We start from the raw sequence: 144179 nt of genomic DNA on the forward strand, positions 1-144179 counted from the left end.
CCGCTGATCTCACATGAAGGGAAAAGGTTTACCCTGAAAGAGCTGAAGCCATTTCAAAGACAGCTATGTCACACACGATAAAACACATGCAAAGTTTTCTAGGATTATCTAATTATGTCAGGGCATGGGTCTTTGACTACAGCTCTTATACCAGGCCCTTATTACAAGCCTTAAAGAAAGCACAGGCAACAAAGGAAAAATCGTGTGGACTAAGTCCATGGAGGAAGGGTTTCATGAACTAAAAAAAGGCCATCTGCACAGCACCAGCTTTAGGGATTCCCAATTATGCAGAAGAATTCTACTTGTTTTCACACATGAATGACACTGTTATTAGAGCAGTCCTTACACAGAAAACCATGTTGGAGTACAAGCCTCTTGCATACTATAGTGGGATTTTGGACCCAGTAATGAGAGGTCACTTCCCGTACAAAAAAAGTTTGTCTGCCGCAGCGTTGACCATTGAGAAAGCTACAACCATTGCAATGGGATGCCCAATGACATTATTCGTAGAGCATTCATTATTTGCCATTTTAAAGAAACCGAAAGGCACATTGACATCTCAAAGAGCTTCTGCTTATGAAGTGGTCATATCGAATCCAATGATTAAACTAGTTTGATGCAAAATCGTGAATCCAGCTGTGTTTTAGCAGAGCCAGTCACTGAAGGAGAACCAATACAGTATTGCGCAAACTATGAAGAATTTTATGATGAGATTCCCAGAGTGAAAGAAAATGGAATCGTCTTTGTTGATGGTTCTTCCAGAATCGATCAAAATGATGGATTAAGGTATATCAGTGCCAGTGTAATGAAGCATACAGTGAATGGGGAATTCTGAGTACATTTTAGTGCACGGTTACCCTCCCAGTGGTTGGCGTTGATACTCGCACTCAAGAATCATGCAGACCAGGCAGTTACAGCGTACAGTGACTCTGCCTACATGATGTTGACAGTGCACGCAGGCTTAGCGTGCTGGAAAAGGAGGGGCTTCGTACGAGCAGACGGCATGTCAGTGCAGCACGCCACCTTATTGGATAGGCTCATTAAGGCACTGCAGCTGCCAGTGGGCATAGCGGTCGTGAAATGCTCCACCTACACGAAAGGGGCAGATTTTTATTTCACAAGGAAATCAACCAGCAGGCACTGAAGCTGAGCATATGGCAACCAAAGATTAACTAATAATGAATGTGGAAATATCTGATGTGCCTGACAAAATGATTGTTGTAAGGAGTGAGCCGGAAGACTACAGTAACATGTTAAATTCTCAGTTAATGGAACTCCAAGGAGAAGCACCACAGGAAGAAAAGAACCTATCGAAGCAAAGAGGGTGTTCTTTAGACCCCTCCGAAAGCTTGTGGCGACAAGACAGCACTGGTAAACCAGTGATGCCTATGGCCTTACTGAAGATAGCACTGGAACAGTTACACTATCCAGCGCACATACCAAAAGAGAATCTAGCAGCAACAATTGCCGAAGACTGGTTTATACCGAACTTGGCAGAGCATGTTGCATTCATTATGAAAAATTGCCATTCCAAGGCCTGATGGACCTTTTAAGCACTTGCATATCGACTATGTCAATATGATTCAATTATGTAACGGGTACAGGTATTTAATTGTTGTGGTGTGTCCATTCTCCAGGTGGATAGGAACAGGTCCATGTACACACCCAGACTCTACCTGTGCAGCCTAATTCCTGGTGAGGGCGGTGTTTCCCATATGGGGAGTGTGTGAAATTATCAGGTCAGATAATGGTCCTCATTTTGATAATGCAGTATTTGAACAGATCAGCTTGTTGTTTGGTATAAAGCACAGGTTTTCATCGGTGTATCACCCTCGAAGGAATGGGATATGCAAGAAGCTCAATGGCTTGTTAAAAGACAGGATAGCCAAGTTGAAGCTTACTCTGAAGTAGGGATGGTTACACTGTTTTACACTGGCACTGTATGCACTCAGAAACCAACCTGGCTCTGATCACCATCTCACGCCGCACAAAATCGTGATGGGCAGAAGGATGCGAATGTTGTTAACACCTCGAAGTAGAGCTAGATGTGCATGCTCAGCCTACAGGAGAAGTGTTAGTATTGGAAATGCAAAACTACTTGAATTCCATGACATCTTGTTCTTCTGTAATTTCAGGACAGCTGTAGTGACGACAAGAAGGGTGGAAGGCAGTGCAGAACACAGAAGGAGATGTTACAACAGATAACATTTCAGAATTATGTGTACCTCAATTATTCCCTGGGGACACTGCCCTAGTAAGGAATCAAACAAGACAAAAGGGGGACGAGCCAAGGTTCCATGGTCCATTCATTGTAGAGTAGGAGTAAAGTGGGTGGTGGGGGGGACTACATATTTTAGATCGATATGTTAGAGTATAATTCACAGTTAATTTAACAGATAAGTAGTCTTTAATACTTCAGGTGCATGTGGGGGAAATAGGTATCAAGGCAACCTGAGACCGGAAAACCAAAAAGCAACACAAAAACTGGTTGTTGACAACCAGCACCCCTGTATGCATTCCTTTGGGGTATAAACCCCAAGTGTTTCAAAAAAGCTTACAAATGCTACTATTCAAACCACTGGATTGAATTCATGTAGTTTGTTCAAGTCAATTTCATACATTAAATATTGTAAATCATACAAATTTCAATATAAGTGTAACCAAGTTACCTATCTGTAGTAACTCACACAAAAAGGGCACATTTTCATAAAACATGATTGTGTTATAGTGCTGGATAGTAAGTGCCAACCTTGCATTTACATCGCTAACATAATTTGAAAGAAATAATATGATTCAGTACAATGTTGTATGTTCATATACCGTTTCCGTGTTTCCAAGAAACTTATACATGAATCAATTTACATGAATCAATTCATCCCATGTATGTGTGTATCTCCTAATACACTCCACAGATGGTAATTGTATTGCCAAGGTGTTTCAGATAATCATATCCATCTTCAGGGCCATGGAGTACATATGTTCCTAGGCTTGATACAAAAGTGCATCTCATTGCTGTCTCTGCTGGACACCCAAGGACTCACCGACACACATCTAGTGGTGTGGGTCAGTACCATCAGGTCCACCAAAAAACAGTTTCTCACACAATCCAAAGTACTGTTGTGTTGCTGGCTGTCTCGTTGACAAGGAGCGGGAGGCCGACGGTGCAGCCCAGGAGGTAGGCGAAGGCGAGGAGTGTAGTATTTGTCAATCGGGCTCCCACCATGCCGTGGGCCGCTGCATGTGTGTGTGTCGGTGTGTCGGTTAGTCCAGTGGAGACAGCAATGAGATGTACTTTTGTATCAAGCCTAGGAACATATGTACTCCATGGCCCTGAAGATGGATATGATTATCTGAAACGCGTTGGCAATACAATTACCATCTGTGGAGTGTATTAGGAGATATACACATACATGTGATGAATTGTTTCATGTATAAGTTTCTTGGAAACACGGAAACTGTATATGAACATACAACATTGTACATGTATCATATTAATTCTTTCAAATTATATTAGTGATGTAAATGCAAGGTTGGCACTTACTATCCAGCACTAATAACAATCATGTTATATGTAAATTTGCCCTGTTTGTGTGAGTTACTACAGATAGGTAACTTGGTTACACTTATATTGACATTTGTATGGTTTACAACATTTAATGTATGAAATTGACTTGAACAAGCTACATGAATTCAATCCAGTGGTTTGAATAGTAGCATTTTTAAGCTTTTTTTAAACACTTGGGGCCTCATTACACGGTAGGCGGTAAAAATCGCCAATTAACGGCATGGCGTAATTAGCGTGTCCGCCCTCGCAAGAGGCCGCAAATTGCGTGCCATTACGAGATCGCAGGCACGAGCCTACCGCCACGCCGGTAATGAGCCTACCGCCATGCCGCAAAAGTCCCCAAAAAGTCCCTTAACGGCATCATCGAAAGCGCTGTTAGCACTTCTGACCTGCCGCCACATGCAAATAGCGTTCTTCGCAAATAGCGGTGACCGCCATTAGCGTTCACCGCTAATAGCGGTTACCGTAATTTTGCGGAACCGAAAATAGCGTCATCGCACCGGAACGGGAAAGAGCACGGCGGCCATTTTTAAAAACACAATCCATTGCCATCCTCCTTATCCAGGACACCTTACCAGGAACCACGTTGGAAAATACACCAAGGACACCGTTAAGATGCCCAAGGCCGTTAAAAAATAGTCTGAGCGGCAACGCAAGGAGACATTTAGCAAGACACGCAGACACTAGCAGACAATGCACAGGTGGTCTTCAATAACGACATGCGTCGGGAGACCATTGTGAAGAAGAAGGCCATCTGGGAAGAGGTAGCCCACAAGGTCAGCGCGGTAGGCACCACATCCCGCACAGTCAAAGACTGCCGAAAGAGGTGGGATGACCTCCGGCTCCGTGTGCAGAACATTCTATCCGTTAACTGCAACCTGGCTACGGGCACAGGAGGAGGCAGTGAATCGCCAATCAAGCTCACTGAGTGGGAGGAGACGTGTGCATCAACTATCGGGGTGGAATCCATCGAGGGAGTTGGACAAATGGAGCATGGCGTGGCCATTTCGTCTGATGGAGGTGAGTGTATGCATCAAACAATGCACAGTGAAGTGTGATGTTCCCCCCAATCATGTGTCCATATGAATGCCGTGGATCCAGCCACAAACAAACATGCATGCATCACCACATACCCGTAAAACACAGAGCCATTCATGCATGACCCACCCAACATCCCCATTACCTGCATCCACACTAAAGAGCCCTAAATGCATAGAACGGCATGACGTATTCATTTAGCTCAAGGCAGGTCGACCCATGACTGATGGTTTTCAACATTTCTCACCCGTACAGGATCACACACTGACACTGAGGAGGCACGCACTTCCACACCTGCTCCCACATCCAGCAAAAAAGCCAGGAGGGATGCCACAGGGGACACCGCCACATCCGCAAGGGCAGCCAGGACGAGTGACCATGACCACAGGGACAAAGGCAGCCGGAACACCAGTTGCACGCATCCACAGGCCATGCCTGCTCCCGTCGTGGCACCCACGGAAGTGTGTCTCCCAGCAGGTGAAGGCAGCATCGAGGGAATGCACTCTGCTGCCACCAGCTCAACGGGTGAGGCAGCAGCCACTGCCCCACCTTCAGATGAGGAGGACACACCTGTCATTGATGCTGAAAGACAGAGCCCCAGACCAACAAGCCCCTTACTGGCAAGCCCGAAGTTCTTTTCAGGTCCGGGTAGTCATGGAGAATCACCCACCGCTGAAGGGCCATGGAGCCCCCAGGTATTCTCTCCTGATGCAAGTGCAATGGATCCAGGTGCATCAGCCATCCCACCAGCACCCACCATGCGACATGACCTCTCGTCCATCTTTCAGAGGCAGACCGAGATGAGTGGCCTAGTAGGGCAACATGTGGCAGAGACAGCCCGCCTGAGGGAGGACATTGCTACACTTGCACAGCAGACAAGGGAGGGCATGGAGGCATGCACCAACCGAATCTGCAGTGAAATGGCCCAACTGCGGCAGGCCATGAACCGCATAGCAGACGCTATTGAGCGTCGGTGCCCACTCACGGCCCAAGAAGGGGTAAGGGTGTATTTGGATGTGTTGAGGGGGGAGGGGGGTAAGGGTGTATTTGGGTGTGTTGAGGGGGGAGGGGGGTAAGGGTGTATTTGGGTGTGTTGAGGGGGGAGAGGGGTAAGGGTGTATTTGTGGAGTTGGGTTAATGCACTTTTTATCACATTATGTTCAATATACACTGTTCTGAGTTTGAAACCCAAGCGTGGTCTCCATTATTGTGTATGTGTCATTCATTGTGGACAGGGTCCTTTGTGGGCCTCGAAACATGCACCAGGGCAACAATTCCCATCTACGTCCATGCTATTTCACCTTGGTGCATGATGAGATTCCAGAATCAGATGCTGATGCACATTGTGTGCCTCCTTGGCACTGCCTCTTTCATGTCCTGCCAGGGCATTCCACCCGCACTCATCCCCAGCCACATCATACTCTTCTGGTGGTTGCATGTCAATTTCAAGTGGCATAGGCACATTCCATCATATGCACATTTTGTGATGCTCTACACATGCCATGGTTGTCTTTGCCACTTTGACACGGCCGTACAGGAGTGCCACACCCAGGCCGCTTAGGCAGCGGAGTACTGTCATTGGAAGGATGTGCAATATTGTTGTCCTCTTCCTGATGGTTCTGTGGGTTCCGTACAGGGGTTAGGAGCTACCTCCTCAGTGGATAGCTGGCATCGCCTGTATGGTGTGAGGAATGGGTACCTGTTACGGCTCACCTCTGGTGCTGGCTGTTGTTGTTGGTGCTGCACTGCTATCATGTACTCCAGCCCATCATGTCATGCTGCTGCTATTGGGACCATCTTGGTGTGGGAAGGGGTGTGGTGTGCTCTTTTGTGCTGCCTGTCTCCATTGCATACAACTGTGCTGATTGTGTCCACCTGTGGCAGATGGGTACACTGCTCAGGTCTCTTAACGGGTGCATTTCGATGCTGTTATTTGCGCCATGCTGGTAAGGGGTTTTTAGGTGTTTTCCATGCCGCTAATGCCATGTCCGCATGGCTTGTGATGCCCTGGTATTAGCGCCATGGCGCTAATTCCGGCATGGGGGCCGCGCGCCCGTGGACTTGCCGCTATTAGTGGCACCGTAATTAACGGGTGTGCTTATAGCAGTGGGTCCAGGTCGTGATTGGCTTGGGAAATTACCGGTACCGGTAATTCATTACCGGTACCGGTATTCCCTTACCGCACAACGTGTAATGAGGCCCTTGGGGTTTATACCCATAGGAGTGCATACAAGGGTGCTGGTTGTCAACAAACAGCTTTTGTGTTGCCATTAATTGTAGAGGACATCACACCCGCTGCAGTCAAGTTACACTGAAGAAGAGCTTGGATCTTCCTGGGTGATATCAAGCCATATATCGGAGAGACTCCTCTGCCTGCACTCCACCGTGAAGAGACTACAGACAATGGGGAAGGACCACAGCATGTGCAGACAAGATCCATGACCAGGAAGAAGGACACATGACCAGTCAAGTAAAAGACAAGAAACTTTGTGTAAAGTTGTGACTTAGTTCTGGATATTTTCTTTCAGCAAAAAAAGGGAAGAGGGACACAAAGCACAAACACTCTGTGCATTCTAGTTGCAGGGTGCAAGAAGAGAATTGTATTTATAAGCCACAAAATAGCAGTTGATTTTGAACTTTGGACTGAGGCACACTGAAGCCTTGATAAGAAAAGCTATGCCAAATTTTGATCGAGGATATATAAATTGGAAGAGAATACAGTATCCTGAGTCCTTCGGTACAGAATCCTTGTTTGGACTCATTTATGTTGTCACACAATAGGGACCTCACCAAAGATATTCTCATCTATTTCAAGTTAGTATTGAGGTCCTACACACCTGAAAATGAAAAGAAAATAAAGAGGCTGCTCACAGTGTTTGCAGAACAGTTTCTTTTACTTCCGGAGTACAGCGAGGACAAGACAAATGTCCCTAACCCAAGAAAATAACAGACTCGCTAATGCTGTATTTTTTCGTATAACTGAAGACTTTCCATAACTTGTGGGGAGACATGCCAATGTCGACGTCCTCACTTTCATCAGAGATCCAGCAAACACTACACATCTGAGTATGCTCCTGCACAGCATTGTGATTCAGGTCAAACTTTCAAATCATCAAAATCACAGAAGAGTGTAGAAAACTTTCCTTCGAGAGACAGATCGTGAAGGTGTTGCCAAGGGTTTCACTTTTGTTCATGCTGACAAGAAAACAACATATTGTGTGGAGTGAAGCAGATTAGATGCATAGACTGGGAACTGATCTATCTGGAATATGCAGTTTAAACACAGTACTTGTGTTAAAGGAATTGAAACGCTGGAGACAGGGTTAGCAAAATAAATCAGATAATGGATTGATGAAAAGTACACCTAGACAGATAATGGGAACATACACACCTGGTCTAGTGTGAATGACTTCTGGACAAAAAATGATGAGAAGTTTTACGCTGAAAGAAAATGAGAGACAAATGAAGGAAGCTGAACTTTTAAAAAGACAAAAAACTTTAGAGAATGAACAGACAGAGACAGCACTTACAAGCACATCTGATCCAGTGATGAAAGGTTCAAGCTCAAGCTCTGCAAGACAATCACGTGCAGAAAAAATAGCATAATCAATACGGCCGTTTATAGCCATTGCCAGGAAGAGACACAGGGATAAACAAAGACTAATAGAGCTTTCTACTACTCAGGGAACCCGGGTGGATGTTCCCATAAATCAACCAGGCAGAAGAAGCTATACAGATGTGTTTAAAGATGTGGTTTTAGCAAACTACAGAAAGACAGTAAGAATTAGAAGAAGCACACAAGAAGAAAACAACAAACTGAATGATTACCTGGATAGCACAGCACACTGGGGAAACAACATATGGTACCAACATATGAAGGAAGTTGGATGGCAAACTTCAGATGAAGAATGCTTTGTTTGTGCACTCCTGCCGTACAGTATGGGGAAGTCAAAAATATTCATAGCTGTGAAGATCGATGTCAAAACACACACTGTTTAACACATATAGCAATATGCACAACCAGAGGCCAGTTCATGGGAAGTGATACCTTGCTCAAATGGGCAACTGAAGCAACTGAAGCAACTGACCCAGCTGAAGATGATTACGACCAAGACGAGAAATGAGAAATAATGGCAAAACAAAGAATATAGTGATCAGATATGAGAAACCTAGAGTGAAAGGAGCAGAGATAAGGAGCAGAGATCAGAAGAGGAACAAACAAAAAACTCAACATCAAAGGAAAATCTACAGAATATGCTTGAAGATGGAAGAACAGAGGTCAAATGCAAATTTGGGGATCAGCGCATTTCTCCAGAAGGATGAGAGAAAGGAGTAGTTATCTGCAGAGCATGGATGATTATTGGATACTATAAAAAAACAATTGAAAATGCACAAATGATTTGCAAACCATTATGGCCGAGGCTTGCAAGACCTACTGACATGGGTCGAAGACAGAGGGGGACCCCTGCAGATAGTGCCTTTGGATAGTTCCAAACTATGCTTTAGAAACAATGGCACGAGAAAAATGGGAGAGAATCAGAACTGTGGATGAATCTCCGATGCTACAGCAATGATGCATGGAACTGCAGTGATAATGGATCATTATTGGGCGTGTGGTTCCGAAGCATATATCAGATTGCCGAAGAATTGGGGAGGTATATGTGCATTGGTGAACATTCATGTTCCAGCGTTGGTGATTCCAAGAAGTGATCTAAATATTGACATTTTCCGAAAGCATGTGCTCACCTAAGGAAGAAGAGATCTTTGGAACTGATGAGCTGAATATAGAGAGAAAATTATTTCTCTGCTAAATCAATAGAAGTCATTGATGCAATCCAGTATGAACATAGGCTGATCTGCTTAACCTCATCAGAATTCACGACAATTCTGACGCCAAGAATTCAGGTTGGATCAAATACTAAATGGTTGCATATAACCAGATGGGAGTTACTGCAGACCATCAACACAACCATAACGGATTGAATCCAATTAAAGAAGAGTTAAGAGCAATTTGACTAATGACGCTCCAGAACATATATGTCCTAGACATGATCACAGCTACGGATGGAGTTGTTTATGCAAAAATCAGAGAATCATGTTGCACATTTATACCTTCACACAACAACGAAAATTGAACCTTAACAGAAGCCATAGGTTTGCTGACACAACTACAGAATCAGATGATAGATGAAGTTGACGAATTTGATGATGACAGTTGGTTTGGAACACTGTTTTCATAGGTTCCACAATGGATGGCAGATGCATTCAAGTTCGTAGGAGCCCTGTTGGTGATGATATTGCTTGGATTCTGTGTCAAGCTAATAATTTCTCAGTGCCAGAAAACTACAAAAAAGGCCATAGGGATGAAAATCATGATTGATGTTGAATCAGGATGGAAGCCCAAGGACCTGACTGATGAAGAAATAAGAGATTTTGTGAAGGCCAGCCTTTATGCACCAGAAGGAACATAGTGCCTGTATCCCAGAAAACATAGAAAATATGTGGGAAGATGGATCTATTGCAATCCAAGTGGAGAATGTCAACAAATGAAATGGAACAAAGATGAGCATGTGAGAACAGCAGGATGCTTGAAGGGAGTCATAAAGATATGGACCCCCTGGAAGTATTTCTTCAGACCTAGATGTCTAGATCCAGAAGATGAAATTAAAGTGGATACAAAGAAGGAAGTGAGAATGGTCGATGAATCGTCCAGAGGGGGGAGTGAATAGGAATTTCCAAATGCCATCCACCCTCCAGCCACACCCTTAGTAGTACCCGGTACTTTCACACCATAATATGTGATGTATGAAGAACACATAAACCAGCAAAGACCTCTGCCCAGTGCCTATTAGAGTAACAGCACCTATTGAAGTACCAACACCTAAGAAAACCTGGACAGTAAGGTACCCATTGAGAAAACCATATCTACAGTCAAGATGAAATGATGGTTGCCAGAATGGAATACCCAAAGTAGCCAAGAAGATAATAAAAGAAGATGAATGGTGACATCATAAAACATCAGACAGACACACACATAGATGATATAAGACCGGAGAATACTGATGGAAAACAAAGACAAAAGGAGATACTATGGATAAATGACACCTTGAACCTAAGATGATTTTTTTTGGCCATATATATGATGAAGATAATTAGGTAGTTTAAACGTGTACAGATGCAAGAAACTGCAAGAAGCAAAGAAATTGTGAAGCTTGCATATGCTTAGTAGTAAAGTAGATTGCAACAAGCACCAACTATACATACATATATACCTCAAAAGCACTTTGTACATAAGTATGATTCCACTACGCACATGAGCAGAATTGAACAAAATTTACTAAAGGTCTCAAGAGGAGAGTGTTGCAGCAAGCAAATCGAGAATTAAGATGGAGCAAAACTCAGCTAAAGGTAACTATGCCAAGAAGCCAAGATCGTATCTGGTTGGAAAAGGCCGACAGTGTATACAATTAAAGAGAAAAGAACAGAGTATCCTGTGCAGAAAGGCCAAGATAAACGACAGATGGTAGAAGACTGGCAGAATTAAATGAAATACACGAAAATACATGAAGAAGAGGTCGATTTCACAGTGTCCTAGTCACGTGACAAGGCAGGCAGGAAGAGTAAGACTTTCACATCTGCGCATGGATCTCTGCCATACCCATATACCCTAAAAGTTCTCAGACCAAGAAGCAGACTCAAGGCGAAACTACAAGGCAGTAATTGACACATGACCACTAAGGTGATGATTGATTGTAACATAATTGGAGGGAAGCTCGGGTGCAGATGAGTTTCCTGCACCTGGCTGGTTGTTCTGCATGCTGCTAGACGTGAGTGGAAAAGTATGAGTGGGGTTGATGCCAACCCAATCATAGTGGACCGTATAATCTAGGGTCCTATAGAGAGTAGAGCCAATGGTATGTCATACTTTTAGTGACATTCATAGTGACCATTTTGAAGGAAGGGCTTAGTTGCTCCACCTGACATTGAGTATCCAATCCCCTCTCCCTGTTACCACCTACAGATATAGTACCTATGATAAAGTTACTTTCCTATAACCAATCACGTTGCATGTTAGATTTTTAAGATTGCACGTCATTGATGACGAGTTATTGTCATAAATCCTGTGTTTATTCTAAAATTGGGTGGAGTTGGAAGAGAGAGCGAGAAGATCGAGCGGTTGCTAATGTTCGTTGTGCTCCCTGTCTAATGTACTTGTCATTAAACTGACTCCCTTTGCCAAACTATTGAGTTATCAGAGTTATTTGATGCATGAGTATGAATCTGCATGCCCATCTATCTCGAGGGTACTGCGACCCACCGTAAAGGGCTATTTAGAGATCCCCAGTCAGAGGGTTGGCTGGAGACCATCCCTTTCAAAGTAGTCACGTAAAGAACGAAACGGATCAGAATAGTAATTCAGTTAAACAATACCTTCTTGAAGTGGTTGGCTAGTCGGGTCTTCACCAACCTCCCTTGACTGTTCCGAACCAGCAATGCATGCAGTAAAGCATTGGTGCATCACGTGGTAGATTGATTAGGCATAGCTTCGCAGGGGTTTAGGTGCAAAGTAGTGGAGCAGTTTCCTTCAAAAGTACAGATGGGAAAGGATCAGAAAGACAGAGAAGGAAACTACAGCACCTGATGTTACATGGATGGGTATTATAATAAAAGGGCACAGCACCAGAGGTTTCAGAACAACGTCTATATTAATTAACAACTACATACTGACTTTCCCTTCTCAACTCCTCCCCTTCATCCATCGTTCCTCTTCCTCCTGCCAGGCTCATGTCTCTTCCTTTAAGGGGCAGAGACGTGTAACATCACCCCAGACAAATGTTCAAACATCCGGCTTAACATTCTTCAACCAGACAAGTGGGTTCCCTGATCATGCACTGTGGTCGTGTGCTTCTCTCGCCAGCCCTTCCGGCCCTGGTGCCCCGAGTGTCTCCGGCACCTGGTGGTGGGTCTCAACTGGAGGGGTCCGTGGATCATCTTGCGGCTCCCTTGGTTCGGGATCAGGATCAGGAGGGGGTAATTCGCAATCCTCTCTTTTGATGAGATGTTTGAACTGCAAACTGTTTCTTGTGACTTCGCGGTACGCGTTTTGAGTGGTCACCGTGGTTCCTTTGATGGCAACAATGACCATGGTTTCTGTGCATACCTTGCATCTGTCTTCCTCTTCCTTGTCATGGCTTGTTGAACGAGGACCTTGCCTCCCACATGGAAGTCTTTGGGCACAACTCTTTGTCTCTTGTCTGAGTCCGCCTTTGCCCTTTGCCCGTTCTTTCCTTTCAGTGTCCCTTCTTATGATTTCTGAATCCCCTTCTTCCTGGGTACTGGGATGTCTCACAATGTGGGTGTGTACCTCGTAGCGTATCATTAGTTCTGCCGGTGTCTTGTTGGCTTCATGTGGCTTGCTACGATAGTCTCGTAATAGCCTGCATAGAGCTTGATGTGGGTTGGTGCCTTCTATGCAGGCTCTTTGAATTGTTGTCTTGATGGAAGCCATGAAGCGTTGGGCCATTCCATTGGCTTGTGGCCATCTGGTGGTAATCCATTGGCACGTGAACCCCATATATTTTGCAAAAGCTGCACATTTGTGGCTGTTGAATGGGGGCCTGTTATCCGATTTGATGGATCTTGGGATGCCCCCATCAATAAACACTTTGTCGAATGTTGCTGCTACTTGCAGTTGTCATTTTCTTGACATTGGGCAATCTTGAATATTTATTGATAAACAGCAGAAGATATTCCACTGACGCCATTGGCCCGTAAAAGTCAACTGCTACTCTGTCCCATGGCTGGTCTGGAATGTGTGTCAGCTGTAGTGGGATGGGGGCTTCCGCTCTTGCTGTATGCTGGCATACCAGGCAATTCCTGACCCAGCTGTCGACCAGTGAGTCCATGAAGGGGAACCATTTGTGGCGCAGCAGCTGCCTTTTCGTGTTGTCTGCTCCTCGGTGCCCTTCATGTGCTGTTTTTATTACCTCTGCTCTGAGCGTCGCAGGGATGATTAGCCAACACCATCTCAGTAGAATGACGGGGTCTATGACTGCCAGTTCTGTGTGTATTCTTGCCAATCTCTCTAGCTCTTCTTTGCAAACCCTCGGGTGGTTTAGAACTGCACGACAGTAATCTTTCCACTTGTTGTTGCACGTCAAACTGATGGCCAGCACCATGGATGGGTCGGCTGCAGAGGCAGCCGCGACCGTCTCGAGTGATAGTGCTGGAGGAAGTGCGTTTGCGGCCACGTAGTTGATGTATTGAGTGTTGCCTGCTCGGGTGATCGGTGTACCTGCTGGATGGAAAGATAAGTAGTCCGCCGGATTTTGATCCACGCCTGGCCTGTGAATGATGTCATAGTCATATTCCTGCAATCTGATGCCCCATCTGTTTATCCTGGACAGCATCGTCGTGCACGGATTTCCAAAGAGGGACAGCAATGCCTGGTGGTCCGTGATGAGCATGAATTTCTTTCCAATTATGAAGTTATGGAAATGTTCACAGTCCCAGACTGCAACCAGGCTCTGCTTTTCAGCTTGTGAGTATGCATATTCAGGGGCTGAAAGGACTCTGCTCGTATAGTCGATGATGTGCCTGGGGTGTGTATCAGTACCGCTCTTCTGCACCAAGGTGGCTCCAAGTTCTACAGGTCTTGCATCCACTATGATTTCCATCTGCCAGTTGGGGTCAAAGTATGCCAGGCAGCCTCCCTCTTCCAGGGCCTTCTTGATGTAATGGAACGCCTCCTGGCAGTTTGTGGACCAGACGAACACTGATTCTTTTGGCAGTAGTCTTCATATCGGCTCAGTGATGAAGACATTTTGAGGGATATAGCGTGCACAGTAACCTGCCATCCACAGGAATGATTGGACATCTGCTACCTGTGTTGGTTCCCGTAGGTTGGTCATGGTACTGACTTTGTTGAGGTCAGGTTTCATGCCGTCGGCGGAGACAATGTGACCAAAAAATGTCAGTTTCATCTTGCTGAAACAACACTTTTCAATGTTGAGTGTTATGTGGCTTTCTGTAGTGATGTGCATGTCGCTAGCAGGGCTGCATCGTGGTCCCCATGTGATGTTCCGAATACGGGTATATCATCGCTGTAATTCAGTGCACCCTTGATGGGTCTGATCACCTGTTTTATGGCCTCCTCGAAGATTTGGGCCGCAGAGGAAATGCCAAAATGGAGGCATCTGTACCAAAATAGGCCTTCATGGGTGCCAAACATGGTGATGCCCCTTGATTCAGGGTGCTGTTCCAGCTGGTGGTGCCCTTGAATTAGGTCAAGTTTCGAGGAAATCACAAACTTGTTGAGCTGGACGATCATGTCTTCTATGCACGGCCCAGGATGGTGCTCTCTTTGTATGGCATTGTTTGCCACCCTCATGTCTACACACAAATGTAGTCGTCCACCTTCCTTGGGCACGATAACCAGAGGGGACACCCATTGTTGGCGCAATGATACCATTGTTAAGGAGTTGGTTCAGTTCTCTGGAGACAGCCTCTTGTAGATGAAATCCCACCCTTCTTCCGGGGAACGGGACTGACGGATTCATATATGTGTAATTTAAAAGGAGCCCCTTTGAGTTTCCCAAGTCCTGTGCATAGCTGTGGGAACATCATAAGGATCTTCTCCTTAGTGATGAGTTTTAGCCTGTGGAGGCAGTGTTGATCGTTTAAACTATTTCTGTCCTGTCGATTATCAGTGCAGTCTAGTGGACCACTTCCCCTTTGCGAAAGTGAATGTCATTGAGGCCTAGGCAAGACGCTGTATGGCAGCTGAGAAGGCAGCACCCCTTTGTCTGACTCCGGATGACATGGATGATGGTGTCCACCGTCAAACCCTTTTGTATGAGTTGTCGCTTGAAGTGTCCAATGGAGTGAAGGGGTGACGTCGCCCCCCATTGGAAGTTCCTTGAGTTTGTTTTCTCAAGCGTCTGCCTATCGGGAATCTGGAGATGTTCTTGCTCCCCCATGATGTTGACTGTGGTGCCAGAATCGACTAGAAAGCAAAACTGCCTGTTCCCGATCTTGACTGATATTCTAGGCACCTCCCTCGCCTCCCGGTCATCCTGGATGAGGTTGAAATATTCATCCTGGTCCGCTTGGTTATAGCCGACATTTCCATGAGAGGGTGCAAACTGTTGTTGTTCATTGTAGTCCTGATAAGTGTGTGGGGGTTCATCAAACTCGTCCTCAAATTGGGGGGGCTGATCATAGTATTCGTAGTCGCGGGCATAGTCTGGTGGGTGGTATTCTTCTACTGTTCTCAGGTATCGCCGTTGTCGTGGATGGAAGAACATATTTTGGTAAACTGGGGTTTGCGGGGGTCGTCCTTACATCCTGCTCTGTGGTTTCAGATTCATTCTCGGGGTAGGGACTGGCTTCCCTTCCCTGCAGACGGATTGGAAGTGGCCTTCGCTCCTACAGTTGGCACATCTTTGCGAGAGATCGGGGCAGGTCCCTGAGTGTGGAAAAGCCATTCCACAGCAGAAGCACTGCCTTTGTGGTCTGGGTACAGTCTGGTTGGTCACTTTGTAGGATGTGGTCCCTCTGTCTCCTGGTCGCTGGGTGTTAGTTGGACAGCAGCAATGCATTTGGTTTTGTGCTGTTTTGCGTTGGGGGTGCTCGTCATGAAGGCTGCTGGTGCGTAAACTCTCACAACAATTCTCGTCAGCTCACTGCCTTCGTCAATCGAGAGAGGCTTTTCCAGCAATTGTTTCCTGAGGGCTGATGATAGGCATCCCTCTATCACATGTAGTCGTATTGCTTCATCCACAGAGAATGCATGGAAATGACAATGGGCACTCTTTACCCAAAGCCGGGTGATGAATTTGTCGACAGTCTCTCCCACCCTCTGCGTACATTGGTTAAACATGCAATCCTCATAGTCTCGGTTTGGTTCAATTATGAGTTTTCTGTTTAGGGCGGTGATTAGTGAGGCGAAATCTGGTTGGTCTTCTGGAAAAATTGTCTTGACAATAGTCTTTATCTCACTGCCAACCAGGTTAATGCACATATTGTGTAGGTGGAGTGATTTCTCCTCCCCCGCCGCTTTCACAAAATGGTTAATATCTTCCATCCACTCAATCCACCTCAGGCCTTTGTCTGCTTGAGGGGTCATGGTGAAAGGGAGTGGCATGCGCAACAAAGCAGTCTTGGACGTGGGTGCAGGGGGCAGTGTCCCTGGGTTGCTAAATTGGCAGGTGTGATAGTTGAAGTACAAGTCACGCTCTTGCTCCGACTCTCTGTTGTGGTAAATGCAGCAGTGAACTCTTAGACGCTGGGCAGCTGCCTATGGCCCTTCTCCTGGTGTGGGACAGGGTAGTGGGCAATTCACTGTATGTGCGGCTTCAGTTAATGGTGCACTTGCCTCTTATGTGCTGGTCGGTGTGAACAGACCTTTGGTGGGTTGATGTGTCCTGAATGTTCAATTCCTCTCTCTGATATTTATCTTTTCCTTTTTCTTTTCAGATATTCAGGGCTTTGCGTGGGTAAGTTTCTCCTGGGGGTTCAAATTCACTCTCTTTTCCTTTTCAGATTTGGATAATGAGAGTTCACTTTCTCTGCCTGTTCAGTGCTCTTGTCAGTCTTTGCCCGGATCAATCATCACGTGGAGGAGACTGGCTGTTAATGGAGCAGTGGTGCTTCACGTAACGTAAGGAAAATTGTGTGTAGGCTACAGACCTGGTGTGTGTTGTGCACCAGCATGTGTCACCACCACGTGGACCTAAGGAAGAAACCGCTAGTCGATTGTGGCATGGCCAGCATGGCAGAACGCTGTGTCTTTCTCCCTTTTGTGGAGCGCTGTGAGGAGGACGCCTGGAGTGATGCCTTCCACTTGCCCAGAATTGGGTGCAGTATTGTGTCGCATGATTGCTGGCACCTGGGGAGATACGCGGAGTGCATATGTAGTCAAGATGGGGGGGCAGTGCAGTGGGATCACTCACCAGTTATTGGAGCTCCGGTCCGCTGTAGATAGCCTCATCGCCAGTTGTTACACGGATGGATATTATAATAAAAGGACACGGAACCAGAGGTTTCAGAACAACGTCTCTCTTTATTAATTACCAACTACATACTGACATTCCCTTATATACTCCTCCCTTTCCTCCTTCGTTCCTCTCCTTCCCACCAGGCTCATGACTCCCTGCTGAAGGGGCAGAGACTTGTAACACCTGAATGGATAGGTGGAGGATTTCCCTTGCAAGATACACAACAGGACAGTCCTTATGGATTTCATTGTGGACATTATCGCAAGCATTTTTTCATTGAGTCATCAATAACAAGGACATGTCAATGCTGTGAATTTGAACCAGAGATTATGTGTATCAGGATGATAGTGTTCCAGCAACGTTTAAACCCGGTATAAGTCAGATGTTTAGAGACAAGAGGTCTGATTTCCAAGTCTAAATCCAATTTTCATTGAAAAATGGTTATGTAGATCAGGCTGACACGAGTGGGATGGAGGGGAGGATGGACTGCAGAGCAGCGACATGGATCAGAGACCTGGCCACGAAGAAACCAGGTGAGAGGTGTTCAGAAGTAAGCATTAGGGACTGGGCATTTAAGAAATATATATAACAGTGACACAAATCCTAAAGATAATGTGAAGGAGCAGCTCACAGAGTAAATGACATGGGCAATTGTGGGATGGGAGCATGACACCAAGACACAATTCAGGGACTGGCTGAGATGATGCACAGAGACAAGTAACTTGGACAGGGTAGGGAGTGGAAAGGGCTCAGATAAGGAGTAGTAACTACGAGGTAATTGGGAGGATTACAGAGAGAACAGTAATAGTGCTTACCAGACCTTGTGAAGAAGCAAAACAGCTATCCGGGATTGGTCATGGAGGAAGAGAGGCTCTGTAAAGAGGGTCAAGTCTTGAACTGAGCAGGAGTGGAGGTCATAAACTGTGCATCCTACCCATTGCTGTATAAAATGCACTGTTATGCATCTGTACTGTTGTACACCTCTTTAAAGCACTCCGTTGTGTATCTGTATTGTTGTATACCTCTGTAAAGTGCTCCCTTGCTTCTCAAAGCTAGGTCTGCGCTCACAAAATACAAGAAGAAGAAGAAGAAGAAGAAGAAGAAGAAGAAGAAGAAGAAGAAGAAGACGAAGAAGAATGATAATAATAAAACTAATAATAAATAAGGAGCAAGGGATAGGTGGGGCAGATGAGGCCTAACAGCAACAAGGAAAGTGAGAGTGTGAAAGGGAACAATACAACAAAGCATCAACATTCAAAAATTGAATTTTCAAAGATTTAAAATAATTCAATTTTGTTTACAATATAAAGTGGATTTTAAGATGAATTTGAAATAAACATGACAGAAACATCAAAGGATGGAACCTTCACAATGAAATCACAGCGATCTGTCACCATGCACTGCTACTGCATCAATCCAGAAACAATGCAAACGACTGCCAATGTGTGACTCTGCAGGTCACAGCTGTCATGGTATTAGTCTGTTACAAACCAGAGGATGTACCGATTGCACGAGGAATGGCTCTCAGACGTCCTGACTGAAAGGACTTACTGGAAGTAATCAGGGTCACAGTCTGTGCCACCCTATAGTGAGTCTAGGATGGATTCTAGCAGGAATGATTCTCCCAAATTACTGCAATGAAGTCACTTTTTTTTTCTGTCGGCAATGCCATAAAAAAGAAGACTGGGTGGAAAGCACCCCTAGCAGAGTAACCCACAGGAGAATCCGGTCCCCTCTTTTGGTCTTGGCTGTGTGGGGGTTCGGTACAGAGGAGATGGATAAGGTAAGCAATGCCTGAAGTGGTGGGAAAAGGGTAGGGTCTCGGGGAAAAGGACTGGTCAATGATTAAATAGCGAGCAGACCCTCTTTTTGCCGGATGCCTCGCTTAAAGTTTTGTCAAAAATCTAGGGAAATCTATGATACTTCTGGGTACAAGACCTTGGAGAAGAGGGGCAAGTCAGCAGGCTGGGAAGTGGGTCCTGATCTGGAAATAATTGGTCCGCAGGGGAGTTGGCACCAAATCAACTTCTGCAAGTGGGAGCCTGGTGAAATAAAGCATAGTGAGGTGGAAACAAAGTAGGTTTCTGAAACCCCTGATTGCAACATCAAATACTCCAGAAGAAAACGTATTGCTCTTCTTTGAATGTAACTTGGAGGACATCCCAGAATAGGGTCTGAAGGTGTGCTGTCATTTATGGATCACCTGTAACGTAGCACCTACCAATAGATGAAAAAGTAGACTTCTTATTCCACTGAGATATGGTTTTGGGGGTTACTGTATGGGTTCCGGGAGCAATGGGGAGAGCGAAGTGGGGAAAGAGGGGAAATTGGTGAGTCAATGTGTAGGATCTGGGAGAGACAGAGTGTTAACTGTTGCAATAAAGTATCTGTTCACAGGGGTATAAAGTGCCAGAAAGAGTTGTGGGAAAATAAGTGACTTTAGTCAGACTGCAGGCTTGAGAGTGGTATACGATACAGCCCCCTAATAGCCCTGTGCACTCCTCACTCAGGCCTAGCAGCAGCAGGGTGCCTGTAATACAGAAGGTATCCCATAATGTAAAGTCCCTCTCATTGATGTAGTGCCCAAACAAGTTAATTATGTGGTAACAAGGTCCAGTAATCTGAGTCTGTTGGTGTCCTACCATTGGTCAATAATGGCAAGGTCACTTGCACTTGTACTTGTACCAATCAAATGGTATATTGAAATCATACATTTTATACATGAGCACCTTGCAGGCTTCCTGAGTATCAAGAGGTGAGTGAAATCCAAGTGCAGCATTCTAAGTTCCATGCCTCGGGCTATAATTTAGTGCCCTCTTGTCATCTATTTTGGCCCTGCCTAGGGTTGATCAATAACTGAGCCATGTAGTTGTTAGGCAAACTGGCATGTACATAGTACACTGCATTGGAATGTATTCAGGCAATGAGCATATATTAACAATTAGAACAGAGTTTATGATTTAGTTTCGATGTCTGGGTTGTTAGCCAGACTAATCTTGTTTTGGAATACACAGGTACACTACAATAACACTACTTCTGGACTGCACTTCAATGATCTGGGATGTGTTCCATTTGTCCCATTGTTTATGTAAATAATTCTAATTGTTCCAATTAACAATAACAACGTCTTAAAAGACTACAATGGACTACAAGGCATCTGGGCTAGGCAGGATTTGAGGGAGATTGTTGACAAAATGAACAGCTTTAGCTCCGGGCTATATGGATAATTTAGCCACACGCTAAGGAAATAATTTAGCATCTGGCTACGAAGCGTCTTGCCATTGGCATAGTGCAGTTGGGGAGGAGTTGGCCTCCAGTCTCGGGTAAACAATGGTTGAGATGCTATAAAAAGCTGTCTTCTGGGGGAAGGCACAGAGAGTTGTCCATGCGACTGGATGAAGCAAGACTGGAGGCAGACAAGGCTGGAGGACCCAAAGAGAAGGTTGCAACCAACATCTCTGTGAAAGCCTATTGATAGAGGATGAGGGACCATCCACCTTTTTTTTGTGCTTGGATTCTGATGCATCTGAAATTGTATTTTTGAACTCCAGAGTTTCAAAATGATTTTTCTTTTTGCATTTTGAGAGGAACTACTATTTCTGACTGAGCTGCTTAGAGAAGCATTTTTACCTATGGAAATATGCTCACCATCTATGGACATATGTTACTCATAATTGGCTGTTGCTTGCACCATGGTTGATTCCAATTGACACTAAGCCTCCTAAGGCATGTTTTTCCCTTTGTGTTGCCATGGTGATTTTGATAGGTGTTTTTTTTTCCAATTGGATTCGATTTTGTATTATTATTCTTTGGATTGTACAGATCACACGGCTTCATCCAGGAATCCACCCTTCAGCTCTCATCGTCCTACCCCATGAGGACAGTAGTGAGTGTGAGAGCCTGTTTTACTCATCTTTAATATCACATTAGGAAAGAGGAGAGTTATTGGAAAGGACGTCTGTTTCACAAGATTGTGTAATGAGACTTAATGGGGTAGTCTGATATTTTTGAAGTGGCTATTATGCTTCTGAGATAGTTGAATCGTCTTAATTAGACATAGAGGCAACGGCAAAGATAGCTGCATATTCAGTCATATCCTTTTGCATATTGAGTGTGTTATGTGCATTTACAATACTAGTGGCAATGCATTTGTATTACTTATTTCTCATAATAACAATTATGACACTATACATTAAAGTGTAAGAGCATTCGTTGAGTGTACATTACTGAAAATCAAGTCATCTATTTGAAGAGTTGTATAGTGATATACTGTATATATTGCATGTTCTGATAAGAAAAGGGTTAGTAGAAGCAGTGGAGCATCAATAACATAGATGTCACATTAGTAAATCATTCCTGTATGGATGAGAGAAAGTTGCTACCCACTGCAGGTTTTTGTTTCCTCTTTTCTCTTCTGGTGCATAGAGACAGGTATACGCTTTTCTCTACCTCCATTTATACCACAGTCCTACTGGGGCTGGGGAGGGGGTCTTGGAAACACCCCTTGGGTTGAAGGAAAGGCTCTGTGACGTAGAGGTGATAACAAAGAAACTCCAGTTTGGACATGTCCTTAGACATGATCACCTGGGGAGATGCCCCAGTGATGGGACTAAGAAAGAATTAAGTGAGAGTAAGCACACTAAAACGGCTCCGCCTACTAGCACTGCTGGTATCAGATAGGAACCAGGCAGACACACCTTCTCAGCAATAGGTAGAAAGGGAAGGACATATGCTTCCAGTCTGCCCCCTACAGGAGAAGAGAGGGGGAACATTCATGATAGACCAGTATCTACAGAGAGGGATAGTACAGGCCCCAGGCAGGAACCTGGTTGGGGTAGAAAATCCCCCTAGGGCAGATGTAGTGTGAGAAGTACCTATCAGTTAAGGGATAGGGCATAGCTTAGGCAACCACAAAGATACAGAAATGAAGACGGTCCTTCTCCTTCACAGAAAGAGTAAAATCAGTGCTCAGCACTGAATGAAGTGCAGAAACCTGCCAAGATGGATAATAAGAAAGGAGAAAGGAAGCTAACTGCAGCTTTAAGATTGGACAATGTCAAAAGAACTACACCACATTCACAGGATAATTCCAGTGAAAAAAACAAACAACATCTTGCTTGCATCAGCCGTCAACACACTCGACCCCCTTCAAAAAATACATGCCCAATTGTTTCAAGCACACTAACCTCTGGTTCACCCTTGATCTACTTCTACACACCCTGCAGTCTGAGAAATGTGCCATCAAGTCGATCTGGCGTAAAAATCTCACAGCAGAAAAAAAAAGCGATCTTTGTAATACTCTCCAGGACCTACAAAAAAGCTACCCAAGCTTCCAAGGTTTCTGCCCACAAGTGGATCGACGAACGCAGAGTCAAACTCCTACAAACTCTTCAGCTTATTGCGGGGAAATGGAATCATCAGTGCCTCACCCATCCATGGACAAAGTCACATTACTACTACAACATAAAATCCAGCTCAAACTATCCACCATCATCATGTCACCCCACAGCCTCACCCTTCCAACCCACACCCAGCATACTCCGCTCTTCCACTTCCACCCAGTATCTGAATCCAACATAGCCAACATATTAAAAGGCCTCAAACCCTCTGGCTGTGGAGGAGAAACCTAACCTGCACCTCTTATTAAGGGCTGTGCTAACCTTCTACTACCGCAAATTACTGCGATCATCAACGCCTCCTTCGCCTCATACTCAATCCCTGCATCGTTAAAAGAATCCTGGATCTCACCCCTCCTCAAGAAGCCCTTTATTGACCCAGTCATTCAAATGAACTACCGGCCTATCCCAACAGTCCCTTTCTTGCTAAAAAAATCATTGACCAAGCTGCCTACATCCAAATCCAGCAACATCTTTAACAAAACCACATTCTCAGCCCTCGCCAATATGGCTAACACCACAGACATGGCATAGAGGCATCACTACTCAACCTCAAGAACCAGCTTGATGACTCTAAAGATGCTGGCAACCTCTCCCTCCTAATGCTCCTGGACCTGTCTTCCGCATTCAACGTCGTTGACCACTACAGCCTCTGTCACCATCTCTCGACCTCTACATCTGTCTCGTCAGCTGACACAAATGGATTGCATCCTTGTATGCATACCACACTTGCAGAGTTTCTTCTGACAATCACTTCTAAACCCCCACAGCATCTAAAATGGGAGTTCCCCAAGGCTCCTGTGTCTCACTTACCCTCTACAATGTCTATACTATGACTCTATTAGACCCCCTTGACTCACTCAGAATCAAGTGCAGGAACTACACTGACAAAATGCAGATTCTCATCCCACTTACAAGCAACCACCACCTGGACTCTCAGAAAGTCAACTCCATCTATGAAATCTTTCAAATCTGGATGGCCTTCCACCTCCTGTACCTTAACAACGAGAAAACGGAACTCCTACTCGTAGGTAACCCTGGCCACCTCACCAAACTGAGTTCAACCTACCACTCGTTCACCATTGACAGCCCCACCATCAACATCTCTTGAGTCATCAAAACGCTCGGCTTCTACCTCAATGCCACCTTGAGTATGCCCTGCCACATCAGTGTATTTGCGTCAACTGCATATGCCACAATACTCATTATGCCGGAAGACCTTTTCTTATCCACCAACAACTACCTCAACATCGCCTGTTCGATTATCAGCTCCTGTGGTACACCTCAGAGGAAAACATTTATAAGTTGCAAACCATATAAAACAATGCCCACCGGGGTACCCTCAGCCACAATGAATAAAGCCATGTCTTGGCAGCTAAAAAAAAAGGCACACTGCACCCTGTCAGACAAAGAATAGTGTTCAAATCCTCACCATCAGACACTGCTACCTCTCTGACATTGCTCCCATTTACCTGACCCAGAGGCTATCCGGACCTGCCTCCACCAGACCATCACATGTTGCCTACTTCAATGGCCTGGCTATTCCCAGGTTTAAATACTCGAAAGCCGAGGATTCAGCATTCCTGTCAATGCAACCACACTCTGGAACTCGCTCCCTAAAGCCCTGAGAGCAGAACCTTCAGACTTGTTGTTGCAGAAACAACTAAAGACTTATCTGTTTAACTAGTGCCCACCACCCGTCGCTTTATCCTTATACCTTTGCACAGTAGTGATCTGTCTGTAACTAGTGCCTAGACGCCCAATGGTGGATTCTGGTACACAAGACTAGTGCCTAGACGCCCAATGGTGGATTCTGGTACACAAGTCTCCATATTCAGGCACAAGAAGCTTTTACATCCCATTCTTACTGATCAGAAAGTAGAAGTTATTACTCAACTGCATAAGTGGTTGAGGAAAATGAAGTGTACATGGTTACAAAACAACTTGAAGGGGAACATCCAAAAGAAATAGAGGCACCATTTTGGTCTGAGTTGCATATAACACAAGATGACCTTTTAGCAAAACAAGATTGTCCCAGCCTATAAGTTACAGAAAGCCCTGGGGGGAAGAGGTAATTATGCCAGCTTCATAAGATGTGGGAGAACACTTAATGAACACTTATGCAGCCTCATGAGCTGGTCTAGGTGCAGCACAATTATTCAAGAATCATGTAAGATATGAGATAGGTTGCCCTCCACATAGAATTCCAGAGTTTGCAGCACCAACGCCCCATAGACAATATCCAATCAAAGCACACGCTATTTCACATTTAAAGGTAATAGTGTATCATTTATTAGACCAAGGGGTTCTAGTACAATAGGCAAGCCCACACAACACAGCACTACTCCCAGTGTTAATTCCACACGGTTCATATTGACTGGTAATTGACTTTAGAATACTAAGAGGCCGATTCATGGAATTATTGTGCGCTGAAAATTCCTGCACAAGCGTGCAAAAGCGTGCGAATCGCAGGGCAAGTGCGAAAATCGCAGCGTAACCCACGCATAGTGATTCATGAAAGTCAGTGCGCGTGGAAATCCATGGATGTGCGCTAAAATCCTGCGTGGCGCACGCTGGCGCACACGTCTTCAAACAGCGTGCGCTATGCGCACAGCGATAGCGCACATAGCAAAGCGCACACAATAAAAGTAGGTGTAACACGGGCATAACACGCGGAATGGGGAACAACGCGTGAAAATGTGGGCGTCACGGGGGAAGTACAGGAGGCAAATGCACAGAACGCCCACACGCGCGCCTACAACACGTATTCATGGAATCGAACGGGGCTAACATGTGCGCCAAAAACGACGCGCCGATCCGGAAACACGTATGCCAGCAGGAAGCAGGCGTACGTGGACCCGCGCAGCATAAAAGTGCGCACAAACAACAAACAAGCTCAGACGCCAAGATGAATATACCGTTCCTCGCAGCAGTGGTCGTTGGATAGCGCAGGAGGAGGAGGAGGATAGTCAGGCCCAGAATTTTTACACCCAGAACTAGCCTTTTTGGGATGCCTGATGACCAGGTGTATGGGAGGTACAGGTTTCAACCTCACATAATACTCGACATGGTGAGTGAGTGGGAGGATGACCTCACATCACCCACCCTGTGCTCCCAAGCATTGAGCCCCTTGGAAAAGGTGCTCAATGTACCGCACTTCTTGGCCACTTAGTCTTACAACCTGAATAAGCCAGCACATCGACCCCTTCAAACTGTAGAGCGTTGCTGCCACGCAAATGTGTCAGTGTACTGCATACAACATGAACTGCATCTGCAAAGGAGACGGCCTTGTGAAGACATGAGGAAGGAACCTGCAAATTAGGAGGAAGACATGGATGCACAAGCACATATCAATACACCATGCAGTGTACAATACAACAACAATACCCACTAGGGATGCACACAAAGTATTGACTACAGACTGCCGACACAGCTCATGGGAACCCAATGTCACTGTGTAAGTCACTGTCACTTGGTCACACCCTTTGCAAGCCCATGAAAACGGGAAGCATGAGGGGTGTGTGTGTCACGAACCCAAGCATCGAATACAGTGGATGCCCACGGGAGCCAGACAAGGCAACACACTGAAAAAAAAAAGAAAATGGCCATGTTGTGGGCCAGAGAGGGGGGAGGCCACCTATGATGTTCGAGGACAGGGTGCACACTAACACCCACCTGTGTGGATGTTGCAAAAAAATAAATACCTCCATGGGCTCATGGCTTGCACAGCAATGCCATTATGGGAGAACTGCTGTCGGTCTCTTCACCCTCTGCTGCTGCATCAGGAGGTGGTGGCACTATGGGAGGCAGCCCACGCAAAGCCCTGGTATGGTCCTCCATGTCAGCAAGCATGCGGGTCTAGAAGGTCTGATTCTGGAGGATTAAAGTGTGGAGATCCCCATGCAGCACATCACGGGTTGCCTGCACTTCTGCACGCATGGCCTCGCGGGATGCCCGGATCTCGTCACGTGTTGCCTGCAGCTCAGCTGAGAGTGAACGTTTGAGCTGCTCCAGCTGCTGTTCTGCCCTAACATTTCGGGAAGCCTCAAGTTCAAGCAGACTCTGACTGAGGTTATGGAGTTCCACCCTCAGGGCTTCCCTGTGGCCCTGTGACTCTATTGATATGGATTTGTGCAGAGTCCCCAGTGCCGCCTGTCGGCCCCTGTTGGACGCCAACATGTCTTCCCTGTGTGACTGGCAAATGGAGTCTGTTGCCTGCTGTTGTTGCTCCATCTGGCTTTCAGGGAGGATGATGGAAGTGGCCACCCTCACCATTGCCTGAGCCATCATTTCTACTGATGCTGCTTGTTGCCATACACATGGATTACACACACATGCATGGCACTCACCGGACAATGCCTCGTAATCAGGTAGCTCTCCCACGCCTTGGATCTGTTCCTCTGTGATGAAGGTCCCAGCAACAGACTCATGTTCAGTGAGTTTGTTGTCCTCTGGTGGAGACCCACCGCCAGTCACCAGAGTAGCGGCATGATTTGAGGCCTGCTTGTTCTTTGCTCTGCGTTTCAGGTCATTCCACAGCTTGTAGCAATCATCAGCTATGCGCCTCACAAATCCAAGGGCATTTATGCGGTCTGCGATGGTCTGCCAGTGTGCCCTACGTTGACCAGGTGTGGTCTTGCACCCTGCAGTCACCACCATTTCGCGGCTATGTGCCAACACATAGGTCACAAGTGCATCAAGTTCGGGGTCATTAAAGCTAGGCTTCCTTGACGTGCCAGACTTTGTAGCCGTGTCTGGGGTCTCAGCCTGTAGTGCCAGAGCACCCTTCTTCCTCTTTTTCAAAGGTGGAGCAGAGCCTGAGTGGCTTGCGCCGCTCTGGTCAGTAGGGGCAGAAGCGCAGGTGGACTGGGAGTGTGCGAAGGCACAATGACCATAGGTCTTGGTGCAGGCATTGGCTGAAGTGTGATGTTGGCAGGGGCAACGTCAGTTTGATGGACCAGGACCGACACTGTCCCAGCTGGAAGACTCAGAGCTGGTGTGGCTAGTGCTGCAGCTGCCCCTGCAGCCTCCCCACCCTGCCTACTTGGGGCAGCAGATGACATTTCTGCCCCAGATCCACGTGGCCTGGTGACACCAACTTGGACCGGCACACGTGGCTTAGACTTGCTGACCTGCAAGTCAGCCTGGGAGTCATCCTGTGCCAGGTCAGGTGCCACAATGGGCTGGTCCAACAAGGGCAGAGCTGGGATAGTGTCAGCCACGTTTCCCTTAACCATTGGGGGGAGCATGGGTGTTCCTGATTGGTCCTCCACACATGGGGGTCTAGGGGCACCCTGCAAATCCTGGCCATGTCCCCTACCGTGCCCACCACGCCCACATTTAGGAGGTCAGCCACCTTTGCCTCCCTTGGCACTGATGTTGGGAGGCACTTGGTCGCCTCCCAACCATGGCACTGATGTTGTTGTGCGTATGGGACTTGCAGTAAACAATTGTCCTGGGCAATTGGGGGTGAAAGGGGTAGGGTACTAGATGGAATTCGTACTCTAGTGCTCTAGCAAGGCTGTCTGTGACCCCTGGGGGAAGATGACGGGTCACGCAATGCACAGGCACCCCGGAAACAAAAAGTAACGTGCACGCAACCCCTTGTAGACCACGTGCGTGGAAAAATGAACCCGTACTACACTGTGGCACCCAGAAACACAAAAATAAGCGTACGTGTGTTACACGCAGCCTACAATGACCTCTGAAGGGGTACGCAACACATGGGGCAAGCACCGTTGGTAAATGCGTGCGCGACTCACTGTCTGCCTGGAAAAAGAACGTGAAAAAAATGCGCCTGTGCGCGTTGCCCACACCCCCGTCAAAAGAAGAATTGTCCCTGTCTGAGGAGACAGGACAAAAGAAGAAGTGAACACTGTTTGAGGAAACAGGCCCAAAAAAAAAATGAACGCTGTCAGAGGTAACAGGGAGTACGAACTTGAAATGCTGTGAAGTAATCGCGTGTGAACCGACAAGAAGTATAGAATTCACCCACTCGCTCTCCACGAAAAGCACGTACAAGGAAATGGGGTCCTACACGTACCTTTTAAAGCAGCCCACACGTACAGCGTCACTTATGTGTGTACACGATAAGGCCCTTTCCTCCAATTACACAATCTGACACTCGGACATGCAGTTTTTGGACGTGTACAATGAACATGCACCCGTGTTGATGGAAACGCTCGCGCGCGTCAAGTCACTTACGCGTGTAGGCCCTTTCCTCGGATTAAACGCATTCCCACGCCGACATGCAGTTTTACCTGCGTGCTGAACCACTGTGCCCACATCACGAGGGAAACGCCCGCGTGAGTCACGTCACAGAAGCGCTTACGCGCTAAGGGCCTTTGGTCCAATGAAACCGCGTACGTGTGCTGACACACTTTCCTCGAATTACACGTTGACGTGCAAGATTTTCACGTGCCAAATCACTCCGTATCAAGCTGGCCACGCAACAACACACGGAAAACCACGCTCCTGCCCATAAGGCCGAATTACTTCCCCCCAGAGCCCTGAGCACGCTCTCACCTGCCATCTGCTGCTGCCTGCGTGCCTGCTGCCCACGTACCTGTTAGGGAGAATTCTCTGTTTAGGCTGAATTTCCTAACCTGGTGAGTCCCCCAGCAGCTTTGCTGGATTTCTGGAGTTTGTTTTTTTCCATCCTGCCAAGAGTGAGACTCTTTTTCTCCCACTCTTGGACATGAATGTGTGTAATTCCTTTGAATGTCAATGTGTTCTATGGGCTTTGGGGTCTTTTACTCCATAGGGTCTCATATGTTTTTCTATGTGTGTTACACCGCACCCTCTGTGCAGTAACACTGGGGCGTCCTAGCAGACCTCCATCATAGACTCCATACCCGGGGACTGACTACTGTCTCCCCGGGCATGTAAAGTCACCAGTGGCTTTAATAGACCTAAATTTACTAACAGAACTAGTACAAACCATCCTATTGTGGACGTACTAGTAGGGGTAATTCGATTACTCCTGGGTATGTTATTTGAGGGGGCACTGTCCCGTCCCCCCTCGTCGAGTTTTGGCTGGTGGCAGTGGAAACTACTTGTTATATTCAACCCCGAGTATAACCCTATGGGATTCTTCCCATTGTTGGAGATTAATACTTTTTCTTGTTAATCTATAACATACCACCGGTTTACTTATCTTAAATAAGTCTATCGGATGGTATTTTCTGCCAGAACTTGGTTTTTAAAATGGCGTCTGTGTTCGTCTCTGTGACTCCTAAACCAAAGGTTGAGCCCTTTGTTCTACTTTTGGCGGGCTTCTGTACAGAGACCCTCCAAAGTGGTGCCATTCTGTCTGGGTTACCACAGGGGTGTGGGAGGGGATTTAGGAACCCTGGACTGAGTTGCCTTTCCAACTCCAGTCGCACTCTGGTGTGACTGGCCCAAGTGGTGAGCCACCCCGCTCACCACTTAGCGTGTTTTGATTGACAGCTAGGCTGAATGAATGGGGGTTTTCTGCATAAAAGCAGGGCATTTGGGACTGGATCTTCAGAAGTTGCCACAGGACCTAAGAATCTGACGAGGGTAAAGCTGAGCCGACCTGCAACGACGACACCTCCGGTGGAGCTCTGCTGAACCGACTCACCACTTCCCGACAACAGAGGAGATCTCCCTGCCGGAGAATCTCTTCCCCTGAATGGTGGGACCAACCAGTCACCTTTGCTTTTTCTTTCCTCCAGGACACAGTGGTCGAATTGCCCGTGCAGATCACCTCGGCAACCGGATAGCCACTACCCCTGTACCGTGACCAAAAGGTGGTGCCTTGTGACGGAGCACTCTGCGGCTGGTCTCTTCCCTGGTGGTGCAACGATCTTCAACTTTCCTTCGACGACGGGATCACCTCTTCTCTTGGCAAAGACCCGACGTGCATCCACCACCAGGAACAACTGCCCCCGCCGGAGCTGTCTCTCCACAAACAAGGTACCGTGTCCGCCTGGCTTCCCTTTCTGCCGGATAGAGTGAGGTGTCTTAAACCTCGCCTTTCCATTGGGTCGCCTCCAAGCGTTCTTTAACTGTCTGTTCTGAACTGGTCCAAACTTTCCATAACAATTTGCGATAAAGACTCGAAGCGCATTTCCACTGAGACACTTTTTGGGACATATCGCCTTGCCTCTCTCCGAGTGGGCCTGGCCTCTGAACTTTGTGATCTGCAGTAGACCCTGCCTTACTTGCCTTGCATTTGTCTGTAAATTATTGGTACTGAGTTGATTTCATAACCTGCCTTATTTTTCTCTCCCGTCCTAACGAATACTAGAGTGCCATCTAGGTTAAAGCATACACCTCTGTCTGCAAATAAGTGATGCCGGTGAACCTAGACTTGTCGAACTATTGTTAGGGGGATTGATCTTTTTCTTCGTATAGTAATTGTGATTGAAGTTGTTTGCTGTATTCGTGCCAGAGTGTTTTCCATAGATGTGTTGCTATAAATAAATACCTTTATATCTTTACACCGAAGCCTTGTTCCGTGTTTGCTTGTTCTACTGTGTAAATTGCCCTGTATTGTATACTCCACATACTGCCTAACTCTTCTTGAGGGAAGTCTGACTGCTCAGCCATAGCTACCAAGTGAATCTGTGTGGTACAGACTGCTACCAAGTGGGTTTACTGCCAAACAGCTGTAGTCCTAAATCTTTTGCAGTGGTCCCAGAGGGAACTGCACAGGTTTCCACCTAACAGTACCCTGGTATTTGGTGCCTGCACATCACCAGGGTTCCAGTTGCTGTGTCCACCCATGCTGGAACCGAAGACTCCCGACTGGGATACCATTGCTCCACAGCCCAGCCCCAGGACCCAGTTGCCCACCCACGCCTGCCTCGGGGGTCGCCATGTCAGGGCAAACACCATCTGAGACCACTGGCGGCCCCCAGCGAGAGAGGCAGAGGGCCACCAGCTTCAGTGTGAAGGAAGTTGGTGTCCTGGTGGAGCATGTCCTGGGGCAGTATGATGCCCTCTTCGGAACATCACGCGCCAACAAGGAAGGACGGGAGAGGATCTGGGACGACGTAGTGGTTGCCATTAACGCGGAGGGGGTGGCAACCCGCGACATCAAGCACGTCAAGAAGTGCTAGGAGGACTTCTGGTCCAGGACCCTCCACAAGGCCTGGCACCTCGCGGAGGGGGGCTGGGTCAGCATGAGTGACATCCAGATGAGGGTCCTGGAACATGTATGCCCAGCGCTCCACGCCCAGATCCTTCGGAGGAAGACCCGTCTGGAGTTGAGCGGTAAGTGGCCAAGCATTGTTGTGTGAGACAGGGCATGTTGCAGTGTGCTGGTAGTCTGATACTTGCCTGTATGTGTGACATGGGCCATGTATGGATGTGTGTGTGCAGGGACATCATGTTCATGCATGTGAGACCAGTAATGTGCAAACCACATGGTCCAATGAACGTATGGGCTCCGTCCTGATTGGTGTCGCATTGCGCACGCATGACATTCGTGATGACGTGCATTCTTCCTGGGCGGAGAACGCACGCCATCACGAACAGCAGCGTTGCGATGTGGCACTGTTGGGAAGGGCCCTGGTTGGTGGGTTCCTACATGTGACGCGCACTCTGGCGGACCTCTCCTCCTCTGTGGAGACTATGCGCCAGTCGTTCTCCCTGCCGTCTTCCGGCCCAGATTCCACCAGGGCCCCCTGTGGATCTGGCCTGACCAAGACAGCCAGCCTGGTGGAGATCCCATCCCTGCCACAGTCGGGAGTCAGTGGTCCAGCTGGGGTGGACACCACAACTGGAGACCAGCTGATGGAGGATGTGCAGGCATCATCGGACAGGGCACATGGACAGCAGCAGCAGCAGGAGCAGGCTCTAGGTGGGAGCAATGATGGCTCGGGGCCATCGACATCAGGGGGGCAGGCATCGGCCAGAGGGCAGGAGAACCCTTGAATGGATGTGTCTTCCGTGTGGCTGTGGTTGGGCCAGCGTATAGGTGTGGAGTGGCAGCATGCGGAAGAGGCGTGGCTCACCATGGTCAGGGCGGAGTTCTCCATGCATCGGGCGTTGAGGCGGGCAGAGTGCCTCGAGGCTACTCGTAGGGATTTGGAACAGGCCATGAGTGCCTCCCTGCGAGACCTTGGGGCCAGGACAGAGGCCCGCCTCCAGCAAATAGACATGGAGTTTGATGATGCCCTAGCCGAAAACATCACTGAGTGGGCGTAGGACTTGCCCGTCGCCATTGTAAGTAGTTTATAGTGTTAGGTTTCCTTTTTTTTCTTTATTTTGGGGCTTTTGGACTATGCCCCACACTTTTGTAAATAGGTTTTCTGTTAGGTAGGTTATTAGATAGGTTTCATTTGTTTAGTTGGGCTCATGGACCCTTGGAAATTTGATTGTACATAGTTGGACGTTGGATTGATTTTGATTTTGTACATGGATTAATGGATTTTTCTTTTAGACAATGGATTGCACATAGTTGGACAGTGGATTATTTTGAACTTTTTCTTTTGATTTCACCATGGATCAATGGATTTTTTTTAACGTTTCCTTTGGATTCACATTGGTGGAGGGAGAGTTTGGACTATTTTTCTTTTGGATTTCTTTGTATTGGTTATACTTTTCATTTACTCTTCTTTTGCACATGCTTTTCATTGCATGTTTGCTATTTTGTTATGCTTTCATTTTATTGATTTATTTTTGTACATAATACAATTTCATATTTTAGTTCCATGTGTGGGATTTGCTCATTGGGTTAATGCATGTGAAAATGTGGGTTTTACACAATCAATGCCAACAAGTGTGTGTGTGTAACGGACATGTGTTGATGTACATAGTTAACTTTTGGATTGTGTCTTGAGATGGGCATGTCAGTGTGGGTTTGTTTGGGAAATCATTGCATCTCAGTAATGGGGTGGCGTGCTGTGGTATTTTGGTGTAGAAGTGGGCCATGATTGTGCATCTTTATTTCATGTAGGGGGGGCATGAGTGGGGGCCTGCTGGCAGGTGCCCCTCACTGCTGGGGGGTGGGGGTGCTGGGGGACATGAGTGGGGGCCTGCTGGCAGGTGCCCCTCACTGCTGGGGGGTGGGGGTGCTGGGGGACATGAGTGGGGGCCTGCTGGCAGGTGACCTAACTGCTGGAGGGTGGGGGTGCTGGGGGACATGAGTGGGACATGAGTGGGGGCCTGCTGGCAGGTGCCCCTCACTGCTGGGGGGTGGGGGTGCTGGGTGACATGAGTGGAGGCCTGCTGGCAGGTGACCCTCACTGCTGGGGGTGGGGATGCTGGGGGACATGAGTGGGACATGAGTGGGGGCCTGCTGCCAGGTGTCCCTCACTGCTGGGGGGTGGGGTGCTGGGGGACATGAGTGGGGGCCTGCTGGCAGGTGCTCCTCACTGCTGGGGGTTGGGGGTGCTGGGGGACATGGGTGGGGGCCTGCTGGCAGGTGCCCCTCACTGCTGGGAGTGGGGGTGCTGGGGGACATGAGTGGGGGCCTGCTGGCAGGTGCTCCTTACTTCTGGGGGTTGGGGGTGCTGGGGGACATGAGTGGGACATGAGTGGGGGCCTGCTGGCAGGTGCCCCTCACTGCTGGGGGGTGGGGGTGCTGGGGGACAGGAGTGGGGGCCTGCTGGCAGGTGCCCTTTACTGCTGGGGGGTGGGGGTGCTGGGGGACATGAGTGGGACATGGGTGGGACATGAGTGGGGGCCTGCTGGCAGGTGACCCTCACTGCTGGGATGTGGGGGTGCTGGGGGACATGAGTGGGGGACTGCTGGCAGGTGCCCCTCACTGCTGGGGGGTGGGGGTGCTGGGGGACATGAGTCGGACATGAGTGGGGGCCCACTGACAGGTGACCCTCACTGCTGGGGGGTGGGGGTGCTGGGGGACATGAGCTGGTGATCACTAGTGCAACGTGACATGTGGCCTGGCTGGGGGGCATGGCTATGGTGCATGGGCTGCCTGCAGGACATGTGCAGGAGTGCAGGGTAGTCCCCTGTGGTGTGGGCTGCCTGAAGGGGCCGTGGAGGGGGTAGAGGGGACACCTGGGAGGACCCACACTGCCAATTCACATGTAGGACTCCCCGCGCACCACACTGGATACACGTAACCCGCTCTGACAGCAATTTTGCGTATGAAAGTTCCCGCGCACCCCAGTAACACACGTACCCTGTCGCACAGGGCCAATCACGTGTGAAAGTTCCCGCGCACCCCAGTAACACACATACCCCGCTCGCACAGGGCCAATCGCGTGTGAAAGTACCCGCGCAACACAAGTACCCCGCTCACACAGGGCCAATCGCGTGTGAAGGTTCCCGCGCACCCCAGTAACACACGTACCCCACTCGCACAGGGCCAGATGCGTGTGAAAGTACCCGCGCACCCCAGTAACACACGTACCCCGCTCGCACAGGGCCAATCACATGTGAAAGTACCCACGCACCCCAGTAACACTCGTACCCCGCTCGCACAGGGCCAATCGCGTGTGAAAGTTCCCGTGCACCCCAGTAACACATGTACCCCGCTCGCACAGGGCCTATCGCGTGTGAAAGTACCCATGCACCCCAGTAACACACATACCCCGCTCGCACAGGGCCAATCGCGTGTGAAAGTTCCCACGCACCCCAGTAACACACGTACCCCACTCGCACAGGGCCAACCGCGTGTGAAAGTACCCGCGCACCCCAGTAACACACGTACCCCGCTCGCACAGGGCCAATCACGTGTGAAAGTACCCGCGCACACCAGTAACACACGTACCCCACTCACACAGGGCCAATCGCGTGTGAAAGTTCCCGCGCACCCGAGTAACACACGTACCCCACTCGCACAGGGCCAATCGCATGTGAAAGTTTCCGCACACCCCAGTAACACACGTACCCCGCTCACACAGGGCCAATCACGTGTGAAAGTACCCGCGCACCCAAGTAACACACGTACCCCGCTCGCACAGGGCCAATCACGTGTGAAAGTTCCAGCGCACCCCAGTAACACACATACCCCACTCGCACAGGGCCAATCGCATGTGAAAGTACCCGCGCACCCCAGTAACACACGTACCCCGCTCACACAGGGCCAATTGCGTGTGAAAGTTTCCACGAACCCCAGTAACTCACGTACCCCGCTCGCACAGGGTCAATCGCGTGTGAAAGTTCCCGCGCACCCCAGTAGCACACGTACCCCACTCACACGGGGACAATCGTGTGGGAAACTCCCCGCGCCGGGGTATACATGTATTCGGAGGGGTGCGCAGGGAGTTTTACTGCCATTTCCATGGTTTGGGGCCTGTGCGCCATGTACGGGATTTGTGCGCTGTGCATGGCGCACGGTGAGGGGTTGGGGGCGTAACTGGCGCTGCTGCAGGGTCACTGCGCCACTCTGTGTCACGGCTGGTTTTGGAGGCTAAAATCCATGAATACGCTGTGCGCAGAAATGAATTTTAGTGCACGCGGCTGGCGCAGAAAGTCGCACGCACACAATGTGCACCAGCCGCCTGCGCCTCTTGTGCGCTGAATTCTATGAATTACCCTGTAAATGGCAACAGACACACTGAGGCTGTTCATAATATTTATAGATCAGGGCTTCTGAGTAACAAACATAGGTGTAAATATAAAACTGTATGGCGTAAATATAAAACTGTGTTGGATCTGGGAATTGTATGTTTTGCACAATCTTTGGATCCAGAGATCTGTAAATACACAGCAATAACATTTAGGGGGAAACAGCTTTGTTTCAGGAGACTCCCACAGGGGTAACAAAATATTCTAGGGAGATTCTCGAGTAGAATATTATCCCTCTTAGAAGGCATTCATTCTCATTGGACACATGTAGATGGCAGATAACGATTTGAATGAACACGTAGAGAAGGTGGATTTGATCATAAGGACAGCAGCAGCTGAAGGCAACATTTTCAATTTTGAGACATCTAACATAGCCGGAAATATATTTCTGGGAGCAATGTGCACACTTACAGAGCCCATGTAGACTTAAAAAGTTACTGGCCTCACTTGGCCTTTTGAATTGTGTATGTTCATACATTGCAGATTATTCAGCTTTAGTGAAACCACTATATGACCTGTTGAAGCCCATACTCCATCCTTCAGCCAGGAAGGGGGAGCAGACATGCATTTTGCACCACATTTAGCAGCAAATGACTTAAAGTAGTCCTCTCCAGGACATAGACACCTGAGAAGGGACATTGCTTCCTGGACTACATGCATTTACATATGTAGTATGTAACCATGGACAGACAAATCCCAGAGCGTACCATTCACATGTCTACACAATTTGAGAGCAGACGTTTGCTCCAGAGGAACATATTCTGGCTGTAGTTCAAATAATAGCATAGAAGAAATGCACACCAGTTGCAAATAAAATGATGCATATAAACACAGTGTTAGTTCAGTTAGAAGCAGCTATATGCTCAGGTATTGTAAATGTAAAGTTACTACTCTCAAGATGGGTACAGTGGGCCTCCACACAGACAGCACCAGATATAAGACATCACTGCAAGCCAGACCTCTTACAAATGTATAAACTGGAATGGTCTTTAAAATCAGAAGCAGCTGCAGCCATACCAGATATTCCACTTTGGACATTTGTAAATGTAAAATACTGTTATGGGAGTGCTGTTCCAGCAGTTGCGCCATGCTCTAAATATTCTGCTGCATGTACTTCTATAAAGGGCAATTCAACCCTGAGAATGAGTTTGAACACGATGATACCCAAACAAAATAGTTAGGAGCTACATCAGCTCTGGTTGGTGAGTTACAAAGCCTCCTCCTTGCACAGCGACAATTTGGCCCACATAAACCCACTTTAATTGTGTCTGATTGATACAATGTAGTAAGAGGTTACAAATTTGACCTACAATGGTGGCAAACCAATTACATTGGAGATTCTAAAGGCAAACACATATTGTCAAAACAAATTTAGCAAGAAGAATGGGACATCAAGGAGGCTAAAAATCTCATATGGGTTATGCATACAAACGCACACAGAACAAATTCTGTGCACAGTGCAGGAAATGCACTTGCTGATCAGTCTGCTAGACAGCGGACTGTCCAAATGGTAGTAGCAGCATTAACACACTCTGCTATGTATATAGATAACGGCATAAAGGCATGTTTAGATATAAATAATTCTAACCTGCACACTACAACACCTGCACTGTCAAAGGGAATACAGTGATGGTCACTATCCCCAGGTCAAAATGATGCCCTGTTGACAGGGTACTACCGAATAAGCAGGATTCCAACATACCAATATCACATCCAAGCATATCCACAACCCACTTTGGAGTGTTGGCTACTACATGACTCTTGCAAGACAGATATTGGTGGCCGGAGCTTAGTAAATAAGTATGACAGTACAAAGTGAATTGCTCCATATGTTTGCAAACAACAGTGAACAATTTCCAAAAAACCACTAGAGGACACACTTGTAAGGGTGACACTGCCATTTGAATGCATCTATATGGCAACAAAGGACCACTGACACTTGCCAACAAGTACAAATATTTGTTGGTTGTGGAAGACTCGTGCAACAGATTTACCTGGTTAATTCTCCAGAAGAAAGCAGATTGTAAGGAAGCCATTAAAGGATTCATGTCTTAGTATCTATGACTGCACCAACATTACTCCAAGCTGAAAATGGGCCAGCCTTTTCTCGCAAAGTCTTAAGAGAGTCCCTATCCAGCTGGGGTTGTACTCTGAACTGCTCAAACCCGTTTTGATCAGAGTCCAATGGGGTTGTTGAGAGAGTCAATGGCTTGACTAAATGCATCCTCTCTTTTGGGGGCAATTGGGTAAATCATGTACCTTTAGTACAGCATAGCATAAATAAATTACCTCGCCTTTCTTAATGTGAGGGTAAAACGCCTTATGAGTTGCTTTTTGGCTCTCCCATGTATATGCCGGAATTATACAATCCGTGTAGTTCTGTCAATAGGCCAAACCAGCTGCTTCTTATAAATCTCCTGAAAGACTTCATCCATGTTCAAGAAGTCTTACCACAGTGCCAAAGATAAAGACAAGTCACAGAACACCTTGACATCTAGGGAATACGTCCTAAAAAAGATCCATGACAAAGATACACTTTGACCGTGCTACCGACCTCTTGTGAATGTAAGGGAACACATTGGCACAAGAGCAGCTGTCCTCCCAGCTCTGCCTCCTAAAAAGGCAAGCATCAAGTATCTGTAGACTAACTTAAGCCAGCTCCAGAGGGTTACACCCCTGTTTCCGCGGGAGGAGACTCTCTATCTTGAACAGCATGACAAGCAGGCAAAAGTATTTGAACACATGACTGCAGAAACTTCCTCAAGCTCTGAGAACATTTTTGTGTTTTCTGGACCAGTTGAGCCAGAAACAAGGTTAGAAGTAAAGACAAGCACAAGGTCCATCCTGAAGATGAAGTTCTATTGACCATACAACATGCACATAGAACTGTAAAATGTTTATTGGTGCAGTAATCCTGTTCTACACTTTGCTGTGGATAGGTCTTCTCACCTTTTTTGTCCTATTGACCCTGGAGCATTTTTTTCATCCCAATGGAGTTCCCTATAACCAGCAGGTGGTTCAACATGTCAACTCTAGCCTTAGCACATACAATACACAAATGGGATTTGCAGGCTGATGATGCGGGTGGAGCCTTGACACAAATAAGCATATACCCACAAGAGTTAGGGTAATTATGTACACAGCAGTATAAAACCCAAAGTGGGCTGAGTGTGTAACTCCAAGTACATGCACTATCAATGATAGATTAATCTATGATAGTGTCCCCTGCGAATCATGTCTCTGATACATATAGTAACACGTTGAGGACCAAGCTAGAAGCATTTGCTCAAGAAGCACTGTTATATCCTAAAGATGATCTAGAAAAGTTGCAGGATATGGCAGATCATGTATGTTTTGTGAAATATTTTGACACCGTTATTTTTTACAGAGACCAGACCAGTGGCTAAACCAGACCTGCTGGGAGCACTGTACTGTTCCATTTTTAAACTCACCATCAGAGTTTAAGGCACAATTCCCTCATGTACCAAATCTACATGTGGGGGAAGAGTTTGTAGAGCTGAATAGTTATATATTCCCCCCACCACCAGCAAATGGCGATTTTGTGTGGTCCACACATCCTGTGGCATATGCTAAAACATTCTATGTCACAATGACAGAGGAAACTTGGAAAGCAAAAGTCCCTCTTAACATGACATGGGAGGTGGACCTTGGCAAGTACATGTACGAGACAATCTAGATTTAACATGTAGACATCCACATTTAGGGCCTCATCACGAGTTGGGCGGTAATGCTGGCGGTATTAGCCCTACCTCCAAACCCCCCGGCGCTATTAGCTCCGGATCACGGGTTTGGCGGTAATGGAATTCCCCATCCCCCACTGAGCCCATTCAGGAATGCCCCATTCCCCATTGGGCTCAATGGGGAATTTTCACGCTCTTACCGCTGGCAGATTTCCTGCCGGCGGTAATAGCGCAAATTTTCGGTGGATTTCCCCCCAGCTCAGAGCTGGGGAGAAATCTGCCGAAGCCCTGATTTGGCAGACCCTTTAATCCGGCCGTAATAGCGCGACCGCCGGATTTAAGGGTTACCGCCAAACTCGTGATGAGGCCCTTAGTGTAATTCCTCAATTGCACTCATTATGCAGTAATCTGTAGTTTACTCTATTTACCCATGTGTCCAGATTGGAAAGCCAAGGAGGGTACATTTTGGTGTACAACTAAGCAGCTTAACAAAGTGATGAAGGAAAACAGATATGAACTATTACAAATGCCTCAGGAATTCCAGTAGGCTGGCATCTTGGAACCAATGAGTGTTATAAAGGTTACAGTGATAGAGTTATTGGTTCCTATGCAGCTTTTATTTCATGAATCATTTCACAAACCTATGCCTTTTCCATAGGCAAAACATGTCAATTAATGGCAAAGCAAGCACCTTTAAATGAGGTAATTTGAGTGATAGACACATGGGGAAAGACGGGTAATTGGTCAGCAATCCTAGACAGGCTAGGTCACCTAGAAATGGCTAGGACCAAAAGAGAGATCCTCGTACACCTGGAAAGAAGCTGTACTAGAAATTTAAAGACTGGCAGAACATTCTATAGTGAAGAGCTTTCTTACTGCTGATGACAACTTCATTGCATTGCAGCAAGGATTCTACAACCTGAGAGATGGGGTAGTGCATATTGTCCATATCATCCAAGAGGACTTGAAAACCGTACAAGTTGGACAACAAGCAGTTGTCGAACCTCTGAAGATCACAGACTTCCTGGACATACTGTCTACATGATTTCCAGATTGAACTACCATCACATGGCCAACACAAATTATGTAAATTAACCTATCAAGACAGGCTCAGCGACACGCCATTTCAGAGTCCACATATACTCTACTGAGTGTCTTCCAACAGACTTTCTATGGAATAGCAGCATGGGACAAATACCTTATGTAATGGACACTTGATAGGATCCTGAACATTCCTGTGCCAGCAAGACCGCCTCTCTTTTGTACGGAAGTGCAGTCCTGAGGTAGCATGCATCAAGTGAAAAATCAGTGGATACAAACCATCTATGAGGTGTCCTACACCCATGCTTGTGCAGCACATGGGGACACTACCGTTCATCAGTATTCCCTGAAGGATTGTGGTGGAACACTCCATGTAAGATGCCAGGATATGTCTAAGGTCCACCCATGTGAGCAGAATTCAAATTCTACCATATGTACTTTAAGTGCAACCCAAATGGAAACATTTAGTAGCAAAGTTCTACTACTACCTAACGGATTCTACATTGAGCAGTTTAACGTGTCATGCTGTGGTGTGCCTATAGGAGTTGCCAGCCTGATCACTGTCTTAGAGGTGGTAGAATGTTGTCATATCAAGCTTCATCTGCTGGTGCAGACAGAGCTAGTGCTATTAAATTGGGCTGAAGTGAAGCTGAACTCTCTTCAGTTCCCACAGTTATCGTTGAAGCTGGCACATCTCCTGAGCATGAAGATTCACATCACCAGCACCACAGAAACCTTTGCGGAAGCATCACATAGAGTGCTTCATATGTCCAGGGACCTGCTGGAGGAAACACCAGACTAGCCAAAGGAGATAAAATTCCTACTAGAAAGCTCCGTCAGATGAGTGGTCCATCCTGGGATCCTTTACGAACTGGCTGATGAATTCCGTTTTTTTCCTTCAATCTGATGACAAGGATATTGGACTTCTTTGGGAAAATAGGCTCAGGTATTTTGCCTCTTTTCTATATCCTCACAGCTGGGTTCATCCTGATCTGCAAGTGGCAAACCTCAGGCTCATCCTCTGACAAACTGGCCTGCCACCTGATGCCAAGGCAATACAGACTCTCCATCAGTGCCATAAAAGGGCCCACATACAGGCACAGGTATCAGGTGCATCCAACATGTCTGAACTCTTTAAATTGTGCAGAGAACTAGCCAACCCATCCGCAGTCTCCTCCTCACCTCTTCCCTCCCAGGTCCTGTGCAACACACTGGCCACACACTACACCACTAAAACTCTGTACATCCTGAGACCCCTTGCTTCCCTCTCCCCCAACCACTCCCATACTCCCTTGTCTCCTACGGCCTCCCACCCCCCTTCTGCCTCTCTCTCCTTCTCCCCTGTCACATCAGATGAGGTCACCAGTGTTGTCCGCTCTATGAAGGTCTTATCCAACCAGGATTCCCCATGCTCCTCCAGAACCATCAAGGACAACATTGGCTCTCTTTCGCCTGTACTCACTGATTTCTACAACCACTCTTTTGCAACCGGTTCTTTCACCATCTCCCCCAAGAACTTCCTTGTGCACCCCTGCTGAAAAAACCTTAAGCAGACCCCACCTGTCCAGCCAACTATCACCCTATTTCTTTCACCCGCTTCCTTTGGAAACTCCTGGAGAAGTGGGCCTTCCCCAAAATTACTTCTCAACTGAACTTGTTGGCATCGCCACAACCATCAATGTGGATTCCGAGCATCCAGAGGCATGGAAACTGCACTTCTAAACACCTTTGAAGAACTGCGCACATCTCTTGAGTCTAACTCTCCAGCTGTCATTATTTTACTCAATCTCTCCTATGCCATTGACATAGTAATCCACTCCATCATCATAAAATGTCTCCATGATACTCTGGGTATCTCAGAGTGGGCGCTGAATTGACTGACCTCCTTCCTTACTGACTGCTCGCCCCAGGTCATTATGGGCAACTTCTCCTCACCTACCTCTTTCTCCACCTGTGGAGTCCCCCAGGTCCCCAACCTCTCCCCCTGGCTCTCTAACACTTTCCTTGCTCAGCTGGCACTCCTCATTTCCTCTTTCCCCCTCAACTTGCAGTGTTATACAGATGACACACAACTCTTTTTCAAACTTCCTGCAGACCCTCTTGCATCTTCCATCATCCCAGACTGCCTCTCTGCCATCCAGTCCTTGTGTACTTCCAACAATCTCGGCCTCCATGCCAGAAAGACTGAGATCCTTCTAATTGGGTCCCCTTCTCCCTCTTTCTTCTCCTCACTCTGGCCATCCCTTCATGGGCTTCCCCCCTTCACCCTCATCTGAAGCCAGAAACCTTTGAGTCATCTTTGACTCCTCTCTTTCCTTCCTCCCTCACATGAAGGACATTGCCAAGAAGTCCAACTTTCAACTCGTTCTTCTCAAAGGAATTCACCCTTTTCTCACTTTCCCCCAGAAGCTCTATGTTACCAGTGCTCTGGTTCTCTCTAGGCTAGACTACTGCAATAGCTTTCTCTTGAATCTACCTTCTTCCTCTTTACAAACCCTCAGTCTAATCCAGAATAGTGCAGCAAGACTTGGCCTCAAGCCCAGGGACCCCATCTCTCCTGCCCTAAAATCTCTCCACTTGCTCCCTGTTGCTGTCTGGGGCCTCGGACCATGCGTTTACTAAATACTCTCCCTCTAGACCTCTACGTTCCTCTGATACCAACTCTCATTATGTCAAGTGTTTTGCTAAACAGGGGGCTGGAGGTCAATCTCTTTTCTCAGCTGGCTCCCCCTTATGAACAGCCTCCCCCTTCCTCTTCATCTTGAGGTGGACCTCCTTAAATTCCAGAAGCTCCACAAGACTTTCCTTTATACCCCCTCATCTCCTTCTATTGTCCAATGCAGATCTCACGGTCACTGTGATTGGTGACCAGGGCTTTTATGTGTCCTTCGGGGCCCTGGCTTCCCACACCCAATCACCTTCAGCCTCCGTCAAAACACAGGACTTGCCTTGGCACTTACCGGCCATCGCCACTATAGCCCTGCACTTACCCATTTATTTTTTTTATTTTACAGATGATAGCTACCTAGCACTTCCTACTCTGGGCACTTACACCTGCTGCTCACTCATGAGCACCGGCACCCCAGCAGTTACCCCCCTCTCGCTTCCCCCTCCTCCCTCTGTACTTGCATGCTCTGAATGTTCACAAGGCCTAGTAGGTTTGCTATATATCTTCTAGTGTATACATTGTTTTCTATCCCATTTTCACTCCATGTTCCCTGTGGGCACTTTGAAGTGCAATTTATTTGTTGTGTAAGCATCTACAAAATGCCCAATAAATAAATCAATAAATCCTGATAATCATTATATTTCTTCATCGCAAAGAACAGAAGATATGTTCAAGTGCACCAAAAGCTGACTGACTGACAGATGAGAACTATTTGAAACCTTTCTTCGATGAAAATATACCCATCTCTGATTAAACATCCAACTGATATATCTGCCAGAACCAGATCTTCTCAAGATGACATATGTTTCAGTTATAATAATATTTTATTTCCCGAACCGGTTAAGATCCTGAGTGAATCTTATGAGTGACTGGTCCTGTGTATTCTGATTTGTTCTTTTGTTCTGCCACTCTTTTTTCCATGCTACCTAGCCTCCTGCACCGCTTGCTCTATGGCTCTTGGGGGAGTGGAGGTGACGTGTATTTTGGCCCTGCCAGGGGTTGAGTGATACCTCAAGTCATGTAGTCATTAGTGAAATGCATTCAGGCAGTGAGCATATATTAACACTTATTTTGTATTTCAAAATTGTACATTCATCAGACAATCATTTTTATATTTTGAGACTCTGTATCGCTGTATTATTGTATGTACGTGATTTTTTATGCTAAATAAAAGCAGAAAATAAGATATTAACAATTATGAGCAGAGTTTCTTGTTCAGTTTGAACGTCTGGGCTGTGAGCAAGACTAATCTATTGTTTGGAAAACACAGGTACGCTACAATAACAGCTGCACCCCAATGGCCTCGAATGTGTTCCAATGCTCCTGTTTGTGTATATAAGTATTTCATAATGTTCCCATCAACAATAACAAAGTCTTACAAGACTACAATGCATTATAAGACTTCTGGGCTAAGCAGAATGTGAGGGAGATTATTGACGAAATGAATGCCCATAGCTTCTGGCTAAAGAGATAATTTAGCCACAATCTAAGGTAATCCTTTTACATCTGGCTATGTAACTTCGTGCAGTTGGCATAGTGCCGTTGGGGAGGAGTTGGCCTCCAGCCATAGGTAAGCAATGATTCTTATGCAATAAAAAGCTGTCTTCTGGTGGGGGCAGGCACAAAGAGCTGTTCATGGAGCTGGATGAAGCATGGCTGGAGGACCCAATGAGCAGGATGGAACCTCTCTCGCCATGCAAGCCTATGGAGAGGGGAGGGGAACCATCTGAAATTGCATTTCTGGACTCCAGAGTCTCAAAATGATTTTTCTTTTCACCTTTTGCGAAGAACTATTATTTTTGACAGAGATGCATAGAGAAGCATTATTACCTATGGGATTCAGCTCACAACCAATGAACATGTTTTATTCATAATTGGCTGGTTGTACCATGGTCAGCACCAATTGACACTAATTTGTTTAGGGCATTTTTTACCTTTTTGTTACTTTTTGGTGATTTTGATAGGTGGTTTTACCAATTGGATTTGATATTTTGGGGATTATTCTTGGGTTGTGCAGATCACAAGCCTTCATCCAGGTATCCCGCCTTGGAGCTCTCATCTGTCTACCCTGTGAGGATAGCAGTGAGTATGAGAGCCTATTTTACCCATCTTTAATTTCACATTGGGAAAGAGGAGAGGCTTTGGAAAGGCAGTCCATTTCATAAGATTACGCAGTGAGGCTTAATGAGATAGTCAGTTACTTTAGAAGTGGCTATTATTCTTCTGAGATGGTTGTATGGCCTTGAATAGACATAGAGGCATTGACAATGATAGCTGCATATTTATTAATAACATTTTGCATATTGAGTGTGCTATGTGTAGTTACAATACCAGTGCAAGAATTACACCACACATTAGAGTGTAAGTGCATTCATGGAGCGTTCATTATTGAGAATCAAGTCAGAAGAATTTGAGCATGTGCATTATGTGTGGGGGAATCTATTTGAAGTTCTGCAAAGTGACATACTGTATATGGTGCATGATTTGAGAAGAAGAGTGAGTAGATGTTTTGAGCAGTGGACCATCAGTAAAATATGTGACATTAGTAAATTCGCCCTATATGGATGAGTACGATTAGCTACCCACTGCCAGGGTTTGTTGTCTACTTTCTATTCTGATGCATAGTTGCAGATATATGCATTGATCTACCTCTGTTTCTACCACAGCTCCTACTTGGGGTGGGTCTAGGACACTCCCTTTGGGGTTGCGGAAACACTCTGTGATAATAATCACATCACACTCACCACTCCCCAGGTGCTCAATGAGGCCCAGATGTTCGCCATTCAGCACTGAAACCTGGGGACATGCTGACTACTTTCCTCCATTTTTACGGTCCATTTCTCGTATTCATCTGCAAGGGTATATGTATGAATTTATGCTAGAAAATAGTGTATTGTTCAAGCACTGGAGGGTGGGGTCGTTCAGTGACCTATATTGGTTAAGTATGTGCCTTACCTGAAGCATTTATAATAAAGCAGAATGAGCGTTGTTCTGGACATTGTTTTTTTATGCTATGTTTTTCTTTGTACACACTCTTGCCTCTCCTCTCTCTCTTTCTCTATTTCTCTCTCTATCCATGGAATGCAGAAAGGATAATTTTGAGTTTCAGGATTGACTGCTAAAGGAATAAGTGTGAGCATGGATGCATACAAGTGTGGTCATGTAGAGATGAATGAATGAGAATTTGTGGACCAGTGAATGAATGAGACTAGAAGGGTGGATGTGAGCGTGAGTATGAATGAATGCCTTTATGAGTTTGTGGGATGAAGAGATTCAAAGAATAGATAAATTACTGTCAGGATTGATAGATCAATGAATGAGTGTGAGGGGTACTGAATGATAGTGTGAGGATGGATGTCAGGAGGAGGATGAATGATATTGTCAAGGATGAAATCCATCTCTATATTGCTCACAGTTACAAAATACTAACCACAACTATTTAAAATCAAATAAAATATGTGAGTAGATGCCTTTCAGAGAGTGTATGTTTGTTTGTTTGTTTATTTATTTGTAATGCACGCCAGACCCAAGGATATCAGGGCACAGAAGATACAAGAACAACTTTCATCTTAGGGTTACACAGTAATATACAAGGTTGGGCAAACATATTTAGGCAACAGTAAATACATACAGAAGGAATATACAATACAGGTAAAGGTAAATACATACAGAAGGAATCTACAATACAATATTACATCATTTAAGATGGGATACAGGGTAAATTGAGAATTCTGAGATTTATATATAGTGCATGTGATAGGGGGCAAATGGAGAGTGGCTGGTACATTAGTGCATTAGTGGTCATTTTCTTTGAGCCAGTTGATGAGATTCTGTCTGAAGTTCAGATAGGATTGGTCCGCTCTCTAGGAGGGTAGTAGGAAGTTCCATAGCTGTGCAGCTTTTGCTGGAAAACTACTACCCCCAACTTTAGTCAGTTTGAATCTTGGTACGGTCAGACAGTTAGTGTTGGCAGTTCTAGTGGGCCGGCTGGAGGATTTTCTATTGAATCTCTCTATGAGATAATGGGGCTCAGCGTATGTTAGCGAGGCCGTTTTCAGCTGAATTATGTCATTAGTGGGTACCCAGTTATTCTGTCTCCTGTGTAATATTCCATTATTCAGACTGCGCTCAGTGATCCTCTGCATGTGATAGTATCTTGACCTACCACGTGCATAACCACAATAACCCACAATATATGTTGCATACATGTAGGATGAAATCAGACAAATATAGTGTAAGGGCAATGAACAAACATACTTGGCACATCAAGTTGAGCTGTTAAGTCACAAATCGTTAACAGTGTGGGCAGAAGTCAAAGGAAAACTGGACGGAAGAACAGAGCATGCGTGAGCTATGACTAGGTAACGAGTAGAGCCAGGGAACTGCTGAGGGCTTGAAACATAAGTAGGGTGTAAGCACAGTAATGACTTGTTTGGGATTTGGGTGACATGGTTTATGAAAAGTAATTAATTCTACATTTGGGCGTGATTCGTTTTTTCTCTTTGCTTTCTGGTTCTGATGAAAGTGATACAAATGATTGTTTATATGCCAAAACATATATTTTGATCCGTTCAATCAATTCTTAGGAAACAGAATAACTGGAGCATTCTCTGATTGTTAGAATCTTACTTCAGGCAATGATTCCTTTAGAAAAAAGAGGTATTCAAACTGTTTTATGTTTTTTATATGTAACATATTTTTGTAATTAGTTTTGTTCATGTTCAATATTTTGAAGATTAAATATTTACTTTTAGCGGTGGCTGTTCTTTCTGTAGGTTGTTGTAAATATTTTGAATATGTATGTATTTATATTTGGATTAAACGTGATGTATGAATTCTTTTGAAGTTGTTTGTTGTCACCTGTCTTTGTAATTCTCTGGATAAAAGTCATGTCCCTGTGGGTATTCAATTCATGTTCAATTATTGTTAGTGCTGCAATCGTACATTGAAGTAATATTATTTAGCAGTAACGCAGCCTCTGGCATGTTGCATGTATGACCTTGCATGGGAGTCAATGGGTTTAGCATGTGGGTGAACCTTTTACGAGGTTCAGGTTAGCATTTCACCCAGGCCCACTACTGGAATCCTCCTAGGGTGTCTTCTCAGAAGCCCCTGGACCCTCAACTAACTCTAAAGTGAAATTCTTGCTTGTTTGACCAGTCTTCCATAGGAACTCTGACCTATGATATTGATGTGCCTTTCCTAATTGTCTGAATGATCTTCTGCCACTGAGAACACACATGCTACAAGAATAAGAAAAAGACTTGCTAAGGATTGGGTCTGGTGCCTAGAAAAGAGAACACATTTTTACAAGTGTACTTGCTTGTAAATACGTTAGTTGGTAACTGTAACTCAGAGAGTTACAAAAGTGTCTACTTACCATGAATGTGTGTTGTGCCATTCTGAACAGTATATATAAGGTTAATTTGCTGTGCCTCTTCCCCAAAAGTAATGCTTCTGGCTTCACTTTAATATTCCTGTTATGATATTAACATATAAGTGCCCCAAATCGGGTCATGCTTCCCCTGACTTGCTGTTAGCCTGTCTAGAATAAGCATGCCTTACTTATACTTACCTTTAAGTTGCTGATAGCTCCTTTAAAAAGTATACAGGTTTTACTTACCTTAGTTAGCTGTGTGCCATCGTAAAATAGTCATTGCTTACCTCTATCTGTGTTACACTGAGTTGTAAAGCAAGTGTAGTTGTACATTGCACCAAAACGTCTTACTCACCTAGAATAACCATTATCTTCAAAGTAGTTATAGGTATATAATGTTCCTTCAATCTGTGTTCCACTATGTAGACAAGTATCCTGGTAACAGGGTTGGTTGATTATGTGCATTATTTACTGATTGTCACAGCATAACTGACTACCCTTGTATTACTGAATGTAATAAAAAAGTAACTATTTGTTTTACTCCCCTTGAATAGGAGTGGTCTATGCTACATGTGTATGATAGGTCTGACTTCCCTCAAAATACTGTTAGGTATTCTGAAGAAGCATTAGTGCTTTGGTAGTTGTACCTTCAAGCATTGTTGTGTGATGTTATAATGTGTTTATGACTCAATAACTGGTACCTAAACCCACGACTTAACTTGCCTTCTTGTATTTAGGATAAACCTTTATTTTTAATAATACTTCTGGTTGTGTTTCTATTGAATCCTTGGCATACTACAGGTCCTGTGTACTTTCCTACAGCCCTCTCTCCCTCCTAAAATAAGCCTGGCTGCTGGTACAGCCTTATACTAAGAGTGGAGTCTTTTACTGTCTCCGTTGAATATTTTTACTAAGCCCTTAGTTGGACTTCAGAAAAACTGTCCTAACGCCCATCTTCATTTCATCACTCACCTGCTCACAATAGTACCCAGGCTGAGACTGGACGAAAGGATAACAGGCAGAGGCATTGCTAGGGTGGGCTGAGGGGGCTATAGCCCCGGGTCTTTTGGTTGTGGCCCCGAATAGACGCTCACAGGCTACAACCAAAAGGTTATAGCTAGCCCCGAATCCCGCCAGTCCCGACATTAGCGTAGCCCCTGATCTTTTCCAGACCTAGCAACACCCCTGGTAACAGGGCAATGCCCGAACCAAAATGCAAAATGGTATTGTGGGCCACTTTTTTGGGTCAAAGTGGGCCACCCGTTTGGCCCATGTGGGCCAGTTTGATTAGTCACATCAACATGCATCTAGTAGTTTTGACTGTGTTACTGAATAAATATTCTTTAAAATGCTCATTTATTGAAAACCTCCCCCTTGGGTATTACTCAGTCTGTCATGAAAGGAACCAATTGCCATTTGCAACTGTGGGACACTTTTTCATTGGTGCCTGCGACAGTGTTATGTCCCGGTCCTACCCCCTGTGGAGTGTGACCCTCCCAACTGTGTTGCCCCTTTAAGGGGAGGGGTCCCTCCTCCCTGTATTGCCCTTTTAACCTGGGCCAAAGCTAATAAAAGGAGCCCCTGTAGGCACATGAGACAGAATGGCTGCAGACTCCATAAGAGGTTGGTCTGAGTCCGTGTCTCATTAATGATGTAGGCCACAGGCCTACACGTAGCGGCACCGGCATGCAGGCCCTGGTGCCATGGGACCCTCGTGCCAGGACGGTGGCAGAGGTCCGCATGGTCAGGAGCCTGACAGGATGTGCCTCCACCCAGATGGCGCTGATGCCCCATAGCGCCAGAGGGGCCTGCTGGATGTCCAGAACAGGCCCCAACCCCCACAGGCACTGGGCCTGTGGTGTGCTGATGGAAACAGTTCCCAGGGGGCGCCTGCCGGATGTCCATGGCAGGCGACCCCCAACAATAGCGACGAGGAAGTCGGACTCTCCGTTTCAAATAAAACGGAGAGAATATGATGATGAGCCCATGCCCATCTCTCATGTGTGTTGAGAGAGAAAAGGAAGGAAAGCGAAGGAACGAGTGCCTAACCCCACCACGGGCCTGGATTGGCTCACGCCTCGCCACCTGCGCTACGTAGTGGAACCGGGCCACCATATGGTGAGGTGTGCCCGCGGCGGTCTGCCGAAATGGAGGGAGAGAAGAGGCGCCCGCGGCAATCCGCCGCAATATAAGAGATGTGTGCGGCGTCCATTGCCGCTCATGAAGGAGGAGGAGCGAAGACAAAGGAAATGTGGGGAGCCTTGCCGGCGAGTAGTCCCTGGTCCACGGCCCTGTGGAGGGTGCTCATGCGGCCCGGGTGTGAGTTTCGCCTGCAGGCTCCCCCGCATGCTAAACAAGGAAGTCTCCGGTGGAGCCAGAGAGATGTGCACCCGCCCCTTCCGGGGCTGAAGTGGGTGCGCGGCATCCCGCCAGTGAAGAAAGGTGAGCTCGCCTATGGAGGATGCCCGGCCCAGTGAGGAAGTGACCTACGCTTCTGTCTTCAAAGCTGTTGTGGGGCGCGGCTGCCAGCCACCTCCACCAACGTTCCCGGGCCGCCTGGTGTTGCCAGTCAGGAGCCCAGGAGAGCTTCACGTCAGAGCAGAGAAATAAAAAAGGAGAAAGAAGGACGGCGAGTGACTGGCCCGGCCCCCCATCATATAAGAAGCGGCAGTGGGCGGTGGAAGTGGAGATGTGCTCCAGCAGCAGAGTTCTGAAAACAGAGGCAGCCTGCCGAGTGAAGATCCTTGGGCCAAAGAGCTGCGGAATTGAAGTCGCTCCATGTTGCCGATCACAGCACAACGCCCCAGAGGCTTAGAGGCAGCCCAGTATATCACCAAGAATGTCCAGCATCCCTGCTTTGTTCTAGTTCGCGGTCTGAGTTCCAGCGCAATGCAGATAATTTAAATGCTGGACAGATAGCATGTTCTGTACGAGAAGAGAGGATGCCTAGAAACATGTGGGATAAGGTGCACGCAGAAAACATGTGGGATAAGGTGCACGCAGAAAACACAGACATTTGGTTACCAAACGTGGCTGCCCTTCAGTCATAGATGATTGGTCCTGGTCAGGGGCCTTGCTAGGGGGGGCTAAGGGGGCTATAGCCCCTGATCTTTTGGTTGTAGCCCCGGATAGAATCTCAGGAGCTACAGCCAAAAGACTAGCTAGCCCCCAGTCCCAACAGTTCCGACATCAGCTTAGCCCCGGGTCTTTTCCAGACCTAGCAACTCCCCTGGTCCTGGTCGTGGGTGTACAGTGAAGAATAAGGAGCTCCGAGTTGGAGGACAGAAGCTCAACAACACAGTGCCACATTATTACAATCTGATGTCCCATAGCGCTAGAGGGGCCTGCCGGATGTCCAGGGCAGGCCCCAACCCCCACAGGCACTGGGCCTGTGGTGTGCTGATGGAAACAGCACCCAAGAGGTGCCTGCCAGATGCCCATGGCAGGCGACCCCCAACACCCCCTTATTGCTGTTCCCTCTATCGTGTTAACGAGTCCCCCCTCCTCCTCTCTGCCGTTCTTAATTTGACCCCCTCATCTACAAGATTTCACCGGTTCCCTCTATGCAAATTCAGCTTCTTTTCGGTCTGATTGTACCTATAAGAACTGCTGTTAAAAACTCAGATTATTCAAAGGCATATTTTACTGGTATGAATTACGGGCAAAGGCGGCAATTAAAGCAGCAAAGAATTTCGCTGCGCAGCCTGGGTGTGCTGTGAGCTCAGGCCAAACTCCGAGGGCCTTTAACACCTGTGAAGTGAAGCGGGACTCCTCAGCATTTCCCACCCACTTCCACCCCCCCTCCTCCCCACCAGAAGAACATTGCAAAACGGCCTGGAGCGCATTCTTTACTGTTTTTCTTTCAAGCTCTAAACATTTAAGCTTTTCTTGCGATTTCCTCAATAGTTCAGTCATAACGCCAACTTTCCTGAGCACTTAAAAATGTTCTACTAATGGCCAGATACTTGATTGATGAAACAACCGTGTGCCAGACCTTTTTAGTGTATATTCAAATGAGACTCTTCTCTATTTCAAACTGTACGTTATCAAAATTAGTTTTAAAACATACACTATTTTTAAAGACTGGGTCAGAGGACTTACAGCAGATGGAAACCAACGGTGTTCCAAATCTTTGTACATTGAGTCTTTGCGAGTTGGCGTTGAGGGCGGGGGCATTCTGGATTCCAAAAGACTTCCCGTAACCAATAGGGCTGCCCCATGTCAACGGGAATCTTTGTTCTGCTGTAAATCTGTGGGAAAATCCCATTGCACCGTGTTCTCTTAAGGTCGACAAGGTTGAATTCCACCTCGTTCTTGCTAAATGAACCCCCCTTCCCACCCCCGACCCACGGCTGACTGCAGTAATGTCAGGAAACACAGTTCCTTATCCAGGACTCTAAACACAGCAGAAGTTCAGCCTGTATGGCTGAGGGGGCGAGGATTGACCACAGCCCAGTGAGGATAGTAAAACATACATGAAGTCATGGACACACCAGCCATCAAGTATACGATTTGGGATTTCTGGGTTTCAGTATTGGGTTCAATGGGTTTGGCGACTGGCAAACTGGTGGGTGTTTTGTGTCTGGTAGTAAACAGAGCAAACTTTCACATTCCTTGAAGCAGAAGCTCCTGGTGTGATATTGGAGGTGCAAGTGGACCTTGGGGTCGGCACATTCTTTGAATTAGGGGTGAAGGGGATGCAGGTCATAGGATAAGGTTCTGCAACCTGCGGCATGCCAGATGTTTTGGACTATAACTCCCATGATTCATCACTATTGACTAAGATGGCTAGGGCAGATGGGAGTTGTAATCAAAAATATCGGGCCAGCCAAAGGTCGCAGACCCCGCCGCAAGGGATTTGTTGAGAATGAGGCACACACTCTGGACCTGGGGTGCTGTCAAATCCACTGAATTGGGAGGCACATCTTGCAAAAGGAATGGTGAATATGGCAAATTCCCTTACATTTGGTGGATCGTGTTGTGGTTGTGGGGAAATCTTTAACTGGCGGTGGGAATCAACTCTGAATGTAGACTGAAGATGGCAGAGGATTGTGGTGAGTGTGTAACTCCTCTGATCTTAAATCTTGGGGACAATGAATATTGGCAGATTTTATCAGAAATAAAATGAATACCGATCCTACTGAACTTTAATACATTTTTGCCCAGTGGATGGTTATCTTACGAAAATTACACAATATCGCATACCCTGGAACTCACAAGTCCCACAACTCTCAGGTGTCCCACCTCCCAAACGCCACCCCTCTCGTTTGTTTACTGCCCATATTACAGCCCTGTACCTCTCAAGATCTACATCTCGGTAGTTCTCCAGCTTGAAACCTCTCCAGTGCTCTAGCTCTTATGCTCTGTGCCTCTTATCTGCATTTCTCAAAACCCTACAGCTCTGAACCTGTGAAGCTCTCCCTTAGCAATGCAGATGACCCAACTCTGCGGGCTAGCTCTTCAGTGCTGCAGCTCTCACACTCAACACCTCTACACTTCTCTAACCCTGCAACGCCTCACCTGCAGAGCTCTCCAACTCTACTGCACCAAGGCTCTACAAATGTGAAGACTAGATTTTCAGTGCTGCAGCTCTAACACTCCACACCTCTGACATGCTACAGTTCTCTAACCCTGCAGCTCTGAAACTGTGTAATCGCTCGTCAGCTCTACAGACATCAAACTCTACACCTCTCAAATACCACAACTATCCAACACCTCAGATCTAAAACTGCATATCTGCAACTCTCCAGCTCTCAAGAATGCTTCGAAAAATGTCCAAGCAAATACTTATCATGTAGTGCAGAAGCAAACCCTCTCTGTACTGTGGTTAGTTCATTAACACGAAGCGGCTAGGTTGGGGTGACAAAACTTGGCCGTTCATATCGGCTATTGGTAAAAGAAGAGGTACATAGGGAGGTAATGGTGGGGGTACAATGGGCCTTCCCGTCTCTTACAACCTATTGCAATGTTTTCAATGTAACATTTCCCAGTGTCATAGTCACACTATTCGAGCCCTGATAGTGTCCTAAAACGATTGATTATGTGCACGAGAGTATTGCTGGGAAGGGGGTGGAGGGCACCACCAGCCAATCATGCATACAGTGCACAAGCCCTGAAGAGTGCCCTTGTAAAATGTAATGGAGTGTAAGGATGTTGCAGGCTACTTATTGGCCAAAGCAAGTACTATTTCTCTAGTTGCCTGACAGAATTCTAAGCCTCCTTTTAATACTTAAAGGCTGAAGGATAAAACACTTTATTCAGCCCCTCGCCCATTTGCCGAAATCCATGACTGATGTTATTTCTTTGTTAATCAGGCTTAGGGTTTTTTGTCATGAGCTCACACTGTTTTTGGCACTGTTTATTGTATCCACCTTAACAATAACTCTAATCAAAATGCTTGTAAATTGGGTTTGATAATATCGCAGACAACAATATAAGTATTCTAGCATCCAGGCACGTGTATGTGTGCGAGTGGGTGGGTGTGTGGGCGTTTGCCACAGAGAACGTCTGGCTGGATCTAAGCATTGCCATTTCAGAGTGCTGATGTGCGCATGCTCGGGGCTCTGAAATGTGACTTCCTGGTTCTTGGCAGTGTGGTGGTTCCTGTGTGGTGCTGTGTTTGCTGGAACCAGAGCAGCAGATGACATATACTATGGGCACCAGCCTCATGAAAGCCGTTTGCAGGGTCATTGATTTTATATAGTGTGGACACCAACATTATGAAAGTGTGTGTGTGTGCCTCCTGGTACCGACGCCCACGTGGTCCAGGCTCCCTGTTCCCCCATCGGCTTCCCCTATCCCTCCCCTCCCTTCTCCCGCCTCCCAGACCGCCCCGTTCCGTGATTGGCCCAAAGGCCGTGTTTACCACGACCTTAGATGCCGCTGGAGCCGTGCAGACGCCATTGTCCCAGGCGCTGCACAGGTAAGTTAGGCCCCGCACGAGACCCTCCAGGGCTCGCTCATTGAAACATCAGAGGCCCGGTGTGCCTCCTGGTACCGGCGCCCACGTGGTCCAGGCTCCCTGTTCCCCCATCGGCTTCCCCTATCCCTCCCCTCCCTCCTCCCGCCTCCCAGACCGCCCCGTCCCGTGATTGGCCCAAAGGCCGTGTTTACCATGACCTTAGAGGCCGCTGGAGCCGTGCAGACGCCATTGTCCCAGGCGCTGCACAGGTAAGTTAGGCTCCGCACGAGACCCTCCAGGGCTCGCTCATTGAAACATCAGAGGCCCGGTGTGCTCCTGGTACTGGCGCCCACGTGGTCCAGGCTCCCTGTTCCCCCATCGGCTTCCCCTATCCCTCCCCTCCCTCCTCCCGCCTCCCAGACCGCCCCGTTCCGTGATTGGCCCAAAGGCCGTGTTTACCACGACCTTAGAGGCCGCTGGAGCCGTGCAGACGCCATTGTCCCAGGCGCTGCACAGGTAAGTTAGGCCCCACACGAGACCCTCCAGGGCTCGCTCATTGAAACATCAGAGGCCCGGTGTGCCTCCTGGTACCGGCGCCCACGTGGTCCAGGCTCCCTGTTCCCCCATCGGCTTCCCCTATCCCTCCCCTCCCTCCTCCCGCCTCCTAGACCGCCCCCGTTCCGTGATTGGCCCAAAGGCCGTGTTTACCACGACCTTAGAGGCCGCTGGAGCCGTGCAGACTCCATTGTCCCAGGCGCTGCACAGGTAAGTTAGGCCCCGCATGAGACCCTCCAGGGCTCGCTCATTGAAACATCAGAGGCCCGGTGTGCCTCCTGGTACCGGCGCCCACATGGTCCAGGCTCCCTCTTCCCCCATCGGCTTCCCCTATCCCTCCCCTCCCTCCTCCCGCCTCCCAGACCTCCCCCGTTCCGTGATTGGCCTAAAGGCTGTGTTTACCACGACCTCAGAGGCCGCTGGAGCCGTGCAGACGCCATTGTCCCAGGCGCTGCACAGGTAAGTTAGGCCCCACACGAGACCTCCAGGGCTCGCTCATTGAAACATTAGAGGCCCGGTGTGCCTCCTGGTACCGGCGCCCACGTGGTCCAGGCTCCCTGTTCCCCCATCGGCTTCCCCTATCCCTCCCCTCCCTCCTCCCGCCTCCCAGACCGCCCCCGTTCCGTGATTGGCCCAAAGGCCGTGTTTACCACGACCTTAGAGGCCGCTGGAGCCGTGCAGACGCCATTGTCCCAGGCGCTGCACAGGTAAGTTAGGCCCCGCATGAGACCCTCCAGGGCTCGCTCATTGAAACATCAGAGGCCCGGTGTGCCTCCTGGTACCGGCGCCCATGTGGTCCAGGCTCCCTCTTCCCCCATCGGCTTCCCCTATCCCTCCCCTCCCTCCTCCCGCCTCCCAGACCTCCCCCGTTCCGTGATTGGCCTAAAGGCCGTGTTTACCACGACCTTAGAGGCCGCTGGAGCCGTGCAGACGCCATTGTCCCAGGCGCTGCACAGGTAAATTAGGCCCCGCACGAGACCCTCCAGGGCTCGCTCATTGAAACATCAGAGGCCCGGTGTGCTTCCTGGTACCGGCGCCCACGTGGTCCAGGCTCCCTGTTCCCCCATCGGCTTCCCCTATCCCTCCCCTCCCTCCACCCGTCTCCCAGACCACCCCCTCTTCCTGATTGGCTCATTCTACACTATTAAAGCCATCTCCCCAGGGCAGCCCTCTGTCCGGCAGCCCCTGCGGCGAAGGACCCCAAGGCAAAGGCCGGCTCCTACAGTGGCGGCTCCAAGATGTGTCTGCAGGTGTCCGCAGGGGACGCCAAGGAAGCCAGCAGCCAACAGACACCAACAAAAAAAAAACGTGAGTGTGACATGGGTGGGGAGTAGAGCAATCACTCTACTCCAGAAAACCCCGCCACTCTATCTTACCTACCAATAACATAGTGTGCCATAATACTAGCATGTCCACTCTTAGACGAAACTGTGAATGTTAGCATGTCCACTCTTAGATAGAATTGTGAATGTTAGCATGTCCACTCTTAGACGGAATTGTGAATGTTAGCATGTCCACTCTTAGATAGAATTGTGAATGTTAGCATGTCCACCCTTAGTTTGAATTGTGAATGTTAGCATGTCCACTCTTAGATTGAATTGTGAATGTTAGCATGTTCACTCTTAGATAGAAGCGCCAAATCTAGACAGAAATGTGATTGTTAGCATATACCACACTTAGATGGAATTTTAGAAATGTGATTCTTAGCATATGCCACACTTACATGGAATTCTGAAGCCTAGCCCGTGTCGCATCTAGATAGAAATATGATGGTTAGCATAAGCCACACTTAGATGAAATTTCTCAAGTTTAGTCTGCGCCAAATCTAGACAGAAATGTGATTGTTAGCATATACCACACTTAGATGGAATTTTAGAAATGTGATTCTTAGCATATGCCACACTTACATGGAATTCTGAAGCCTAGCCCGTGTCGCATCTAGATAGAAATATGATGGTTAGCATAAGCCACACTTAGATGAAATTTCTCAAGTTTAGTCTGCGCCAAATCTAGACAGAAATTTGATTGTTAGCATATGCCACACTTAGATAGAATTCTCAAGCTTAGCCTGCGTCGCATCTAGATAGAAATATGATTGTTAGCATATGCCATACTTAGATGGAATTCTCAAGATTTAGCCTGCGTCGCATCTAGATAGAAATATGATTGTTAGCATATGCCACACTTTTATGGAATTTCAGAAAAGTCATTGTTAGCATATGCCACACTTAGATGGAATTTCTCAAGTTTAGGTTGCGCCAAATCTAGACAGAAATGTGATTGTTAGCATATACCACACTTAGATGGAATTCTCAAGCTTAGCCTGCGTCGCATCTAGATAGAAATATGATTGTTAGCATATGCCATACTTAGATGGAATTCTCAAGCTTAGCCTGCGTCGCATCTAGATAGATATATGATTGTTAGCATATGCCACACTTTTATGGAATTTCAGAAAAGTCATTGTTAGCATATGCCACACTTAGATGGAATTTCTCAAGTTTAGGTTGCGCCAAATCTAGACAGAAATGTGATTGTTAGCATATACCACACTTAGATGGAATTCTCAAGCTTAGCCTGCGTCGCATCTAGATAGAAATATGATTGTTAGCATATGCCATACTTATATGGAATTCTCAAGCTTAGCCTGCGTCGCATCTAGATAGAAATATGATTGTTAGCATATGCCATATTTTTATGGAATTTCAGAAAAGTGATTGTTAGCATATGCCACACTTAGATGGAATTTCTCAAGTTTAGTCTGTGCCAAATCTAGACAGAAATGTGATTGCTATCATATGCCACACTTAGACGGAATTCTCAAGCTTAGCCCGCGTTGCATCTTGATAGAAATGTGATTGTTAGCAAATATCACACCTAGATGGAATCTCAGAAATGTGATTGTTAGCATATGTGATTCTTAGCAGGCACCACACTTAGAATTATGAACCTAGCTTGCACGGCATCTAGATAGAAATGTGACTGTTAGCATGTACCGGACCTAGATGGAATCCCACAATTGCAAGGACAGCAATGCCAACTAACCAACCAACTAACAATTCCATCCCTCTGCATACACCTCTCAAACTATAACCAAACACAACCACAAGCCTTAAACGCAGCAATCCGCACAAACTTCACAACAATGCAACAACAAAAAAACCACACATAGACTTGCACAACAGCACACGATGACTACGGACCATAAAACACCCAAGCCCAGCCGACGGACCCACCGGGCTGAGGCTGCCAACAGCACATCACTGCTCTCTTGCACTTTTCCAGCTTATTCCCACTAACCCAAACCCTCTCCCCACCCCTTTTTCAGAGCCGCCAGAGCGCCAGGGGACCACTTCGGTGGTGATAGTGCGCGGTACAAATGTCCTTTAACATTAACATTAACATTAACATTAATGAGCCTCATGAAAGACTTTTAAAGTGGCATTGACGACATATAGTGTGGACAGAAGCATTGTAAAATGTTTTACTACAAAAATAATGAGCTACATTGGGGCACACGCATCATCAATGTGATTCAAAGTTGCAATGATGAGATATATCAGTGATAGCAGCTTCATTAATGTGATTTAATGTGGCAATGATAACATATACAGGGCACCAGTGTTATGCACGCAACGTAAAGAGGCAATGATGACATATACAGAAGGCACCATAGTCATGAAAGCTTTTTCAAGTGGCATTGATCACATACAGTGTGGATACCAGAAACATGAATGCAATTCTGGAAATGCCTTTTGGAGGGATAGGGCCTCTTTGCCCTTGTCCTACCACTTCTCTGTGTGTGTTTTATGTATGTTTTCTGCCTCTGAGAAACAGCCTGGACCTCTGGCAGGGCAGATCTTCATTTTGGTGAACATACATGGGATAACCCCTTATGTGTGTTTTTGGGCACCTGTGTGTTGCTCACAGAGCAGGGCACGGGCTGATGGCAGCTACATGCTCACTTGACAGTGGGTCTGAGTGTCCTACCTTTTTGGGACACCCATGCCCTGCCATAGGAATCAATGGATTCTAGGACAAAGGTAAAATGACCACTGTAGCCTCTTGGTTTCCTTTGCCTTTACTGCTTGTTTCCCAAAGTCCTGGGAAGCTCTGACTCTGTCCCTTTCTCCCTGACTGGCTGTTGAGTTGAAAGATTATATATGGCTCTGGAGCTGCTTCTTGTCAGACTGGCTGGAGCCGACACAGGGGCTGTGTGTTGTGAGTACACCCTTGGGGTGTGAACTGCATAAATGGAGTATGAATTCAACTCAAATTATGTATTGTGGCTGTCTGGTTTTGGTTGTGTGATACAATGCCTTGGCTAGCTCTTCCTGAAACTGGAGTTAAAGCAGTGTAGTATTCTGACAGGATTGGTGCTTACTTCAATCGCTATTCTGCATTATAGGTTTCTGGATTGGGTTAATGATCTGAATGCCTGCGAGCCTGACTGGCTATCTGCCTGCATGAATGCACTTGTGTATGATTGGCTGACTGAGCCTGGTTCAGCCTGAGTGAATGAGGAACAAATATGTATATCAAGGAACGCCTCACTCACCAAATCATTGTTGTCTAGAACTGAAGATTGCATCCTGGGTCCAGTTGGAGTAAGATGTTTGCTGTTGTAGTTCTTCAAGGAATTCAAAGACTGCTGAGATGACCCAAAGACAAAATCAAGAGAGGACCTGGACCGGCAACCTCTTCACAAGCTACGAGGGATCATCATGCAACTGCTAAAGTAACATGGAAGCCCATCCTATGTGCCTACCATCCGAAGAAAGGGTCTTTGTGAGTCCAGAAGAGATATGCCTGGACATCTTGTGCCAAAGAAGTCCAGTGGTGTCACACAGCGTCCGGAGGAGTGTTTGTGACTGCTGGAAGCCGGATTACTGCATACCGCCCAGAAGAGGGCCTACCCTAGCATAGTGCTGTTTGACATCCACAGCTGCAAAAGTTCCAATTGATCAATGAATCTTTAAAGGAACATCCCTGACACAACATCTGATCACGTTTTCCCACCGGAGATGACTAAGGTTTATTGTGTGCAGGGGAAGGTTCGCTAGTAGGTTTCCCACCACCAGTTGAAAGAAGATGTTGCGAGGGTCCAGCCTTGGTGATGGTCCACAGTACAGTCCAGAAGTCGAGTCCAGGTCACCAGAAGCCATCCAGAGGTTTGTGCTGCAGCTGTAGAACAGAAGAACCGAAAGCCAGTATATCGCAAAATCCTGAAACCTGACACCTATTCGTGCCACTGCACCTGTCGTCACCAAAAGGCAACCAAGGTCCCGAAGGATCTTATTGTCTTCAGCCAGGCCTTTTCGGAGTCATCAGCAAATTTCCCGTTCGTGGGACATCCAGAACCAGAGAAACGACCCACCAATGGAGATCACTGCGAAGACCAAAAGTGCTGCCTTTCCGATACCGCTTGGTTCCTTCTATTCTCTTGACATCGATGTCCCTGTGACTCCTTCATCAAAGAGGGCCCATCCTTGAGGGGTCCCATTGAGTAAAGTCAAGAAACTCCACCACTTCACTGGCCAATGCACTAAATGTACTGTGACAAGGAAGAGCATCTTCCAGAACCTGGAATCATCCATTCTCCTGTGGCATCTCAGGTACTTTGCACTAGTGGAACATATAAAAAGAAATCAGAGCATTATTGAATGTATTTAGACTGGGCATAATATACAAGATAAAATACAACCTAACCTTTTACTTTCAGGTTGCCCATGTGGGTGGATCCTCACACAGTATCACTCTTTAAGCCTAAAGAAAGTATACTGCCAATATTCTGAAACTAACCTGCCTTTCTTCGGTGATCTATGCAGTTACACCTTGCTTAGAAATGTGTATGCTTTTTAAAAAGTTTCAGTGGTTTTTGCATTGTTAATGAATCTAAGTATTGTATGATACCACATAGATAATATATATTATTGCCCTTATTAGAATAGTGTTGCCTGAGAACAAGGTGTATTATTTATATACATATATATATATATATCTGAACCATATCATACAATATAATAAAAGGCCAGATGTATGTTTGTACAATGCAGTCATTTACAGTAGAGACGGCCCGCTTCACCTGTTATCATCGCTAAAGGGAGCTGTTGCCTTAGGAAACATATTAGGCCAGCTGTATGTTTGTCCGATGCAGTCATGCACAGGAGAGACTGCCCGCTTCGTCTGTTGTCACTGCTAGAGGCAGCTGCTGCTTTAGAAAATGTGTAGTGGTCCTACTGTGTGAATGAAAACTGTATCTTCTGTATCCCACTGAAACAAATGTTTGTCTGATGCCATCATTCGCAGTAGAGACTGCCCACTTCGCCTGTTGTCACTGCTGCAGGGCGCGATTGCCTTGGGATATATGAGGTCCTACTTTGTTAATGAAAACCTAAACAATTTGTTTTTCTTTTAACATGAATTACAATCAATTGCAACCAAATATACCACATAACATACTAACACTCTGAAAATGTCTCTCCTCACACACATTGGCCCATGCACACAGACTCCAATTACAACCAAACATACCACATAATGTATTAACACTCTGAACATTTCTCTCCTCACGCACATTGGCCCGTGAACACAGGCTTTCACACTACGTTTATATAAAAAAAGCTGTGTGTTTACCTAACATAGTGTGTGGACATTGCTTTGTGGGGGCTTGGGTATTCATTGTACTTAAGAACAAGCCTGCATCATTTCCTGAGAGCTTAAGACTTGTTTTCTCGCCACGTTTACCAATTGAGAGACTTGACTGGGGTGCTCTGTGCATCTACTCCAACCATATAGAGGGCATAAGATACCCCCTCCAGTCTTTACACTGAACGTTTTTTAAATTCACAATGATGACATATATTGCTGGCAGCAGCATCATAACAGCCTTTTAAAGAGGCACTGGTGACATACAGCATGTACAAAAGCGGCAAGACAAGTTGTAAAGTGGCAATGATAGTTTATATTGGGGGCGCCAGCATTATGAACATAATTCAAAGTGGCATTGATGACATGTGTGAACATGTTTCATATACGGGCATATATTGCGAAAAAAGGTATCATGAAAATGCAATGGAAAATGCTCCTGTGCACTATTGTTAACTTGCATCTGTTGTGTGTAGCTTTTTACCAATTTTTCACAGAAAGTGTGCTGTAAAACGCACTATTTTAATTCATAATTTAAAACATCTTCTCAGAGGAAGATCCTCCCCGAATGCTGCCTCGTTTTCTTGGGCAATTATTTCAACAAAATGCCTTTTGCAGAGGCATTCATGACATGAAGGGTGCAAACCATCATCATGAATGAGTGTTTTCCGTGACTGATGACGTATATTGGAGTAACAGCACCATGAGCATGATTTAAAGTGTTATTGATGACCGTGCAGCATGAACACGATTTAAAATGGTGATGATGACATAGACTGTGGGCACCAGTATCACGAAATAGATTTACAGAGACGATGATTACATATTTGTTCAGTACTGGCATCATAAGCATGTGCTTTACAGTGGCAGTACTGCCATACATTGTGGGCAGGTGCATCATAAACATGTATTCTAGAATACTCCTGTGTACTGTGGGTGACTTGGCATTTTTTATTTTTCAGGTGTCACCTTACAAAACTGTCGATTACATGAATTCACAAACACTGTACTGCAACATTGCACCATTTCAATCGATTCTTTGAAACATTATCTTGGAGATGGAACCTTCCCTAAAACCTCCATAAATTGATATGAGCTCTCTTGCTGCAGTCGGCCAAGGGATTCCCTAATACATTATTTCTGAGTGGAGAGTCAGCCTGAGGATTCCCGAGAAATCACGCTCTCCCACTGCTGGCACCAGTAGAGTGCTTCTGGTTTAATGATTTATTTGCACTTGTATTGTAAAGCATGGTGGCATTCAACAGTGGCCGCCAGTGGATGTTTTGACTGGATGGCTGTAAATGTTTGCCTCAAAAATGTGGGAGCGATCAAGTGAGCAAGGGAGCCCATACCAGCCGTGGTGGGGGGCGTTGGTTAGGATCCCAGCTAAGAAGATTACAAAAATGATGGGTGACAATAGTACATTTTACAGCATGCGTTTAGCAAACAAGTAGTAAAAAGCCACACGGTTTACAATCAGTTTATTTATTTTATTTTTATGTTAGCACATGAAAAGAATCCCACAGATGCAGGTTAATAGGGCACATTAGCATTTTCCTATGGTTGGGAATATGTTTAACGTCCTATTACTGTCATTCACGTGTTACATTGTTTCTTTTTTCAGGGTTTACAGTTAAAGTTGTGGACAACTGTTCTGTTTGCTTGGTTGGGATTAAAATAGTTACAGTTTGCTTATTTTTAGATGATGTTTAGCACTGTATTTCACTTTCAATTTGTTTTCTCTCTTTTATAGGATCTTTCTTCATGGTATTTTTAAAAAAAATTTTTAATTTTTTTTTATTTGATTTAATTGTAATACAATTTTACAATTTTTACAAAAAGTTCCTCCATCCAGTTTGAATTTGTTCCTCTTTCTTTACTACTTAAGACTTTAAGGGCCTCATTACAACTGAGGCGGAATGGGTTAACGGGCTCCGCTAAAGGAGGCGGAGACGTTAAACCCGTTCCACCTCATAACAAGCTTCCCTCGCGGGACCCGGTAAGTAACGCCTGGTCAAACCAGGCGTCCTTACCGGGTCCCGCGAGGAGAAGAGGGAGCAAACAACGGACCGCTCGTAATCGGCCCGTTGTTTGCTCCCTCTCCCATTCCCATTGAGCCCTATGGGGGCTAAAATGGGAATGGGGAAGGTCTGGGCCCGGGTTCCTGGAGGGAGGAATTACCAGGCCCTCCGAACTCAGAATGTCCCGGTAATTCCCCATTCAGGGAACCCGGACCCAGACCCGATATTGGCGGCAGCCATGCCGCCAATAGCGGCATGGCTACTGCCAAAGTCGTAATGAAGCCCAAAGTGTTTGAAGTTCAGCTGATCTCAGCATCCGTAATTATTCTTTTGTCTCCTGCACTCGTTTTGTGCTTCTGTTCGAGGCCGATTTGTTTGAAAATAGGGTCACTGCCACTGTCCATTCAGTTTTCTCCCCTCCCATCAGGCGGATCCACCAGTCTTCGTTATCAACTGTAGTTGAGCTAGCCAAGAATTTCATTAAGTAGGTTTCTCTTGCTCCTTCGGTACCCTTACACATCAACAGAAGGTGTCCGATTGATTCCACCTGCTGGATATTATAGTATTGGCACGTGTCCGAGGGGTACTCACCTCTTCTTGACAGGATCTCATTAGTCTTTAGAAGGTTGAGCCTGATTTTGAAAAAGGTATTGTGCAGATACTTATCTGGGAATTTTTTTAAGTAACCTCTCACCTCGTTGATTCTTTTTGGGACTGTGGGGAAGTTTTTCATTGATTTGTACGACATAGCGTTGTCCTGAGTTGGGATCCAATCCAGTTCGTCCAGTTTTTTCACCACCTTCGTTGGATTTATGTATTAGTGTGGCTCTCGTCAGGGCCACCTCTTCAAGCAGTTTTATGCAGTGCTCCGTCCATGTTGCTAGAGTTTTGTTTTTTCCACTTGTTAATTAGTTATTCAAAATCTCGAAGACAGGCACTGAGGAGTCAGTGATCACTTTTCTAAAGAGCATCAAGGTGTTCATTGCTACAGTCCCCTTCAGAGAAGGCAGGCATAGTTCCTGTCTGATATGACAGATTGGATCTGACATTGGAAGCCCCAGCACCTTCTTCTAAAATTGCCCTTCCAGTCTGTCCCAGACCTGACTCGGGATTTGTGGCATAGCTTCAGCCCCGTACATTATGCACGGTACGACCTTGGCTTTAAAGAAAGACAGCACTGGGATCAAGGAAAACTTTCCAAACTTCCTGTCGATCATCCTTGCTTGACATGAAAAGGTCTTTGCTTTTGCTAGTAGAGACTCCTGCATTGGTTTTTCTGTGGTGCTGTTGCTTAACGTCACTCCCAGGGATTTAAAGGTCTTCACGATTTCTCGTTCTCCACATTCCATTTCTCTTTGCCTGCTGTTCGAGTTGTTGTTTTGAAGGCCATGATCTTGGTTTTGCTCTTGTTTAGTTCGAGGTGGTTGTTTTCCAAGTATGTGAGCAAGCTACCCAACTGTCTTTGGAGCCCTACCACTGTCTGGTCTAACAGGATGATGTCATCTGCATATAGGAGTCTCTGTATTTTCACTCCTCCTAGCGATGGGGGGAAGCACCTAGTTGTAACAAACTCCTCTTCCAGATCTGCTATATATGCATTATACAGGGCTGGAGCTAGCGGACAGCCCTGCTTTACTCCTTGGGCAGTACAAATTTCCTTTGATAGGGCCCCTTCGCTTTTCAGACGGACTCTCATAGTGATGTCCTCGTACAGGGCCCTGATTGGAGCTAGGATTTTGTCCGGGCAGTTTCTGCAAGTTAGTTTAGCCCACAGGCGTTCTCGATTCACTTGATTGAAAGCCTGCACGAGGTCTACAAAGGCCATGAATATTCACGGTGCTCCTTGTTGGACTTTTGCTTAAAGAGAGCATAGTAGAAGAATGTTCGCTGAAGTGCCGATATTTCTGACAAACCCCATCTGAAATCGATCCATGTATTTGGATTCTTTTAGCCAGGTGTTAAGGCCGTCCAAAGCGCATGATCCAAAGACCTTCCCGATGACATCCAAGAGCGCTATGGGGCGGTAGTTCCTTGGGTCTTCTTTAGCTCCATTTTAAAAAATTGGTACCACATTTGAAGTCTTCCAGGAGGGGGGCACCTTGTTACTGATGTTACAATTCTGAAAGATCTGACCAATAAAGGGGTCCCAGGTGTCAACGATTTCCTTCAGATATATATTATAGATGCCGTCCGGCCCTGGCGCTCTAGTGTTTTTTAGTTTGTTAATTTTTGATGTGATTGATACAGGATCACGTGGGATTTCCCACTTTGTCACTTCATGCCCAGGGATTTTGGATGTCTGGCCCTCCTGGTTTTTGTATAGTGTCTTGAAGAAATCTACCCATTAGTCTTCACTCACGTTGTTCTGTAAATTGGTCTTCATATTTGATGTTTTCGAGTGAATTAGTGACCAGAATTCTTTGCTGCTTTTCTTCGTGAGTGTCCGCAGCATTTGTTCTGCGTCCTGTTGAAGGAGACTGATATTGAGCTTGATGGTATCTGTTTTGCAGCTTAATTGAGTTGGTATTTTTTGCCATACGTTGGATTTTTCTCAAGGACGCTCTTTGCGCAACCAAGTCCTTATTATAGCTGTGTTTGTGAGCTGTATGCATTGTGCCCCCTTGTTGCTTTGTTCTGCCATATGTTTCTAATAGCGGCACATAGTCAACAGTTGTAGATTTGATTGACTTGTCTTTAAGGTTCTTAGTGGTTATTTTTTTTAAGCCTTGGTCATTTCGCTAATGCTTTCCGCCATTAGCCTTAGGCGGTTGCCTCTCGGGCCTGTTTCCAGTCCTTGTATCATATGTTCTTGCGTAGGTATATGTGGGTACCGGGTCGTTTTTAAGATGTTATGATCGCTGTTATCTGTTTTAACCATGTTGAAAGACTTGATCAAACTCAATAGGTCCCTCGATACGGTTGTGTGGTCAATGGTCCCTTTTTGATCGCTTCGTTGCCACGTGGAGTTTATGCAAATCCCATTTTTCCATCAGGTTTTCCCATCTTTTAGCTCTATCCCCATCAGCTGCAGATCTCAAGCTAGTGTGAATAGCACCATCCTCCATCGTGCAGTTTAAATCTCCATTTATTATAATGTGGTTAAGTTGTTGGATTTCATTCTCATCTTCCAGAAGGTTGTCGATGCGATCCAGATATTGATCAGTGGCAATCTCTGCTGGATTCCACTATGTGTTAATAACTAGAATTTTTTGTTGAGTTTTTTTTTTCCCCATTTCTCCATTGTCGAGTTGCCACCCTAGTCTGGTGGCCTGAATGAGGGGGGATAGATGTAATTCTGCCAGGTGCTCTAAGCCACTTCCCGATCTTACTGCCGTCAGAAGATCAGCCCTTGGTCTTCCTGTGCTTCCCATCTCTGCCGGGGTAAAGGTCAGGGTATATCCATCGAGGTATGGCTTCACCATCAGCCATGTTTCCTGTAAGCACAGGATATCGAATGATCCCAGGTTAACATCAGATCTTGCCGTCAAGTGGGAAAACCCTTGTGTGTTCCATGAGCCCATTGTCAGGTGGGTCGACTTCACAAATTGGCTCAATGAGGGCTTTCTGTCCACTAATTTCTAGATTTTATTTGTATATTGTCACGTTTTTGATACCCACGTCTGGTTTTGCTGTGGGGCCGAACTCCTTTCTTCGATATCTCTCTCGTCTCTGGAGGCTCTCTGAGGGTTTCGGGCTATTGTGAATCTTATTTTTTCTCCAGGGCCTTTTGGCCATCTTTCCGGTTTTCCTAATCGGTTGCCCTCTGAGAATTTCTTGTTATCTTGGTGGGTCACCTCATCCCTCCTCTTCCTTTCGGTCGACTTATATGTACCATGCGGTCTGCGATTGTGCTGCTTGTTTTGTGGCTTTTGACTCTGCCAACTGTTGCCCTCATCTTTTTCGTGCCTTTTTTGTCCGTACGCTGATTTCTCATTCATGGTAGATGATCTCATCTTTGAGGTACTATGCGCCTCGTGGCTCCTCTGTTTAGTGTTGTCCTATATTTCTTTCAGATCGCGTATCCCAAGTATCGAAGGTTGGGTATCTCTATCTTTTGGATGTTGCTTACTAATGCAGATGATATGTGTAGGTAGGCCCGGTCTTTCCTGCCTTTCTCGCAAGGTTCAATGATTTTTAGGTCTTGGTAGGTCAGTTGCCGTAAATTTGGGACTTGATGAAAGATAGCAGCGTTGTATTCCTGCTTAGTATAAAATCGTCTGACTTTTCTGTTGTTCTCTCCATTTTGAAGATACAGCAGTCAGTCTTCATTCATTTATTCATTGGACTCCTTGACCGTTCCTTACTCGTGTCATGAATTGCTCAGCCCCTACTTCGTTCTCTCACTTTCCTTCGTTTACTGCCACTTGGAAGGTTCTCTAACCTCCTCTTGGCTTTAGTCTCTCCCTGCGAAGGCCTAAAGCATCCAGTGCTTAGCCCATGTCTGCCTTTGGCCTGGGGAGAATTACTCTGTCTTCTTGTCTTTGAGACCTTGGGTGAAAGGGGCTCCAGTGCCCTCTGTTTGTCTTGCATAGTTCTAAACTGGTCCTCACTGTGCTTGCAACCTCTTTGGTTCTTTAAATGAGGGTCTGGTGCTTCGGCACATCTAGACACACTTACATTTCGTGCTCTAGGCTTGGATGATGGTATGTCCGAATCAGAATCTTCAACTGTGTATGTGCTTAGGTTCAATAAGGCCTCGATAGAATTGACCTCTTCCTCCACGTTCTCTTTCTCAGAGAAATTCCTTTTTCTCGACTCTCTTTTACCCGCTAGTGTAACCTTGGTGGTGTTACTGTCCCCAGTTCTTCACTTCGCTACTGCAGTGCATCTTGCCAGCTTTGTTGGGGTCAGTATTTTTAAGACTACTTTCTTAGCTTCTGCTTTGTCAGGACTTAGTACTGCTTTTGGGTTTGATTTATCCGCTGGTTTAGGTTTCTTGTTAAAGAAGTTTTCAAGTTCTTTCTGTTTTGTATTTGAGGGTTTAACTTGTGGTTTATTACCCGGCAAATTTTCAGTTGCGATCAGGGTTATTCCCGAGCAGTCCATATTAATGCAGCCATTGTCCTACATATTCACCACATTCTTTCCGCAGGCTATTAGATCGCTGGTTTTATTCCGCCAATTGTCACTGGTCTGGGTTCCTTGTGCTTTTCTCTCCAAGTCCATTGCGCACGATATACCTTGCTCTCTAGTGTTCTCTCGTTTCGCTTCTTTAATCATTATGTGCTTTTCTAAGTATAGTAGCTTGGTATGCATTAGGGCCATGATTGCTGATTGGTCTCTCACTGAATCATTCAGGGGTTCAAACAATTTAATAAAGGGAGCAAGTGAAATCGTCACTGTGGACATTACTCCCATTAGATCCATTTTCTTTTGTGGTGTTTCCCTCCCCCCGCCCACTGTAGTGAGTCTCTTCCCTCCCTAGGTCTACTTGGAGTGGTACACACTTCTGGTGCCAATATTGGCGTGTTTACCTTGATTTTTGGTTGTGTTTGTGACATCCTTACACCTAGGGGGGCTTCTTAGGGCGTTCCAATGATCATGATGAATATGGACTGAAGCGTCACCTTGCGGGTGTCCACAGGGAAGCCCACTATTCAATTCCACCCTCTCAATCAAGGGTGGGGCGGGTCCATTTAGATATTTCAATAATCAAGTTGGGCTCCGTTGTTACCGAGCCTGCCATCTGTGTAGGTATAGGGGGAATTGGCGAGGCGGGAGGGGATTTCCCAAAGTGCCAATTTACTGGCATTTCAGGTGGTACTGATTTACCTACAGTCATCTGTTTTGCTTCCCCCCCCTCCGGGCTGTTTGGTGTTTGTTCTATCAGGATAGATTATTCTACCACCACCCACCCTTCCAAAAGCTCGCCGGCTGAGATTTCTTTCTGTGGTAGGGGCGCACTATCTCCCTTTTTCTTGAAGAAGTTTGCAACCAGATTGTGGGAGATTGATTTAACTGTTTTATTGTTTTGGCTTGATCCTCTATAGTATGGTTTTGTTGTGTGTTTCCCCCCATTCAATTTTTTTTGTTTCATTGCTGTTGTTGCACACTCCTTTCTTTTCGCTGGTCTAGCCTCCTCAATGCTTTCAGGCTGCCAGCAGGGGCCATTGCCCTCACCCACAGGAGGTTGTACTGCAGGCTCTGCTCCCTTCGCAGCCACGGCCTTGCAGGCCATGCTCCGCTCCTCCACCACCATGGAGGCCTCCATACTCCCCTCTGGCAGGGCTGGCTGGGGTCCCCCGTCCTCCTCGGTGACCCCGCAGCCCAAGTCAGCGGAGGCGGCAACTCCCGAGTGCACCACCCCACCCGAAACCTCAGCACTGGAGGTGGCGGCAGCTCCCGGGGGCGACTCCCCCTTCCCCAGGCCCATCGGCCGCCACTGCCACCCCTCCCAAAAGGGGGAGCGTCACTGTGGCTGCTGGAACATCGCCCAAAGGACCATCCACCACCGCCAACCCACCCAGCATCCCCAGAGCCCCCCCCGGCCCAGCGCCCCTGCGGCGGCCCCAGAGGCGGCCCCAGAGGCGACACCCCCCAGGCAACTCTGCCGCAGGCAAGGTGAGTGGAGCTGGCTGATGAGTGTTATCGCTCGTCATGGGTTGTTCTGCACTTTTTGTCGGCACAGTATTGTGGTTGAAGTAAGTGCCTCCAGTTTTTAGTTCAGGCACAACATGTACATCAGGGTAACCCCTGTGCACCGCCCCGCCATCGTCTTCTTCAACCCCCTCTGCATTGGAGACCCGAGGGCCTCCTCAAAGTCAAATACAGGACGGGCCTAGGGTAGAGTATTCTGGGTGTTAAAGAGAATCGGGGGGCACTAACAGCTGGTTTATTAGGAGAGTTCACCAAGTCATTAGAAATGTTAATAGGGGGCTTTAATGCAGGGATGCACGATAGTCTAGATCTTGATGTTATGGATAAAGGTGCATGACCTATGCCCATCTTCCTTCAGGTCCAGCCGGGTCCTTGTTCGCCTTATCTTGTAAAGCAGCTCCGTCTCGTCGAGGTTTGGTGCTTCTCAAGCAACGCTCCTCAAACTCCTCCGTCACTGCCGTCCTCCCTGTCATGACTGCAGGACTGCCCCACTCAGCGACCGCTCTGCGGTCATACTGGGTTTTTATCAGCAGCTCCTCCCCAGTCAGCCAACAGGGTAGACAGAGCAGAAAGACTCTGCTCAGAACAGCCAGGAATGGAGTGACTGCAGGACTGTACCACTCAGCAACCACTACTTTTTTACCCCTGACATTCAAAATGTGTATACTTTTTATGTACTTTCCAATGGTCCACCTGTATGCTGATTACATTCATCTTGCTTTCAGGCTGATGTACTAGACTAGATGATGGTGGTAGCTGCGTGGGCCTCTTCAGCATCCAGGACTGGATGTTTGGCAATACCCTCTGCCTTATAGACATCAAATCAGAAATCCTTCTCATGGATGCTTCCAAAGCCTCATCGTCTTCTGGCTTTGGACCGTGGGTCCCCTTCTCACCACTGCCATGCATGTGATGAGCCTGAGCATCAACTTCAAAGATAATCTTTCCATCCATAGAAATATCCCAGACTTCACCCAAAATCCCATTACCAGCAATATCCTGTGAACGGCATACTCTTTTTTGTGAATATGTCTCATAATATTGACCTCTCCAGAGAAATGGTTCTTGTTCAGCTAGCACATTGCAACAGCCTCTACTTGAGCTCTACCAAAACTCAGACTCATCTCCTTCAACTTATCCAGAGCAAGACAGCTTGGATGATCTTGTGTCTAAAACCCACTTTACAAGTCAACTCGGCCATTCAATGACTCCATTGCCTCCCTGCTGAACAGAATATCTCATTCTAGGCCCTCTGATCCATACACTGGGCATTTCGGAAGAAAGGGCTCTCATTCATATACATGAAAATCAAATATTACTACTCTTACCGACACCCGTACTTCTCTGGTTCTATGAAAATCCTGCCAAGATCTTTCAGGAAATAAAATATATGGCTCAGGTCCCAGGCTCGGCTTGGCACTACTGTGCGGAGTGATCTCCCCATCTTTTCCATTTTGGGGGAAACCCACCTGACGTCTGAACTCCTTAAGACCTAGTTTGTCAAAAAAGCTTACAACACAAGATGAAGTGTCAGCCCTCTGTTACCCTGCCACCCCAACCCTGTTGAAGCTTCCACCTTCATCCCCCTCACTCGAGAGCTGCCTCCTTTATTATTTATTTATTTATGCATTTGTGTATGCATTTGTTTGTAATGTGCCAAAACCTGCAGCCACCTGGGTGCTACATGTACACTTAGGACTTGAAAAACAGGACAACATTCATAGGCACACACATCTTAATAGGGGATAGGGAGTGATCAATCAAACAGGAAGGTTTTCAGCAATATCCTAAAAACCTGCTCTTTGTTTTCCAATCCCAATGGAATTGGCAAGGAAGTCCAGACCTGAGCTGATAGTGTGTCGAAAGATCTACCCAGGGCTCTACTTTTTAGACTCCTGGACATGTCAGCATGCCTTCCTTGTTGGAGCAGAGTTGCCTGAAGGGGATTTAGGGTTTTATTTTCTCCTTTATATAAGCAGGGGCATTTCCATGAATGCATCCATAAATGGCAGGAGATGTTCGGTTGACCTTTTTATCGATTGGTATTAAAATAGATTGCCGCCATGAGTCAGGGATGTGATCTGAGTAAACTTTATCATAAAAATGCTCCAGAATCGTAGGGTCTTTTTTAAGTTCCACATTCGCCAGCCCGTTAGGGCTGGGGTCCTTAGAGCTTTTTAACTTCATTATGACTTCTCTAATATGTTCTTGGGTCATGCTAATAGGCCATTGCACTTCAGACTTATAATCAACTGTCATAATCAATGCTAATGTGTTCATATTCGGATCTATATGTCTGGTCCAGACGTCCTCACTAAAGGGATTAACTGTGGGGTTGGCAGTAGTACCCTTAGCTGTAGCCAACAATTGCCAAACGGAGCGTGTGTTTCAGATTTTTAGCACCGATAGCATATGCTGCCACTGGGCATTTTGTATAGGCAGCTTCCACTGCATTAACCAAATATAGTATCTGCGCTTAACTTTCTTAATGTTCAGAATGTCAAGAAGTGCTTTTGCCAAAGTATAAGGCGGAAATTCAAAACTCAGCATTTTAAGAAAACTAAAATGAATCACCATACTTGTGAAGACTGCTAACAGCTGTAGGTCCACCAGAGGGTGTTTAAAACTGTGCCAGCCACCGTAGGAGGAAGGAAAGTGATTCCTAAAAAAACCTCTCCCACGCTGTTGATGGTCCTGAAGAAAGTGACTACTTACATTACACTGAAACCAGTTGACCATTTTGAGTTACAACATAAGGGTAACACTCTTTTTACACAACTGTTTTATTTTTCAAACATATATATATATATATATATATTCTTTTTATACTACAGTGCACAGTGTGCAGAGACATTGGAGTGGTTGCAGGGGATCCCAGGCCAATGAATGTATTTAATTAAGGACACATTATTTTTGATGCACACTTAATGGTTGGTAGAATAAAAAGCATATATCTCCCTTTAAAATGCAAGATGTATGGATCCCACAACCCCACCCAGTGAATCCTATTTGATCAGGACTTCTAAGTAATTATAAGAGAACTTGAGTTGCCTTCAAGGTAGCTTAGACAATTGTTTATGAGACTAGTGGAGGGGAAATTATCCGGCTATCTCGTTTAGATAGGCGGCACAACACAATTCCATAGGGTCAGCTTGGACTCCCAGGGATAGTTGAGTTCGTATAATAGCAGTGCCTTGTAAATGCCTATACACGAGCAGAAATTGCGGGCTTTGCCAATGCTTGTTTTTAACAGGAGTTCTGTGAAGGAGAAGAATACTGGTTATGAAATTATCAAGTGGGTGAAGATAGACCTTGTTAAAACGTCTGTATTACACCAGTAGTGTGTTTACAGAGCCAATTGAACCATTTACTCTCAGAGGACTGCTTTGAAGAAAAACGGGTGGTCATTTTGAGTGCACAGTTAAATGGTAAGACTTGGCAAAGCTTACCAAGTAGATACCAGGAGAGTGGTTTTTTTTGGTCAGGTAGGGGCAGGAAGTGGTTGAGAATTGTCATATGGAGTTGCAGTGCTATGGGCAGTCAACGGAAGGGTAAATAACCAAACAACAAACACAAGCAGTGTGTTTCTCTTCACATGCCATCTTCCCCTACAAGTACTCTAATGCAATAGTTTCAGCTTATAGGTGGCGTTAAAACACCACCTTATAACCAAAACTAATACGGGAGTATTGTAATTGGCATGTACTGGCGGCGCCTGTTTGTCAGGCCAGTTAAATTAAAATAGTGGTTTGCACCTATTGGAAAAAGTACACCAATTGGTTTACAGAGCACACGGAAAATAGCCAAAAAATGTGCCTCGTTTCTGTTGAACAGTGAAAATAGCATTGACACAGGCAAAGAGATGTAAAGATTTGTAAAAAGGGGGAGAGGGAGACCTTGCACCCTCAAATGCCATTGCGGCAAGAAACTGTAATGGAGCTGGAGATCCAAGAGTGAGACAGTAAGGTAAGAGAATAAAATGAAAATGGCTTTCATGGGGTATCAATAATCTGAGGGGGACCGGATGATGTGTGCAAGGTGATCTGGGAGTGGAGGGAGAGGTTGAGAAGCAACGGCTTTCTCAGGACGTCGACAATGACAGATGACTTGGCTGCGCCCCTGCTCCAGGGTGCACATGTGTTATGTTTGAAGCTGGCAATGTGCTGATGCTGAACAAGTGCCAGAAGTGCTAGGCTGGACTTCACACACATGAGGTAACCAGTGCTGGGAATGGAACATAATGCACTAGGGGATTCAATCATGGGGCAAGGGCAGGGCTACCTGGAGCAATGGGGTCAAGGCAATCATGCTCGGCCAAAATAACATTCTCTATTATTAGGAATCCTTGAAACATGCACACATCACATAATAAACCAACCTGAATACATTTACCAAAGTAATGTGAGACTTTTCAAACTAAAATGTTTTATGACTGTGCTATCAAGACAAAGAAACCCAGTGAAGATGAATGCACAATCGGATCACTTGCTTGTAGTCATTTTTGCCCACAGACTTTGGCATGTATCACACATAGATAGCATTGTGAATATTAAGCATGTGTCACATTTATAGTGAATTGTGAAGATTACGCACACATCACACTTACAACTGCAAAGTTTAGCCAGCTGTTAGACATAGATAGAATTGTGAAGAATAGTCAAGCGTCCCATTCAGATAGAATTGAGATTAACCATGCATCACACTTAAATAGCATTATGGGGATTAGTCATTTGTCACAACAAGTAAGACTGTGTAGATTAGCAACATAGAAGAATTTAGCGAGTAGCCAAAGCACTAACCACCCGCTACTACTTCTTCAAACACACCACCCACACACTATACACACCTACTAGGCTAGCCAACCTATCCCATAGCACACACCCATCACAAGCAACACGCACACACAACAAACAAACCCGGACACTGAACCTTACACATAGGGACACAACAAACCAGTGCGCACAAACTCAAACACTTGCCAACTTACATATAAAACAGACATACCCACCCCAACATAACATTCATCTCAGGCATTGGATGCCCCATACTTGCCCGTATGGATACAATAGGCCAGTGCACCCAATCCTAAATAGAACAATATACACATAAAACACAAAGACACACCCCAACTCAACAAAGAGCCACACAGAAAACATCCCAGACATTGGACCTTATCCGTACAGATACAACAAAACAGGGCACACAACCTACCATCTACAAGCCAACACACACATTCTTCCCTCACCAACCAACACTGTCCTCTTTCTTGCAGAGCCACGTAAGCTCCTGCAGACTGCCCTTGGGAGGTATCAGTGCGCAGTATAAATCAACATAACATGACATTATGTATCCTTAAATGTTCTAATTAGCCACCATGCATACTACCTAAGGACTATAGTCACCGGCATTACCCACACACTGATGTTCCAGCAGCAATCCAGAATTAGTCCATCTTAAATGTGAAAACAAAGACACACTGGAACTCTGAGGTTAACTCTTGAAGCACAAGCAATGGGAGTGTTAGATAGTGGCACAGGCATGGGCTTTTAATTTCCCTGAATTGGGGAATATGGAGAGACCATTTTTCCAGGTTTCCGAATCCAAGGAAATCTAGCCCAATTCCTGCACTCGCAGAAGACATCACACAGCAGTGGACAGCATGCTGACACAAAATAGAATGATGTCAGAAAATGTGTAGGTGGCAGTTGCTGAAGAGAGTTTAGGGACTAAATGGGAAGTCTTCAAGCTTTGAAGGACTGGGCAAATTTTACTTTGAGAATGATTGTTTCCCCTTGATCTGCTATCCCGGATTCATTGAAGCTTCATTGTTGTTATGGGTAGGTTGATTTTGCATTCCATGCAGGGAGTTTTCCAACGGAGCAGACCTGGCTCCCTGACTCCCACTCGCGACTCGTGCCATCATGCACTCTTATCTCGTTATCCTTGCCTGGGCCTTAGGGTGTGTTTTACTTTTGAGATCATCTACATTCTTAGAGAGAGAAGTGGCAGAACAGGTCAAACACTTGCTAACCTATCAGAACTGGTGCAAAGATATTTTGGCCCTGAGTGGATTCACGCTAACCCCTAATGCTGCTTCTAAACCTAACCCAAATGCTAATTCTTATGCTACCTAAGGTTAATCCTACTTACACACTAATCTCTCGACTGCATTAAAAGGGCCACACATTGATGCTTGAAGCGACAGGTGTTCCAAGTGGGCACAGTAGGTGTCTGCCTATTCTTCGAATCTTGCCTTATCTATAACCCTATTGGCAAAGCCTTATTGTCAATTTCATGAGTACAGTGAAAGCCTTTGCAACTGGGTGATCAATATCACACACCTATTTCTATGCACATTTGTGGCTTGCATATCGAAAACCGAAACAAAGTGAAATCTCTTCATTAAGTGCATATATACACTCAACATTATGTTAATAGTGACAGTGTGTGTCCCTGTTTAGAAGAACTAAATACAATACAAGACTGTGCTAGCAATTCAAATGAAGCAACACGAAACAGAAAATGTTTCTGCAATGTGGGGATACGCACGCACGCACGCACGCACGCACACACACACACACACACACACACACACCCCCCACCCCCTCTCCTCTCCATAAAACAATAGGAATTCAGCAAAATGCAGATTCCATTACTTGGATCTTATGGAATGTATAAACACGATTATGCCAGGCAAATGGACTTCCTACGATACATGTTTAACTGAATGCTATTTCCTGTAAATATGGCCTTTTGTTAAATGGACTTGCATACAGTTTTCTACTTCAACTTTTCCGTATTTTTCTTAGATCATTTAACACTGAGACATTGCTAATTAATAACACTTATCCTGAGGCGGCAGTAGTAGGCCCTCAGAGCCCCCATTGACTTACTCAAATACACTCAGAGCAACCACAAAGCTTGCATATTTACTTCACGTTAATAAGAACAGCTATTTACTCTCTTCCTGCTGGGACTTGGGAGGAATTTTGCAATGTGTACATCCACACAAATATGCTGGAAGGTGTTAGGTGTTAATAAGGCTCCAAATGTATTGGCCAATAGAAAGAAGAGCCACATTAACACACACTGCCACTTATAATAAGTAGATAACTAATTATAACTGTATTTCATTCAGTTTCCAATACTTTGTTCCCCTACATTGCACGATATGTGCGTTCATTAGATTTGCTCTAATTGATAAGATATGAACGGTCATTTATAACGCGCCTGTACTCAAGTGTTTCTAGGCGCGACACGACAAGGAGTAGGCAACAAAGGAAGGTTTATGAATTCGGGCTCCTGGTAAGGAACCTATTCTGCCCAGGAGGGCTACTTAAAGACAAGGATACAATTGAATAAGTCAAAGGGGGGAGCACTCTCCCTTGCACTCTGTGGTCAAAACAATTGGATACAGACACTCAGTTTTATTGATACCTTATTTTAGAATTGTATATCAGGTACAATAAAATGCATGAATTGGATTTTTCACCAAATGTTTCCTTACACAAACATACAGAGCGTAATTACACAAGCATAACCAGTATTGAAGTCAAGTGCTAGTGCATCAAATCAAGAGGTGAATCTCTTATTGCCATGATCTAGTAAACAGCATTCTGGTAGGTGTAACTGAACATATTTCAAACAATACACAACAAAACAAAAACAATGTTCTTTCCAATAACAGTGACGCTGCACTGTGAATTAAAAGGTGCGTCTACACCGGGGTGTTTCTGCCGTCTGTGTGGGATAGATGAGCCTCATGTCTACCATGGCATTCATCAGGACGAAGTCTGTATGTGGGGGAATCGTAGAGTGCTGTAAACAGGAAAAAAGAGAACTGTTTAGGAGAGAGCTCGAGTGAGGGTAATGTAAATCCACTGAATTGTTTGGCTGTACCATGTGTGAAATACCATGGAGGGAAAACAGCTTACCTATGTGGAGGAAATTCCACCAGGCACTTGAGTAGGAAATCGTCTCAGGTAATTTATCCCGACAACGTTCCTAGAGCAAAATGAGAGGCGACAAACTAAATAAGGTCTCCTCAAGGTTAAAAACAGAATTACAGCATGAGTGGGAATGAATAAACATACATAGTGCTTGTAATTGTAATTGAGAGCTTACCTCTTCGTGAAATTCACAGTCCTAAAAGAGGTCAATGCATAAGTAACCTGATACTACACTGGTGACTCGTGTGAGCGAAGGAGAGTGCAAAGGTGATCCCCCTTTGACCTATTCAATTGTATCTTTGTCTTTAGACAACAAAGGGAGGACAAGATAACGATTTTACTAGGCCTCTTGTGTCATTCAGATCGTGCAAGTGTGGGGAATAGGGAAGGCAACAAGTGCCAGGGGAGAAGGGAAGTGCAGTTAACTCATAAGTGCAGCCAGCAGGTGGCTCATAAGTGCAGAGAGAAGTGACTGTAGGGTTGCAGATACACACCTTAAGTGCTGGGGAGCCCGGAGGCAGTGCAAGGGCAACTGGACATGCAGGAGCCTGGGCCCGAGTTCAGTGGGTGACCAGTGCGCGGAGCAGTCAGGTGCATCAGCTGGGGAGAGGAAGACAGAAAGCGGAAGCAAAAAGGCAGGTCTTGAGTTGCTTCCAGAACCAGAGGTGGTTCTGCTCAAGTTTGAGAGAGGCAGGGAGGCTGTTCCAGAGGGAAGCCCTAGAAAAGGAGATATATCTGCCCCCAACTCTGTGCTTGGAGAAGCTTTTAATTGAAATTATAAAACTATCAATAAAAGGCACTGAATATTCTTTTTTCAATAACCATTTTTTGATTTTACACAGGTTTCAAATCATATTTTTTGGGGGGGGTTCTCGTGGATCACTCTCTCCATCATAGACATCTTGTAGATTTCTCTAAGCCATTCTGACCCCAAAAGGGGTTTATTAAATGTCCATTCGGAATGTTCCTTTATTTGTACCTAGCATACCTTTATAAATCTACACAGGTTAACACTCTATACTGCCCTATATCTGAAGTGATAGTCTGTTCTCAAAAATAGTAACTGTAATTTAATAAATGCACAGTAATCCCCAATCCCTACCAGTTATAACAGAGAATCTTGCAGTAATACAATGCCTCGAAAATTACCGTCAGCAATGTGCTAAACAAGTGAAAGTAGGTGACTTCACAGACCCAATCGCCCACACCCATATCACCCAATCCTCATGTGTGGTGCCACAGGGAACCATGTCTGTTCAAAACCTATATGAGATCTCTGGCACACCTTATTCAATGCTCCATAAGGAATGTCCAACTAAATGCTGATGATTCACAAATGCCTATGGATATTCCATGAGCAGTCAATCCCTTAGACAATATCATCAGCTACCTTTAACTGATCCAGGATTGGACCAAAGGCATTAACCTCTGAAGGAACTCTTACAAAATGAAGATGATCTGCTGTGGGATCCCTTCCCAAGAAAACATTCTGTTTACTTGGATACCATCCAGGTGTGCCCCCAAAACACCAATTTATAAGAGACACAACTCTGGTATGCTTTTTAATTACCTCATGTCTGGTTTGCCACAAGTAAACAATCCATTACTGCACAAAAAAATCACGTTTAACTTTATGTTCTCAGAAAAATCATCACACAGGATCTTATCAAGTCCAGTTCTACTACTGCCAAAACAATCACATGGGCATGCATAAGGGCTCATCCACCGGCTTCAGCAATACCAAAATAAAGTGCCGAGGATGATCTTCTGCTAAGAAAATACAAAACTCAGTTTCCACACCCCAAAAACCATTACATTGGATCCCAATTGAGCAATGGATACTGGAAAGTCTATTTGAATCATGTGCAGGAACTTAAGAGACACTGGTTTGTCATATCTCAACTCAAGCATCATAAAACATGTACGCAATAGGAACCTGAACTCAATGGTGCACAACCTTCTTGTCTGCCTTATGTACAACAAGAATCATCACAGAGCTAGATCATTGGCAGTCTTTGGACCCCAAAACTGGAACCTGCTGCATATTAATAAAAGATGAGACCTCTAGAGTCATATTAAAACAGAAAAAAAGGGAATGCCCGACTTCTTTCTCAGGCCAAATAAAAAAGTCAGCCATCACTTCTCCCACCAATTCCCTTGATATGATAGAAATGTGCCAACATTAGTAGGTTCAACCTTACCATGACACTGACTACAGCCATCTAATGGGCCTACTCACTACTATTACCCCAAACCTATATCCTGCTTGGTGTATCAAGGAATGTATTGCTTTTCTGTACTATGATTGTTGACACATCAACCTGTATTTGTTTCCATACTTATAATTTGAAAGTATCCTTCAGTATATTTTCCTCCTACATAGCTGTCCTTCCATGGCACCTTTGAAACATGCATCATGCAGAAGTAATCTCATGTTTGTATCTGTTTCACCTGTCCTTCCATGCCGCGCTTGTAATCTCATGTTGTCTACCCTAACACTCTGAAGTGGCTCTCTGCAATTTGGTGTTCTACAAAACATCAAATTAAATACATATATATCCCCCACTTACCTTTATTAGATTTTTTACATTATTTATATACAGGAGAAACAATGCTCTCTTTATCACTCACAATTTTTATCAGCATTTCCACTTGCATTTTGGACTGCAATCTAGAAGCATTCTTTAAGGAAACCACTTGAGGAGAAGTCACAGGGGCTTGTTGCTGCTCAGTGAGTAGCTGTACATTGTTTTTGATATGCTTTTGGCCTGTTTCCTGTGCTCCTGCTTTGTTTTCTTTCAATCATTTTTTGAGTAGTGTGTTACTCTGGTGGGTTTATCTTGCGCTTTCTGTGGCCTTCAACACAGTTTTCTGAGCTTGCCTGCATCTAGAGAGTTAAGTCTCTGGGGTGTAGTCTTTTGTTTATTTCTGGCTTTCTTCCTGTCCCCACCATCACCCTTGCAATTGGTTTGAACAGTCAGGTGTTGCTCTGCCTCTGTTCCTGCCAGTCATTTTCACTTGCCTTCTGGACTAAAATCTAGAAGCATACTTTAAGGAAACCACTTGAGGAGCGGCCTTAGGGGCTGGCTGATGCCCATTGAGTAGTTGTACATTGATTGTAATCTGTTTTTGGCCTGTTACATGTTCTCTTGTGGAGGGGTTAGTGTGTTTCTTTTTTTCAATCATTTTTTTGTTTAGTTTGTGCTATTCTGGTGGGTTTATCCTGTGCTTTCTGTGGCCTCCCACCCCATTACATGAACTTGCCTGAATCTAGAGGGAGCAGTCCCTGGGGTGTAGTGCTTTGTTTGTTTCTGGCTTTCTTCCTGTCCACGCCCTCCCCTTTGCAATTGTTTTGAACAGTCAGGTGTCTCTCTGCCTCTGTTCCTGACAGCGATTTCCACTTGCCTTCTGGTCAGCAATCTAGAAGCATCCTTTAAGGAAACCACTTGAGGAGCAGTCCTAGGGGCTGTTTGATGCTCGGTGAATAGCTGTAGATTGATTTTAATCCATTTTTGGCCTGTTTCATGTGATCCTGTGGAGGGTCCCTGGTGTATAGTCTTTTGTTTGTTTCTGGATTGCTTACTGTCCCCTCCTTCCCCCTGGAAATTGGTTTGACCAGTCAGGTGTCTCTCTCTGTCTCTGTTTCTTGCAGCCATTTCCACTTGCCTTTTGGACTTTTTTCATTTTTCTGGCGCACCTGTGTGACCTCTCCTCTGCCTGTGATTGGCTGTTGCCCTCCAGGAGGTATGCTCTTAACCACACCTCCTAGGGCAGCCCACTGCCTGTGCAACTTCTTTGGCTAAGGGCCCCAAGGCAAAGGGCAGCTCCCAAAGAAGCAGCTGCAGACTGTGTTTGTCCGTGTTCGCCTGAGAAGCCAGTAGCTAGAGGTAAAACAGCAGTGACTGACAAGATAAGTGTGGTCTGGGTGGGGAATACAGCAATCACTGTACTCCAAAAAGGCCTGCCTCTCTTATTACCTACACAACATAGCATATCAAAATAAGTCAGCTAGTAAAGAATACCCCAATCACTGCTTTGTCCCAACCGTTCAGTGGTGTTATTCACTGCTGTGTCCCATACCTAGCTGTTCTCCCTCTATCCAGGTACCTCAAATCTAGGTGTTGTTGCACTTACTACTGTGCCCCATTTGTAGCAATCCCAAATCTAGGTGCTGTTGCATTTGCTACTGTTCCCCCATCTTAGGTGTTGTTGCATTTACTACTTTGCCCAAATCTTAGGTGTGTCTCCCACTGTCCAGGTGTCACAAGTCTAGGTCTTGTTGCATTTGCTGCTGTACCCCCCTTTTGGGTGTTTTTCCCACTGCCCTGTTGTCCCAAGTCTGGGTGTCTCTGCACCTGCTACTGTGCCTCCATTTTGGGGGGATTCCCAGCTATCCAGATGTCACAACCTTCAGTGCTCTTTGAGTTTGCTGTTTTGCCCCAATTCTAGGCATCAAAATTCCAGGTTTTGTCCCATTCTTGCTGTCCACAAGCTTAAGTGTCGCAAGTCTAGGTGTTGCTGTGCTCTCTACCGCACCCTCACCCACACTCCACCAAAATAGCCCTGGCCATGCTGTTCCCTTCCTCCAGCAACTCATCAACACCTGAACCCCCCAACAACCACAATGCTCCCCATCAAGACCATGACCGACAACTCCAACCTGACAAATTAGAGCAAGAACCAAGATCACATCTCTCTGCCCTCAATTCTAACCCAGCAACTACACAGCCACTCAGAACAACAACCCCACTCACAACCTCTCCACTGACACTTCCCAACCAACAAATGAATGAAACACACTGCCAAACAAATAAACATTTTTCCCGACCTGTTGCCCCCATTCTGCCAGACTTGGATGGTCAGCCTACTCTACCCTTACATCAACTCTATGGAATTTGCTACCCCCTCACGTTCGGCACAACCCGGACTACATAGCCTTCTGTAAAGCAGAAAAAAACATTACTTTTCCCAAATCCTTGAAAAGGATGTGTGGGAAGAGAATTCCACGCAAGTGGAGCGAGAAGAGAGAGGATCAGAAGCGAGAGGAAACACAGGGAGGGCGAGGAGCTGCAAGGGTAGTCAAGGAGGCAGAGCACATATAACAAGAAGGCTTGTAGGGTTGGACAAAAGAGGGTAGATACAGTGCTGCCTTTCCATGGATAGATTCGTGAACCAGGAGAAGACATTTTAATCTGGCCCTGTTTTGCATCATCAGCCATCCAGTAGGTTTGAATTGAGGGGGTTCAAAGAGAGTCCTGGTAGTGAAGTTAATGATCTTTTCGAGAGGACAGAAAGCATAGTTGGGGAGACCAAAGAGAATGTTGGCACAATGGTTTAGTTTAGAGAAGTCAAGAGTGGTTAAGAGATGCTTGGCGGTGTTGAAAGGAAGGAAGTGCCTGATTTTCCTAATATTCAGGAGGTTGAGGCGAGCTGCTGTTCCAGTTTTGGAGATTAAAGTAGAGAAGGTGTGAGAAGGGTCATAGATGATGAAATGGTTTCTATCTGGGCAGAGTGTCAGCTGGTACTCAATAGGTAGAGGAAGAGATGAGAGAGAGCTTTAGGCAGGGAAGATAATCACCTCTCTTCTGGTTGAGTTTAACATCAGAGAGCGCAAAGTCATCCAATATTTAAAGGCAGAGAGACAGTTGGACATTTTGATAGAGAGATCAGAGGAGAGTTCAGGAAAAGAGAAGATTTGGGTGTCATCTGTGAAGAGTTGGTATGAGAACCCAAAGGAGGATATTAGTGCCACAGGAGCAGTGGTACAGAGTGTAAAGAAGAGCAGACGCAAGACAGAGCCTTGTGGAGCACCAACAGTTAGAGGAGTTAGTTGAGAGGTGTTGTTGCTACAGAAGACAAATAATTGGCGAGATGCAAGGTAGGATTGAATCCAGGCAAGGACTCGATCATGAATCCCAAGAAGAAAGAGAGATTAAAGAGATCAGAGTGATTTACAGTGTCAAAGGTAGCAGACAGGTCAAGTAGAATTGCGATAGAGGATAGATTGGAGTTCTTAGCAGAGGCCATGAAGTTTGATACATTCATTAGAACAGTTTCAGTCGAGTGACAGGAGTGGAATCCTGCTTGTAGGGGGTCGCTAAAGTTGTGGATATCTAAGACATTTGTAAAGCGGTTGAACACAACTCTTTCGAGCCCTAGATCAATGCGGAAGGAGAGCCACAGGCTGAACGTTTGCTGGTAGGTTTGGGTCAGCTCCTTGCTTTTTTAGGAGAGGGAAGACAGTGGGTGTTTTGAAATCAAGGGAAAGCGAGCAGGGGTGAAGGACAGGTTGAAGAGTTCAGCTACGTGAGAGGCCACTAAAGGACCTATGGGCTTGACTCGCTGAAAAGTATTAGGGTCTGATGTGGCACGGGTTAGCCTTCATCAGTTGAGTTAGCACTCTGTCAGTATTAGTGTGACTAAAGTGGGAGGTGTCGCCCAGCCTGGGGAACAGACGGGACATATCCTGGCATCACAAAGGGACCACGTGGCGTATGTGGTGCAGCCTGGACATCAGAAGAAAAGCCCAGTCTGGACCACATGAGGGGTGGCCTGAACCTGGCTGCCTAGACATGCCCCTATCGGCTCACCTCGTGTCCAGCAAAGTAGGCAGCTTTTAAAAGTCCTACAGGGTTGCATATGTCAGGCTCCGGCAGGGAGGTGAATAACAGGTAGTACATTCCGTCTGGGTGAAGGAAAGTCCTGTGCTTCCTCGTGGAGTAGACCAGGTAAAGTCCAACGGCACGCCCTCTTCGTCTCATGACTCATTGCATGGGGCAGGCTGTCTAGCTCTTTACAATCTCTGTGCCCTGGGGGGACACTCGAGGCACTGCAGCCCCCCCCCCCCACCAAGGGGTTATTTTCCTTTTCTTCTCCCCCACTAATCTCTGCTTCCTCTCTCTACTTTTTCAATTGTTACTTTCTGTCAATGTGTTTAAATCTAAACTGGATTCTTTTATTTACTGGCCAGTCCATTTTTGGGCAGGGGTGTTCTATCTTTGTTCTTTACTTTTTTCTTTAAATTCCATCCAGCCCCATGGTGGCATATTACTTATAGGGTGCCTTAAGGGACAAGCATGTAGCTCACAGTTACCAGGCCCTTGGGGGCCATGGGCTACAGTAATATGATACACAAATATGGTTACAATTTGAATAGAGTAGGATAGATGTTTACAGACAGACGGTGGCGATTGTCGTAGGGAAGCCACCTGAAGCCAAAATGGCACCGGGAGAGGCAGTGTCCCACGGCTGCTTGAAGTTAAGATGCACCGATGGCTATGTTGGTGAAGTGTAGCCACCCCCACACTAACGGACCACCCGGACGATCTTAAATCAATTCTTGGTGCAGCTGTGAGTGCGGGAGGGCTCACTAGGCTATGGGTTCCACCCAGAAGATTGAAATGGAAGCAGGCATGGCAGTGATCGTAAGTGGCCCCTTTGCCAATGGGGCCACCTAGAAGAGTTCAACGAGGCCACATGCAGTGCCAGTGACTGTGGGAGGACCATCACTCATGCAGGGGGGCACCCAGAAGCAATGCCAGAGCAGGGGCTGCACAGCGATTGGTGGTGACCATATGTGGTGGATGGGGGCACCCAGAAGAGTGCCCAGAAAGTAGCCAATCCCCAGTTTCGTCTGGGGCAAAGGCTTCCTTCAGCCACCAGCAACACGACCACCAGAGACAGCACAACAGTGTTGTGGGAGGGGTTACTGGCTGCGTCAGCCATCCCTATTGTGACATAGTGTTTTATGTATTGTATATATGTTTTATGTTAATGTACATATGGATGTGTATTGTGATGAATCCAGTGGAGTAATCACAGGTTCCCTGGCAGTGACCTCCTTCCATGTGGGCAGGGGACGGCAGCCGCTACCTGATCCTGACCCTGAGGGTGACCCTGAGGGCTGGTTATGAGGGAGGATCACATGTGAGGAGACAATTAAAAGGGGATGTCATGACTTCACTGGATGGGACACGGTATATCTCCCTTTGCCATGAGAGAGACCCTCTAATACCCAAGAACATTTTCCCTGAGGAAGACCCTCTAATGCCCAAGACCTTAAAGGCCTATTGTCAACTGTCTGTTCCCATTTTTAGAGGAAGCAAAGAAAACTCTTCCCCATATTCATTTGGTCAAAAACCTATTTATGACCTAGACACACAGAGCAGTAACAAAACAATTTTTGCTTCTGATATAGCTTTATGTGAAAGGGTACTCTCATGTAAAACTACTAAGAAAAACTACCAACATACTATATGTCCGATGACATCTATGAACTCCAACTCCCATAATCCCAGCAGTACTAACACGGGGAAGATGAAGGAGTTAATCCAGGGTAACAGCAGCTCAAAGCTTAATGTGCAGACTAGTTGTTTTTCTAAACCACCTGTGCACAGGACATTTAAAGATGGCAACAACACTACTGAGGGTGGCAGTGCAGGAGAAGATGTTGGTTCCTATGCAGAGGCTTCTGAACGAGAGTGACACATACCGGCGTGGCAGAGAAGAGGAATCAATTGAATGAAAGAACTGCGGTGCACAAGCAGAAAAACTGTGGAGATGCCGGGAGCTGCGAGAGAGTTCCTGGGCTCTCGGCAGGTTGAAGAGGCCTATGAATGTATAATTGACTAAGATATAGCGCAATATCATTGTAGATACGCATACTTTATACATTAGATTCTAATTACATTAGAATTCTTTTTCAACAACTGGTGCCTACACTAGAGGAATCCTAGGAAATAGAAAAGTGAAAGGTATTGTGAGGATAAGTGTTTTCGTAAACAAAGAGGGGTCCCCATTTGGATCTCTATAAAATTCACTCTTTTGTCTTTGTCTTTTGGTTGTCTAAGAACTCAGGTTGTAGCTCATCTCCTGTTAACAATGATTTTATTTGTCAGGTGTAGTGCCCCTTCTTCCTCAGTGGGCATGGGGGATGGGGTGATATTATCCATGTGGACCGTCCCTGACCTAGGCCAGTAATGGGTGCTCCCTGGCTTGGGAAAACAGGGGCTACATTACTATATCCTTTTATTGGACAGATTCTTATAACTTCCAATTTAGGTTCGCAATATGTAAACCCCAATAAATATATACAAAATATTATCTCTCAAGAGACCCTTTAGGACTAGTGTCCATCTTTTCTTCTGCAGGGGTTTTTATCTCAATCAATGAAACACCTTTACTTTCTCTTTGTTATTGTTCTTTTTGATTTCCTTTTTAGAGGTGTGCTAGTTTTACCATCTGAATGAAGCCATGGGGGTCTGTTCTTGGGCCTGTTTGGCGCTCTCTAAATAGTAATAAACACATGAATTCATCATCCAATAAAAACAGCTTTCAACCTGTTCCTTTTTTAAATTATACTGATCGCAAGACAACACACAGATGAAGAGCTGCAACCGGAACTGCAGGTTTGAAGATGGATGGCTTTATTCAGTAAATCCACACTCACATAACATACTCTGTATGGAAGAGTGGCCCAGTCTTCCATTGGGTGGCCAAACCTATTGCTCTTCACTTGATGGTCAGATTTGGCAATTGGCAGTCTGCAGGTTTGAATCTGGTTGATCCACTTTCCTTCATCGATCAGTCCAATCTGTTAGTGCCGGGCCTTTGATGTGGTCCATCACTCCTTTCCTTTCCCTCTCAATTGAGACAATTTTTGATTTTAGATTGAAACAAAGGTAATAAAGGTTAGACATTCTTGTCGGACTCATAGATCTACTTAAAATGTATTCTGATCAATACCTACTCAGACAAAAATAATATGAATATGTTAATATCTTAATATTAATAAAATAATATGGCAGTGCTGGGTATAATGAGGCAGACCATGTAATTACTCAGTATTGGATATTTAAGGACTGCATGCACCATTTTGATGAGCTAGTTCCAACCCATTATTGAAGTATTATGAAAAATTGCGGACAATCACACAACAGGATGAGGTGGAACATCTGCACTCGAAGTTTTTAGAGGCTTTGTTTCTATTTCTTTTACTTTTTAACCACTACTTTGTTATCAAAATGGGTATGCATGTGTCCTTGGATAGGTTATGAATCCGCTTGTGGAGAATTTGGCAGCCTGTTGCATCAGTAGCATTCTGGACAATCTACAGGCTATATCGGCTTGTATAGCACACCGATTTTCAAATCATCATGCAGATAAGTCTTTCCAATAGTTTGCAGTGGTTATAGTTGTCAATAAACATCTCCCAGTATATTCATCCATCTTTAAAACATTTGCCAACCTTATTTGGCATCTATTGTAGTATTTACTGCACTGTTTCAGTCAATTCCGAACCCTAACCAGAGATAGAAACCCATCCAATAGCTGAAGATCTTTAGGGAGATTTCATAGAGACTGCAAAGATCATATCTTCGACCATGTATTTTGCAGTAAGGACCATAGCATCTCATGCTCCAACTGTCATCCAACAGGTTGGTCTGACCCCTTTGCTATTCTATTTTTTCTCACCACTATGTATTGTGAGGAACCACAATTTCCAAGGCTCTATGAATGATTGTATCCCATGTTCCCCTCCTGTTTTGAAGTGCTTTGAAGCACTTATTTTCTGTATAAGTGGTTTATAAATAAACAATACAATCCAAATTAACAATACAATCCAATGTGACACGTACATAGAGATTTATGATTTTGGCCATAAACCTTCATTGACAAAAGAAAAGGGGTTTACAAAATGCCTCTCGGTCCCTGCACTAAGAGGTGTTTCCCTACCTCAAACAAAACTAAGGCTCTGTCGGATGTCAAAATGTGCAAAGTAAAACTTCCTGTGGCCAAAGTACTATTATGGCCCTCACAATCTAACAAACTTGCCTCTAAGGTGAAAAGTGCCTCAGTAGTGGATAAATGTTCAAAAACGAAAATGCGTAACTCAGACACAACACAAATGGTACTCAGAACAGTATTGCCCAAAAAAGGAAGGAAAAAGAATGTTGAAAGCGCATTCAGTGTGCATTCGGCATGGACGAATACTTTGAATCCCATAATGCCAATCAAGAGGAGTGGGGGTTGCAGGGTTGTCCCCTGCTCCTCTAGTTTGGCATTATGGGATTTGGGGTTTGTAGGGGTGTCCATCGCTTCTATTATATCGAAGCGGGGATAAATGACAGTTGAAATGATAAAAAGAAACAATTGGCAAAAAGACCTGAGTACTGTAGCGCTTGCATGTACAATATATGTGATCTTGAAAGGCAGCGGGTGGTTGTGAAGTGTGGGTATTTTGCCCAATATACCACAAAAATTTTAACTTGTTAACAAATTACACAATCACACAGCGCCACAACAAGGAGTTTTTTTGTTGCGTGTTTGCAGAATTATTTATTCTTGTGATGATCAGCCTGACACATGTTTCGAGCAAACAAAGCTCTTTTTCAAAGACTGTTCAACCAATCCAACCATGAGTGGTTAGTTATTCACTGTATGATTTTGAAATATTGAAACATATTGTAAGCGATATTCAATCAACACTACAGCTAAGTCAATGCCTAATCTGGGATGCTGAGGGAAACCCTTATTGATATATTTTTAGGTCCAGTTCATGTACTCTGGATGACAACCCTTATATAACACCCCTCTCTTAGAATCCCCCTGACCCCACTGAGCCAAGAGGTAGGTCTGATTTGCAAATTTAAAAGGTTTATTTGAGAAATATAACAATATATATCTATCACACTTTTATAATAAATTAATATTGGATATCACACTTGTGAATATGACAGTGATCAACAATGGATAACGTTCTATTGGTAAACTGATTTGGCTTACTTAGAAGTAGTACAGAGGATGAGGTAGCTGAACATGCTTGATGGTTTCAAGGAAATGTAAGGTGGAATAAATGCAGTACAGAAAATAAACTGATATGGTTTCACAAGAGATAATATGTTCACTTTTCCCCTGGTGGCAATTCACCCCCCTATATGCAATGCAAGGAGATGGAAGTAACACACACAGTCTTCATGAATACAATCAAATACAATACGGAACTCAGTTCCCCCCCAGCAAGCTTAGAGGAAACAGGTAGAAGTTTGAAAAACATGCCCAAAATGCTTTTAAATGTGATGGCAATGGATGGGAAAATGTGTTAACTGATTTTTATTCCCTCTAGAGATTCAGGGTGAGTGAGATGCTTGTTGGTATTAGTTCAGGCTGATTTTAGCAATGCTCTATGAGTTATTACCAGGTTGCAAACAGATTTTAACAAAGGAAAGAATGGAGCTGCTATTTTGACAAGTGGAGAAATTGAGCCAAATCGCAAATCGCGGTAAATTTCGCGAGTGCGTAAATCGCGATTGCGGAAAAAGTATAGGTTCAAGAGATACAGACGATTTAATAAAGGTAGTTTTTCGGATTTAAAGTAAACTCAAATTGACAGGTGACAGCTTGCAGCTGCAGAATTGACAGGTGACAGTTGTGCAGCTTTAAAAATGACAGATGACACGATTTCTAGGAGGCTGTTCTAATTAGGTTAAAACAGTTTGGATTACATTATTTTAACTAAGAGATTGGTTCTGTACAGTTCTGCTAGGTACTCACAATATAAATTTGAACTATGCCTCGTCTCGGATCTGGTCAACACGTCCGGCGGCAGTTCTGTCTGCTCGGCGGGTCAATCAGGCACTGGTTCTGCTCACAGTGATCCGGATCTCTGGTTCTGCTCACAGCGGTCTGGGTAAGATCTGCTCTGCTGGTCTAGCCTCTCTGGATACAGCGGCCTCTGCTTCTGGATACTGCTCTGCTTTCCGGTCCCGATCAAGTGGATTCTGGATGTAACACTACTTTCTGGGTACAGGCAAAGGTTCTTGGCAAAGAATTCAGACAGCTTGCCCGGCTGTGGAATAGTTTGCAAATGATTTTAAGGATGCTGAGGCCTGCTGAGAAGAGTTCTCAGTTTGTGGGTTTAGGCCCTTGCTTTAAGTTCTGAAGTAAATTTCTGGTCTCTGAAGATTGATGGATGTGAAGTCTGGAGTCTTCCGGCAGAGCGTCCCGCAGAAAATGGAATTGAATCTTTCTACCTGTCCCAGCAGTCTCTTTTTATGTGTTGTGTAAGTGGGTGTGTGCGTGGCATAACTGAGCCTGCCCCTCTCTACTTGTCATTGGCCCAATTCTCCCCTCTCCCATGATTGGGGGAAGGAACTGGATTGTCATCATGCTGAGGTCTGTTTATGGGTCAGAGGATCCTCCCCTGGTCAATTTGCCCACAAATCTATATTTGATTCAAATACATATTTCCCAGATACACAATTTGTTGAAATTACATGTGCACATTATATATTCCTTATGGTCGATGCTTGTCCGCCTCTGATCTTCCTGGGGGCTTGCATTAAAAAATGACAACATTTTGCGCTTTTTGACTGTGCGCAAGGAGTCTGGACATTAATTGATGAAGTGTCAGATTTTTAACATGCAGACATTTGGAGAAAGACCCTATTTTCCGCTAGCTACCCCCCAGAATACAGCATAGGGTCCTAACACCTCTTAAAACGTGCACAGAAAAATCACCAGAATAATGATATTATTTATATAATTTTGACCAGCCCGCACTATGAGTTATCTATCTTTTTAAAATCATGCTCTGGCCCAGATGGGTGTGGTTTAGGTTCCAAAGCACATGGGGGAAGCTTCTGTCTGCCCCCGCCTCCAGCTAGGGTGGCTCCCAGAGGCACTTCTCCTCCCACTTCTCCCAAGAGGAAGCCACTTTACGGCCCCCCAATATAATATTTGCCTGAGTCCAGGACAAGGTTTTGTTCAACCTCCTGCGGTGCCCCTCCCCTAATCTAATCAGAGAGGTGTCAACTCCTTTTGGTGGGGATGCAGGATGCAGCTAGGCCTGGGAAGAGTGGCTGAGCAGGTTTCTCCTGTCGGGGGTAGTTGTCAGGCAGAATTCAGCTAAATGTCACTTTAGTTCCCAGTTTAAATCAAACTTACACTTTTTACATGTACATTAAATAATGACTTCCTTCAAGTCATTTCAGAATATAGTTTTACATTGTGTCCACCTCTTAGCAAGTCTTTCCTTGGCCTGGTTTGGGTTCCTCTATTCAGTTTTACACAAAAGTCTGGTGGTTTTAAAACGCCGGCTTTCTGATAGTGGTGAGTACCGGTATTGCATCCATTTTTGGGACCTGTCTTGAATTACTGCATTTCAATAGAGTGGTCTTTTGCTTGATAGCATAGGACCCTTGCTTAACATTGTTTTGATGGCATCCTTACAGTAGAGTGGTGATGTGGAACCCCCCACAAGAAGGTTGTATTTTTGGAGTGGTCTTGTGCCAACTGCGCAGTTCTCCTGGATTCTGGCGTGAACGTGGGCGGCGACAGCTCATCCCCACATCCACCCAATCTATTGATTTAGTTTGTTCTGGAATAGAATAATGGGTGGCGACAGCTCATCCCCACATCTACCCAGTCTAAGGATTCATCATGGGTCAAAACCCTTGACAAAACCCCCCGCCCGACTGCGCTTTGATTCGAGTCGAGGGGAAGTCTGGTGCCAAGGATGTTTTGAGCCCTGTGCTGGTATGTCCGCATTATATTCTTCCAATTCTGTAGATGGCACAGTTCAGCATCTTTTCCTCCACCCAGTTGGATCGATCGGTTCTCCTCGCCGGTCCTGATGGGAATATTGGGCGGTACCCCGGGCCCCTCGGGTCTCTGCTTCCGGTCCCCGGTCGTCCTCCTTGGTCAGCCTCCAGGTTGTCTTTCTCCTAGGACGACAAAGGAGAGCGGCAATACCCATTCATAGACATTTCTCCACCACTATTAATGGTGTGGCGAGCATGTACATTTATACATCCGAATGCATTTTGCAGTCTGATTTTAAAAACAATATATAACAGGGAACATTTGCATTACGTTACTATATTTTTGATATGTGGAATATTTTAGAGTTTGAACTGACTTACTCTGGTATTGCAGAGGACTCCTCCAGTTGCTGCAGGGTGTGCCTGGGATGGCAACACTTTAGCTGATTTATATGTACCCACTTGTCTTCCCCCTCTGCTGAACTGCCTCTGGGGATGCGGATCTTGTATGCAACAGGGGAGATCTTGTCTATAATTTCAAACGGTCCCTTCCGTTTTCATACTCTCAGCTGATCTTTCTAGATTCCGCTGAGCATAGGCAAAAGCATGCTGAAGGTGTTTCCTTAAATTCTCCACATACTCATGAGTTGTGGAGGCATTTATCAGTGTCTGCTCTTTGGTCCTGTAGAGCAGATGCTGGGGAAGCACCATCTTGCGTCGGGTCATCAACTCAAATGGTGACATTTTAGTTGCAGATGAAGGGGTAGATCTGATGGCCATTAGGATGGCCATTAGGACCAGAGGTAATCGGATATCCCAAGTTGGCCCAGAATCTGCCACAAACTTTTTTAATTTGCTCACAATGGTTCGGTTGTATCTCTCTACTGCTCCAGAAGAAGCTGGCCTGTAAGCAATGTGTAGCTTCTTTTAACCCCCAGTATCTCCCACATCTTTGTCATTACTTCGCTGGTGAAGTGTCTACCTCTGTCTGACTCAATCCTTTGAGGTAGACCAAAACGGGAAAAGATGTGGTTTAATCATCAGGGCAGCTGCTGTTTCTGTTTGAAGTTTGGGGCTGGGAGACATTCCACCCACTTGGTAAACAAACATGTAACGGTCAACATGTACTTGTTTCCTCTAGACGAGCGAATCACAGGGCCTACAAAGTCGATTTGCAAATCTGACCATGGCAGTGTCATCCCCCTCTTTTGGAGAGGCGCACAGTGTGTGAGGGATGATGGCTGAAATTGTGCACACACAAAACACCCCTTCAAGTATTGGTCGAGGTCCTGCCCCATGTGTGGCCAGTATGCAACCTCTCTTAAGATTTCCAGTGTTGTGTGAAACCCCCTATGACCGACGGTGGCCGCATCATGGGTCTGACTTAACATCAGGCTTCGGAATGAGGTAGGAACCACCCACTGATCATGGCCAGCTTGGGATTTCCTTACCAACAAACCGTCTTGGATTCGGAACATCTTTGGACATTTCATCAACACTCTAAGGTCCTCCTTCCCAATGTAATCGGTATCCGTCAGGGGAAAGTTCTCAGGGTCCTCAATGTGTTAGTAAAACTTACCAATTATTGGATCCCCCTTCTTAGCTGTAATCAAATCAGCATCAGCGGTCTCCTTACTCCATTGTGAAGTTGAAAGATCATTGTGAGCATTTGTCTGGGACCTAGTGATAGCAGTGACCTGGATTTCCCCCAATAGGGACTCTATTTCTAATAGTTACCCTTGGATGGCCCCGATTTTGTCCAGCTGATCAGCTAAGTCCTTTCCAGTTTTGTCTGGTCCCTCTACTTTGGAATGACCCTTGATCTTTTTCCAGTAGATGGTCATCCCATTCGATGTGACCAGATCATCAATATTTTGGATTAGCTTCCCATGTTTCAGGGGTTTGTTATTAGCACATAACATGCCTCTGGTTTTCCAGTTAACCAGGTGCTCCACGAACCCGTTCCGTACATAATCCGAATCTGTGATAATGACCAGTTCGTAGAGTTGATGTTGGACAGCAGTGAGGATGGCCTGATGCACAGCCATCAATTCTGCCACCTGACTACTTCGGGGAACAATTTTGTATCCAGCGGAGGGTTCTGGAAACTCCTTCACCGATGCATTCCCTAAACCGGCCACCAGTTCTATCTCCCCATTGTTGTCAACATGGTAAGAGCATCCATCCACAGAGACAGTGGGCATGCCCTCACACTTGTCTTCTTCAAAGACTTTGTGTGGGGAATTAAGGTATGCCTCCATGTTGTCCTTGATTTTTAGACTTTCGTCCTCGAGACAGTTTTCTCTGGCACAATCATGCAAGTCAGCCAGACCTTGCGCGAGGGGACTCTTCTTGTTTTGCCCATATCTGACCTCCACAGGAAAGCCTTGCATTGACAGAATCCAGGAAGTCATTTGGGAATTACTCACATTTCCGGCCCGGATTCTGTCACTTTGGAGGTATTGCAGAGGCTGGTGTGGAGTCTCCACTATGATGTGTTCCCCCTAGATAAACGGGCGGTAATTCTTCAATGCCCAAACCGTTGCCAGGAGTGCCTTCTCACAATCGTTGAATTTTTCCTCCACAGAGGATAATGTTTTGCTCGCATAGGAGATTACTTTATTGACCTTGTCATGCTTTCGGTAAAGTACTGCTGTCAAGCACATATTAGAGAACCCTGTCTCCAGGAAGAACTCCTTTTTTCTGACAGGGTAAGCTAGGCAAGGCGCTTGTGAGAGGCTTCTTTTGAGTTGTCTTACTGCCTCGGATTGTTCTGGACCCCATTCCCACTTGACCCCCCCTTCAAGAGATGAATCAGGGGTCTAGTGATCTCTGCATAGCCTTCAATGATGTTTCTGCTGTAATTAGTCAGTCCAAGGAGACTCCTTAGTTCCCGCAGAGTTGTGGGGTCTTTCAGTTTCTGAAGTGATTCCACTTTCTTTTCTTGGGGACAGAGACCCTGGGGAGTAATCTCATGCCCCAAGAAATTAACACAGGTTCTACACCACTGTGCTTTCTGGAAGGAAAGTTTTGCTCTGGCGGCCCTCAACTGTGTCAGAACATAACGGATCTCCGCTATGTGTTCTTCCACAGATGAACTTTTGATGAGGACATCATCTACATAAGCCAGGTTACCCCTCGCACCCAGGTCGGGCATGGCCTTATGTAAGAAAATGTTGAATTAATTGCCGGAGTTGAGGTATCCGAAGGGAGTCCGGGTCCATGTGTACTGCTGGCCCCCAAAGGTAAAAGCCAGTTTGTATTGGTCCTCCCTACTGACAGGCACGGTCCAGTATCCATTGGTCAGGTCTATTGCTGTGTATACCTGTGACTCCTGGATCTGGGCCAGCCCTTGATCGATGTAGGGCAGAGGCCATTGGGAAGTATGGACCCGTTTGTTGAGCTCCTTAAGGTCGGCGCAGAGTCTCCACTGGCCGTTTGGCTTCAATATTCCCAGCACCAGATTATTGAAGGTGCTGTGTACTGGATGGATTATTCCCCGGGACTCAAGGTTCTTAATTATTTCAGTAAGGGACTCCATGGATGCGAGAGGCAAACGATATTGCTTCACAAACACTGGAGTCATCCCATGGTCCGTGGGAATTGTTGTGGTGTGGATGTCGGTGCGACCACAGTCATATGAGTCTACTGCAAAGAGATCTTGGAAACCCAAGAAAACTTGTTTCAACTTTTGCTTCTGTTCCAGAGTCACGCAGGCATCAGCTAGGTTGACCCTCTCTTCCACCATATGCCTGAAGCCAGGAAAGATTTCTGGTTTGGCTATCTCAGCGGCCTCCTCCAGCTGGGTGGAGAAGTCCCTGGTCAGAGTGCTGATTTGGACTGGAGGCTTCAGGTGGGAAAGGCAGCCCTCATGGACCTGGAAAATCACCTCATCCCTCCTGAAGTCACAAGTCACATCTTCCTTACCATAAGGGCAAGAAGTGTACACCAGGAAGTTCCCCCCATGCTGGGTGAAAATCCTGTCTGGTGTTGTGTTGTCATCACTGTCACTGTCAAAACAGTCCTTGGGGATTGGTCCTAACAGTTCATTTCCTAGATCAATGGAAAAATGTTGGTCATCAACCGCCATTCCAATAATGGTGCCTGCGGCTAGAGTAATACTCTTTAAGTCGCTGTTATCCACCTCTATTGGAATGGTGTCATGTTCTATGTTGACTAATGGAGTTGGGTTTACCCCCAACCCTTGCTGTTGGAGAGAAGCATTTAGATGTATATAAACATCAGGGTTTTTCAATTCTTGTCCTCTTTTAACTTTCACTTCCAGGGAGAATTGTCGGGTCCTTTCTGGGATGGTGACTTCCTCTTTAATCTGAATTTCAACTGCATAAGGTAGCAATTGAGCTGACCTAAATGATTTTTCTGGATCATCAAAGCCCATGGGTTTATCTGCTAATCTGGACCAAGCTTTGAAGTTTATTAGGTCCAAATTAATGGCAAAGCGATTGAGAATGTCACTGCCTAAGTAAAAGGCGGCAGTGACGTCTCGCACGACCCAACAATTATGGACTATGCTCTTGTTGCCAATGGAGATTTTGAGCATACACCTGCTTGGCAGGAGATGTTTGGAAGTGGGTCCTTCCAGGTCCATCTCCCATTTGTCTATCAGTTTGAAAGTGGAAATGGCTGGATCTTTTGGGAGTTGGCGGAACATGGCTTCGCTGATGAAGCTCTTACCGTTGTTCACACACACTCGGGCGAGAACAGAGTCCTTCCCATCATTTAACTGAACAGGGATGAACAACTGCTCTCCAATTTGCTGAATATCAGCCAGGCTCTGAGCTGATTTCACATCTTTCTGGACTATAGGAGTGGGAGTGTCTGATTGTGGATTGGTAAAGAATTTCAGAGTGTTTCTTTCCAGTGTGGAATACCACCTTAAACTGGAAGGAAGGTTGATTTTCAGAAATATGCGAGGACCCCCCACCACCAGTCTGTTGTCCTACTGCTATTACTGTCACGTCTGGAATTTGGTTGTTCTGGAAGTGAAATTCTCCTTGGTCAGGTTTTTGTTCAACCATGTGGCAGGTGCCGTTTAAACTAACATGGTTGACACTCTGTTTTAATTTTATTGGTCGGCTCGTCTGGGTCCAGAGAACCGTGTTTACGCAATCTATTAGGGGTGACAACCTACTCAGGAGGTCATTCCCTAGTAAACAAGGGGTGCCCTCTGGAGTCACTACTATGACCGGGTGTTTCAACTTGTGTCGCCCAATTTTGATGTCCAATTCTGCAGTCCCCTCGACGGGAATTTCCTTCCCGTCAAAGTTCTGCAGTTGTCCAGGAAGAGAGGTGAGAGGAATGCGATAATTCTCTCCCCTTCCTAAATTCAGTTAATCAAAGGCCCTTCTGGACAGAAGGGTAGCTTGAGATCCAGTGTCCACCAGCGCCAAAATTGTACCCTGCCCCTGTACTTGTACCGGGGAATAATATATTCCCTCCTTCACCTCAAGGGGGCACAGATAATGCACATTTTTGGACAACCGGTGGGCTAATTTTCTGGTTTTGGGCATTGCGAGAGAAGAGATTTGGGCAGAATTCTGTGGAGAGTCTTGGGAATCTGAAAGAAAAAGTTGGCAACTGGATATCAGAGCCATTGTGGGTTCCCCTGGTTCAAGTTCTGGGCCACCCCCCCCTTTTTGGAGGCAGTCACCAGGATGGGTTTGAACTAGGGGATTTCGGTATTGTGGGTTCTGGGATGAGATGATGGGCGGCGGTAGCTCAGTCTCCATATCTCCCCAGTCTGGATTGGAGTCCCTAGGGATCCATTTTTCTTTGGGAGGAGTTCCCCCATCTCTAAAGGAGAAGATCCTTTCCCCAGGATCCTCTGAGGATATCTCTCCCTCAAATTGGAAGATCTGTACCTCCTCCACAAACTGGGCCTATTTGGGTACTTTGTTTCTCCTACCTCCTCCCCTCTGCTCCTTGGGAGGCAGGCTTTCAGGGGCAGGAGATTTTGTTTCCGGTTCCTGGTTTTCCAGGGGCTATTTACAAGTTGGGAAGGAAGCTTCCTCCAAGGCTTTACACCCCCCTTCCCCTTGTGCCTCCTCACTGGGAACCGGTGGGTTATCGGGGTGTTGCCCCCATCATTGTTCTGGAACACCAGGTCCAGAGTTTGGGGCATTCTGCGGTGGCATGCTCATCTGAGGGTTCTGTTGAGCCCTCAGTATGTGACCCAGATCCCGTGCCATATTTTGGACCTGGCGCTCTAACTGGGAAACCCGCTCAGGCTGATACGGGGCTCTATTTTCTCCCCTGGGCTGATCCCGGGAAGGGTAGCTATCCCTTCTCTGGTAATACCCTGGGTTGGGAAGATTTGGGTAACCCTCTACCCTTGGCCTCCCCTCTCCCGGATTAGGTTGTCTGGGCTCAGGGAATTGGGGAAAGAAGGATGGATGAATTTGGGGCCGGAAATTGGGTGGATACCTGGGGAAAAAGTTCTGCCCAGGATTTGGTGAATTTCTGCCTTCCTGGGGGATGTTAGGAGCTAAGTTCCCTGGGTCAGGTGCTTGGCTGGATCCCCCCCCCTTGGACTGGAGGAGTCCACACATAACCCATGATGGGTCGGTTTCCCTTGTAGCGGGGACTTACATAATCAGGGGAGCGAGGGACCCCATTTGTGGGACTACCTCCTCGACTCCCTGTCTGTGACTGGCCCGTGGGTCCTTATTTGGTGCAGGCAGGTTTTTAGGCCCCCCCATCTCCAAATCTAATACGGGGTGACCTTTACCTCTGCCACCTTGGCAGCAGCAGGGGTGCTGTTGGTTTTGGGGTTTTTCTGCGCATTACTTTGATTTTCTATGGGCTTCTGCACCTCATAGATCCGGGTAGCCTGTTCAATGACCCAGTCTAAAGATCTTTTCTCATGAAAATCTCTCACGAGCTGGGTCATTATGTATTTCGGTAAGGCATGGAAAAACGTATTGATAAATTCTCTGCTATCCGTGCGCACCCTTCTGGTGGTCTGCGCAAAAGCACGCTTTAATTCTTGCACAAACTCTTGTGGGGCCTTTTCCTCCCCACATTGCAAATTGTAGGCTGCGTTGCGAGCCTCTTGAGGATTTCTATGAACAGAAAAATGTTTCAAGATGGCCGCCCTATATGCGGACCATCTTGAATGGATTTGGTCCTCCAGCCCTGCAAAGAAACTGGAGTATTCTGGGGAGAATGTCCATTTGACGTACTGGATGCAGCTACTGCTGTCCTTCCAATGGAAAGACTCCATCATTTGCTCATAGAGCTCTAAGTGTTCCCAAACAGAATACTTGGAGTTCTTATGATAAGGCGTGATGACACTCCTTATTGCCTTTATTTGTTACAATGGGTCCTTAAGCAAGGCCCTTTTTTGCCTTATTGGCCTTTTTGGTTCGGGTAACCCTGGTCCATTCATCCTCTGACTCAGAAGCACTGCTCCCAGAGGTACCCGTCTGATCTTCCAGGTTTTCCAGGATTCTGCGAGCCTGGGAATGGCTTGCAGAATGTCGGGACATGGTCTCCTGTGTCCTGTAATGCTCAGAGGAGTCTTCAGATCCCTCCTTGCTGCCAGGATTTGATTGGTAGCCCCCCCCACTGACCTAACTGGGCAGTGGTTTTCAGGATGCCCTTAATGGGCCTACTCTCCTGGGGTTCGCCACTAAATTGCACTGTGCTTGGGTGCCCATACCCGGATGCCCGCCCCTCCATTCCTTGGTGGTACTGGCCTATGAGCCCCATACTTTTAGCTGGATAGTAATCTGCCATCTCTGTGGCCCCGTGCTAATGTGCACCAGGGAACATGGGGTGGCAGAGTCCAGGGACTGGTAGAGGTGAAGGCCTCTGGCACTAGGGCTCCTGAGGTTATGCTCAGGCGTTTCCTTTTTCCAGCAAACTTCGTCTCTATCAGCCCCTGCTCCCTTTTGCAATGCAAGAGCCTGCGCTTTCAGTTCCTCAGTAAAGGCCTTACTAGACTCTATCAGTCTCTCCTTCATGGCTACCTGTTGCTGGAGCCTATCATTGTGCTGGCAGAGACCCTCATTCTCTCTCTGTGTCTCCTGATTGGTCCTGGAGTACTGGGCCAGTCTTTGCTGCAAGAGGGTTACCTCCTGAGCTGTGTCCTTATTGGCCTGCTCCTTTCTTGTCAGAGCATCCTCCACCCTCCTGGTGTGCTCTAACAAGTTCTGGTGTTCTTTTTGGAGATCACCCAGTCCCTGGAGGACCAGGTGATTTTCTTCCATTTTCCTTTTTAAGTGGCAGACTTCCTGGCCTAAGGTATCCCTTTCCTGACTAAGAGCCTGCATCTGTGCCGCCAGGTCGTCCCTTTGCCTTTGGAAGGCACCCGCTTTCTGGAGCTCCTGGTCAATCTCTGCCTGGGTATCCAGGTCTTTCAAAATCAGTTTATTGCTATCTGCCTTCTCCCTATCTAGGTGGCTTTGCAGGGTGACTACCTGCTCAGCACATGCCCTATTGAAGTCTAACTGTTGCTCCAACTTTTTCTGGCTCTGCAGTAGGGAGTCCAAGCCTTCTTGGCACTCCTTCTGCAAGGCCAGAAATCTGGTATACTGGTCAGCCTTTTCCTGTTGCAGCACATCCATATCCTCCTTTATTTTAGTGATGTACTGTCTGCTGTCATTTTCTGACTCCTGGCTCCTGAGCAGCCTCTGCTCAGAAGAGTCCAGATCAGATTGGGCCTTCTCTAACGCCATCTGTTGCCTATTTGCCAGATCTTGGCCTTCAGCACATTTATTCTGTATGGCTCCCATATATAGGTACAAATATGCCGCTATCCTGGCAATCTTATTATGTTCATCTTTGGCTTTAGGGGCCATATATAGTTCACTCAGGGCCACATGTAGGGGACCCTGATCTCGCCATATATCTGCCCCTGTTTCAGTGACCTGTTGCGCGATTGCCTGCAACCAGACCGTTTGGTCCTGATGAGTCCACTCACCTCTCACAAATAGCTTATGTAAGAAGTGCTCTCTGGCTATTTTGATGTCTACCAGTGTCGTCATTCTGGAATTTGAGTTCCTTCCTGACTTACAGAAGTTTGTATTTTATTTTTGCAAAACAGACCATTTCCTTAGAGCATTCCTTTGAGGAGTGCTTTACAGCGTAACACAGCGTGGTGATCCGACCGGATGTATGTCTCCTACCAGTTAGCACACTGTATTAATCTGCACAAGTAATAGATCTAACCCCCCACTTTGTAAGCGATATTCAATCAACACTACAGCTAAGTCAATGCCTAGTCTGGGATGTGAGGGAAACCATTATTGATATATTTTTAGTTCCAGTTCATGTACTCTGTATGACAACCCTTATATAACACCCCTCTCTTAGAATCCCCTTGACCCCACTGAGCCAAGAAGTAGGTCTGTTTTGCAAATTTAAAAGGTTTATTTGCGAAATATAAAATATATATCTATCACACTTTTATAATAAATTAATATTGGATATCACACTTGTGAATATGACAGTGATCAACAATGGATAACGTTCTACTGGTAAACTGATGTGGGTTACTTAGAAGTAGCACAGAGGATGAGGTAGCTGAAAATGCTTGATGGTTTCAAGGAAATGCAAGGTGGAATAAATGCAGCACAGAAAATAAACTGATATGGTTTCACAAAAGATAATATGTTCATTTTTCCCCTGGTGGCAATTCACCCCCCTATATGCAATGCAAGGAGATGGAAGTAACACACACATTCTTCAGGAATACAAACAAATACAATACGGAACTCAGTTCCCCCCAGCAAGCTTAGAGGAAACAGGTAGAAGTTTGAAACGTAGGCCCAAAATGCTTTTAAATGTGAAGGCAATGGATGGGAAAATGTGCTAACTGATTTTAATTCCCTCTAGAGATTCAGGGTGAGTGAGATGCTTGTTGGTATTAGTTCAGGCTCACTTTAGCAATGCTCTATGAGTTATTACCAGGTTGCAAACGGATTTTAACAAAGGAAAGAATGGAGCTGCTATTTTGACAAGTGGAGAAATTGAGCCAAATCGCAAGAAAGTGCATACATCGCGATTGCAGAAAAAGTATAGGGAGTAGGAAGTCGGTTCTAGGAAAGCCTAGAATCACAGCTTAAAAATGAAAGTTAAATTTCGTTCCTAGCCCAAACGGTTCAAGAGATACAGACGATTTAATAAAGATAGTTTTTTGGATTTAAAGTAAACTCAAATTGACAGGTGACAGCTTGCAGCTGCAGAATTGACAAGTGACAGTTGTGCAGCTTCAAAAATGACAGATGACACGATTTCTAGGAGGCTGTTCTAATTAGGTTAAAATAGTTTGGATTAGATTATTTTAACTAAGAGATTGGTTCTGCTCAGTTCTGCTAGGTACTCACAATATAAATTTGAACTAGGCCTCGTCACGGATCTGGTCAACACGTCCGGCGGTGGTTCTGTCTGCTCGGCGGGTCATTCAGTCACCGGTTCTGCTCACAGTGATCCGGATCTCTGGTTCTGCTCACAGCGGTCTGCGTCAGCTCTGCTCTGCTGGTCTAGCCTCTCTGGATACAGTGGCCTCTGGTTCTGGATACTGCTCTGCTTTCCGGTCCAGTGGACTCTGGATGTAACACTGCTTTCTGGGTACTGGCAAAGGTTCTTGGCAAATAATTCAGACAGCTTGCCCGGCTGTGGAATAGTTTGCAAATGATTTTAAGGATGCTGAGGCCTGCTGAGAAGAGTTCTCAGTTTGTGGGTTTAGGCCCTTGCTTTAAGTTCTGAAGTAAATTTCTGGTCTCTGAAGATTGATGGATGTGAAGTCTGGAGTCTCCCGGCAGAGCGTCCCGCAGTAAATGGAATTGAATCTCTCTACCTGTCCCAGCAGTCTCTTTTTATGTGTTTTGGAAGTGGGTGTGTGCGTGGCATAACTGAGCCTGCCCCTCTCTACTTGTCATTGGCCCAATTCTCCCCTCTCCCATGATTGGGGGAAGGAACTGGATTGTCATCATGATGAGGTCTGTTTATGGGTCAGAGGATCCTCCCCTGGTCAATTTGCCCACAAATCTATATTTGATTCAAATACATATGTCCCAGATACACAATTTGTTGGAATTACATGTACACATTATATATTCCATATGGTCCATGCTTGTCTGCCTCTGATCTTCCTGGGGGCTTGCATTAAAAAATGACAACATTTTGCGCTTTTTGACTGGTTTACCAATATCAGACATTTACCAAAAATTACACACATGTGCGCAAGGAGTATGGACATTAATTGATGAAGTATCAGATTTTTAACATGCAGGCATTTGGAGTAAGACCCTATTTTCCGCTAGCTACCCCCCAGAATACACCACAGGGTCCAAACACCTCTTAAAACGTGCACAGAAAAATCACCAGAATAATGATATTATTTATATAATTTTGACCAGCCCGCACTATGAGTTTTCTATCTTTTTAAAATTATGCTCTGGCCCAGATGGGTGTGGTTTAGGTTCCAAAGCACATGGGGGAAGCTTCTGTCTGCCCCCGCCTCCAGCTCGGGTGGCTCCCAGAGGCACTTCTCCTCCCACTTCTCCCAAGAGGAAGCCACTTTACGGCCCCCCCAATATAACATTTGCCTGAGTCCTGGACAAGGCTTTGTTCAACCTCCTGCGGTGCCCCTCCCCTAATCTAATCAGAGAGGTGTCAACTCCTTTTGGTGGGGAAGCAGGATGCAGCTAGGCCTGGGAAGAGTGGCTGAGCAGGTTTCTCCTGTCGGAGGTAGTTGTCAGGCAGAATTCAGCTAAATGTCACTTTAGTTCCCAGTTTAAATCAAATTTACAATTTTTACATATACTTTAAATAATTACTTCCTTCAACTCATTTCAGAATATAGTTTTACATTGTGTCCACCTCTTAGCAAGTCTTTCCTTGGCCTGGTTTGGGTTCTTCTGTTCAGTTTTACACAAACGTCTGGTGGTTTTAAAACACCGGCTTTCTGATAGTGGTGAGTACCGGTATTGCATCCATTTTTGGGATCTGTCTTGAATTACTGCATTTCAATAGAGTGGTCTTTTGCTTGATAGTGTAGGACCCTTGCTTAACATTGTTTTGATGGCATCCTTACAGTAGAGTGGTGATGTGGAACCCCCCACAAGAAGGTTGTATCTTTGGAGTGGTCTTGTGCCAACTGCGCAGTTCTCCTGGATTCTGGCGTGAATGTGGGCGACGACAGCTCATCCCCACATCCACCCAGTCTATTGATTTAGTTTGTTCTGGGATAGAATAATGGGCGGCGACAGCTCATCCCCACATCTACCCAGTCTAAGGATTCATCATGGGTCAAAACCCTTGACAATATATGCACGAAACTGCGAGGTCACACAGTGGGGAAATCATGTGCAAAAATAAAAGTAAATCACATCAATTTGTATTGATTAATGAACATTACCACAGGTATCATAAAAAATAAAATACAATCAAATCCGATATGGTATAATGACACATAAACAGACATTACAAGAGAGAGAAAGAAAATAAAGCACAATTTGTGTCAAATTCTTGTTAGGTCTGCAGAGTATCATTTCTTTGTAAAGCCTGATGAGGTGTGTGCCTCACAGACTATGCACCGTGGGGATTAGGAATAAATATAATCACCTTGAAATAGTTCCTTTATGGTATCAGACCTTAAAATAAAATTATAAAGATAATATATAATTTGTTACATTGAAAATGCCTGGTTGATCGCTACTTGATATTGTTTCTTTTTTGTCTCCACCCATTGATATGATAATAGGGTTTATTGTACCAGGTCAATTACCAAATATTTGTGAAGCTAAATTGCGACAGTGTGTCCTGAAAATGTTGGGTATTCTTCCACAAAATCCTTTATGCGTGGATCAAGTTTAAGCAGATGCCTATTTCTTTTCAGAACCTTCCGCAGTTGAGCATTGTTGGCACAATATGCTGTTATGAATCATACTTCCTCTTGATATTTATCCGTCTTCAATTTGGGTGTTAGAGTTAATTCTCTTTCCAATGTGTATGCCTTGGCTTGTGCTGTTGTTATGCATTTATTGGAATACCCTCTAGCTTTAAAACAAGTTGATAGTAGACCACATTCGTCCTCAAAAGCTCTTTGTTCTGAACAGTTTCTTTGAGCTCTAATGAATTCTCCTTTTGGGATGTTCCTGATAACTGGGTTATGGTGGCAACTAGTCACATAGAGTGTCAAATTCACTTCAATTTCTTTCCTGAATGTTTTGGTCATCAATTTGTTGCCAGATGTGTATATGGTTAAGTCCAAAAAGTTGACTCTATTTTCACTGGTTGTTCCAATAAATTCAATACCTAGTGGATTTGAATTTGCCCTTTGCATGAATTGTCCAGTTCTTCTTGAGTTCCTTGCCAGATCATTAAAACGTCATCAATGTATCTGATCCATGAAATGGTGTTTGTTTCGTATTCTTGATCTGTGTAGATATATTTGTCCTCAAACATTGACATGACTAAATTTTCAAGGGCAGGGGCATATTTGACGCCCATAGCAAATCCCCTAGTTTGCTTGAAGAATTCTTTGTTAAACAGGAAAATATTATTCTGTAGTGTTATTAATAGCATCTCCTTCAACATGTTAACCGATTGATAGTTGGATACTGAGTCTTGTTGGAAAATGTATTGAATTGTTTCAAGTGCTGTTTAATGTCTGATTGAGGTGTAAAGAACTTTGACGTCCCATGTTGCTATTAAATACCCTTGTTTCCACTCCACTTGCGACAATTTAGCAATTGCTGATGTTGTATCTTTAAGGTAATATTTGTGACCAGTTCCAGTGCAGTGCAGGAGTCCCCCGACGTCCTTCCTCTTTTCCCCACAACTGAGGCTCAGGAACAGTGAGATCTGCAGGAACTGCAGGAACAGAAGTCTTCAGCTGCATCTTTTTCTTCATTGTAAAGTACTGTGAAAACCTGACCGAGAGAAGTTACCTTTCACTGCTAAAGTACTTGAAACTTTTGCAACTTGCAGGCCTAGTCAGCTCGTAACCCAACATATGAACCTTTCTTTAACAAACTACTTCTGAGAACATTGGCAAAGACTTTTCCGTTTTAACTACCAGAACTGGTTTATCCTAGACAAGACTTTAGTCCATTGACTTTGGCCTAACATATTTCATTGAACGTGCTCCTCTGGTGAACTCAAACTATTTGCACTTTCTAAAAGTAACTAATATTCTTTTTATTAACCTATGCCTTTTTGCTCCTACTTCAAAGTACTCTGAATGTCATTTTGCCCTTCCTTCAAAGTAGTTTAAATGCCTCAGACCCGTACCATGTAAAGTACTGAAGTATATTTTTGTGTGATATAGATTGCCTCCTTCGAGTGAATGCTTTATGACTGACTGTGAAATAAATTAATAAGTGTTTTACCAAGAAACCTTGAGTATAAGAGTCTATTTGAATACTTATGATTGTAGACCTTTGTGTAACATCATTACAGCTCACATTCCACCCACTTGAGATAAGCCTGGCTGCTCAGCAATGCTACCAAAACTGTGTAGTACAGACTTATACCAAGGGTTTGTTTTGCTTACACCTGTAGTCCTAGTTGTGTGTAGTGGTCCCAGAGGGTACTGTCTAAAAAGTTTGCCTAACAGCAACTGCCTGGTATATTCTCCTGCCAGGACTTTGTGATATATATGTATTTTCCTTGCAGCTTTCAATTATCCTGGTGTACTCTCCTGCCAGGACTTTCCCCATATGTGCTCTGCATGCACTTCCAAACTTGATATTCTCTTATTTTTGCATTATCAGATATTTTATTTGCCTGGTATACTATCCTGCCAGGACTTCTCTTATATGTGTATTGTATACACTCACAAACATCAAAGTCTGTTACTTTCATTGCATTTAATCTTTTAAATAAATGCTCAATTGCTCTTTCTCTTTGAAGTGCTTCATTTGCTTAGTTAAGAATTATTTGGGTTTGACATGGCTGCCAATATGCCCAGGTGTCTCCTATTCTCTTGGGTGGACTCGCCGGCTCTTGCTGGCATACTCCGTTTCTCCCGCAGCAAGCCAGAGGTGGTGGCTTAGCATTTCCTTCTGTGTCTTGCGGTTCCTGATTGGCTCTTCTACTTTGTTTCAAGCTTTGGTAAGGCAAACACTGCCTCTCAACACCTGCAAAAACCCAGGACCCCTCCGTTTGCTTCTGGAATTCCCACAGCATGGTCTCTCTCATTTTTAGCTTTCCTTTTCCTCTTCCTCATGCTAGTTGGCTCCATGGAATACTCTCCAGTCTCCCGGTACGTACCAAGAGGAGCATCTTTCTCCCGCTAGCAGCGGACTTCAATCAGTTGCTTCTGCTGTTTAAATTTCTCAGCCAGAGGTATGCGCTCGCAACAACTATAGTGCAGCTTGTGCTCTTGGACTTCTTTGCTCGGCATTACTCGGCACATCTTTGTCGTCCCAGTATTGTTTTAGTTATGGGAATGGAAGTCCATTCTTAATGACTTGCATATAAAGTCTGGGTATGTGTTCTTAGTGATCTTAAAGGGCAAGCCAGCTTTGAGTGATTTGTAGGTAGAGTCTGAGAAGGTGTTTTCATGAAACTTAAAAGGCAAGTCAGATTTTGACGGCTTGTGTGCAGCTCTTGTAAGAAGGTCTTCAGTACCCTTTCTAGGTGGATGAGGGGAGATATAACAATATGCCATAAAGGCATTGGGCATGGATGGGGTATCCTCAAAAGAAAAAGGGGGATACAATGTCTCGTCCGATGGTGCCCTGCAACTCCCCTGGAGGCTGTCTTCCTCCCATGTAATCATCCCTCATATAACCACACCAAGGGTCAGAGTCAGGGTCAGCTAGCAGCTGCCGTCCCCTGGCCATATGGGTAGAGGTCACCGCCGGGAAATAATTGAGGACACCACTGGATTCATCAAACAAAGAACAGGGACCTAGTGCTATGTACTGTATGGTCTGTCAACTGTACTTCATGTAACACCCAAACGGGACAGACCAATCTACACAACATTTAAATATTACACAGACTCAGACATCTCTTAACTCATGTATCGGACCAGGGTTACCAACCCCAGAAGGAGGGATTGGGTACCAAAAGGGACAGCACACATCTCTATCTGTCCCTGCACCCCCAACCCTAGTCCTAGGAGCCGCTGGTGTGCCGCTTATCTATGAAAGGATAGAATAAGAAGATGAACAGTCATAGTTGTGAAAAAGATCACAACAAGAAGTTAACATGTCCTCGTCCGTACTGCAAAAAAGTCACACATGCCTACACATTGACTGTGTTATTCAATGTAGCAGCCTAGGCCTCAAAGTCAAGGCCATCGAGCAGATGAAACATTTAGAAAAAAAAGAAGTGGAATAACCATGTGTGTGAATATCTCAGGATTAATTTAAGCAATTTTATTACCCCTGGATCATTCCACACTCTAAAAAATCATGTGCCACCCAAGAGGTATTACATTGAGTACACCATTTTCACATGAAGACATAACAGAGGGAGAGAAAACATTTGGTTTAATTTATTACACAGTTGATTCCACAGACTGTAAGTGTCGACTGGTTTCAATGGCCTATCCCTATAATAGACATCTTCATTCGGACTTGTTTCCATGTAGGGTACAGAGTTTCATGGCAGCGTTTGCTTGACCATAGCCTCATCCTGCCTCGTCCTGCAGCACTCGAGACCGATATGATATGATATCATAAGTCATTTATAACGCGCCTGTACACAAGTGTCTCTAGGCGCAACAAGACAAGGAAAGGGAAGGAGGAAAAACAACGATCTTACTAGGCCTTGTGTCATTCAGATTGTGCAAGTGCAGGGAAGAGGGGAGGGGAGAAGTGCCAAGGGGTTTGGGGGTGAGTAGAAGTGCAGGGTGAGTAGAAGTGAGTAGAAGTGCAGGGTGGCTCTTAAGTGCAAAGGGAAGGGACTTTAGGGTTACAGATACAGACCCTTAAGTGCTGAGGGAGTCCGGAGGCAGTGCGAGAGCAACTGGACATGCAGGAGCTGGGCCCAAGTTCAGGGGTTGCCAGGTGACCAGTGTGTGGAGCTATCAGGGACATTAGCCGGGGAGAGGAATAGAGAAAGTGAAAGCGAAACAGAAGGTCTTGAGTTGCTTCCCGAACTGGAGGTGGTTCTACAAAAGTTTGAGAGAGGCAGGGAGGCTGTTTCAGAGGGAGGCCCAGCCAGGGAAAGATATCTGCCCCCCAATTCTCTGCTTGGAAAAGCATTTGATCTTCAGAGAATTGGAGGTGGATGAGTGCAGATGTTTAGGAAGAGAAAGTTGGAGGTTTTGCGGTCTCAGGCCCGAGAAAGCCTTGTGGACAATGCTAAGGGTCTAGAATTTGATCCTTGCAGACACAGGGAGCCAGTGCAGAGATTTCAGAGCTGGATAGATCTGATCCCTGGGATTGAGACAAAAGACAAGTCTTGCAGTCCTGTTCTGGATGAGTTATAAATGTCGAAGAGTAGAGGCAGGCAGATTTACAAAGAGGCTTTTGCAATAGTTCAGCCTGGAGAGGACCAGGGCTCTAGAGAGAGCGAGCTTCTGGGGGAAAGTGAGAAAAGGCAGAATCCTCTGAGGAGTTGCAGCTGTATTCATCACAGTATTCTAAACTGTTTCTTGAAAACCCAATAAATTGCACAATTGCAGCTGGGAAAAGATGACTTTTTATTCAAGTATAGATAGCCTTTTCACAGTTGCTTTGCCTTCCTTGTAATAGGTTATCAGTTGACTTGTGCTGTCATTCGTTTGTGATAGCTACCCACCAATCAGAACATCTGAAATGCGTTTGAAGAAACTCTTCAGTAAATGGTTTGCACATGATATAGCTAAAGCTAAGGGAGCCAAAGGTCAACTAGATCGGACCTCGCGTCATACTTTACACATACAACAAGGTTTTAGGTATGTGGCAAACTGCACCCTTTCTCTTCATGCCCGAGGATCTGGTCATAAGTCGATTTCATAACTTACTGTAGGTAGCATTCCACCACCGTGCAAAGGTACGGCCATCAGCTCTCTAAGCCAGCCTTGCCTAGTCTCTAAACCATAAAACACCACCTGAGAAACGAGGACGCTGCGCATCAAAGAGGGCAAATAGGTAGGGCCAATTATCATGTTAGAGGTAGGTGCAGTCCATGAAGAGTAAGGTCATGCTAACATTAGGCTGTTGATTGCATTCCTTGCAAACACTTTAGCTCTGTTTGCCTTTGAGCAGCCATGCCTGGCCAGTCCTTCTTTACATGCTGTTTTCTACCCACAATGATTCTGCTGGATTATGTGAAATTGCTTCTACTAGTTAGCCATGTACTTATCTGCTTTTGATTTATCTATTTAACCGTATACTACATTCAAAACGACCTTGTATACTTTATGTCTCACAAACAGGAAATCACAATATTTAAAAAGTAAAAATGTGCAGAATCGGCAATATATGATTTTAAAACATAACATTATCAAATATTAAATTACAATCATTCCCTGCCATAAAATACATCGCACACATCACTTCTAAAATCAGTAATATTTCCATAAGATCTACATTAAGAGTTACGTATTTCCAATAAAGCTTCACATTCAATCAGAAGATGCTTAGTAGATTCAATACAGTCCACCCTACAGAGTCTGGAACTCCGTGCCCTACCTTGTCTCGCTCCAAAAATCTCCAAGGAGCCAGCGAGGTTACATTTAATCACAAGATATCCTCTGATCGTGTTATGAGCTGGGACAGCTTTAATATGCGCAGGCCATTCCTTTCTTTTTCAAATATACTGACTAGAAGTTCCACTGTTTGCTTTGGATGCCAACACATGATAATCCCAAAATTTAGTTTTGAAGAACACTTTAAAAGCCAGGACCGATAATATACTCAATATTGTATCCACATGTGGGATCCAAGTTTTCACCAAGGATGTCGTGGTTCTCAAGTAACCTGTCTCATTTTATCATAGGCAGCCCACAATCCTTTAAGTAACATACTCGTATCAGGTCCAACAAGGTTCGTATAGGCCATTTTGTTTTGGTATACTACAGTTGTTTCAAGAGACTATAGTTGGAATTCCAGTTGTATACATCCCACAGTTCTTGAAGCAGGCTTTCTGAACAGTGACTTTGGGGCTTTTGCTGCCATTGGTTCAAGTTCCCCGCTGTAGTTATCTGGGCTCTGTATAACAGTAACAGCTACATTTTTGCTCTATAAAGCATCATTCAAATTCCAGAAAAGAAACTCCCCACTGTGTTTCCACAAATGGGTTCATCGCTGCCAACGACGGTAAGCTCTTGTTACGAGTACATTCCCAATGCTCTTTGCACTTTCGTTAATTGTCAATAACTACACCTAAGTAGTTGTAAACTGAAACAGTTTACATTTTTGTGTGATTTAACCTCAAACTGAACACTTTCTCTTTTCCCCTCCATGGAATAAATATTAGGGTTTTAGTTTTGTCTAGAATGATTTTTAATTAATTATTTGCGCCATAACCACCTAGCACCTCCAATTGTACCTTTAGTCCCATAGGGGTATGAACTAATAACAGCAAATCATCAGTGTATCGCAACCACGCTTTTTTTCTGTGCCAAATGTAACTGGGCACGCTCTAGTTCCATTCAATATACCATAAAGATAAGCCAAATACAGGTTAAATAGCGTTGGGGCTAAGATACAACCCTGCTTGACCCCACGCCCTGTGGGGATTCAATTAATAACTTGTCCCTTAATGGTCACTCTAACTTTTACCCTCATACCACTATAAAGAAACAGTAGAATTGACAATAGACCAGTAGGGATTTTTCATGATTCCAATTTCCTCCATAATAGCTCTCTGTTTATGGTATTGAAAGCCGTGCTAAAATCAATAAACACCACATAGACTGGCAGTTGATGAACATTCCATGAGTGTTCTTCTAGCAAAATCCCTGCTAATAGATTGTGAAGAATCCCCAAATGTTTCCTAAAACTAGTTTGGTGAAATGGGAGTACATTGTTGTTCTCAATCCAGTCTCTTAATTCCCCCAAGTGTGCCCTGGCAAAAGTCTTTTCTGGAATATCCAGCATAGCTAGTAGCCAGTAATTTCCCAGCTGTGCCAGCTCTCTTTATTTATGTACCGGGACGATAATACTGTCTCTCCAAGAGTCTGAAATAACTCCCACTCGAACAATGCAACTAATCAATTTCTGCAATGCCACCACCCTTAATTCAAGGTTCCTTTTCATTTGCGCAATTCCAGACCTATCCGGGCCAGCTACCCTAGATAATTTTAGCTCCTTTACAATATTAATCAGGTCAGGCATAGATGCCACGCACACCCAGCTCATGATTGAGTGCCTCCCTGAGGCTTTGCAATGTCCCACCCAAATTGTGCCTTCAATGTACTTTATGCGGTGCGCATTGGAGGCACTTTGCATCTCGCCACTCTTGTCTTTATTGCATTGAGATCTTCGCCCAACACAGGCCATGTTCGTTATTCAGCAAGATGTCCGCCAAATGCAGCCACTTCTCATTATCTATCCAACGGAAATATTCTCTGAGCCACCTTGAATTTTATCTGTAAATCCATGAAACTGGCATTTGTGATTGGATAGCACAGGAACGCTGCAGCACCTACCTAAAGCAGCATTTTTCTTTTCGGGAGAACCGGAAAACGAACGCTTCAGAGCTGCCAAGGGGCTCTTTCAAGTCCTCTGTCCCGTGCCTGCTTCCTGGAGGAGGCGTGGCCTGACAGACACACGTGAGGCATCACGTGACCCCCAGCTGCCTTAAAACACGGAGACACCCGCCCGAGGGGCGAACGCTGCAGCACCTACCTAAAGCAGCATTTTTCTTTTCGGGAGAACCGGAAAACGAACGCTTCAGAGCTGCCAAGGGGCTCTTTCAAGTCCTCTGTCCCGTGCCTGCTTCCTGGAGGAGGCGTGGCCTGACAGACACACGTGAGGCATCACGTGACCCCCAGCTGCCTTAAAACACGGAGACACCCGCCCGAGGGGCGAACGCTGCAGCCCCTACCTAAAGCAGCATTTTTCTTTTCGGGAGAACCGGAAAACGAACGCTTCAGAGCTGCCAAGGGGCTCTTTCAAGTCCTCTGTCCCGTGCCTGCTTCCTGGAGGAGGCGTGGCCTGACAGACACACGTGAGGCATCACGTGACCCCCAGCTGCCTTAAAACACGGAGACACCCGCCCTCACGGCGTTAAGCCCGAGGGAGTAAAGCACATCGGCTGTTGTGCGGCTGTTTGGCGCTGGGGCGCACCACCTAAACTTGGGGAGACTGCGGAGATATAACCTCTTTGAACCCCATCTTGAATGTAAACCCACTACATTACAGTTATAATCTCCAGCCGGGAAGGAAACGAATCTCAAATAAATCTTGCGGCACAAGGGCTGTGCTTGAAAGCAACAAGACAATCACAAAGAGAGGCATAGAACGATGGCCTCGACTATAACAGTAACAGAAGACAGTAGCAACATCTCTATAGGAGGGGCTACAGCCCGCCCACTCACAAGAGCAACCTCAAGACTTCCACTGCAACAACGAGAGAGGCCGGGGAATATCCATGACATACACAAAGAAAGAGGTAACATTGCTGCCTTTCCCAGAATATCGAACATTGACTTGTCTAAAAACTCAGAAAACACAGAGTTGGGAGGGAGGGAACAGAGGAGGGAAGCAATCAAACGAGATATGAATATCAACCCATTCAAATTGACAACATCAGCAATCGCACACATAAATACAATCATAAAAGTTCATGATGAAGGAAACGCTTTTTGTGAGAAAGCCTATAGAGAAAGTCCGACAACTGAGTGTGCAGAAAAAGTCCAGATCTCATCCACAGGCGAAAACGTATTAGTAAGCAGTGTATAAACGAAAAGGAATCACACTGTGAAGACTTAGATTCAACATTACCATTGCCAGCTGAACTCCTAAACGTGACAGACGCCGAACTAACAGATCTTGGAATGTTGTTGGAAGCTCAGCAAAATAGAACAGACTTAAGAACGGAAGAGGATGAAACAAGAGAAAATCTGCCCGTGGAAGAAAGGAACGAGGGTAGTCTAACAACGATAAACAGAGAACATGATGGAGTATATCCACCAGAAACTCTGTTAGAGCAAAACCAAAAAAACAAAGTACTAACGACAATCGAAGATGAAGAAATTACCAGCGAAAGCAACACTGAAAAAGTCATACAATCACTTAACAAAGACTTGGACGAATCAGTTTACTCAGATGCTTCCGAAATACTATCAATAAGTGACAAAGGAGAGAATCATAAAACAGACAACAGCAGAATACCACACGACGGCTTGAATGTCTCCAAAGAACAAATAACTAACATAAAGGCACAATTGGAAGCAGGACCAAACGAGAATGACTACAAAAAATTGGAATCATTAATCAAGCAAAGATCACAGAAAACTGGAATTAGTCAGAAAGAGGGGATTGACCCACACAGACAGACAATCCAGCTCCTTCAATCAGCAAAGAAAAAACTGCATTCCCCCTTAATCGGGAAAAGATCTGCTGCTAAAAATGGTGGTCAGGAAAACTCAATTGCCGAAGAGATTGGAGAACATGAATGGAGAGAACACTTTATTAAAACAATGGAAGGAAACACAATGAAGAGAATAACAACAGGTAACAGATTAAAACCTAGCCAGGAAAGCAGTCCCTCTCTAGGGAGAGGTGAACTTAAAGACCTGGGAGCACGAACAAAAACTACGACCAGCGCGTACGGACTTCGAACCGAGAAGACCCCGTGTAGGGCACTAAGAACCCAGCAGTTTCTTAATTTTGAAGATGCTGACTTATCGACATATTCACCAACTGACAAAAGATGCTTGCATTCAACATTCGAAAAGAGGCGCCGGTTCCTTGACGCTCAAATACAACAAGGGGAAAAGTCCTGCGAAAACATCATGACGAGATGCACCGCAACACAGACAGATGAATGCTCACCACAAAGAAAGACTCAATACATCATTCACTCGCAAAGTATTAAAAAAAAACCAACAGTAAACACAAAAGAGAGCATAAACATCAACGAAGAAGTAGTTGTAGGTCCAACTTCATTCCAACAACTGGGAACACAATTGCAGAATAATGTAATGGCCGCCTTAACAATTTCGTTAGCCCCATACATGAAACTGTACGAATCCATCAGTGAAAACGTAAAGGACAACAACACTCTCGTAGCTTTAATGCTCACCAAGCTAACCGCCCAAGAATTAACAGCTTTAAAACTGGAAGCAAGGTTAAATCAAGAAGCAGAATCCTCAGCGGCATGGCAAAGGAGACTGTTTGACCTTGCAAGTGGAGATAGACAAGAAAAAGACATCTTGACAAACGCCTTGCTAGACTCACTAAAATGGATGCGGAAATCGATAGAGTCTGCAGAGAGGAACCAAAATCTCCAGAGGCTGGTTGCAACTACTAAACAAATGGTCACGATGGAAAATAGATCCGATACAAGTAGTCTCGAGGGCTATGATAAAGAAAATCAAGAAGACTGCCCAGTACTAACACATAGTGAAAAAGTGAATAAAGCTACGTTAGCAAAAATTAGAGTGCAAGACCAGACGATGCAGGAATTCGACCAAGTAGCACTAGCGAAAATATGAACTGTAAGGAAAAAACCTCTGAAGGCCTGGTTGAAGACCCGAGGAAGAACAACAAGACTAAACGAGCCGACGATCTCTTAGCCGAAACAAGAGACAACGAGTTTACAAAGAAAATTTTGAACAAAGAGGAGCACTATCCCGTGTTCGGTCGTAAACAAAGGCAGGAGACCCAAAACAAAAACACGGTCGAAGCTACAAAAACATCGAAAAAAATTGTCAAAATAACTAAAACAGTAGAGGCTAAAGAAAAGAGAATTTCGAAAACCTCAAAAAAAGGAGAGGGATCTACAAAAAGCATACGGCCAATATTTAGGAACGTTAAACAAACAAGAGAAAATGAAGACGTGACCTTAAGTAAAGAATTAGAACGAACAACTCGACCGCCTCCCAAACAAAGTGAAAGGCATGTAGTGCTGATCACTGAGGACGAAGAAAGCGTCCTAGAGTCGCAAGATAATTCAAGAGATCTGATCGAGGATGCCTCTTTCTACATTGAGGAGGTGGAAGCAAACAACAGGCAAAATGTAATGGAAGTGGCTGAGTCTCCATGTCAAGTGCAAAATGAAGTAAGTCCACGACAAGGTGAAGAAAAAACAAAGGACGACGAAAGCTCGTACTTGGAATCGGATGAAGACGACTACCATGAACGTTCAGGATTTCGAACATTAGTTGAAAAAAGAAATAGAATTAACAGGGAAAAACTTCCGACTGAAAAAGCAAAGATCAAGAGCGAGCTTTTAGGAGAAACGTATAATCCATGGAACCCAAAGCAACCGAGGAAAAAACAGTCCAATATGCAGAATCATAACCACATGAAAAAACAGCAAAACGAAAGAGCCCAGTCTCCTAAAAAGGTGCTGGTCGAAAACTTGCTTGAAGAAAACAAAGGTAAAAACCTAAATCGGAAAAACATGATAGCCCTGCTTCACTGTGTGGACAAATTGAGAAATTTAAGAAATGAAGACATAGCGGTGGTTGAATACATTGACGAAGAACGTGTGGACAAAGTGGTTTTACATCTGAAATCTAGAACACTCAAAGAATTAATTTTAAAAGATGGAAAAGAGTTGTTGAAACGAGGCTACGAGATTCGAGAAGTTTCAAACAATCCAAAATCAGACGACAACAAGAAAAAAGAGCAAACACCTCGTGAACAGAAAAGAGCATCAATAACTCCCGTACCGCAAAAGGGAGCGGTCAGAAAACAAAAAGAAAACTTCAAAATAACAGTGACAAACATGAAGGGAGAACTTGAGGAAACGGTGAAAGATGACTTAAGAAAAACAGAAAAAACAAATAGGGACAGAAAAGACAGTCTGAAAAGGAAGGTAGAGCTCCAAGAAGACTGGCTATGGTTAGCATGTTCCCAAGCCTCAGATGGAAAAGACCGATAGCAAAGAAAGTCGGAAGTAAGAAATGAGTAATCACTGTTCTCTTGGAACACGAGGGGATTTAAGCACTTGATGACGAAGGAGAACCCACTTTTGAACAACGCCACAATTATATGTTTACAGGAGACCTGGTTACGTGAAACGCTGGTATGCAGAAATTTCAAGATCGCCATGAACCCTGCAAAAAAAGAACGAGATGGGAGACCTTATGCCTGCCTAATCACATTAATAAGAAAGGGAAGTGGCTGGCGGATCATGGAGAAAGGTAATGCAACCCACCTTATACAATGGACTCTGCTAGAAACCGACAGCGACTCTAAGACTGTGGAAATGTTGTCCTTATTAGTGATAAACGTCTATTGGAACCCAGCAGGAACAACAACCAGCCAGTTCCTTCAAGCAATAACAGACATAATAGTCAAAAGAAGGGAACAGAATTCAACGTGTCAAATAATTGTATGTGGTGATCTAAACATAAAATGTCTGACAAAAAATGGGCTCCCGCGGTTAGAAGAACTACAGATGGGGAACTCAAACGCGGCCAGATGGGCATAGATGGCAAAAGGTTTTAACCTGCAGATGTTAAACGGTCAAACACGTGGCGATATTCCAGGTAAACACACGTGGTCGAATGGCCAAGCATCGACAACAATAGATTATATTTGGGTCTCTTTACCCCTGACGTTGAAAATAGAAAACTTTGAAATACTACTTCAAAATGACAGTGACCATAACATCCTTAAAACATCATGGAGGAGAGAGAAAAACTTAAAATCTTACGGGAACAGCACTAACCTAGCCTTAAATCCATCGGTAAATCGAATAAGGCTGACAATGAAAAATATTCTATCGCTGAAAGAGGTCTTCGGCGAACCAGAAAATAATTTGACGGGACACCTCAATTATGAAATATTACTAGAAGCCTGCAAAATAACGAGCTCTGGACTTAAAACTGACACATTAACACACAAACACAAATACAGCAGAGAATTAGTTGAAAGGAGGAAACAACTAAGAAAGGAAATAAGAGCTTGTAAAAAAAAGAAAAAAAGACTCAAATATAGACAAACAAAGGAACATCAAAGTATGCCGAAATCAATATAAAAACTGGCTCACAGACTTCAAAACAAGACGACTTCAAGAGCAAGGGGAGTCAATGCTAAAGACACTACAAAAGGCCAATACCAGAGAAACATGGGACCTAATAAACAATTGTACCCTGAACCATCAAAGTAGATCAATATGTGGAGTATCTGAGAATGATTGGATAAAACATTACTCAGAAGTCTTCTCAGCTAGAGCTGACGACGTAGACTTACCTGAAGAGATAACAACACTTCCTTGGATGAAAATGATGGACGAGGAGGAAATTGAAATCGCTATTCGGAAATTAAAAGACTCCTCCGCTGCAGGACCTGATGGGTTGACGAATATCCACCTGAAGAAAGATCCAAAATCATGGGCAGTGATAATAAACATCTTATTCAAGAGAATTGTACAACAAAGAAAGATCCCAGACACATGGACAAAAAGCATAACAGTGCCAATATATAAAAAGGGTCAACGTGATTTGCCTATAAATTATCGTTACTAGCAACAACAGGAAAGCTTTTTGCAGCAGACTTACAGAAAAACCTGTCAAAATGGGCAGAGACGAATAACATCATTGACCCGCGCCAAACAGGGTTCACAAAGCGTACAGGAACTGATCTAAACCTATTTATCATATCAATGCTAAAAACCAACGCAATAGAGTTCAAAAAAGAACTACATTTGGCATTTATTGATCTAAGCCAAGCATTTGACACCGTAAACAGAAGAAAGCTATGGGAAAAGTTAAAATCCTGGTCATGTCCTGCGGAATTATTGAACCCAATAAGGGCTTTACATCAAAACACGACCACTCAAATCAGAGTAAATGATCGAGGGGATTTGACGGCCAACATCAGAATCAACAAGGGTGTGAAGCAAGGTTGTCCGCTTGCAGCAACATTGTTCAAACTGTTTATAGCCGACATTCCAGAAATAACATCATGCACAAGACATTTCAGTCCGAAAATAAACAACCAGGAAGTGGCGATAATATGCTATGCAGACGACATAGTAATATTAGATGAAACAAGAATTGGGCTGCAACGACTCATAAACAACCTACAAACCTACATGCAAAAAAATGACCTGATGATCAACGTGGGAAAATCAAAGATCCTGACTATAAACGGCAAGAACAACGCCATAATGAAAAATTTAAATGGCATATAGCAGGAGAATCTCTTGAACGAATACAGACGATAAAATACTTAGGAGTCGGACTCAACGCCTCTACAGTGGAAAAGAGTTGGGTAGAAACTCTGCTTGTAAAAGTCAGAAATCTAAGTGCACAAGGAAGGGTCCTAGATGGCAAATATGGAACATTTTCATTGGCTCCAGTAAGATTGTTCTACGTTCAAAAAGTTCTGCCCCCCTTAACATACGGAAGTGAAGCCGGTTTGAATCTATCATATAAAATATGGTCGAAACTAGAAAGTGGATTTTGGAAACCAGTATTGAAGCTTCCAAGGTGCACTCCGATAGTGGCAATAAGAGCGGAACTAGGGCTCGAGTCACTTGAAGCCATAATGAAATGGAAATCATTATGCCTGTTGAGAAAAATCTGTGAAACCAGTCCGGCTGAGAGCTATAAAATACTGGCAACCAAAGGAGTAGACAAAAGCTCAACTTACCTTAACCATTGGAAAAGAGAATGGTCCCAAGTACTAACAAAAATGGACTCATCTAAAGAGGAACTGGTCACAAACCCCAACAAAGTAAAAGAAAAGCTCATGAGACATAACATAAAAACCATGGCAGTCGAACATAGAAAAAGAAATGTGCTTCCAGAGTATCTAGTAAAATTTCCATCATACACACATAGAGCAACATTACTAAAAATCCGGTTGGGAGTCTACCCAACAAATGAATGTAAAAACAGAACTGGAGGAAGAGGCATTAACGAAGGGCGCTGCAGGTTCTGTCAAAAAGAGTGTCAACTGGAGACACCGATGCATCTCATGTTGAACTGCACCGCCGTTTCAAAGGACAGAAAGCGTTTGTTATCAAGGTATATGTTAAAAACAACCCAAAGCAACGATGAGGAACGATGGGACTATTTTATTCAAGGACAAAATCCCAGATTCTCATGTGCGGGTATAAACTTTTTGGATAAAATCCTCAAAGAAAAAGACGACGAACTAGCGGATAAAAACATGCAAACATCTGGACACACCAAGTGAATAAACAAACATATACCTTAGGAGGTGATGGACGTAAAGATAGTCACGGCGAAACGAAAGGAAAAGAGATGAATTGAAATGAAACGGAAAGTGTGATAAAAGTTTAAATTTAAACTAAAACATTACACAAAAAAAAAAAAAAAAAAATAGCACAGTACTTAGGAAGGCTTTTATGTCCAATCTAAGTTGTCATTTAGCCTGCTGAATAATTATTTCTATGAGAGAAATTCACCCTGGCACCTACAATAGTTTTTGGCACAGGTCTATTTTCAACTTGTGTTTTAATTACTTGCATCCTAGCTGCAAAACCTTCTATTGCTAGCATGTCATCACAATATCTACCCATGGCAACATCTATATATATATAAGACAAAGTGGTGTTTGTTTATGGGTTTGTATGTGGCGTTGATCCTGGGGGCGTAACTCCTCATGAATGGTGAGGCTTCAAGAATTCTGCATGGAATATTCGTTATTTCATTGCCGAATGAATGCAACTATTTATGGCTCGATAGATCATCGCGTTTTCAAGATAATAAACTTTTTTTGATTTTTCGGCATTACGTTTTGTGGTGTTCCATGCGGCATCTACAGGTCATTTGCAGAACTGGTCTTGCGTTTTTTTGTTTTCTCTTTTTTTAGTGAGTGTGTCTTTCTTTTCATTGATTTCTTTTGCAATAAACTCAATACATTAATTAATTGAACACCATATTTTTATTTACCTCCAAATAAAATTCTCTCATGAATACCATATTTGTATGCTTATTTGCAGTGTTTGTTTAGCTGCGACAATGGCCACTACTACTAAAAACAATGCACATAATCAGAGTAAGCATACAAATATGATATTCGTGTGAGAATTTAAATCGGAGATAAATGACAATTTGGTGTTCAATTAATTAGTGAAATTAACATGTATCGCGCTTTACGTTTGAGGCAAACAACAATGTTTGTTCATTTTTTTCGGTTGAATATGGAAAGAAATCTGAGAATGGACATCTCAGGCACAGCCGAGTTCTTAAGCTAGTTATTTATAAAACTGCTAAGTTCTCTGGCTGCTACCATAAATTACTCTAATCCCAGTGTATTAGTTTGTTCCCTTCACTAACGTAGATGACACTAAGATTATCATTTTCCAGTATAACGCACTCTTTCTTTCATAGAATACATAGAGGTAAGTGGTCACTCTCTTCTCTTATCGTTAAGGACATATCCTTAACCATTTCCAACACAGCTGTGTACACAAATATATAATCAATTGTGCCACCTCCACTACTACCTATCCTAGTGCAACTCATGTGAAAATCACCCGCACAGAGCCCATTAAGCATTTTTAGATCATGTTGATAAAGCGTGTTGGGCCAGGACTGCACCTTCTTATTACAATACTCCCTCTCCACATATGTAGAGGAACAGGAATCAACATCAATAGTAACAGACGGGTGAATCCTAGCACTAAAATCGCCACATATCATTACTAGGAAATCACTTTTCATTTTCCACATCACGTCAGCCACAGTCTTGATCATTTGTTCATGTACTATCATCCCCGGAGGGTAATTCACATTGATTATCACCAAAAGTTAATTTTGCACTTTATCCTCATTCTTTACCATTCCAATCAGAACATGTTCTGTGCTCTCATATTTTTTCGCAATGGACCAGTAGTTACATCCCATCATTAAAAGGCCCCTTTTAAGGCTTCCCCTAGTCCCCTTAATGGCCGGAGCGTTAATAGCGGCTCTTCCATCAAATTCAGCCTCCTCAATCAACCAGGTCTCCTGCAATATCAATATCATAAAAAACATCTACATTTTCCAAGAGACCCCCTTCTGCACTATAATGCCCCAAACCCTAGCGATTCCAAGAACATACCCAACCATAATCATTAGGGCCTGCTCATAAAATGGGTTTGGAAAGCCTTAGGCAGCCATTGCCAATAGCCATCCACCTCTTTATTATCTCTCGCTTCAGAGAGAAAATCTCCCTTCTCCCTCTTCTCTAGCTGTGATTAAGCCTTCAGACTTCCTCCCTTCTTCAGATCAGCTTCCTTGTGATTGATTGGCCAGACATCCTCCCCCACTGACGCTTGTATTCTTATTATATTGCTCAATACCCCATTGTTCACCCTGTATCTTTAATGATACCACACTACACACATATCCTCTTTTAAATAGTTCTTCCTCATACAACAGTATGAACTCTAAGATGTTTCTGTCGCTTGATTTGCCTCCTCCACCTGATCCATTAATTTTAGATTATCTGAAGTTATAACCCGTAGCGGCACAGTGCTCCTTAGGATCTGCCAGAAAATGGTGCGATCGATCATAGGACGTCTACTGCATGTATCGGCAGAACTTTTTATGTACTCATATTAGATACTAAGGTGTCCCCAATTGATGAAACATTGGTCACCTGACAAGCTTTTGTAGCTTTTCTACAGCTGCCAATGTTACCCCCGGTAGTGATATGATATGCCTCATCATTTTGCTCTCTAGAGATTTCTCTGGGTTCTCTCTTACTGTTAAGGCTATGGTAGCTTGGCAAGCATTGGTGCATGTTCTTCTGCATACCCCACTTACATCTTGTAGCCTCACCTCTTTACTTTGCGGAACAGACCCTAATTGTGAGTCATAAAACAGAAGTTCAATCCCCTCTAGCGCTTCTTCTTCATCCTCCAGCAACTTTCTCCTTCTTTCTCTATCTTTCTTCTTCTTCCTGTTTTTAGTGTTGTTACCCCACTGCTGTCTTGGGCTATCAAGATTACCATGTCCCTTATTATCTTCATTTTAGTTTTGACTATTAGGTGGTGTGCCACTATTGCATTAGAGTGCAGCTAGGGTGAATTGGTGTGTGTAGAGGGATACAAATCTTGCAGGTGTTGGTTGTTTGGTTATTTACCCAACCATTTACCATTCTAAATCCCCATGGCCATTCCCACCCACTTTCAGCCCATTCCTGCCGAAAACACCTTTTCCTGATATCTCTTTGAGCTAGCTTTACCAAGCCTTACAATAAAACTTTGTGCTCGAAGTGCCTGACATTGTTTTTTTCTAAACAGTCTTCTGAGAGTTAATTTCTTAATTGGAACTCTAAAACATATATTGGTGTAATAGAAAAGTCTTCACCAGGTCTGCCTTCTGCCACTTGATTCGTAAGCACTGTGTGCATCCTTCACTAAAGTCTGGTTAAAAACAAACACTGGCAATGAAAATAGATTTTACTTGTGCATAAGAATTAGGCATTTGCCAGACACTGCTATGATATGCCCAGTTATGTTTTTGCAGCTGCTACCATCGATGGGCAGTTAATACCACTACGACAGTGCCTAGCAAATGCCTTTCCCATGCCTACACAAAAGCCGAACTTGTTGGCATTCTCAATGCGTATTTCTAATTGTCACAATATTCATATATTTATGATATTATGAAGCCCGGCCGCATAAAGGGCGAGTGCTGAGTTTCTGCTGTTTGGCTGCTGCTGCTGTTGGGATTTAATATCCTTTACCTGAAGACTTTTCTGCACAATCTCTCTGGCGTGTTCCCCTCGCTCCCCTCGCCTTGTGTGAGGGAGTCTGCACACGAGCGAGAGAACCGCCGTTGCATCGCGGGTTGAAGCCCCGCCCACCCAGGAAGCCCCGCCGACCCAGGAAGTGCGCGTATAAAACAGGAACCCGGCAACCCTTGCAGCGTGAAGCCCGGCCACGTAAAGGGCGAGTGCTGAGTTTCCTGCTGTTTGGCTATTTGCTGCTTGCCGCAAGCCGCAAGAGTGATTACGTTCAGTCACATTCTGAAGCAGGCCATCCTCTGTACGTACGAACAAACAAGGCCAGTCCTTAGGATCAAAGAAAACTGAGTCCCGATGAGAATCACAGTCTATCCTAGTCCCGGAGTGAAAGAGGAGCTGCAGCGACGTGCTCCTGATTATTCCTTTTGACCCGTTTTTTTGCCTTAACTGAGACTTCCTCTCTGGGTGACTCCACCTGAAAAGGTGTACACGTGCACGGAGCGACACACTGAGTCCTGAGGAGAATCACAGTTCACTCTAGGCCCACAGCCCATTGGCATATCGCTTTCAAGTGGAAAACTACAAACAATTCACATGATGAGTCCGCAAACGTAGCTAATGCAGAAAATCAGGCTCGAGTCTGAACGGCTGGATTCTCCCTCTCACATGCCGTTGATCAACCTCGACCCAAACACTGCTGTAGCGAGTGAAGAAGATGAGGTAAGAACTGGCTCACTAAATATGCCACTCCTGTCTCAACGACACAATCTGAACTTGTGTTTCCAGTAACGCCAGTACATAATGTGCTTTCTTTGCTTACCTTGACTAAAACTCTCATTATTGATGATCAACTCCTCGGCCGCTGTGGTCTAAACCCGATTCCAGGCGCTGGCTGACGACTAACTCTTTCATTTCCATGCTCGTCGTGTTCGACGATACCATCAGAAACGATACCAAATTGTGCTGCATATAGCAAACATGCTCGCTCCTATGAAGGCTCTGATGCCTCAGCTAAAACATCATCATCTGCAAATTGTATAAAATGCGAATCATTACAAGTCTTGTCCTTACCGCTCTCAATTGCCCCATTGATAAGGGCCACAGATACAACCCTAGATGCATATGCGATTGAGGTGAATACCTCCTTGTTCCAATCTCCATTTGATGTAACAGACTCGGAGCTTCTGCAAATCCAAGTGCCTGCGAGTAATTCGAAAGAAGCTAACTTTATATTTGTACCACCAATAAATCAACTGAGTGTACATGTTGCCAACAATTTGCAATCTTGTTAGCCACAAAGTAGACAACAAATAAATGCAGGTTTGCTGTCTATTATGGCATTAACACCAGTTCAGCAACTAGGCGCCCGGCAGAATGTGACGGCACAATTACAAGGCTCCCCTGTGACAATTAATACCCACATTGAGGTCCAAAGACAGAATTTTCCTAAGTATAACTTGTCACATCCTCGCTTAAATATAAATATGAATAGCGGCGGACGAGCACATGGGGTGGGTACGCTGCTTCAACCTGCAATCTTTGCAGAGCCGCAGCTTAAACCGATAAAAACAGGAAAAAAATCACAAACGCCTTTTGGTAGCTCTCCAAGAGTACTTGATCTTGCAGGACGCAAGGCTCGTTTAACAAAGAGGTTAACTGCTGATTATAATTCTATTAAAGACAAGCTTATACAAAGCTTTGTAGAGACTTCAAATAATAAACTCTCAAATACCACCTCGAGTGAATGCCTCACAAATTATACATCCCGTCAGCCCAAATTTGGATTTCCCGTGTTGAATGTCCCTCATCACAGTCCAGTGAACAACTGTACTACATCTGGTGGTGATAAGGCTTCATATGTATCTGAAACTGTGAGTACAAAATACATGAACAAAGAAGCTGTGGAAGATGAGCCTCTGCTGCAACGAGATATGAGGCCAGAGCTCGCGGAAGAACAAATATACGAAACAATGGTGCCGTCTCTATCTGCAACTTCTACACAGGAACAAATAAATAAATCGAACCTGTCAGTTGCAGCAGGCATTCATATCCACAATAATGTTCTAGCCACCACCTCGCTCGCCCTCATTCCTTTTGTAAAACTTTACGAAAGTCTAAATGAGTCCATAAACGATCAAAGCACCCAAATTAACCATCTAATTTCAAAAGTGGACAAGATGGAACATCTGAATAGTGTTTTGATGCAAAGATTGGAAAGAGAGGCGGGGACGTCGTCACAATGGCAATATCGCCTCGGCGATCTTCTGACAAGCACTCATGTGGACAATTGTACCCTTATGGCTGCAACGCTAGAATGCATGAAATGGGTGAGGCATAATACCCAGGTGAACAGAGAACAGATTCCTGGGGAATCCAGTGGCATATCTGCTGGAAGTAAAAATCACCTCCCGTTGAAAATCGCTGATTCTGTGCCAGATCCGACTCAACATCTCCCAAAGTCCCTACAACTGGGACTTTCCAGCGAGAGTGTGGCAAGTGTTAGACCCCAAGGAGCTTCAGAACAGTTAAGAGACGTCATGAGAGCCTCGACAGCTGCGTCGTCCGGTCAACACAAAAGCATTGATGGTGATTTTGCAAAAAGCACAAATCCCACAACAGAACCAATGAAACTTCCCCAGCTGTCTGGCAGTGCCCAAGTGGTATTGGTGTCCATCCAAGCCACTAATGTGGTCATTGAGCCAATACATGTGCCTGCGGTTCTTAGTTCCGTAACTCCTCAAACCTCAACATCTGTCAAGGGGACCAATAACTCTTTTGACATTTTTAAAGGCTCGGCAAAGAATTTTTCTGTTGGCAACATAAAGGAACCAAAGCTGTCTGCAAAAAAGCCAGATCTGATCTAAAAAAGACATTGAATAACCCAGTCAGAAAACGTCCTACTAACGTCAAACAATTTGTCAGAAACATAACAATTCCTCAACAGCTTGCTCTCTTTGAACGCACCTCAAATGATTTACCATCAGACAATCGAGTTTCTGCACATTCAAAAGAGCCCCAGAGTCAGCCTAACGATGCCAAGCCCTCTGCAAATTCAAAGCAAAATCCAAACAAGCGGGCTAGAATAGACTCAGACTCCCAACAATCAGAAGACGATGAGGATTCAGTGGATTTATGTGATCTTTCGACATATTCAATTAATTCCGCTGTTTCATCTATTCTGCATGGTGAATCAGGAAGCAAAACCAAGCCAAATGGCAAGAAAGAGTCTAAATCTAGTGAACAAAAAAGTAAGCTGACACAAGGACCAAGAAAAGTTACCATCTTCCCCTCAGCCCCCTCGAATCAAGTCCCCGTCGTACAATCAGTCCAAGGCAAGGGAGAACTCAATTATAAAGAGTGGATCCAAATCGCCTCAAAATTTGAATCCAAGAATGACTACTGCACAGCAGAATAACCAAAAATCAATAAAAACCAAAGCATTTGTCACACATCAAACTGACTCAAAAAAACAAGCTTGGAAAATCAGGGTAGAAAATGTGTTTCCTGACGACAGAGATGTACATTTAAATAGAAGGAACATAATGAAACTACTCCATAACATCCCATCATTATGCACCATAACCACAGAAGATATATTAATTGTTGAATATATCTCGGAAAAATCTGCTGATAAGGTTTCTTTACACATAAGATCATCTGCAGTGGAAAAAACTCTCTTAGCTGCACGAGATGCGCTACTATCCTATGGCTTCGAAGTACAATCGGAGAGAAGTACAAATCACTCTGTCAAAAGTAATGAGGCAATTTCAAGAAACGACCATCGACGTGAAGAACTGAGGAGTCACTTCTCTATGAAAGAGCGTGGATCTGGAACAAAATTCACTCAGAAAGACTCTGTTGAAAACACAAGACGAGTTGCATCCCAGAAAAACCAACAAGCATAACCATCAGTAAAAACAGGTGAAGAGAGTTGTGGGATACTCTCTTGGAATACCAGAGGTTTCTTCCATTTATTCAACGAATTTCCGACTTCTCTAAGTAAATGTATCATTTGTCTTCAAGAGACGTGGCTCCGAGAGACCCCGTCAAAAGATGGTTATATCATTTTTCTAAATAAAGAAGGGAAGAATCAGCGTGGGAGAGCTTTCTCCGGTCTGATTACAATGGTAAACAATGCTTATGGTTGGGAGTTAGTCCTAACATTTATGCCAAATCTTTTAGTACTTGGCTCACTACTGCAGTTAAGACCAAAGGAAAATGAATTCACTCCACAATTATTGATCATCAATTTATATTGGAACCCGGCGATGATTTCATCAGCAAGTTTCATAAAAACAGTGATGGCAATTATTGATCCATGCTTAACATCTTGCCTTGATACTACAATTCTAATATGTGGAGACTTTAACTTCTCATGGTTTGAAGTTTCACCCCGAAACAGGACACAATCTACTATGGCACCGAATAGAGGCGATAAATGGATGGAAGCCATGAAATCAAGAAATTGTGAGATGGTCAATGGCTCCATCCATGGGGATATCCCCCCAAGATCCACCTGGCAAAGAGATAAAAGTCAAAACACATCAGACTACATTTGGATCTCTTCCTCATTCTGGCCGAAAGTAGAAAGAATGTCCATAATTAAAACATCTGTAAGCGATCACAGCATACTGGAATTGATCTGTATAATAGAACGATGTCCAACATCGACTCAGCACAGCTGTCCACTGGAGGTGAATGAGGGAATGAACCGTCTGCGCATCAAACATTATCACATCAGTCAGTTGAGTGAAGGTCTTAAACACAACATCCAGTTTCGAAAAAGTAAATTATGCACCATTGCTAATTCAATTTGGAACCAAAAGAAAAACAACAAATAAGTTTCAGCTACAACAGAAATAATATGTGTATAGTGCCCAGGTAAACCAGCAAAAGAAACAATTGCATAAAAACATCAGACTAATTAAAAGTAAACACAGCAATATCCTCGTTAGAAAAGACAAAATCAAGAATTGAAAAATGAAGTATCGAAATTGGTTAAAATCCTTCAAAATAATAAGAGATCAAGAACAGGCAGAAACTATGCTTGGTCTTATTATCCAGCGTAAATCAAGAGACATTTGGAAGATTTTAAACAATAATCATACCCAAGATTCAAGTCTGATAAACGGCATCTCTATGTCAACCTGGGACCAACATTTCAGGAAAGTTTTTGAAGACACTTCAGTACAGGGCATCGTAGAGCCTATGATGTCAATCGTCCCTTGGGATGTATGTGAATCCAGAGCCAATATCATTGCTCTTATAAAACAGCTAAAGAACTCTTGTGCTGCAGGCCCTGATGGGCTAACGAACATCTTATTAAAAGAGAAAAGGGATCTTTGGGCCAATTTCATCGTAGACCTATTTAAAGTAATTGCAGTAGCTAAGTTGATTCCGAGCTCATGGAGGGCGGCGGTTATTGTGCCAATTTTCAAGAAAGGCAATAGGGATAATCCTGCCAACTATCGCCCTATTGCACTCTTGGATATAATAGGAAAAATCTTTGCCACATGTTTACAACAAAAACTTACCAAATGGGCATCCTCTAACAATCTACTTGATAATCGGCAAACAGGCTTTACTAAAGATGTTGGAACAGAAGTTAATCTTCTTATAGTGAATATACTAAAGCTGGAAACAATGAAAAACAAAGGAAAAATCTTTGTAGCTTTCATAGATATGCATCAAGCGTTTGACCGAATCAATCAAACAACTTTATGGAACAAACTAACGGCATGGTCATGTCCCCTGAATATTCTCCACCCACTTATGGCTCTTCATTCTGGAACCTCAATAAAAGTTTGCATCGATAATAAAGGCACTTTGATGAATGAGATTCCAACTTTTCAAGGGGTGAAGCAAGGCTGTCCCCTAGCAGCGCTACTGTTCAAGCTATATATTGCTGACTTACCTGAGGCGTTTGTGAACATTCACTGTTTTCCACCAAAATTGAACAAACAACCAATGACATTGTTCTATTCGACCACATGGAAATCGGCCTACAACGGCTCCTACAGGCGTTGGTTATTTATCTACAAGCTAATGATCTTGAAATCAACGCCGGGAAATCAAAGATAATGTCATTTGGCACAGCTCAAAAATTATCAGTTAAGAGCTTCAGATGGTTAGCAGCAGGAGAAAAGATTGATTCTGTTCAAACTATACGATATCTGGGAATTCAAATAAATTATTCAGAGAACAGGCCTGGATTACAGATCTGAAGCATCGCATGACATAATTTACTCTGCAAGGTAAACACTTGCATAATGAATATGGCAAATTCACCCTGATTCCAATTATGACTTTTAATTGTCAGAAAGTTATCCCTGCTCTAACATACGGGGCGGAGGCAGGTTTGAATATTGATAACCGCATCTGGGCAGTTCTAGAAGGCCAATTATGGAGAGGAGTATTGGCTCTTCCAATCTCTGTTTCCACTGTGGCGATAAGGTACGAACTAGGTTTGGACCCCTTAGCTGGCTTGATCCTATGGAAATCTATGGCCCTGCTACGCAAAATAAACCTTAATACTGTGGCACCGGCTTGTGAAATACTGAAAGAATCAGGTGAAACACGATACTCAGGCATCTTAGACATCTGGGCCACGAAAATCAGAAAGCTATTAGAAGTTACCGATATCTCTTGGGATACTGTTTGCAATACTCCTTAGATTGCTAAAATGAAACTCAGACGTTGGTATTGGATAAAAAAATAGCGGATTGCGTGAAGCTATGCCATCATCACTTAATCTAGGTATGACCTGCAATAACCTAGATAAGTTACCTAAATATCTAACAAGATTTCCATCAAGATCTTACCACAACAAGTTTTTAAGGCTTCGGCTTAACCTATATAAAACCAAAGAGATAATGCACTTGAGACATCACAAAGAAATAACAGACAATAGATGTAGGTTCAGTAAAAATGAATTAGAATCTCTCAAACATCTAGTTTGTGAATGTGGATATGTGGCCAACCAGCAATCATTTTTTCTTCAAGACCTAACATCGACCCTTCAGCAAACTGAACATTTGTGGTACTCTCTAATAGCTGGAAATAATGTTAGATTAACTTGTGCCTTGGTAAATTTTCTTGAAAACATCTTAGAAGAAGACTCTTGTTATAGAAAAAAAGGGACCCTATTGTGGAAGAGCTTCTAAACTGAACCTAATGATGAATTTACAAAGATGATCTTAGAAGAAAAAAATAGGATGATTTTTGTAATTAAAGTTGTGTATATAACTAATTGTTACAATAAAAAAACAAAATAATAATAATAATATTCATAGTGGCTGATTGGTGTTTGTCAATGGGGTAAATCAGACCCATAAAGTTACCCTGCCTGATAAAAAGTGATTTAATCTGCTGGACTGAAAATCCTGTATTCAGTCTCTCATCCTACAAGGTAGTTACAGAGTGTTAGGGAGAATTCTCCAGCATGGCTAATTTCCCTTACCTACTGAGTCCCTCAGCAGCTTTGCTGGATTTCCAGGATCTATTTTTTTCACCTGGTAAGAGTGTGAACCTTATTTCCCACTCTTACATGTGTTTGCTGTGTTTTTAACATTTTTGTGTTCATACACTGTGGAGCTTCACCTACTCCATAGGCATCACCTTTTTACTGTGTGTCACACAACACCTTCAGTGCAGTGACACAGGGTTGTCTTCTGTAGACTTCCCACTTTAAACTCCATTTTCTGGGACTGACTACTGTCTCCCAGAACATGTAAAGTTTTCATTGACTTTATTAGTCTTTTTAAATCCACAGACCCCATACAAACTATCTTACATAGAGTACTGGAAAGGGTTAATAGTTATCCCTTTTGTCTGTTTCTCATGGAATATTATTTCACTCCCCTTTCTTTAAGATTTGGCTGGTGGCAGTGGTATCTGTTGTATTTTTCCTACTGTGGTCTATGTAAATAGCTTTGGTACTGTTTTAGGCTAAGTTAGTAGCCTCAAACTTAAAAATGCTGGACTGCATTTACTTTTATTTGGTTCCAGCTGGGTTTATTCAGCATTTCTTTTTGTAAAGGTCTTACTTGTGTTTTACTCTGTGCGCCAAACCAGGCTTGGTTCTTTTGTTTGCCGTCCTTTGGCGGGCTTCTGCACAGAAGCTCTCCTTAGGCGCCTGACTGTCTGAGGGGGACAGGGTGTGAGGGAGGGGTTTGAGACTCCCTGCACAGGGACTCTTTGGAGACCCATGTTGCACTCTGTATGATTGGCTGTGTTGACTTTCCCGCCAGGACAGCCAGGCTGTGTGAATGGGGGAAAACAGCATAAAAAGCAGGTCTCTGGGACTTGGAAGGCAGAGTCACCACTGGATCGAGAGAATTGAAGAGAAGCTGAAAAAAGAGGACCACTACCATGACTAAACCTCCCGGTGAAGCGCTGCTGCCGGTCCGAATCTCCAAACTTCGACGACAGAGAAGATCTGCAAGGGGTCTTCTTCCCTTGAGCTGGTGGGACCAACCAGTTTGCCAAACACCAAGCAAGGCCTGGTCAAATTTTCTGTGCAGAGCTGCAGTGAACCGGATAGCCAGGAGGACCAGACCCTGTTTGGGTTTTAAGAAGAGTACCTTTTATTTGTTGCTTTGCTCTGCTGCTGGTTTCTTCCCTGGGCAGTGGTCGACCCTCCAGTCTTCCAACTTCGTGTCAGTCCGACAGTCGCTTCAGGAACCATGAGCCTGCAGGACCTGCCAGGAACTTCTTCCTCAGCTACAGCCTTCTTCTTCATTTAAGGTACTGTTCTAACCCGGTTGTTCGTTCCGTCTGACCACGGTGAAAGTGTTTGAAATCTTTTGCCAATCTGAGGGCTTGTCCTTCTCTACTCTTTTAAATAACTTTTATTTCGACCAACTTTGTTTCGAACACTTGGCAAAGACTTAACCAAGAACTACTCTGAAATGTGTGATCCTCTGCAAAGACTCTGACCGATTAACATTGGCCCAGGCCTATTGATCAGAATCCTCATTGTAGCAAGCCTTTTTTAGATTGCGCTGCCTACTTGCTTGTTGGTGCTGCTTAATTTTGTATAACCTTGTCTTTCATTCCCTTACCTGGAGTGCATTTTGCTCACACTTCATTTTGAGCCTAACTTGTCCAGAATGGATTGGGTGTTGTGTAATATATTAAGAGTGTGATTTTTCTGCTGCTTTATTTAGTGAGTCAGTGTTTGTTTGAACCATAGTAATTGCTCTCCTTTGTGAAACTGTTGATACTGCTCACTTTACTCTTGAGATAAGTCTGGCTGCTCAGCCATCGCTACCACTTTACTGTGTAGTACAGGCTTGTACCAAAGGTGATTTTGTACTGTCACTTGTAGTGTTAATTGTGTGTGGTGTTCCCAAAGGGTACTGCATATGATTCTGCCTAACACAGAGATGGAATGCTAGAGCCCCACTTGTGTTGTAGAAAAGTTGACATATACTGCAGTGGTGCACTGTGCAATTTTAAAGCAGTGTCAGGGAATTATACTGTAGCAGTCAATTACTCCTAGCCCAACCTGTTGTAATATACGATCTATAAGAGACATACTAATGTATCAGTAATAACACCATTAAGAGCCTTTGTTGATTGATTGTTGCCCATTAACCTTCCCATCTGTTACGCTAAAATAACATTTAATGTGTGGCGTTGTCTTTAAACTATGCAATAAGAGAATATAGGCTTGTGTTAGTTCATGTTCAATCCCTCACGAGCGCCCAATCCCAAACATTCTGTTATGTTTCAGGAAAATGTATTTTGTGTCCAAACATGAAGATCAGGGAGGGATACAAAACACATAGGTGAGACTGATACAGTTTTAGCTCAGAAGGCAATTTGGAACATTTGGAGATGTGTGCAGGCAGTGTAACATGATATGGTGTCATGGATTGGTCAGCGACAGGCCTCATCAGACTTAATCCAAAACTGGATCATCCCATCCAGTCATCCATTTAGCATCAGCATATTCTATCACATGGCCTGGACCTTGAAGTTTTGGTTGTATTATATGTGGAACCTGAGCATATATGTTTTATATTCATATGCTAGAACTAAGAGATGCCCCAAACCATGTCTGCTACTCATGCCACCCAATATGTCTGCTAAAAAGCCTCTTCCTTACCCAACGGTGTGACATGCACAACTCCCTCTCTTATCCTTGGGCACTAACGAGACCTGGATTACGCCCATGACCCCGTTTCTTCAGCTGCTTTGTACACTGACTTTGATACCTGTGTGCATTACCCCAGGTGTCTAAAAGAGCCAGTGGGGTTGGGCTAATGATCTATAAGGCTCATCCTTCCCTTCTCTCACTTTCTACTACGCTCCCTTCAATTCACTGATACCCAGTGAAGCCCACCCACACCTCTACCTGCCTCCTGATATATAGGTTGCCAGGCTCTCTAAACTCATCTCTGTTCTGGACCTCATGTCTTGAGCCCCCATAGAGCTCATGGGAGATTTCAGAATGGATAACTGCCCCCACCAATTAGAATTCAGCTCCCTCCTTTTCGACAACGCCTCCTAACCTTCTTTCAAAAATCCCAAACTCACTCCCCAGAGAACTCTCTTGGCCTTGTCTTCATATCCTCCTCACTTTCCATATCTAATCTCACAATCAAGCCCTCCTCATTTGACCACGTTATGCTCCACTTCATTATTGCTGTTCCGCCCAAACTTCCCCTACTCCCACTTCCTCCAGCTGTAAACTAAAAGGTTAAACCTGACTCCATAGCTCCTACAGACATAAGATCAGATCCTGTCTTCTCTCCCTTACTGCTCCTCATGCATCCTATATTGAGAAGGAATTATCTGTCAATTACCTGGGTCTCCTTTTCCCTTTTGAACACTAGGATCCCTCTCATACCCTCAATCCCCATTCCCGCCACCCCCATACCCTTCACCCCCAACCCTGGATCATTCACCAAGATTCTCCTCCTCAATACAGGCAAGCAATTCTACATTTGCAAATGGCTTAAGTACATAGCTCTCTATCTCCCTTGCCTACAAATAAGTCCTCATCTCCACAAGCATGGCCCTTGACGCTGTCAAATTCTCCCACTCCTATTCATATCATTACTACTCTTCCCTCTTGCATCCAGAAACACTCCCTCACTCTGCAAGCCATGCTGGAACCCTCCACGCCCTTGTGCTATCTCCCCTTCCCTGTCTACTAATAGCTGTACACACTACCTCTCTTCTACGATCATGAAAATCTGTGGCACCCTCACCACTCTCCTCTCTCTGCAGCGTTGGTTACAGTGGACCCCCTCATTCTTCCTCTGACTATTTCCAACCTTGGAATGGGTCATGATTGGATTGCTCCCTACATTTCTGAGCATTCCTACTCCGTCTCCTGGACGATGGAAACCCTTGACTCAAGATCCCTTTCTGTCAGTGTCACACAAGCCTCCATCTTAGTTACCTTACTCTTCACTATCTGTACCTCGTCCCTTGATCAACTTATGTCTTGTATTGAGGTTGTGAGCTTCTGCAACTTCTGAGGTTGTGGCTGTCATGCAAATCTGCTTTTTCCCTACTTTGACACCAGTTCCCTGTGCATGAGTTGCTGCTTGTCTCCCTGCTATCTGTCACTGGATGGCACTCCACTGTCTTATGTTTAACTCTTCTGGCTAGAGTTTATCTCCCTCCCGCTTCTAATAAACCCTACTTCTCTCACACACCTTATTTTCTCTTGACATTCTTTCCCCTTGCCCTAAAACATGCAAACCCATGGACCTTTTTGACAATAATGACAACCTTAATCACTTTATTACTAATACCGCCACTGTGGCCGGCATTAACCAGATTAATATCAGAAAAATTAACCTTCTCATCACCTACCTAAGTTCCTATGTGCTACCTCAGTTTCATTGTCTTCACTAATCTCTCTATGCTCTGACCATTCACCCTCCTGACCCACACCACTGGAACTCTCTACACCCATATCGAAACGCCACTATCATCCATTATTTTAAACCCTCACCTAAGCATGATTTCATGAGCCGACATATTGAACCCTCAATTCATTACCACATTTCTGAGTCTGCCTGATGTACTTCTCTGCAGAGAGCACTGGGAGTACAGTACTGTATGTCTTGTGTTTAGTCTCACCCCTGGTCTGTACTATTGGATTCCACTTGACCAACTGGTCAGTTTTAACACCACCTTAACACGAATATCATCTTTAGTCAAACTCCCCCAAATACCATGGACCTCATTATAAGTTTCCCGGTCCGGAAACAACGGTACCGGTAAGCTTGTTGGTACTGTTGTTTCACGGACTGGCAAACAATGACTTCTGCGAGCGGGTGCCTTTCAGCCCACCAGGTCTGACCTGGCGGGTGTAACGGCACCCATGCGCAGTCCTCGACGGATGCACCGGCACCATATATGAATTTGAGGACGTCCCCAATGCATCCGGCCTCCCCATTCCCATGGAGTCCAATGGGACTCAAATGGGAAGTAATATTTATCTGGGTCCTGGAAAATTCATGACTCCAGCGGCAGCCGTACCGGTATTTACTGGCACGGCTTCGGCCAGACTCATAATGACCCCCACATGTCTTCTCTTTCTAAGTGTTTCTGTTTCTCCTAATAGACCATAACATCCTACATACATAGCTACTCAACCATTCCCACATCTCCCATCTTGTTTTTCTCATCTGCTTTTGTGGCCTGCTCCCACTGTCCTGTCTCTAGCCACACTCTTGGCTCCTCCTTTTTGTCTTTTTCTCTTTTCTAACTGCTCCACTCTACTTACGGGTACGAGTCTCAACAATACAGATCTAGTCAGGGAAGGAATCGGAACAGTAAGACTTCTACACTGGTGATTGGTCTGGTAAAAAAGTATTTTAATATAGCATAAAATAAGACTCAGAAGGGTTCCTACCCAAGAACGGAACCACAGATCATGGGCCTCATTACGGGTCTGGCGGTAACACTGCTGGTGAAACCGAAGGGTTGCCGCCAGACCCGAAAAACATTACCGGCACCTGACTTCCCTGTAACACTGGGGTATTACGACCCCGACAGCCGGGAAGTCAGGTGTCAGTAATTATGTAAGTCCCCATTCCCATGCAGTCCATGGGTGCTGTTCTACCCTCCAGACCTGGCCCTGGCAGGCGGGATGGCACCCACCTGCAGAGTCATACTGTGCTGGTCTGGTAACAACGGTGCATAGTCATAATGAGGCCACATTTCCTCTTAGATTTCAATTGGATTTGTAGCCCAGCGACAGATTCAGCAACTTGTGCCTCATAGTCGCAGTCATCTGCAAGCATACGCCAGCAAATATAGGCAGGGGATTTCTCAGCCACAATATGCAGGAAATTGCAATTTCTTTTTATCTTTGTGAGCCCTGATGTCTTATGTCTCTTGTAAGATCCTACACATACAGTTATCTAAGGATGTCTGTACATCGGGGACTGGGAATGCTCAAACCCCACAAACACAGAAGCAGCCCCATCCTCAAATGGGAATCTTGCTTATCTAAAACACTGGCCCCCAAACCCAGAAAGGTTCGCCTATTATGGAAGAAATGCATTATCTTAGAATCATTTGATCTGCAATTCCAAATCCCTATGCTACCCCAATGAGTATATAAAGCCAATGGTTACACATGCTTTCATATTAGGATGGGCATTGTGAATTATGAAAAATGCATCAAATGCATTATGAATTATGTACTTAGGGACTCAAGTATAAAACCCTTCTGCCATACATGTATTGTTAAATACAAATATCTGTGGTCATGTTTATTTTCACCAAAAGTTATTTGATTTGATTCAAACCAGGAAGAAGCACGTCTTGGTTCTGTTTATCCACTCCCCTTTGTCATTGGGTATTTAAAAAGAGCTGAGTAGGAGATACCAAAATATACGTCATGCAATGATAAGGTTTTATCCAAAAAATAATGTATATGGTTTATAATACATTTGGATAATATCGGTTGCTCAGTAAGTCAAGTGTAATGTTCAAAGTATGAATACAAAAAAACCCAGAAGTGATCACTAGAAGCAAACACTGTGAGCTGTTTAAAGCAGACAGTTTACAATGTTAGTACAATTGAATAATTGAAGCAATACTGTTGTCAGGAGGGTTTTGCTGTCTTTCATCTCCTGCTGACATCAATAGATCCACATCAATCACACATCTGCTCAAAGACCAAGAAGTAGCAAGGTGGCTCCATTTGAAATCGTGTAAGACCGCCATTAGCATGTTTGGGAGGCATACAAATACATCTGGTCCTGGTCACTCTAAAGATTTTTTTCTTCAACATATGCATTTGGAGGAAGCTAAAATGCCGGCATTTTATAACTTTCACTGAGTCAGTGTGCTGGAGATCAGTCGGTGAATGAATGATCTTCCAATTCCACTATATGTTATTGAGACTTTAAATTATAAAATGCAATCCTATACCTTGTGGACTATTTGCTTTGAATGGGTGAGCGCATGAATTTATCCTAGGTTCACTAGAAAACTGTGGCTCAAATAGCTGCAGGAGTATATGTAAGTATTTGCTTGTTCTTTACAAGGTACTAACAATGATAGCTAAGTATTGTAGGCAGTAAACGCAAATTGTAGGTGAGGAGATGTTCGACACAGCTAAACCCATACGTTCCTGCGTTCTTCAAAGTGATAGGGGCATCAGTATTGCCTGTTCCCTCTTGTGAGCATGAAATGGGGCAAACAGAGGTCATTGACAGAGGCAAGCAGAGATGTCTTCAATCATGCTCCCTCTCACTTGTGGACAGCCAAAAATTGAAGCAAGGTGCGCAGCTTACCTGTGAATAGGGCCTTAAGTGGGCTGGGGCTAGCCGGGGCTGTGCCCCGCCAGGCTTACTAATCTCCCCTGACAGCCTCAGCCGCTACAGAACAAGGCTTTTTTTCTAATGCCTGAAGCTCTCTCTCAGGTGCGAGAGCTTCAATGCTACAGAAATAAATGCCTTCAATGCATAATGGTGGCCCCGCACCTGTGAGGTATCTCTTCAAGCAAGAGATGCCCCTTGGCCAGCGCCACCATTATTCCAGAAAGCTGAGGCCGCTGGAAGCAGAGGCCTTATTTTTCAAATGCCTGAAGCTCCCTCTCATTCGTTATTAGGCCACGCCCCCTTGATGAGACCTGGCTCATTTTCCAGTGCCACTTAAGGCACTGCGGGAGAAATTTACAAAAAGAGAATTTACCAAAAGAACCCCTGTGGCCAGCTTTGACTACCAGAGTCCAGATTCTGGGCTTCTCTGATGGTTTCTATTAGAGCAATATTAGCTGGTAAGTGTAGCAGTATATATGGCTGACGAGGCAGCTAAATCCATTCATCTAGTCCACTAGAGACCCAAACCCAAATTGCTCCGAGCTGTTCCCTACCTGTCCCCACCTCCCTGTGCAGCATCTGTGTAGGGAACTGTAACCAGGAGATTTATTCTTGCCATTTGTAATTTAGCATTATTTTTCTTACAACAGGCAGAGCAGCAGAACTCCCTGTTCCAGAACGGGAATGGTGCTAGATCGATTCGGGGATCGATGCCACTTCCTGGGCCTTAGTCGTCCACCTTGCCCTGTCACGAGAGCACCACTGAAGGGGTCCATAACCTGGGGCAGGTGGAGAAGGCCAAAGAGGCTGCAAGTTCTTCTCTTCTCCTTTGCCAAAGTGAATTTATTTCTTCCTGAAGTATCAGCACTTCTGACAGGAGCCACTTCGAGCAGCCACTCACTCCCTCTCCCCAAAGTGGGGCACTGACTCACGCTGGGGTGGCATGAAGTGCAAGCTCACAAGCACACACACGCACACCTACACACACATGATCATAGTTTAGAATAATGGGGTGGCACCTGCGTTGGCCAATCAGATTCAAAGGGCAGCACAAACCACCACAGACCACTCCCTGAACATATTACTAGACAAATATATAATCATATATTCTACCGCATGAAGAACGACATGCGCCTGTTCTGGGACACAGAAAACCCAGTCATTTCAGGATCAGCCAATAGGATAAGTGCAGGTGAGTATTCAAAATGTTTTTTTTTTCCCCTTTGGAACACAGTGCTTTATAATACAGGTAGTTTTAACAGTGAACAGGTAATGTATAACAGTTAGAGAATGCTGCACTAGCCAACACTTGCCTTTAAAATATATTACTACATTAATAAGGGCATGACTATCCCCAAACTTGGGTCCGGGTTCCCTGAATGGGGAAATACCAGCCCATTCCGACCTAGGTATTTCCCCATTCAAGGAACCCGGACCCGGTACATCTCCATTCCCATTGAGCCCGCATAGGGCTCAATGGGAATGGGGACCATGCTAACAACAGGCCCGCTAATGATGGGCCTGTTGTTTTCATGCTGGGCCGCCTGCGAGCGGAGCTCGTAATGAGGCGGCATGGGGTTAACAGCGCTGGCAGCTCTACCGGCGCCGTTAACCCCATACCTCCAGGGTCATAATGAGGCCCATTGTATCTATAAATGTATGTGAATTTGTACTTTGAAAGTATATTCTGCATTAAACACCTTGAAAATGAATACCATCAAAACAGAAATTATGATTTTGAGTCTTTCATGTAAGAAGATGACAAGGATGAACTGGCATATGGATGGGGAGGAAATTGGAGTAGACTCTAAATATAAATAACTGGGATTACATTTGGACTCTAGTCTGAAAGGGCTTTGCATTTGAAACATGCCAAAATGAAGACTTCTCTGACATCTGGCATTATTGTTCCTTAACCCATAAGCACAAAGGAACCCTTTTGGCACCCTGATCAAGTTATATCAAAACACATTTCTTCCTATTCTCCTTTATGGGGCTAAGATATAGGCTTTCAGGTACATGACAGAGCTGACTAAAACTGAAACAGTCGTTTTAAAGAAACTGCTAAGATTGCCTTCCTATACCGCAGCGGAAATGATCGTTTGGGAATTTAGCATTGCACCAATATATGTGAAATTTCATTTGTGTTCTCTGACTATGATTTGGACGCTAGTTAATGCCCCAGATGAGACAGTTAATGCCCCAGATGAAACATTGAATGGCCTGATGCAGGGGGTGATACAGTCCAAAGCGAGCCATATGCCTACTAGTTTTCTAGTGAAAATTAGGTTGATTGCCGACAGAAGTGTTAGATTAGCCCCAGAGAATGCCCTTGCAGTGCTACTTAGCAAATTTAGGAAAGTTTTGAAGACCTTATTACTGCAATCAAGCCGGGAACAATGTATAGTTAATTTGGCAACCAAATGTAACGCTGCTGCGTATATTGAATATATCCAGGACCCGAAGTTAGCTTTGAGATATATCAATCACTTTTTGGCCAATTCTTTGGTTTGAGACCATCTTCGACTGAAATTTAGCACTGTGAAGTCTTTTGAGATTAAAGGAGCTTGCCAAAAAATCCTGAGAAGTGTTAGACACTGCTGCCTGTGCGGCGAGTTGCAATTGGAATAAGCCAGATATCTATTGACTGAGTGCTCTTCACAACTGACTTTACGATTGCAGGCTCTAAGTTCAGCTGGTCTTGACGGGAACTCTACAGCTGAGGTTCTTTGAAATCTTTTTATGAAGGGTTGTCGATAAAGCATGCATAATATTTCTCACCATTCTATGGAAAAGATTAACCAACATCATGAAGATTCTGGCATAATGTGCAGGCAAACTGATGCTTGGGCTAAGATCATTATTGAATGATTTTATTAATGGAGCTTTTATTTTTAGGTTTACTTTTGGATTGAACTTTGGTGTACTATTGTGTGTTATTAAAAGTTGATATTTTGTTAACTGTAAAATACCATAAAACCATTACAATTTACAGTTTAAACTTGCAATGGCGTGTTTTATCATTCTAAACCTGCACCTGTCACTGTGTCATTCTATTACCTAACATGAAGATTCACTTTTTTCAGAATGTAGTTTGCATTTTAGGCCATAGCAAAGGCCACTGAGTGACACCTG

The sequence above is a fragment of the Ambystoma mexicanum genome, chromosome 11, assembly GCF_040938575.1.
Source record: "Ambystoma mexicanum isolate Mex_15411 chromosome 11, UKY_AmexF1_1, whole genome shotgun sequence".
In the NCBI taxonomy this organism is placed as follows: Eukaryota; Metazoa; Chordata; class Amphibia; order Caudata; family Ambystomatidae; genus Ambystoma; species Ambystoma mexicanum.